The sequence below is a fragment of the Rana temporaria genome, chromosome 1 (genome assembly GCF_905171775.1).
Source record: "Rana temporaria chromosome 1, aRanTem1.1, whole genome shotgun sequence".
In the NCBI taxonomy this organism is placed as follows: domain Eukaryota; kingdom Metazoa; phylum Chordata; class Amphibia; order Anura; family Ranidae; genus Rana; species Rana temporaria.
Genome location: NC_053489.1, coordinates 394,796,037 through 394,919,310, shown reverse-complemented (window position 1 = coordinate 394,919,310; position 123,274 = coordinate 394,796,037). Strand labels below are relative to the sequence as shown.

Sequence of the window (123,274 nt, the reverse complement as noted above, 5' to 3'; positions counted from 1 at the left end):
TAGTATTGTTTTTTGCATGTTGTTTCCTGCTTCTGTGATGTACAGAGCCACAGAGCCAATACATGGCAGTGATGGTTTGGAAACCGATTGGTGCTGAGGGGTTTTAGACACACAGTAATCACACCTCATTGATTAGTGACCACAGAGAGAAAGCTCCCAGTACTGTGGTTATCAGGAAACAGATAACCAGGAAGTGTGGAGATCAGAGAAGAATTACAGCAACTTGAGAGCAAAAACAAACAATGAGGACAACAGCACTACATTAAGGTAAAGGAAGCTATTAAGATAAAAAAAATTCCTTTACAAACCCTTTAATTTAAAAGTTTAATTTGTTGCAGGAACAGGAATAGAAGGGACATCTGTTCTGGTGTCAACTGTCCAAGAGATTTTCCCTTTCTCTTGAGCTACTGTATGCCCTCTAAATTATTGTTGTATACTTGGGACAATAAATGAAAGGAGCATCTTGTCACAATAGAGCAGTAAAAACAGATGGGTTTCAACTATTTTCTACTTAATAAAAAAATGTTTCAAGTTTGTGGTTTTCCAAACTGGGTTAGTGCTCATGGCTTAATTGGATCAGGCTCGGGTAAGAAAAAGTTGGTGGGGTCTGGGTGCAGCTGCAGCAAAGAAGGTGTTTTTACCTTAATGCATCAAATGCATTAAGGTGAAAAACCTTGAGACTTTACAATCACTTTAAGCCGGTTCCTGGGAGCCGATGGTGTAACCAGCCCAGAGCACCCTCAGAAGAGGTAATTATAGACATCTTTCCAGTAGTTAGACTGGGGATGGGAGCAGGTTTAAGATTAGTTAGATTGATCCTAGACTTACTTTAAGTGTTGGTTCGGCAACTCCAAAAGATGACGAATAGCTGCAAGCGCTTCAAGACTATATCATATCTTAGAAGTCACCCCTCATTCCTCATAAGATCCCAGGCCTGGTAAATGCCCTGATGGTAATGTAGGACCTAGATTAAAATGGTCAGATATTGCTTCTGGAAACATACCCACTGGAAGACTTTGAAGTGTCTCCTAGAGTAGGTGTAGGGAAGTATAAAAGGTACCCCGGGTGACAGGAATGTCCCAATAATAGTTCTAAGGGTTATGGCCCTAATGAGAATATGATTAGGTTAAAAGAGGTTGAATAACAGGTGACTTGCCGGTGTGAGATAGACTGCCAGGTGGGTGTTCAGTTAAGAAAAAGAATCAATGTAGCCAGACAGGGCCTCCCTGCCCCAGGAGATTCATGCTGAGGGAAGCAGTGAGTGTGTAAACAGACACACAGGGAGTGTGTGTCCAGGCCTCATAGAGGGGTGCTTTGACCAGACCATTTGTCTGACAGAAAGAGAGGTCAGAAAGACAGAAAGGTCATGGAGCTGCATAGTGAAATAAGGCTTAAATATGCATGGAACCTGTGTAGGCTAAGCTGGGCAACTCTTTAGCCAGAAGACTAAAAACCTAGGGCCAGATTCACAGAAGAAGTACGCCGGAGTATCTACTGATACTCCGGCGTACTTTCAAATTTGCCGCGTCGTATCTTTAGTTTGAATCCTCAAACCAAGATACGACGGCTTCTGGCTTCGATCAGACAGGCGTACGGCTTCGTACGCCTTCGGATCGTAGGTGCAATACTTCGGCGCCCGCTGGGTGGAGTTTGCGTCGTTTTCCGCGTCGGGTATGCTAATTAGCTTTTTACGGCGATCCACAAAGGTACGCGTGGCCGTCGCATTCTCTTACGTCGTCGCTAGTCGGCTTTTCCCGGCATATAGTTAAACCTGCTATTGTGTGGCGTATAGATAGACTTGTCATGTTAAAGTATGGCCGTCGTTCCCGCGTTGAATTTTAATTTTTTTTCTTTTTTGCGTAAGTCGTCTGTGAATAGGAATGGACGTAAGTCACGTCGAGGTTCTAAAAACGAAGTCGCTGCAATGTAATTTCGCGCAAAGCACGGCGGGAAATTTTGAGACGGAGCATGCGCAGTACGATCGGCGCGGGAACGCGCCTAATTTAAATGATCCACGCCCCCTACCTGGATCATTTGAATTAGGTGGGCATGCGCGGTGGACTTTACGCTACGCCGCCGCAACTTTACAGGCTATTGCTTTGTGAATCAAGCACTTGCCTGTAAAACTTGCGGCGGTGTAACGTAAATGACATATGTTACGCCCCCGGAGATCTATGTGAATCTGGCCCCTAGTGTTATGCTCTATGTCAGGGATCTCCAAGCTTTCTAAAGAAATTGCTGTCTTTCAGACTTTAATGGGGCCGAACTGTGGTCAGTGGGAGTAAACAATGCCTGATCTTTGGTATTAGGGGGAGAAAGAGTGGGTGCCAGTGGAAGGAATTATGCCCCATTTTTGTTGTCAATGGAAGGAATAGTGCCCATTGTTAGTGTGAGTAACAATGCATCAAGGGCCAGATAAAGGCAAGCAAATGGCCTCAGTTTGGACACCATTGCTCTATGTGATGATGCGAACCCCTGCAGGGAAAACCTGCTGTGTAAGAACTTCCTTTTGATAAAAATTTTGGCAAAAAGAGACCCTAAAAAGAAGTTGATGAAATTGACTGTCCTTGACAGCCAGGTTAAAAGCACTTCATCCCAGCCTATAACTAGCCTTTGCAGTAAGGTGCACATGGAGGGGCAACACACATCACAAACACAAAATTCCCAGCAGACTTACCAGCTACCCTGCAAAATAACCACATTGATCCTGTCTAACAATTTATGTTAAAAACTGAGGGTTTTGCTTTCACACATTTGCAAATATATGCGTAAGCAGCAGTGCCCGCGTCAAGGCTCCTCTGTGTGCTGTGGTCAGTAACTCTTTAATTTTCAGAGTCTCCCCAGTTGGAGCACAAATAGCAGTGTATAGATTGGGGGGCAGATGTGCCTGGAGGGAGCCCACCCATAATCAGCATGAGTGACTGCACCCTTTCAAGTTAGGATTGCTTTTTTCATTGGCCTTGTTTGTCACTTACTAGCGAGGGATTGAGCTACGTCAAGGAATATAGCGACCCTAACTTGACTTCTTAAAGGGGTACAGTCATGCATGCTCATTATGTTGCATATTAGCAAAGGACTATTAATGGCCAATTAAAGCAGTAGTAAACTCAGACAATGTAACTACAACTCGCAATATATAACTTCATGTAGGTGTTTTCAATCAAAGCGCTGTATAGAGTATGCCAAAAAAAACCTTCTTACTTGTTAAACATTTTTGTGAATGTTCCTGCTTGTATCTTGCCACCGCCATTACCACTGCTGTCTTCCGGTTCTATACAGTGATCTATTTCTGCCCTCAGTATGTAGCTGTGGCTATAATCCTGCGCTTGTGTATCATTCCTTGAAGCCGAGCCCGGTCTCCTCTCCACAACCCCTGTGACGTAGCGAGTCACATGGGGTCCAGGCTTAGCTTCTTAATGGGAGAAACGCGGGATCTCTGGGCTGATGTCGTCACTTGGAAATGATGCAGACCCGACATATACACAGCATTTTTACATTATCATAAACTTGCTGGAAAATAATGGCTAACAGCGCATGCGTCGGTGATGTCATTTACGAGAAACATAAGGATTACACAGAAAGCAAGTAGGTAAGAAGCAATAAAAACATACAGTAGCAAACAATACTATAAGCTGCACTTATTCATTTTAAAGAAACTGGTTGGAATTGGTTTACAGCTGCTTTAAGTAATGATGGTCATTAAAGTTATGCAATTCTATATGGTTTGCAATGCTCAAGCATAGGGGACCTATACACATTGGGGCACCTGATTTGGGCAGCATTTATGGTTAGGGCCTTTGACCCTTAGATAGTATTAATTAGCCCCAGCGGTGCCAAAGCTGTTATAAGAAAAGACGTCCGGACGCTGTTCTTTGTAATTGTATGTGGGTGGTGCTTTAAACGCTTGTGCGGCACTGTATCATTAATTTCATTTTTATGTAATTTATGCTTTATTTTGTACTGATAAACTTTATATTTGATTACTATGTCCTAGTGAAGCCTCTTCTGTCACCTATCAATAACCAATGTTGGTTTAGGACAGGACTTTCTATACCCTAAACCTTGAACATATTCTATTTGGTTTATAAAATTTTCCTTGAGACTGAGAAAAAAAGGGCAGACATTCAGGAGGTGCGGGATCGCCTTTTGAATACCTGCCAATAACTTTTACAATGTTCTCTGAAAAGTGATCCAGTGCAGATCACTTTTCAGAGGGTAGTAGGCTCCCCCATGTGTCTAAGGCCTCGTACACACGACCGAACATGTCTGCTAAAACTGGTCCGTGGACCAATTTCCACGGACATGTTCGGTCGTGTATAGGGCCGACCGGACAATTTTCTGGCGGATCGGACAGGTTTCCAGCGGACAACTGTTTCTTAGCATGCTAAGAAACATGTCCGCTGGAACCATGTCCGCCGGACATGTCTGATGGTCAGTATGACTCATCGGACATGTCCGCTGGCCTGAGAACCCGCGCATGACGTCGAATTGATTCGACGCATGCTTGGAAGCTTTGAACTTCCGCGTCAGAGAACGTCGGTGTCGTATACGTCACCGCGTTCTCTGTCCGCGGGGATTTTGGTTTAATGGTGTGTACAACCATCAGACCAAAATCTCCGAGCGGACATGTCTGATGAAAACGGTCCGCGGACCGTTTTCATCGGACAGGTCCGCTCGTCTGTACGCGGCCTTAAAGAGAACTCTGAGACTATGCAATGTAGCCATGTTACATGCTACGTCTCTGTGCAGCTTATATCAATCTGTAGTGCATGCATGTTATGTGCCATCTTGAACCTGTTTTGTAATAATGCTTCTAACTTTGCACTAGTTTAGTAAACTTCAAATCACAGTTAGACCCCTTTCACACTGAGGAGTTTTTCAGGCGGTACAGCGCTAAAAATAGCGCTGCTATACCGCCTGAAAAACTCCTGCACTGCATACTCAATGTGAAAGGCCGAGGGCTTTAACACTGAGGCGATGCGCTGGTGGGAGAGAAGAAAATCTCCTGCCAGCAGCATCTTTGGAGCGGTGAAAGGAGCAGCGTGTATACTGCTCCTTCACCGCTCCTTCCCATTTAAAACAATGGGAAACCACGGCAATACCGCCTGCAATGCGCCTCTGCAGAGGCGCATTGCGGGTGGTATTAACCCTTTATCGGCCGGTAGCGGGGGTTGATACCTCACCGCTAGTGGCCGAATCCTGCGGCAAATCCGACGATATAACGCCGATATTTTTAGCGGCGCTATACCACCACTGCACCTCCCGCCCCAGTGTGAAAGGGGCCTTACTCCCTTTCTGATTATTCATGTAATTTTTTTCTGTTTAATACACACACACTTTAATAGCACATGTTCTATTGCAGTTAAATACATTTGCTTATCCGCTTGATGTATTTTGATATGTTTGCCTTTAAGATATACAGTGCCTTGAAAAAATATTCATACCCCTTGAAATATTCCACATTTTGTCATGTTGCAACCAAAATAATAAATGTATTTTATTGGGATTTTATGTGATAGACACACACAGTGGGGCAAACAAGTATTTAGTCAGCCACCAATTGTGCAAGTTCTCTCACTTAAAAAGATGAGAGAGGCCTGTAATTGTCATAATAGGTATACCTGATAGACAAAATGTGGAAACAAATTCAGACAATCACATTGTCTGATTTGGAAAGAATTTATTTGCAAATTATGGTGGAAAATAAGTATTTGGGGCCTGATTCCCAAAAAAGCTGCCTAACTTAACTTTTCAGCAGTTAAGTTACACTGACTTAAAATTTCTACCTAAGTGCCTGATCCACAAAGCACTTACCTAGAAATTTCGGGCCGTGTAACTTAAGTGCCTCCGTCGAAAGGCGGTCCTCCTCTCCGGGGGGCGTTTAAAATTTAAATGAGGCGCGCTCCCGCGCCGGCCGTACTGCGCATGCGTGTGACGTAATTTTCCCGACGTGCAGCGCGCGAACGTAATTGACGCCGGGCTTTGTGGATTGCGACGGGACACTAAAGTTGCGACGGGTGAAAAAAAATATACGCGCCGGGAAAACAAATAATTATTTTAAAAAAATGACAGCGTCGCTCAGCATGCATTCCTGAGAGGGAGAACTCCATGCCAATTTTCAAAGAAAAAACCGGCATGGGTTCCCCCCCCCAGGAGCATACCAGGCCCTTAGGTCTGGTATGGGTTGTAAGGAGACCCCCCCTACGCTGAAAATTTGACGTAGGGGGTCCCCCTACAATCCATACCAGACCCGTATCCAAAGCACGCTACCCGGCCGGTCAGGAATGGGAGTGGGGACGAGCGAGCGCCCCCCCCTCCTGAGCCGTGCCAGGCCGCATGCCCTCAACATGGGGGGGTTGGGTGCTCTGGGGCAGGGGGGCGCACTGCGGGCCCCCCCACCCCAGAGCACCCTGTCCCCATGTTGATGAGGACAGGACCTCTTCCCGACAACCCTTGCCGTTGGTTGTCGGGGTCTGCGGGCGGGGGGCTTATCAGAATCTGGGAGTCCCCTCAAATAAGGGGGCCCCCAGATACCGGCCCCCCACCCTAAGTGAATGGATATGGGGTACATCGTACCCCTACCCATTCACCTGGAGGCAAAAAGTTAAAGTTATTAAACACACAACACAAGGGTTTTTAAAATAATTTATTATTCTGCTCCGGAGGCCCCCCCTGTCTTCTTTATTAGCTCTAATACCAGGGGGGGCTTCTTCTTCCGCTCTCCGGGGGTCTTCTCCGCTCTCCGGGGGGGGGCTTCTTCTTCCGCTCTCCGGGGGGGGCTTCTCCGCTCTCCGGGGGTCTTCTTCTCTCTTCGCCGCTCTCCGCTGTTGACTCGGCGAACCCCGGTTCTTCTGCAGATGTCCGGTGCCTTCTTCTTCAGCACGTGGTGGGTGCACGTGGGTAGGCACCCACCACGTGGGTACCTGCCGGAGCATGATGGGACGGTGATGCCTATATAAATGGGATGCAAGGCGCGCTTCCAACATCGGAAGAGGGGAGAAGAAGACAAGAGAACATGACGTCACAGAAGACCGCGATGGCTGCCTGCTATTAATTGAGCTAACACACGAAGATAGCAGGCAGCCAGCGCTGAAGAAGAAGGCACCGGACATCTGCAGAAGAACCGGGGTTCGCCGAGTCAACAGCGGAGAGCGGCGAAGAGAGAAGAAGACCCCCGGAGAGCGGAGAAGCCCCCCCCCGGAGAGCGGAAGAAGAAGCCCCCCCCCGGAGAGCGGAGAAGACCCCCGGAGAGCGGAAGAAGAAGCCCCCCCTGGTATTAGAGCTAATAAAGAAGACAGGGGGGGCCTCCGGAGCAGAATAATAAATTATTTTAAAAACCCTTGTGTTGTGTGTTTAATAACTTTAACTTTTTGCCTCCAGGTGAATGGGTAGGGGTACGATGTACCCCATATCCATTCACTTAGGGTGGGGGGCCGGTATCTGGGGGCCCCCTTATTTGAGGTATTTTGATTCCGATAAGCCCCCCGCCCGCAGACCCCGACAACCAACGGCAAGGGAAGAGGTCCTGTCCTCATCAACATGGGGACAGGGTGCTCTGGGGTGGGGGGGCCCGCAGTGCGCCCCCCTGCCCCAGAGCACCCAACCCCCCCATGTTGAGGGCATGCAGCCTGGCACGGCTCAGGAGGGGGGGCGCTCACTCGTCCCCACTCCCATTCCTGACCGGCCGGGTAGCGTGCTTTGGATACGGGTCTGGTATGGATTGTAGGTGGACCCCCTACGTAGAATTTTCGGTGTAGGGGGGGTCTCCTTACAACCCATACCAGACCTAAGGGCCTGGTATGCTCCTGGGGGGGGAACCCATGCCGGTTTTGAATTTAAAAATTGCCGTGGAGTTCTCCCTCAGGAATGCATACCAAATGCCGTCGCTTGAATGGGCCTTTACAAGGTGTGACTAACTTTCCACATTGTAAAACCAGCCCTAGTTTTGCGCAAGCAAAATCGGAACTTACGCAGAAATCACAGTGCTGAAAAGCGTTGTGGATCTGCTTAAGTCCTCATTTGCATACTCAAAGCTGCATTTCAATGAGAAATGCCCCCAGTGGCGGATGCGGTACTGCATCCTAAGATCTGACCGTGTAAGTGTCTTACACATGTCAGATTTTCTGCCTAACTTTGGAAAAAGCCTTTTGAGGATCGTTTCCAAAGTTAGGCACAGAGATAAGCAGGCTGAACAGCAGTTCCGCCTGCGTATCTCTTTTGGGAATCAGGCCCTTGGTCACCTACAAACAAGCAAGATTTCTGGCTCTCACAGACCCGTTTGAACTTGTTATCAGTATAAAAGACACCTGTCCACAACCTCAAACAGTCACACTCCAAACTCCACTACGGTGAAGACCAAAGATCTGTCGAAGGACACCTGAAACAAAATTGTAGACCTGCACCAGGCTGGGAAGACTGAATCTGCAATAGGCAAGCAGCTTGGTGTGAAGAAATCAACTGTGGGAGCAATAATTAGAAAATGGAAGACATACAAGACCACTGATAATCTCCCTCGATCTGGGGCTCCACGCACAAGATCTCACCCCATGGGTTCAAAATTATCACAAGAACGGTGAGCAAAAATCCCAGAACCACAAGGGGGGACCTAGTGAATTACCTGCAGAGAGCTGGGACCAACATAACAAAGGCTACCATCAGTAACACACTACGCCACCAGGGACTCAGATCCTACAGTGCCAGACGTGTCTCCCTGCTTAAGCCAGTACATGTCTGGGCCCATCTCAGGTTTGCTAGAGAGCATTTGGATGATCCAGAAGAGGTTTGGGAGAATGTCATATGGTCAGATGAAACCAAAGTAGAACTGTTTGGTAGAAACACAACTTGTCGTTAAATATATATATATATATATATATATATATATATATATATATATATATATATATATATATATATATATAAATATATATATATGTAGCGCTCACCCCCGAAGGAGCCGCTGGTTGATTTGGGATCGGCGTATTAAGTTACCAAATTCTTCTGTCTAGGGGTGATACTTGTGAGTGTGGATGAACGAACAAGTGTCCAGCCAGTAGCGTGATTTTCCAATGCTTTATTCCAAGGCCAACAAGGCCAACCTCAACAGGACACAGAGTAGAGAAAAAGGGTTGATGAGTAGAAAGAACTTGTAGCATCAGGCCTTGGATATCAAAAGCATAGAGAGCAAGCCTGCTCTCGGCACAGACAATTCAAACGTCGCCACCCTCGCCAGGGCGGGTAAGTGCCCTTTGGACAGGCAATTAACTCGGACCTGGCAGCCAAAGGGTCGCTCGCAATAATCAGATCACTGGGAGGAAATAATGCCTATTATAAGGTTAGCGAATCCTCCCAGTAAGTCTTATTCTGTAGGATCACCTACTGACAGCAAATATAAGGTACCTGTCATGTAGCGTGGTGATCAAATCCCCGGTGGTTCGTCCAGGCCTCGCAGACAACCTTTGCACTCAGGTTCTCCCGAGCCAATCCCCCACCGTTCAGCCTCCAGCTTAGGATCCGCTGGGGTCCCTCTCTTCATCAAAAGAAGGCTCTGCGAGGTGCACAGCCTCAACCGGGCAGGCCATGAGGATGGGGCCCGTGGATGCGCGCACCCTGAAGGTAGATGCCGCACCTGGATCTCGGGCCCCGCAGACTAACCAAGAAAAATGGCCGGTGCTCCAGATATACCCCCCTGCCAGCATGCCCAAAGAGGCAACCCCTCTGATTGGCTGCTGGGGAATGATGGTTCCGCCAGAACCCCTATAGCGCCAACTGTCGCCCAGGGGTGGCAACGCACCCCTAAACACACAGACTGACCCAGGAGGCAGTTCTGAACTGGCAACAGCACAAACTAACAATTAGTGAATGGGAGCAACTGAAATCTCCCATTCCCCCATTCCCCACTAACTTAAGCGTAACGCCCCACTAATTTTAAAGGGGCGCTACATATATATATATATATATATATATATATATATATATATATATATATATATATGTTTGGGGGTTCTGAGTAATTTTCTAGAAAAAAATTATGATTTTTACATTAAGGAGAGATGTGCCAGAATAGGCCCGGTATTGAGGCGGTTAATCAAAGGGACAATGAAATCTCCACCCCCCTTCACACCATGGGGCTTCAATCACAACTTTTACATAATGATATTCAGAGTTAATTATCCCCCAGACGTTGCGTCTCCGACAAGTACATTCCACGCATAAAACAGTATTTAGCATACATAATTAGAGGTCTGGGAGCAGACCTGGATTAACACCTCTACAGCCTTACACAATGGACAATGGAATATCTTAGGAGTAGATGCAATTAACACCTTTCAAAAGAATGTGTCCCCACATTGAATAGCCAACAACTTGTGATATCTCAAGACATCCCGCAAACATGAATTATTATTAATGTCCCATCTCATGTAATACATGAATTATGATTTATTAGCCACCCTATGCCCAAAAGGGGCACAGGGTGAACTTAGACCCAAGAGTTCTTAGGGCCGCTGGCACAGGAGTATCCCCATCCCTCAAAAGTCTCTGAGTGTCACGGGTCATCCTGTTACAGGATGACCCGTAACAGGAGATTTCATTGTCCCTTTGATTACGGTCACCTGCTTGTAACTGCATAAAAAGCTGAGAAGAAACCATTAAAGCATCATTACATTTGAAACCAGTAACGGAGCATGCTTTGTTATTCTGGGATGTCTGTTGGACGGTTGGAGTGTCAGATGAGCTGTCGTAGTTGATGGAAGGTCGTAAACGGTGGTGACCTTTACAGTTCCCTTCTGCAAAGACACAAATGGAGAGCAACGTCAATCTAAGTGCAGCAATGTAAAAACATTTATTTCAAAGTAGACAATTGGTAACTCACAAGATTCATAGCTTTGTCAGTGTATTGGAATATTAAGGAGGTTCATCCACTCATTTTAGGAAGGTGGTCGGCTCACAGGTTGAGGGGCAGCTGGTAGTCTGGCTGACGCTGGTGGCTCCCAGCGCTTCCAGGCTCTCAGAATGGCTCTGGGGCGGTGATACATGTCACTTCCCATTGGAGAAAGGGGTGGGGAGGAGCGCGCGTTTGGAGCATGCATGCTCCTTTGTCAGGCAATCAAGTGCTGGGAGCCACCAGCGTCAGCCAGACTACCAGCTGCCCCTCCACCTGCGAGCCGACCGTTTATGGAGCACACCTGAGACCACCATTACATTCTTGTGCTGCACATGAACTACCCTACATGGACTCCCTGTTTAAAGAGAGTATTTCATTACCCACACTCTCTCTGACCAGCTGACAAAGCACACATAAGTTTGCAATTTTTCCTGCTTCTGCAATAAAGCACCACTGGGCTGACACCTCAGGCCTCGTACACACGACCGAACATGTTTGCTGAAACTGGTCCGCGGACCAGTTTTCCACGGACATGTTCAGTCGTGTGTAGGGCCGACCGGACAATTTTCCAGCGGATCGGACAGGTTTCCAGCGGACAACTGTTTCTTAGCATGCTAAGAAACATGTCCGCTGGAACCATGTCCGCCGGACATGTCCGATGGTCAGTATGACTCATCGGACATGTCCGCTGGCCCGAGAACCCGCGCATGACGTCGAATTGATTTGACGCATGCGTGGAAGCTTTGAACTTCCACGTCAGAGAACATCGGTGCCGTATATGTCACCGCGTTCTCTGTCCGCGGGGATTTTGGTTTGATAGTGTGTACAACCATCACACCAAAATCTCCGAGCGGACATGTCCGATGAAAACAGTCCGCGGACCGTTTTCATCGGACAGGTCCGCTCGTCTGTACGCGGCCTCAGGCACACAAGCAGAGCTGCAGGCAGAACACACAGCATCTCTTGCAGCTTTTCTTGCCTCTGATGCCCCTGCCTCAGAGTACTCTGAAGACCATTAGTTAGATTCAGGTAGATGGGCGCATATTTGTGCCGGCGTAACGCAAAGTATATGCGCTACGCCGGCATAAGTCGGAGAGCAAAATAGATGATTCACAAAGCACTTGCTCTCCAATTTGCGCCGGCCGAACTTAAATTTGAAGGCGTAAGCCGGTGTAAGGCCCCGTACACACGATAGAATCCATCCGCAGATAAATCCCAGCAAATGGGTTTCTGCGGATAGATCCTATGGTGTGTACACGCCAGCGGATCTGTTTCCGCGGAGAAATCTCCTCTGGATGGATTCCAGCAGATCGGATATTTGCTGTGATGCACAATAAATCCATCTGCTGGAATCCATTCCAACGGATGGATCCGCTCGTCTGTACAGACTTACCGGATCCATTCGTCCAAAGGGATTCCCCGCACGCGTCGTAATGATTTGACGCATGCGTGGAATTCCTTATATGACAGCGTCGCGCCCGTCGCCGCGTCATAATAGCGGCGACGGCGCGACACGTCATCGGCAGAGGATTTCAGCGCGGATTTCAATGCGATGGTGTGTACACGCCATCGCATAGAAATCCTCTGAAATCCTCGAGAGGATTTATCCGCGGATACGGTCCGCTGGACCGTATCTGCGGATAAATCCTCTCGTGTGTATGCAACTTATGCAAATGGTTGTCTGAGTGTGGTGCAGTGGCTTACGCCCGGCTTATCTTCAACGGAGCATGCGCAGCGATGTCTAAGTCGGATCGCTTCCTTGTGCGCATGCGCGCAACTAGGTCGGCCAAACTTTCTGTTGTACGCCGGCCTACTGGCTTGCGCCAAGCACATAAATACGCTCAGACATGCGTCCGTCCGACGCAAAATTACATCCTGCTCTTCCCCCCCTGTGCAAGGTAATTTTGCTGTTCGTTTGTTCTTGTAGTATTGCTTATTTTCCTTTATGATGTCTGTTCCCGTCAGCAAACGGAAAAAGAACTTTACTCCACAGGAGAGGGCAATAATTATTTCTGTCATGGAGGAGTATGATCTGTTCCTCCATGGTGCGGAGAGTAGGGATACCGCCCGTGCCACTAAGCAAGAGATCCTGGACATTATTGCCACTCGGGTCAATGCCCTTGGCAATTTCCCCCGCATCGGAAAGGACATTAATAAAAGAATTAATGACCTGCGGCTCCGTGTGCGGGAGAAGCTTGCTAAAATTATGAAGCACCAGACTGGCACTGGGGGTGGACCACCCTGCGATATTGAGCTGACCCCAAGTGTCTGCATAGGGAGCATAGGGAGCAGGTGGAGGGAGTTGAGGGGTTTGATTCCCGGGATGATGCCTCGAGGACAGGTAAGTGTTTTATATTCCCTATCTGGTGTGTAGCATGTGAGGGGGTGGAAGGGAATATGTAACAAGTGTGTGGGTCCCCCAAAATGTGACTGCTTTGTGTCCTCCACAGATGTGCAGGAGGGAGCGGGCCCATCTTGGGTCGGTGGCCGTCCCACCACATCTTCCGAGGAGCAGCCTCAGGAAGACCCCCAAGATGCTGCGGTGGAGGGGAGTGTCCACACTTCTCCTCTTGAGGAGGTGGTGGAGGAGTCTGTGGACCTTAGCCAGATCGGCCTCATTATTGAGGAGGCCATTTTGATGGCTGGGCCCTCTCATACATCCACCCCCATCAGGGGAAGCCCCTCTGTTTCTCCCACCAGCAGGGGAACCACCTCAAGGGGCTCACCCTACACCCGCTCAATCGCCTCTTTTTCCCCAAGAAAGGCGACCAGGAAGACGAGGGGTGTACCCGGTAATGTCCAGGACCAAATAGCCCTGGACCAGAGCCAGCAGACCCGGCATATGGGGGAGATAGCCGGGCACCTGCAGCAGCTGGCTGATAATGCTGGCCAAATCCGGGAGGCAGTGCAGAAGGTGAGCTGCAACAGCTCTGCACTGGCCACCTGTGTGGTTGACCTGCAGGCCAACACTGTCACCATGGTGGGCAAGGTGGATAGCCTTATTTAGGCTGAAAAGGCCAACACGGCTGCCATACAGGAGGAGGGGAGACGGAGGCAACCAAATGAGCGGGGTAACCTCACCCGCCAGCTGAGGATGCAGGCCCAAACCAACCTGGTCCTCAGCCGGATTGCCGTTGCCTTGGAGGGCAGGCAGCCATCACCTGCCAGGAGTGGCCCACCAGGGATGAGCCCCCTCCAGATGTCCCACCCCCCACCCCAGGCTCCCCCCAGGCAGCTGAGGAGCCAGAGAGGTGCCGGCAGGCACAGCCGCCGTCAGGCTAGATAATTGCCTTTTTTTTCAAGACTTTTTTTTAATATACTCAGGTGATGAGTTTATTTTTTTTACTATACTCAGGTGAGGAGCTTATTTTTTTTTACTATGCTCAGGTGATGCTTATTTCTAATTTTGAAAGCACACGGTGAGGAGTGCTGCTACAGTGTGACTGGTGTGTGAATGTGGGGGGGTGACACTTCTACCAGTAAGGTTTGTCACCCTCAGTCGTTGGGGAGAAGTGATCCCCATGACCCGTGTGAATGGTGTATGAATGTACAGCGACATATATGGAGCCTTGGCGTGGCGTTGCTGCTCCCAAGTCCCGTGCGGTGTACTTTGGGCTAATCCAATTTGATGAGGATGTGGGGTGTGTGTGCTAGGGACCACAGTAGTGTGCATGCTGCATTCTCCTTGTGCCATGATTAATGTGTGTGTTTAACGTGCAAACATGTCTTCTGTGAGGCGTCTCCTGACTGCTCTTCCCTCAGCAGATGGGGTACCCTCAGTTAGGGGGGGATTGCGTGGTTCTGGGTACAGGTCATCACGTAGCTCAATCTCCAGGCCCTTTCTCATGGCAAAGTTGTGCAGAATGCAACATGCACCGATGATCTGGCACACAAAGTTTGGGGAATACAACAGGGTACCCCAGACTTATCCAGGCATCGGAAACGGGACTTCAGGAGGCCAAAGGTGCGTTCCACCACTCTACGGGTACGTGTGTGTGCAGCATTGTATCTTTGCTCTCCTGGGGTTTCGGGATTCCGGTATGGAGTCATGAGATGGGGTCCAAGTGCATATGCAGAGTCACCTGGAAGGGAAAAGACAGGAGGATGTTAGTCGTGCATGTGCCCCTCGTGATGTCTGCATCATGGGGGGGGGGGGGACAGTCATGCCTGACACCCATGTCACTCACCAACCAGCCAGCTGTCCCCATACACGTTCTGTTCAAAATCTGTTGGGATGGTACTTTGACGGTATATGAAGCTGTCGTGGCTGGACCCTGGGTGTTTGGCACGGACGTGCCATATGAGGCATTGGGCATCGGCTATCACCTGTACGTTGATGGAATGCCAATGCTTCCGATTGCGGTATATGTGCTCTGTCTCACGGGGGGGCCGTAGTGCCACATGTGTGCAATCAATGGCCCCCACGGTGCTTGGGAATCCTGCAATTCTGTAGAAATCCTCCATTGCCTTCATCCGCAGATGCTCCTGGGTGGGTCTGATGAAGTGGTGGGAAATGCGTCTGAGGATTGCGGGGACAACCTGGTGCACACATCTGCTCATGCTGGTTTGTGACATCCCAGACATGACTCCACTTGTACGCTGAAAAGATCCACTGGCGAGGAAATGCAGTGTTGCAAGGACCTTGACCAGTGGCTGCACTGCATGTGCACGATGTGTCTTGCTGGTGATGTCATCATGCAGGGTTCTGGCTAATTCCTGGATGGCATCAGGGCTGAATCTGAAGATGCGATACACCTCCGAATTACCCATGCCAAAGATGTTTATGCGCGTGCGGTATATCCTCTCCTGTGCCCTCCTACGAGTCGGTGGACCCATTAGTAGTGCTAGGAGCACACCTGCCCCTGGCATGTTGGCACACAGATGTGTTGTCCTGCAAGTGTGGGTGCTCAGCTTGCTCAGCTCATCCGTAACGCTGCTGTAGCTGCCCTGTGTCCGTCTGGTGCAAAATTATTCCACCTTTTTGATGGAATAACTTTAGGCCTGACGTACGACTTGCCCGCACCGGGCTTAGCCTGCGTCGGGGCGCACTTACATGCGAGAATCGGCGTATCTCCTTAATTTGCATATTGAAATAGGAAATCAATGCGAGCGGAAGATGCGTCGCGCCTAAATATACGCCCAAGTTAGGCTGGTGTAGAAAAGTTGCGTCGGTCGGAGGAAGACTATTTTCAGGCGTATCTTGTTCTGTGGGTACGGAACAAAAATGCGCCAGCGCATATTTACACTTACGCCGCGTATCTGTAGATAAGCCGGCCTAACTCTTTCTGAATCTAGCTACATGTTACTCTCCCTCCAAATAGGCTTGCAAACTGAGCTGTGCTCCTCCATATCCCACCTCACTAACAGACTTGATGAAATTGATGACTGCACTGAACACCTATGTAGCACGGCCCCCTTGAGGTCTTCTTGGATTTACTTGTTCATTTGCATCGCTATGACCCCGTGAACATTCCAACCCACCTGACATCTTTTACAGCACCTATGATATGTAGCGCTACCCCCTCAGGAGCCGCTGGTTAGATTTGGGATCAGCGTATTTAAGTTACCTCCGTTATATGTCTAGGGGTGATGATGGTGATGAGAGCAGTAACGGAATGTCCAGATTGTTGGTTGACGTTTTCAATGCTTTATTTCTGGTCCAACATGACCAACAGTCAACTTGAGGTAGATAGGACAGATTGATGAAAAAGAATAAACCTTGCAGATACAGGCAATGGATGAACAGAAGCAGTCCTGCCTCCAATAGTAAATCTTTCCTCGTCGCCACTTCAGCCGAAGTGGGTAAAGTGCCCCCGGACAGGTCCCTCTCACAGGCCTGGCAGCCAGAGTGTCACTTAGCTCTCCTGGGAAGGAACAACTGTCTGCCACAGACTTGGCTCTAATAGAATTAAGATTTTAGGATGAGACCTCTGCCACAGGCCTAGTGCTTTAAAAGTTTGGATAGTAGAGCGAATCCTCCCAGTGTATAATTTGGGGCCACCGACTGACAGTTTGCCGCATACAACCTGTCAGTGTCCGGTACCCAGATCCCCGATGGTTTGTTCAAGCCCTGTTGGATCATCTGCCTCCGGGTTCACCTCAGACCGACTCCCCACCGAACAGCACAACTCGCCTGGGATCTTCTCAATAGAGGTGGGGGACCCAGTAAGTCACTGGGGCCCCTTTACAGCATCAGATGCTCCGGGCCATGAGGGCCTAGAGTCAGGAGCTCCACGTAGCAAGTGCGCCCCGGCCTGGTAGGCCATATCGCCAGGGCCTGTGATGGGCGCACACCCTAAAGGTGGGTGCCGCACCTGGAACGAGGAACCCGCAAAGAACCCCTAGCAATGGCCTCCGCCACAGAAATACCCCTCCCCAGCATGCTCCGCGAGGGAAAACTCCTCTAATGGGCCGCTGGGGAGAAGCGGCTCCGCCTGGACCCCTCTGGTGCCACCTGCCATCCAGAGATGAAACGGCATCTCTGAAGTACAGAATGACCCACAGGACAGTTCAGGGCTGGCGACAGCCAAATTTAAATAAATCAACATGGATGAGAGCAAATAAGTCTCTCATCCCACTAAATTTAACATAGCACCTGTACTGATAAGTACACAGGCGCTACAGGTATTTATATACAAAGGAGGGTATTTGGTCAACTGAGTTCTGCATAACATCCCACATCACTTGGGAGAAGAATTCCCTAAACAAGACAGCTTAGGAACAGTTCAACAGCACAAGAGCATAATATACATATATGTACAATGAAATACCACCTGGAGCATGACCTGTAAAGACAGTAGTGATGAGCTTTGTGTTCGATTTGAACGTATGTTCGACTAGAACATCGTCTGTTCGTACGTTCAACGAAATTCGAACAAAACGGGTCGTTCGCACCAAATTCGAGTGACACGCAACGGACCATAATTCACTGCGGCATTGCGCCCCACACTATAAAAGGCTGCCTGCAAGGCAGCCGCGTGTAGTGTGTTGCGGTTGTTAATGAGAGCAGATCAGTCAGTCAGAGAGAGAGACAGTGGGCCTGATTTACTATGCTCTGTGCGCTGCGCTGGTTCATGCCTTAATTAGTGCGCCGGGTGGAGGCTTAATTGGGCGCATGAACCAGCGTAGCAGCCGGCGCATTGAAAGTAATATGTAAAGCCGCGCCAAACTCCCTATAGAAGTCTATGGGAGAAATCAAAAGTGTTCATTTTAAAGGCTAATCTGCTAGTTTTGTCCTAAAAAGTGTTTGGGGACCTCAGTCCTGCCCCAGGGGACATGTATCAATGTTTTTTTTATTTTTTAAAACGGCCGTTTTTTCGGGAGCAGTGAAATTAATAATTCTTAAAGTGAAACAATAAAAGTGAAATATTCCTTTAAATTTCGTACCTAGGGGGGGTGTAATGTCAGCATGTGAAAAAGCACATTTTTCCCGCACTTAGAACTGCCCCTGCACAAAATGACATTCAGAAGGAAAAAAGTCATTTAAAAATTCACACGCGGCTATAATGAATTGTCGGCTCTGACAATTCTAAAGGGATTCATTCATAAAACAAACAAAAAAATGTGTAGGGGTTCCCCCAAATTAAATTACCAGGCCCTTCAGGTCTGGAATGGATATTAAGGGGAACCCCGCCGTAAAAACCAAAAAAAAAAAAGACGTGCGGTTCCCGGCAAATATCCATTCCAGGCCCTTCAGGTCTGGTGTGGATTTTAAGGGGAACTCCACCCCAAATTGAAAAAAAATGGCGTGGAGTCCCCCTAAAAATTCACACCAGACCCTTATCCGAGCACGTTGACCTGGCCGGCCGCAGAAAAGAGGGGGGGACAGAGTGCGCCCCCCCCCTCTCCTGAACCGCACCAGGCCACATGCCCTCAACATGGGGAGGATGTCCCCATGTTGATGGGGACAAGGGCCTCATCCCCACAACCCTTGCCCGGTGGTTGTGGGGGTCTGCGGGCGGGGGGCTTATCAGAATCTGGAAGACCCCTTTAACAAAGGGGACCCCCAGATCCTGCCCCCCCCTATGTGAAATGGTAATGGGGTACATTGTACCTCTACCATTTCACCCCCAAAAAAATGTCAAAGTGTTAAAAATGACAGTAGCCGGTTTTTGACAAATCTTTTAATAAAATCTTCTTTTCTTCTTTCCTTCGGGTTTCTTCCGCTGCTTCTTTCTTGGGTCTTCTCGTCCACATCTTGCCCGACGTGTTCTTCTATCTTCTCCGTCCGTCCTTCAGCCTTCTGGTCCCGCATCTTGCCCGACGTCTTCTCCTGTCTTCTTCTCCGTCCGTCCGCCAGCCTCCTCGTCCGCATCTTGTGTCTTCTCCGGTCTTCTTCTCGGTCCGCCAGCCTTCTCGTCCACATCTTTTTCTTCCCCGGACCCAGCGTTTGAATTTTATTTGCCCGCCGTGTTGCGCTCCTGGGACCCGCCCCCCTCTGACGCCACAAGTAAACTCCTTAGAAGGTCATGTGCGTCAGAGGGGGGCGGGGTCACAGAGCGTCACACAGCGGGGGAATTCAATTTCAAGCGCGCGGCCCGGAGAAGAAGTTCCCGCCGTGTCACACTCATGTGACCCCGCCCCCCTCTGACGCACATATGCCACACGCGGACTTTCATATGAGTTTACTTGTGGCGTCAGAGGGGGGCGGGTCCCAGGAGTGGGAACACGGCGGCCAAATCAAATTCAAACGCTGGGTCCGGGGAAGAAAAAGATGTGGACGAGAAGGCTGGCGGACCGAGAAGAAGACCGGAGAAGACACAAGATGCGGACGAGGAGGCTGGCGGACGGACGGAGAAGAAGACAGGAGAAGACAACGGGCAAGATGTGGGACCAGAAGGCTGAAGGACGGACGGAGAAGATAGAAGAACACGTCGGGCAAGATGTGGACGAGAAGACCCAAGAAAGAAGCAGCGGAAGAAACCCGAAGGAAAGAAGAAAAGAAGATTTTATTAAAAGATTTGTCAAAAACCGGCTACTGTCATTTTTAACACTTTGACATTTTTTTGGGGGTGAAATGGTAGAGGTACAATGTACCCCATTACCATTTCACATAGGGGGGGGGGCAGGATCTGGGGGTCCCCTTTGTTAAAGGGGTCTTCCAGATTCTGATAAGCCCCCCGCCCGCAGACCCCCACAACCACCGGGCAAGGGTTGTGGGGATGAGGCCCTTGTCCGCATCAACATGGGGACATCCTCCCCATGTTGAGGGCATGTGGCCTGGTGCGGTTCAGGAGAGGGGGGGGCCGCACTCTATCCCCCCTCTTTTCTGCGGCCGGCCAGGTCAACGTGCTCGGATAAGGGTCTGGTGTGGATTTTTAGGGGGACTCCACGCCATTTTTTTTTCAATTTGGGGTGGAGTTCCCCTTAAAATCCACACCAAACCTGAAGGGTCTGGTATGGATATTTGGGGGGACCCCACGCCATTTTTTGGGGGGGTTTTTACGGCGGGGTTCCCCTTAATATCCATTCCAGACCTGAAGGGCCTGGTAATTTAATTTGGAGGGACCCCCATTTTTTTTTTTTTTTTTTTATTATTTTTAATGAGCAATGACTGTATTCTTTATAGCCATGAGTACTTTAAACTTCCTTTTTTTTGTTTCACTTCAGAAATGACATCTTGTACAGGGACAGTTCTAAGCACGGGAAACATGCGTGTACCCCCCCTCCCCCCCTGTATGAAATTTAAAGGAATATTTCACTTTTATTATTTCACTTTAACCACTTCCATACCGCGCCTATTCTGGCACTTCTCTCCTTCATGTAAAAATTATATTTTGTTCCTGGGAAATTAATCAGGACCCCCAAACATTATATATACTTTTTTAGCAGACACCCTAGGGAATAAAGTTAGCGGTCATTTTTTATTTGATTTCCAACGGTATTTGCGCAATAATTTTTCTAACGCCTTTTTTTTGGCCCAAAAAAAAAACACGGTTCATAAATTAAAAAAAAAAAAAACAGTAAAGTTAGCCCAATTTTTATGGATAATGTTAAAGATGATGTTACACCGAGTAAATAGATACCTAACTTGTCACGCTTTAATATTGTACACACTCATGGAATGGCGCCAAACTTCGGGACATAAAAATATCCATAGGCGATGCTTGTTTTTTTTTTTTTACAGGTGACCAGTTCAGAGTTACAGAGGAGGTCTAGGGCTAGAATTATTGCTCTCGCTCTAACGCACGCGTCAATACCTCACATGTGTGGTTTGAATGCTGTTTACATATGTGGGCGGGACTTACATGCATATTTGCTTCTGAGTGCGAGCTTCTAGGGACAGGGGCGTTATTTTATTTTTTTGTTTGTTTTTTTTACCTCATATTTTTATTCTTGCATTTTTTGACACTTTTTTGATTTTGGATCACTTTTCTTCCTATTACAAGGAATGTAAACATCCCTTGTAATAGGACTAGTGTGTGACAGGTCCTCTTTATGGAGAGAGGCGGGGTCAATAAGGCTGGAAAGCATGGTATTGAAAAAATAAATAAAAGATCTCATGCTTTCAGCTGCAATCATGTTCGTTCAGCACAGTGGTGTAGTATATAGCACTTTGACCTAGCAGCAAAAGAGTCGTTGGTTCGAATCCCGCCCGTGACAGCATCTGCATGGAGTTTGCATGTTCTCCCTGTGCCTGCGTGGGTTTCCTCCCACAATATAAAAACACGCTGTAAATCGGATCCGGTCTAAATAAGCCCTAATATGCAGTAGTATATTTAGGTTTTGTTCTGCCCTAGGCCTGACTACATATCTGCACCTCCTAATAGAAAAATGACCCACCCCTTCCTGTCAAGGTCACACCCTGTTTTTGTATGACCCGCCCAGGAATTTTCAGGGGACCCACACACTAGTTCTGGGGGGGCACTGGATTCCCTTAACCACTTCCATACCAGGCACTTACGTACCTTCCCGCCCAAGCCAATTTTCAGCTTTCAACACTGTCGCACTTTGAATGGCAATTGCGCGGTCATACAACACTGTACCCAAACAAAATTGGCGTCCTTTTCCCCCCACAAATAGAGCTTTCTTTTGTTGTTATTTGATCACCTCTGCGATTTTTTTTTTTGCGCAACAACTAAAAAAAGACTGCAAATTTTGAAACAAAAAAACGTTTTTATTTTTTTAGGTTAATTTTTTTGTAAATAAGTTTTTCTCTTTCAATTACGGGCACTGATATGGCGGCACTGATGGGCACCGATGAGATGGCACTGATGGACATCGATGAGGTAGTACTGACGGGCACAGATGAGGTGGCATTGATTGGCGGCGCTGGTATGCGGCACTGATGGGCACTCATAGGCGGCACTGATGGGCACTCATGGGCAGCACAGATGGGCACTCATGGGCGGCACTTATGGGTGGCACTGATGGATACTTATGGGTGGCACAGGTGGGCACTGATAGGTGGGCACTGTGCATGGATGGGCACTGTGGGGTGGCACTGATGGACACTGTGGGGTGGCACTGATGGACACTGTGGGGTGGCACTGATTTTCCCAGGTTGCCAGTCAGTGCCCATTTGTGGGCACTGATTGGCATCTTTTTTCTTTTTTTTTAATGCTTTTTGTTTTTTTTTTCCATATTTTTTTTTTTTTGCCCACCCTGGTGGTCCAGGGTGGGCATCCCTGGTGGTCCAGTGTGGTGATCCGAGGGGGGGCTGCGCTGATAAACAATCAGCGCGAACGCCCCCTGTCAGGAGAGCCGCCGATCGGCTCTCCTATACTCGCGTCTGTCAGACGCGAGTGAGGAAGAGCCATCGATGGCTCTTCCTGTTTACATCGTGATCAGCCGTGATTGGACACGGCTGATCACGTGGTAAAGAGTCTCCGTCTCCGTGAGAGACTCTTTACCGAGATCGGAGATGCAGAGTGTCAGACTGACACCCCGCATCACCGATCGCCGCGCTGCGTGCCCCCACAGGCGCGCGCGGCATGAAATCCTGCAGGACGTCCTGTCAGGATTGTGTAACCACTTCCCGGACGTAAATCGGCCATAGGCTGGGCGGGAAGTGGTTAATTTGCATAGTTTTTCTCTCACTTCCTGTTTGGCTATGGGGCAGGAAGTGAAGGCAAATCTCCCCAATTGGACACAGATAATACAAAATAAACTGACAGGGCCTATAACCCTCCCTCACTCTATCCAAAATTAAAGAAAATAAAACTTGTTGATTATAGTTCTGCTTAAGCACAAATTTCATAGAGTTTTATTGAGAGCCCTAAGAAAATATAACCATGCCAATAGGCCAGGATACAGCGTTGCTAATATGTAGGAATGTGTGTGTTAGAGCACCCCACCCAATGTTAACTAAAAAATTATTAATTTGCAAATAAGTATTATCTGCTCATTTTTTTGGGGATGTCTGCACCCCTGATAGTGAGAACATTTGTGAGGTGTCTTCACCCTTTCTAATTCATTCACTTCCTGTCACATAGCCAAACAGGAAGTGAATGTAAAACCTTACTAATATCTTTTCTTGGGGAAACAGAGATCAATCTAAATAGTTTCCCATTATGTAAATTGCACTCTAGCATTTTGCTGTGTACACCCCAAATTATTAGGGACTTTGGGGTCCATTTACTTAAGGCAAATCCACTTTGCACTACAAGTGCAAAGCAAGGAAGAAAGAAAACAAAACAACTTTGCTTCTACAGGATTGGATGTTAAAACCATCAGTGCTTCCTCTCTGATTTTCAGCAACTATGCTTGTACTGCAGAGTGGCTTTGCCTTTACTAAACCCCAAACTAAATAATCATTTGGGGCAGGGATCCTCAAACTACGGCCCTCCAGCTGTTGTAGAACTACACATCCCATGAGGCCTTGTAATGCACTGACATTCACAGACATGACTAGGCATGATGGGAATTGTAGTTCCTGAACAACTGGAGGGCCGTAGTTTGAAGACCCATGATTTGGGGTGTACAGAGCAGTGCTGGAGTGCAATTTGCTTAATGGGGACACTAGTTAGATTGACCTGTGTCCCCAAGAAATGACACTGGTAGGGTTTTAACCTCACTTCCTGTTCAGCTGTGTGACAGGAAGTGAAGCCAATTTTAAGAAAAGGGACACAAAGCTCAACCCAAAAATAAAAAAACACAAAGCAGGGGTTCTAACACTCACTTGGCTTCCCTCAAACACCCACAATTTGAATAGAATTGCCTTGCGCTAGATTTAAGCACAGTGCTGTAAATCAGCACGTCAAGCCTGTCCACCAATAGCAAACCCCCCCAAACAGGCCATGTTTGCAGGTTTTCCTTCATCTTGCACATGTGCTTTAAAAGACAGTCTGGACAGCAATTCTTGATAAGAGAAATCCACAAAACATGTCCTGTTGGGGGTACTTGAGGGCTGAGGACCACTGCAGAAAAAAGAAAATACTTACCAGTTTTGTCTTTAAAGTCATGGAGAATAAACATGGCAAACATTTCATGATTACACACCAGGAAAGAAGCTTAGACAAAAATCACACATAATTTGTTAGGCCCAAACCGATTTCACCTGCAGCTGTCAACATATGTAGCATGAAAAAGTAACAAAAGACAAACTTAACAATTTTAAAGTAATTTTTATTGGTCAACAAAACAAGGAAAGCAAAAAAAGACAAACAAACAAACACAAACAAAAATACATTTCAAAATTCAAAATAACCATAGCTTTAACATCTTCACACATTTTTCATAAAATAAGGCCACATAGAAAAATACATCAAAGTGAACATCATTTAAAAATAAACCAAAACCATTGGCAAAACAAAACCCATGCAACAAACCACATTTGTGTTTAGCAACAGCATTTCTGCCAGCCTGCCCCTTCTAAGGGCAGCTGAGGACTGATCGATCCCTGCTTTTTATAACAGTGCTAGTAATGAAGCAATTGAAATCACATGAACAAATTGCAGTCTCTAGTTTGGGTGAGCTTGGAATTGGGCACATCTGCAATTAACCCAAACCACGCTCTATGAGCATCCAAGTGTTTTTCACCTTTTAAAAAGAAAGGATAATTTTTTTCTAAGTGTTTGAGCATGCTCAGTTCATCACACATGTAGGAACCAAGCTGCAATGGAATGAGAGCTTTTTTTTTTTTTTTTTCCCCCTGATCTGATGCTTTCCAGCCTGAAGGGGAGGTGTTAAAGACAGAAGTAAACACGCACATTTAATAATCTATTTGTGGGGAAAAAAAGGTTGCCAATTTGCTTGAAATTCCCCATAGGCGACCTTTTTTTTTTTCAGGTTACCAGTTTATAGTTACAAAGAAGGTCTAGTGCTAAAAGTCTTGCTCTCGCTCTAACGCACGCGTCAATACCTCACATGTGTGGTTTGAACGATGTTTATATATGTGGGCAGGACTTGCGTAATTTCAAGTTTGAAATTTGGCGCGGAGTTCCCCTTCAGGGCTGAAAACAGCTCGGAGATTCCCGTGCGCCGCGTCACGCAGCGCATTCACGGGTACGCCGCTTGTTATTTACCAAGATTTTCACGGCGTACTGACAAGGCGCACGGGAAGCGCCGAAATTTCTCTCTGCGCATGCCCAGTATGCAAATGAACCTCCCGAGGTTCAGGCGCACTGTGCAAGCGTACGGGATCTGTTTTCAAAAAACACTTTCCCTTTCAATTCGGCCCGCCAAACACTTCAAAACACATGTCACTTCACTTCCCCTGCATCCCCCCACCTCCCCCCTAATAAACTCCCGCCCAAACCCCCGCAATTTACATTTCAATGTGCCGTGCGCCAGGTCTGTACTGGTGCACAATGCACCCTCTCCTGGGCGCACGGAGCACATTAGTAACTAGGGAAATACACTGCACTAGCAGCGTATTTCTTTAGTAAATGACCAAACGGCTGCTACTCCTGCTTTTACTCCATGAGTCATGGAGTAAAGGCTTGGTAAATCAGCCCCAGTGTCTTTTCTACCAGATAGATAGATAGAGCAGGCAGGCTAGTCAGTTTAGCTTAATTTACAGTGTGTAGAGGATATATATATATACATACTAGGAGTTGTACTGCACTGTATAGCTTAGCTAGATCAGCTATTCCTATTTGTCAGGCAGTAGATTTTGCTAGCTGCAGTGTTCTAACATGTTGTATTGCCTGTGTGCTGTTTAGTTTACACCTAAACGTACTCGGTGTTACTACACGTGTGCTGTTTATTGGCCAATAAACGCAGTTGCTGTTACTGCATGTGTGCTATTTATTTGCACATAAATATAGTTGCTGTTACTGCATGTGTGCTAAAGTGACAGTGCTTATGCGCTACTATAGACACTCAATGAATAAACCCTAAACAAAGTGTATCAATAAGTTGCTGCAAAACCTAAAGTGTTTACAATACAATTCGTGTTTGTGTTACACTGATCAGTATTTATATTTATTTATTTATTTATTTATACTTAGCACTTTCACCATGTCCGCGTGCTAGGTTGCGCGGAACCCCTCACCTTTCTCATATACTGCATGTGTGCTGTTTAACTGCACATAAATGCAGTTGCTGTTACTGCACGTGTGCTATTTATTTGCACATAAACGTAGTTGCTGTTACTGCACGTGTGCTGTTTAATTGCACATAAACGCAGTTGCTGTTACTGCACGTGTGCTGTTTATTTGCCCATAAACGCAGTTGCTGTTACTGCACGTGTGCTATTTATTTGCACATAAACGTAGTTGCTGTTACTGCACGTGTGCTGTTTAATTGCACATAAACGTAGTTGCTGTTACTGCACGTTTGCTGTTTATTTGCCCATAAACGCAGTTGCTGTTACTGCACGTGTGCTATTTATTTGCACATAAACGTAGTTGCTGTTACTGCACGTGTGCTGTTTAATTGCACATAAACGCAGTTGCTGTTACTGCAAATGTGCTGTTTATTTGCCCATAAACGCAGTTGTCGTTACTGCACGCGTGCTATTTATTTGCACATAAACGTAGTTGCTGTTACTGCACGCGTGCTGTTTATTTGCCCATAAACGTAGTTGCTGTTACTGCATGTGTGCTGTTTAATTTCACATAAACACAGTTGCTGTTACTGCACGTGTGCTGTTTATTTGCCCATAAACGTAGTTGCTGTTACTGCACGTGTGCTGTTTATTTGCCCATAAACGCAGTTGCTGTTACTGCACATGTGCTATTTATTTGCACATAAACGCAGTTGCTGTTACTGCACGTGTGCTATTTATTTGCACATAAACGTAGTTGCTGTTACTGGACGTGTGCTGTTTAATTGCACATAAACACAGTTGCTGTTATTGCACGTGTAGCACTGGTATTTTTGTCATGTAATGCTAAAGATTGCATACCACTAGAGGGAGCCAAATGCCAATGTGAACTTTAACTTACACATGCAGAGCAGAAAATGTTTATTGACTGTGAAGTGACTCACTTACCCATAATGCTCACTCACTTACCCATGAACACTAAATGGCTGAACTGCATGCTGGGTGGGAAATAAAAGGCAGAGGGCAGCCATTTTCTGTCTCTTCTGGATGCATGGTCTGCCTGCAAGGATCTGTGAAGGAGTGTTCAGAAGAGGGCCTACATCGTGCAGAGCAGAACAACATCCATTGACTCTGCCCTACCACAGTGTGCTGGAGAGGCAGTGTGATCGGGTCTGAGGACCCAGGACCCTTGAAGGAGCAAAGTGGATGTCCGGTTTGCTTGCGGAGCGGAGCAGTGTGACAGTGCTGACTGGCAGCAGGACTGAGACAGCCGGAGCGGAGGTTCACAACTTTCCAGACCTGGAGTGGTGAGAGGGCTGTCGCCCAGAAGTTATTTAACACCCGTAACACACTTAGACTCATTTCACAGTGTTGCTGGGACCTGTAGTCCTACGGGGAGGTCTCATTCAAATAGACTGAGTTCAATCAGGTTTAAAAGCCTATGCTTCATTGAGGGCTGACTGATGATTAAGTTATACCTACACCGAAGGCATCTACAAGTGTGTTGTATAGCAGGAATTGTTATCACTCTTCAGATATGTTACTTCATTACTTGTTAAACCATTGGATTACAAACACTGCAGTATAATCGCTAGCCGAAGACAAAGAAGACCAGAGACTACACTTCTCATTGGGAGGGTTTGTGCTGTGGATACAGTAAGACAAAAGGCTGCCTTATACCTCAGGGGAAGCTCTGCAGAGACTGTATTGTGATGTGTTGATATCCTTGCATTGGTATGTTTGGTGCGGCCGTACTGGAAGAGGGAAGGTGACCAGTGTCAAGGCATTGTCACTCTGAGCACTAGTCCCACTTGGAGACGCGCCGCAGTAGAGGCTCAAGGGACCTTTAAGTGTTAATAATTTGTGTACACTCATTGCACTATTATAGTAAGTTGTATGTTGATGCAGTTATTATAACTACTGTCTTTATACTAGTTCCAGTAAACTTACATTTTGGTTGATCACAATTGGTGTGAGGCTTGTTCATTATTCTAACAGGTGGAACAACGGATGCCCAGATATCGATAAAGGTACACTATATACACACTGTTATGTGGGGTTGTTCCGTTTAGTGAAGGTTTCACATCCACACTGTTACACAGCTGTGTCAAGCGGGTTGAGACAAATTATTTGGGGGTAGAAAAGCAGAGTACAGGCCCAATCAATTACCAGCAGCTCCTTCGGGGGTAAGTGCTACAAGTGGGGGCTCGTCCGGGATCCTGTTACTCTGAAATTAAGCCCACCCTCTTGGCACCAGTATGGACCCAGTCACAGTGGAGCGGTGGTGTGAAGCAGAAGGCGCTCGCTCAGAAGCGAGCGTGGCAATCACACTCCCAGGAGAAGCTTGGGAGGAAGAACAGGTCAGCCAGATTGTAAAGGCATTGTCCCCAGATAGAAAGGCCTGGGTGATTGCCATCAGACCAGATTGTGGGACCTCTCACACCTACGCCCTATTGGAATGGAGAAAGGGAATTCCGGAGAACTTTAGAGGCTCGAGTGTGCAGCTAGCTGGCAAAACCAAGTTTTACCTGACGCACCCAGAAGGGCTCGGAGGGATCTCTGCCAACTCTAGACATGTTAAGCCAACAATGCTGGGAGTTAGTTTTGGGTCAACTCCAATCAAAATCAGTACAAGGCCCCCTTTGGAGAAGGAAGAGGCCGTGGTTGACACGCACAGGAGAGGTTCCCAGTCGGAACGACAACTAGCTGACCTAAAACGGCAGTACCACAATATACAAGAAAGGTTCAAGGAGACCTCCGGCATGATCGCAGGACACATTGAAGAGTTAAGTGTCCCGTGCAAGGACTCGAGCGGTGGTAAGCAAAGGCAAAGACCTGCTTCAGTCATCCAGAGACGCACTCATAGCCACTTGCCAGAGGTGACGATCCGGAAAGATTTCAAGATTGAAGGTCAGATAGGAGAGAAGGAACACAAAGGCAACCTGTCCTATACAAATCTTCTGCATCAGATTGAACTGGGACTCCAAAGAGGATATCTTGAATCCGAAATTGTAGAGGCTGTAGTCAACGCCATTAGCCCAGGTCTAAGTATCAAAAGCATGCTGGAAATGAAAAATGGACTGACTTTAGTACAACTCAGGAGAATACTAAAGAGCTACTACAAAGAGGAAGATGCTGCTGAGCTATATCATCAACTGATAAATATGGCACAGAGCAGTCAGGAGACCCCCCAGAATTTCTTATTCAGGGCCATTGAGTTGAAAGACCGCCTGTTGTCTGTCTCGAAAGGAGAAGATTCAGATGAACACTTTGGGGCTGAACTGATCCAGAAGAAATTCCTGAGGTCTGTAGCTACAGGACTGAGAAGTGACTATATCAAGTTCCAGTTAAGGCAGTACTTGGACGATCCTTTCACTACAGATGAGGTGCTCATTGAAGAGACTAATGAAGCAGCCAAGATGGAGATGGAAAGGGATAAGAAACAAAGGAAAATTCAGTCCAGCGCCACAGTAAGAACCAAAGGGCATCAATCTGAAATTCTACAGGGCCCCCAGGAACCCAGTGTCCTGACGGTGAACACTGATCAAATGCCCTGGTCCTTACCTGTACAACATCTGCCCCAGTCTGAATTTGGAAAACTGTTTCAAATGCAGAAAGAGATGTTGGAAATGATGGCCCTGTTGACTGCTAAGCTGGTTGGACCACAGAGGGAGGAAGTCCTGGCACCTAAGACCCCGATGGATCCTACAGCCGCTCAGACTGAGAAACCGGCGAAGCCAAAGACCTGTTTCAACTGCGGGGGAGTTGGACACTACCGTCAAGTATGCCCAAGCCCGGCAAAGCCTGAAACAAAACGTCAAAAGCCGGCGGAAAACTTCAGAGGGCCCCAGTGAAGGAGCCAGCTGGGCGCCCTGTTACAACAGCCAGCTCCAAACAACCTCATACATACCAGGTCCCTGGGGACACACTTAGGCTGAATCCGGGCAAGAGCCCACAGAAGCGAGGCGTAAAAGTGCAAACTACCAAACATGCTAAACCTGCCACTCCCCATGGATTCCCTCCTGAGCTAGTGGGACCTTCTCCAATTGTCCCAATCCAAGTGGAAGGGATTTATACTAAAGCCCTGTTGGATACTGGAGCCCAAGTGACTTTACTTTACAGTGACTTTTATGAAAAACATCTCAGACACTTGCCACTGCAGAAGCTGGAGGAATTGGAGATATGGGGCCTAGGGACCCAGAATTTCCCTTATGACGGCTACCTACCCATTAAGCTCACCTTCGACCCAAGTGTGGCGGGAAAGGCCGAAACCTTCGATACCCTGGCAGTGGTGTGTCCCCGCCCCCCAGGGGCTGATAGAAGTTCTCTCATCATTGGGACAAATACCGACCTGGTCCGAAGACTTTTGACACCGCTTGTCCAAGTACAGAGCACTCCAGCCACGAAGGTACACCCAATGCTAGCACAAGTGTACCAGAATCTATTGCATGAGCAGAAAGCCCCGGCGGAAGGAGTGGGAAAAATCTGGCGCCTAGACAGAAGTGAGAAGATTGTGCAACCAGGTGAAGTAGTCTGTTTGAAAGCTTCTATCAAACTGACTTGGAGACAACCTGGCCCTTTCATCGTCCTTGAGACGGACAGAGAGAAGGAAGATAATGAGTTGGAAATAATCCCAGAATTGTTATCGACCAAGGCGCTGAAGCGGAGCGGAGGGAAGGTCTCAGTCAGTGTCCGGAACACCACAACCTCACCTGTGAAGATGCCAGGTAGAGTGTTGCTGGGGCAGGTAAATCAAGCAACCCCAGTCTTATCGTATGGTATCGTGGGTGGACAAGAGGGAGAGATTCCTATGGAAGAGTTCTACCCGAAAAACACCCCCCTAACACCTGATTGGATGGAGAGAGCAAAAACCCAGCTCCTGAGGTGGAGAACTGCATTTTCAAAAAGTGAGTTTGATGTGGGGCTTGCAAAAAGTGCTGAACACAAGATTAGATTGGAGGAAGATAAACCCTTCAGAGAGAGGGTCAGGCGGATTCCATTGGGAGACTTGGAAGATCTGCGGGAACAGCTGGCTGAGTTGAAGAAGACAGGAATCATCCGAGAGTCTCGGAGTCCGTATGCTTCCCCAATAGTGGTAGTGAGGAAGAAGAATGGGTCTTTACGACTGTGCATTGACTATAGGACACTGAACCGAAGGACCATTCCCGACCAATACACCACACCCCGAATAGAAGATGCTTTACAGAGCCTGTCGGGGGCAAAGTGGTTCAGTGTGCTGGATTTAAAAAGTGGGTACTACCAGATCCCCATGCACCCCGAAGATAGGGAGAAGACCGCTTTCATTACTCCTGTAGGATTCTTTGAATTCAATCGCATGCCACAAGGTCTGTCTGGAGCCCCAGCCACTTTCCAGAGGTTGATGGAGAAGACTGTAGGTGACATGAACCTGATTGAAGTGCTGGTATATTTGGATGACGTCATAGTGTTTGGCAGAACATTGGAGGAGCACGAAGAGCGCCTGGAGAAAGTCTTGAGGAGGCTCCATGATGAAGGCCTGAAGCTCTCCATGGAGAAGTGCCAATTCTATCAACCTTCAGTGAGTTACCTGGGCCACATTGTGTCCGCCGAAGGAGTGGCCACAGACCCTCAGAAGCTGGAAGCTGTCACCTCTTGGCCCAGACCCAAGAATGTGACCGAGCTTAGGTCATTTTTGGGGTTCTGTTCATACTACCGTAGGTTCGTAGAAGGGTTTGCCAAGATAGCTCATCCACTCACTGAGCTGTTGAAGAACCAAGAGGAAGCTGGTTTAGACTCAGACAAACCTGGAAAACCAAAAGAGGGACCTAGGAAGAAGAAAGAGTCCATTGAAGACCAGTGGACTCCGCAATGCGAAGAGACCTTTAGACAGCTGAAGTGGAGCCTTACCACTGCCCCGGTCTTGACCTATGCAGACCCTACCAGACCCTACGAACTGCACGTGGATGCCAGCCGAGATGGACTAGGTGGAGTGCTTTATCAGGAGTACGACAGACATTTACGACCCATTGCTTATGTGAGCCGGAGTCTGACACCTGCTGAGAGGAATTACCCAACTCACAAGCTTGAGTTTCTGGCCTTGAAGTGGGCAGTAGTAGACAAATTAAAAGACTATCTATATGGCGCAGAGTTCGTGATTAAGACGGACAACAATCCTCTCACATACTTGCTCACCACAGCAAAATTGGACGCCACAGGCCATAGATGGTTGGCTGCCCTCTCTTCATTTACTTTCAGCCTGAAATATCGACCAGGAGTTGGGAATCGAGACGCTGATGCACTGTCCAGAAGGCCCCACTGCCCCATATGCATCTTTGAAGTTAGAGCTTCTCCTCCCCATAGGGTGGATACGACTGACCGGATTGACTCCATGCTGAAAGAGCGGATGTTTAGGAAGCGACTCTGATCTCTAAGATCTAAAATGGGTCTGACAACTCCAATCGGTTTTAGTACCGTGAAGAGATTTAAATAAAACCGCATACCCTGCTCCTCTGAGGGGGTCTCTATGAATACACCCTGAGACATCAATCGGTCTAGTGCCAGAACTAAACGGCCTTCTTTTCATTATGTCCTCGGTATGGTAACCGAGGACAGGCAAATGGTCAGGAGCACAGGCAAACAGGAGAAGTCAGGGACAAGCCAAATACAGTAACCAGGAAGCCGATCGTTGCAGACAGGAACTTAGCAAATTACACTGTTGAAGAGCACTGAAGACCTGTAGAGCAACAGTTAATGTAGACTTCCTGGGATGGCCTGGGTGGGGCCATACAGGAAGAGGAAGTGATAAAAAGGGAACCAGAACAGGGTCAGGCCTTTAATGAGCAGATGGAAACACAGGTAAGCTGCCAGGCTATTGCATATCCATGACACCAATGATCATGTATCTTTATGCAAACATGTGAACTTGTAAAAACAGTTATCCTCAGCAACCGTGTGCTTCAGCAACTGTTTGTTTCAGCATCTGTGCTTTTTAGCAACTGTGCGTTTTAAGCGACTTTCCAACCGTGTGTTTTTAGCAAGCTCCTGCTCAACTGCAGTGGGTCCTATACTTTTAGTGTAGGATACCAAGCACATATGCAGTATATTGGAGATACAACTCCCTAAAATGCACCTACGCTCATGTCTTTCAAACATGTACTTTTAAAAAACATGCAATTAATTTGCAAGCACTAATATGCTGTTCCTGCCCACAAGCAGGTAACACTTTTAAAATGAACTGCTAATCATCCATGGGTGTATCTACTTTACAGATATACATGCCCCTCGGATATGCAGAAAATATGCAACATGTAATCATGACTAGTCTGCATCCCAAGCAAGTACTTGCATACTTCCGGGCGGCCTGCCTCTCTGCCTCCAAGGCCTATCTGACCTGTCACCACATGGCAATGGCCTCCCTTCCTCTTCCTGCCCAAAATAAAAAATAGGCTAGGATTGAGCATACCCTCTAGTGGCTGGAGAAGAAACAGCAGTTTGCATAAATCAGCACAGCGTTATTGTTTTTCCCACTGGGAGCAGTGTGCTGTTCAGACAGTCAGATCTCTCTTTTTAAAAGAGAAACTGCAAACAAATGCAGAGTCACCATTCCTCGCTGCAGGACTCTTCACCCATCACGGCGAGCTTTGTCATGACAGACCTTCAGGGACCGCGTCCTCCTTCTATATGGAGTCCACTACCCTGGACCTGTATAGTACTCTGCCAAAGAAACTCTTTGGTATAGCTTTTACGTAACCAAGGTGCTGACTCAGAGTCCAGCTCTCAAAGGAGAAGCATTACAGGCCGAAACCTCACTCTTCTTGCACGAGGCTCAGGTACCATCCATTTTGTCTCTTTCAGGCACTTTAGTTAGATCCGATTGCATAGCTCCTTGATCCCGTCAGGGATTTCTTAGCGGAGCTCTTCTTGGCACTTCATTAACCGTGTCCAACACCTTAGACCAGGGGTGGGCAATTATTTTTTCGATGGGGCCACATGAGAAACTAAAAATATTTTGGAGGGCCGGGCCAAAAGGCTAAACTCAATACTGCATAAAATCAATTGTATTTCTTTATAAAAAGCAGTAAATATCATTGTTGGACAACTGGTACGAGTACTTGTTATAGACATGGCACAGGAGGGGGACAGAGGCTGGGGACATGGCACAGGAGGGGGACAGAGGCTGGGGACATGGCACAGGAGGGGGACAGAGGCTGGGGACATGGCACAGGAGGGGGACAGAGGCTGGGGACATGACACAGGAGGGGGACAGAGGCTGGGCACATGACACAGGAGGGGGACAGCCGCTGGGGACATGACACAGGAGGGGGACAGACGCTGGGGACATGACACAGGAGGGGGACAGACGCAGGAGGGGGACAGACGCTGGGGACATGGCACAGGAGGGGGACAGACGCTGGGGACATGGCACAGGAGGGGGACAGACGCTGGGGACATGACACAGGAGGGGGACAGACGCTGGGGACATGACACAGGAGGGGCTGCAAATAAATTATCATATCACTTCTTCACATCATCAGTATGCTTTGTTTTCCTCCTGTGCCCCTTTCACCTCTCCACACATCTGACCTGTGGAGAGGTGAAAGGGGCACAGGAGGAGGATACAGCATACTGATGATGTCTAGGTAGGATAGAACTTCACACTCTGCTGCTGGACTGAGGAGGACTCACCAGACAAGGCCAGGGCAGTGGCACTGAGGGCAGGCAGCAGGCGTCGCGAGGAGTCCTACTCCAACAAAGAGAGTGGAGACCAGGGTCCACTCCAGGTCCGGGCACCAGCATGGCGGCTGGCCGACTGCTACAGTCAGTCAGTCGGGCGGGCAGAGCAGGCAGGCAGGCGCACTGGTCGGTCTCCGTCTGCCTTCACTCAGTCCACTCCGTCACAGTTTGGGTGCGTCTGCAGTGTGTCCACTACATCTGCTGCTGTGTGCTATCCCGCCGGTGCCGCTCTCCACAGAGTCCACACATTCTACGATGTTCCTCAGTTTCCCCGCGCTTCTCTTTTGAATAGGCTGGCAGCAGTGTTGTTAGCGAGAAAATGCGCTTTGATAATTGGCTGCGCGGCGGGTGGTGGTGGGCTGGGCGGTCAGAGAGGGCGAGGCTATGCATAATGTAGGAGGACTAGACGCTGCCTGCGCTGCGGCTCACATTCGGATCTTTTTACGGGCACATTTTCCTTATTACGGACTTTTACGAACAGGGAAAAAGTGCCTTTTATTTACGTACTGTCCGTAATTCTACGGACGGTTGGCAAGTGGCAACACTGCCCGGGGGCCGGATTAAAAGGTCCACCGGGCCGTAGTTTTGCCCAGGTCTGCCTTAGACACTGGCGAAAAAACTGAGGTACTCCCTGGATGGAAGGGATTATATAGGAAGGGGGGACTTCCTGTCTTTTGAGTGTACCCGTGTCCATTTACCTATCGGTGGCGTATAAACCACATAGTTATGACTATGGTTCTCTTTGTCCCGTGATGTACGATAAAGAAATACACTTTGGGTTTACATACACTTTAAGTGAAGAGCCTCTACTACTTTAGGGCCCATTTACACATTTATATTGCGCTGACACGTACGGTAGTATTGTAGTTAGGCAGAACCAATAAGAAATAGGGACTAGCCAAGCAGAGGATACCCAGGCTGTACAACTCTGGCATCTTAAAGCATAAGTAAACCTTCCTGTATACTTTGTACCTATAGGTTAGCCTAGAATAAGGCTTACCTATACTGTAAATATCTCCTAAACGTGTACCGTTTAGGAGAAATTTACTCTCTGAAGGAACGGCTGCCAGTGCAGTTTCTTCAGAAGCATGTGCTATGACCGGTGGCTCCGACACGCGGCTCTGGCCAGTCACACAGCCAGAGTCCGCGATTCTGGAAAGAAGAGGGGCAAAGATAAATGCAGGGACTATGCAGGCTTCATTTGCAAGTATCACATAATGTGCTAGTATGTAATGCATACTAGCACATTATGCCTTTACTTTGCAGGGAAGAAAAAAAAATCTGTTTACAGTACTTCCTCTTTAACCCCTTCCCGACCGCCGCATGTACATATACGTCGGCAGAATGGCACGTACAGGCACATTGGCGTACCTGTATGTCCCTGCCTAGACGTGGGTCGGGGGTCCGATCGGGACCCCCCCGCGACTTGCGGCGGTCGGGTCCCCTCGGGGAGCGATCCGGGACGACGGCGCGGCTATTTGTTTATAGCCGCTCCGTCGCGATCGCTCCCCGGAGCTGAAGAACGGGGAGAGCCTTGTGTAAACACGGCTTCCCCGTGCTTCACTATGGCGCTGCATCGATCGAGTGATCCCTTATATAGGGAGACTCGATCGATGACGTCATTCCTACAGCCACACCCCCCTACAGTTGTAAACACACACACACAGTGTACACCAAATCCTACAGCGCCCCCTGTGGTTAACTCCCAAACTGCAACTGTCATGTTCACAATAAAGAATGCAATTTAAATGCATTTTTTGCTGTGAAAATGACAAAAATCCCAAAAATGTGTCAAAATTGTCCGAAGTGTCCGCCATAATGTCGCAGTCACGAAAAAAATCGCTGATCGCCGCAATTAGTAGTAAAAAAAAAAAAAAAAATTAATAAAAAATGCAATAAAACTATCCCCTATTTTGTAAACGCTATAAATTTTGCGCAAACCAATCGATAAACGCTTATTGCGATTTTTTTTACCAAAAATAGGTACAAGAATACGTATCGCCCTAAACTGAGGGAAAATTTTTTTTTTATATATGTTTTTGGGGATATTTATTATAGCAAAAAGTAAAAAATATTGCATTTTTTTCAAAATTGTCGCTCTATTTTTGTTTATAGCGCAAAAAATAAAAACCGCCGAGGTGATCAAATACCACCAAAAGAAAGCTCTATTTGTGGGGAAAAAAGGACGCCAATTTTGTTTGGGAGCCACGTCGCACGACTGCGCAATTGTCTGTTAAAGCGACGCAGTCCCAAACTGTAAAAACACCTTGGGTCTTTGGGCAGCAATATGGTCCGGGGCTTAACCACTTAAGCCCCGGACCAATACGCTGTCTAAAGACCAAGGTGTTTTTACAATTTGGCAATGCGCTGCTTTAACTGGTAATTGCGCGGTCATGCAATGTTGTACCGAAACGAAACTTGCGTCCTTTTTTCCCACAAATAGAGCTTTCTTTTGATGGTATTTGATCGCCTCTGCGATTTTTATTTTTTTGCGATATAAACGCAAAAAGACCGTAAATTTTGAAAAAAAATGATTTTTCTTATAACAAAAAGTAAAAAATATCGAATAAACTAAATTTTAGTCAAACATTTAGGCCAAAATGTATTCAGCCACATGTCTTTAGTAAAAAAAAAATCGCAATAAGCGTATATTTATTGGTTTTCGCAAAAGTTATAGCGTCTACAAACTAGGGTACATTTTCTGGAATTTACACAGCTTTTATTTTATGACTGCCTATCTCATTTCTTGAAGTGCTAAAATGGCAGGGCAGTACTAAACCCCCCCAAATGACCCCATTTTGGAAAGTAGACACCCCAAGGAAACTGCTGAGAGGCATGTTGAGTCCATTGAATATTTTTTTTTTGTCCCAAGTGATTGAATAATGACGGAAAAAAAAAAAAAAATGTTTACAAAAAGTTGTCACTAAATGATATATTGCTCACACATGCGATGGTTATATGTGGAATTGCACCCCAAAATACATTCTGCTGCTTCTCCCGAGTACGGGGATACCACATGTGTGGGACTTTTTGGGAGCCTAGCCGCATACGGGGCCCCAAAACCAAGCACCGCCTTCAGCATTTCTAAGGGCACAAATTTTTGATTTCACTCCTCACTACCTATCAAGGTTTCGAAGGCCATAAAATGCCAAAATAGCAAAAAAAAAAAAACAAATGACCCCATTTTGGAAAGAAGACACCCTAAACTATTTGCTGAGAGGCATGTCGAGTCCATGGAATATTTTATATTTTGACACAAGTTGCGGGAATATGACAAACTGATTTTTTTTTGCACAAAGTTGTCACTAAATGATATATTGCTCACACATGCCATAGTTATATGTGGAATTGCACCCCAAAATACATTCTGCTGCTTCTCCCGAGTACGGGGATACCACATATGTGGGACTTTTGTGAGCCTAGCCGCATACGGGGCCCCGAAAACAAAGCACCGCCTTCAAGATTTCTAAGGGCATACATTTTTGATTTCACTCCTCACTACCTATCACTACCTATCACAGTTTTGAAGGCCATAAAATGCCAAGATGTCACACAACCCCCCCAAATGACCCCATTTTGGAAAGAAGACACCCCAAGCTATTTGCTGAGAGGCATGTTGAGTCCATGGAATATTTAATTTTATGGCCCCAGGTGATTGAATAATGACAAAAAAAAAAAAAAAAAATATTTTACAAAACGTTGTCACTAAATGATATATTTCTCACATATGCCATGGGCATATGTGGAATTACACCACAAAATACATTCTGCTGCTTCTCCTGAGTACAGGGATACCACATGTGTGGGACTTTTTGGGAGCCTAGCCGTGTACGGGACCCCGAAAACCAAGCACCGCCTTCAAGATTTCTAAGGGCATACATTTTTGATTTCACTCCTCACTACCTATCACAGTTTCGAAGGCCATAAAATGCCAAAACGGCACAAAACCCCCCCAAATGACCCCATTTTGGAAAGTAGACACCCCAAGCTATTTGCTGAGAGATAAATGTAGAGACACTTTTTTGTACCAGCGTCTCGTCTTGCGGGCAATATGATACGGCGCCATCAACTGGTCGTTGAGGTCCACCCCTTCCATGTTTTGGTTATATTCGTGGACACAGAGGGGTTTCTCCACAACACCAGTCGCCGTACGAATTTGTACTGTCGTGTCTGCGTGAAGGGTGGTAAGAACGAAAACATTCCTATTGTCCCGCCACTTCACAGCGAGCAAATTTTTACATCTGAAGCAGGCTCTCGCCCCCAGGCTAAGACGGGCATCTACAAGCCTCTGGGGGAAGCCCCGGCGATTAGGTCGCACGGTGCCACATGCTCCAATCTGATGATCAAACAAGTGGCTAAAAAGTGGCACGCTGCTGTAAAAATTGTCCACGTATAAGTGGTACCCCTTTCCGAATAAGGGTGACACCAAGTCCCAAACGATCTTGCCAGCGCTCCCCATGTAATCTGGGCATCCTTCCGGCTCTACCTCACTATCTTTGCCCTCGTAAACCCTAAAGCTCCATGTGTAGCCTGTGGCCCTGTCACAGAGCTTATAGAGCTTGACCCCGTATCTGGCACGCTTGCTGGGAAGGTACTGTTTGAAAGACAAGCGGCCAGCAAATTTAATGAGGGACTCATGAACGCAAACAACCTGCTGGGGATTAAACAAGGCTGCAAAACGTTCGTTGAAATGGTTTACGAGGGGCCGAATTTTGTAGAGCCGGTCAAATTCAGGGCCCCCCCCGAGGACGACAGAGTTCATTGTCACTGAAATGCATAAACCGCAGGATCGCCTCGTATCGTTTCCTGGCCATGTGAGCAGAGAACACGGGCATATGGTCAATGGGATGTGTGGACCAATACATCCGCAATTACGGAAATGGGTGTATGCCCATGTTGAGGGTAAGGCCCAGAAATGTCTTAAATTCGGAAACCTCAAGAGGTTTCCATTCTTTGGCAAGGAGAGACTGGGGGTTAGCGGCGATGTAGGTACCAGCATATAAATTAGTCTGGTCCACAATAGATCTATAGAGATCTTCCGTGAAATACAGCGAATAAAAATCAAGTGACGTAAAGTTCGCTGTATCCACCTGAATACCGGGTTGGCCAGTGAATGGGGGAAGTACGGGTTCTGCAGAAGTGGTGGGGACCCAATCAGGATAGGCGAATTCTGCAGGAAGGGCACTATGGGCACGACGGGCCTGTCTTTGTCTTCTTCTTGGTGGCAGCGGGACACTACTTGTGCTTGCCACCTCGCCAGCTTGAACTGCACTTATGGGACTCGCCACGTCTTACTGCAGTGCTGGATGAACGACCAGGGTGTACTAGGCCGCTGGTGCTTGCCAATCCACCAGAAGGAATAGCGGCGCTAGTACTGGCTCTCTGCTCCATACAAGGGTCCTGCGGTTCTTGCTGCTCAACAACATCAGAATGGGGTCGGGTACGCCTGGCCTTAGCAGGGACCACTACTCCGTCGTCCGAGCTATCTGACATGGAGCCGCTGTCGTAAACAGGATCGTATTCTGAGCCAGATTCTGTATGATGCGTGACCTCCTCTTCACTATCTGACATGCACAGAATCCTGACGGCCTCTTCACCAGTGTACATTCGCTTTGCCATTTTGGGTTTTAAATTTAGTGGTACACTGGTGATGATTCACAGGTAAAAAAAGCACCCGACTATAGAAAGGAAAATGTAGAAAACGCTTCCAAAAAAACTGTTAGCGATCGCAGGGATCAGGCCTGTCTCTACGAACGCTGCAGTTGTGTGTTGTGTTTTTGAAGTGACAGTGATCGATCGATACTGCACTTGGGTGGGTTGGGCTGGGCAGAGGGGGAAAACGCAGGTGCTAGCGGGTATCTGGGCTGATTCCGCTAACAATGCGTTTTTGGGTACCCTAAACTGCTGGGTACGCTAGTATAGATCAGATCAGGTACCGATCCGTTCAGATACTATACCACTAAGGGGGGTGTATGCTTTGCGAGTGGGTGTAAGCGGTACTGGCACTAACCCAACGCTACCTGGGGCGACGCAGACCCTGACTGACGCTAAAATGTAATTTATATCACCCGCCGGGCGATCAGGGGGTTAAACCTTTATTGGGTTATATACGGCGGGTGCCCTGATGCTATAAACAGCAAACTAACCAACCAGCGTCAACCGTAACACTTATACGGTGATCACTGGTGAAAGGGTTAACTAGGGGGCAATCAGGGGTTAAAAACTTTATTTATGGGGGTACCTAACGCTATAGAACCTGGCGGCGAACCTCAAAAAAAACTAACTGCCTAGCGGCAACAGTGACACTAATACAGCGATCAGAAAATCGATCGCTTAGTGACACTGGCAATAGGGGGTGAAAGGGTTAACTAGGGGGCAATCAGGGGTTAAAAACTTTATTTATGGGGGTTCCTAACGCTATAGAACCTGGCGGCGAACCTCAAAAAAACTAACTGCCTAGCGGCAACAGTGACACTAATACAGCGATCAGAAAGTCGATCGCTTAGTGACACTGGCAATAGGGGGTGAAAGGGTTAACTAGGGGGCAATCAGGGGTTAAAAACTTTATTTATGGGGGTTCCTAACGCTATAGAACCTGGCGGCGAACCTCAAAAAAAACTAACTGCCTGGCGGCAACAGTGACACTAATACAGCGATCAGAAAATCGATCGCTTAGTGACACTGGCAATAGGGGGTGAAAGGGTTAACTAGGGCGGTGATCAAGGGGTTAAACCTTTATTAGGGGGGGTAGGGGGCTACCCTGGACCTAAAGGGGGCTAAAACTAACTGCCCTAACACTTTTTTCTGCAACACTGACACTAAATGCAGTAATCAAAAAAAAAATGACACTGCATTCAGTGACACTGTTACAGGAGACTGGGGGGCGATCGGCGGTGACTGAAGGGGTTAAATGTGCCTGTGTGTGCTGGTGTTAGAGTAGTGTTGGGGTGCAACTTACGTTCGTGATGTCTCCTCTCCTCAGCGGTGGTCGATATGACCACCACGAGGAGAGATCACACACTTCCTCCTTCCTGTTTACACTAAACACAGGAAGGAGGAGGGGGGAGTGCAGGGGAGCGCTGGCATTGGCTGAGAGCGATCACAAGGGGATGGCTGAAAACGGACAGCCATCCCCTCATCCCGGATCGCTTCTGCAGCCGACGGAACCGCCGCATGTACCGGGGGGGTCCAATCGGACCCCCGACCCACGTCAAGCAGGGCACGTATATATACGTGCATGTGCCTGCCTGTGCCATTCTGCTGACGTATATGTACATGCGGCGGTCCTTAAGTGGTTAAAGGAGCCACCGGCAAGGGATACACAGAATTACATATAAAAACGGTTTTAAAGCCCCATTACAATGACAGCAGTCGGCACCAATTAAAATAACTGGTCTAACATACCCCCTAATCTTCTTCAAAACATGTTTTAAAGTGGAACTTTACAGAAAACAACTTGATAAAAAAATAATGTTCTTTAGCTAGGAACATACATGCCACATTACGAATTCTGCTACCAATATTAGTGTGTGCTGTAAATTGCCTTTAGCATTGCTCCTGTTTTTTCTTGCTAGAGGCTGCCATTTTGCTGAAGCCCAGAGCCCCTGAACAGCAGTAAATCATAAAGCGGAACTAAACACATCAATTTAACAGCTTTAAAAAAAAGTGATATTCCTGGATTTGCTTGTGTTCTTGTGACCAAACTGTCAAACCATGAAATGACTGGTGTCATAACTGATCACATGTGCAGCACCATTTCAGTTTCAGATCAAACAGAAGCAGCTTTCTTGGCTGTAAAGGAGGGTTTAATTCCATTTTAAGGCCACATTCACACCTGAGCATTTCGTTTTCAGGCAAAAAGTCGCTAGTTTTTACTGTGATTTTTAGCACTTTTTTGCTGCGATTTTGCACAGGTCAAAGGGTCACCAATGTAAAAAGCAGAAAAACGCCTGTAATCTGCCCAAAAAGAAGCTCATGTACTTTTTTGAGCTTCAGGCTACAAAACGCTCAGATGTGAACAGGGGCCATTAAAATTGTTCTTGTTGGGTGTTTTTACAAGCTAAAAATGCTCAGGTGTGAATGCAGCCTTAAGTCTGGGTTCACACCTATGCATATTGGATGTGGGTTTGCCCGCATCCAATTCGCATAGCAGGAGAATGTGACTGGGTCTCTAAGGAGCTGGTTCACATATCTCCGCAGAAGGTCCGGTGCGTTCTGCAGGAAAAACATGTGCTTTTTGGTCCGTTTCAGGTCCGAATTCAGCCCAAAATTCGGGCTGAAAAGGTGAACCAGCACGCACCGGATCCCTGCTGTGCGACTCATATGTAAGCTGAGCCTCAGGCTGTCAGCAATTTGGACTCCACAAATGTAGCAGTGCCTGAAAATGGAGTGCAACTTGAGCATGTGCAGAGCCGGATGAGACAGTATTACTGGATTTTAAATCGTATAGGCACTTATTTTTTACTTTCAAAATATTTTATTTTCAGAAAACAAATATTACAATTCAGTACATTACGGTACATCTCGTTATGAATAAAATCTGGTAGATGACCTCCTAGAATAAATACTACTATTTTGTTGATAGACATTTCATTAAAACGATAGATGTGGTTTTAGAATGGTAAATTATTAATATGAAGAATTTAAATAAGAGAAGTTTCTCCTATAAAGGCGAACTGATAAATGAAGACATTTTTGTCCTCCTGGTGCCCCTTATTGGAAACTAACTGCATGTATGGTGAGAGGTTAACTCCACTGGTGCAGTTTTACTTAAAGATCTCTGGAATAGCCAGGCTAAAAGAGATCGGCCTTATCTATGAAAGAGGATATTTTCTCTATCATTTCTATGTATAATCAGAAAGTGAAAAGGGGGACATAGGTCTCCCTCAGAACATCACCAGAATTCCCTATAAGAAGGGGGGGGAGGGGAAAATGAGAGAAAAAGGAAAGAAGGGATAGGAAGGGGACGATGTGCCTAACTTAGAGTTATGTAGGAACCGGAGGAAAACCCTGGGTAAGAGAGATTCCTACATATATAGCCCAAGGTTGCCAAAGGTTTTCGAATTTCGGAACAGTATCAGTAAGAATACTAGCTAGCTTTTCTTGAGTCATTATCCAAGATATTTATTTATTTTTTGGCTTCCAAGAAAGAAGGTTTAGGTTTCTTCCACGCTTTGGCAATTGTAAGCTTGGCTCCTGTGAGAATAAAATGGATTAGTGTTTGTTTAGTTTTTGGTATTTGAGCATTTAGGAGAGCTATTGAAAGAGGCCTAGAAACCTGGCACTTATTTTTAATACCTGCTAAAGGGGCCAGCCTAAAGTGATTTAGCAGGACTTAATTTTCTGACTAAAGTTTCACTTTAAGTCAGAACACTTGAGATGAGGGGTAGGTCTTGTTACTCAGCTACAGTATGTAATTTTATTGGCCATAATTATAATTCTGGCCATTGAAATGAATTAACGCTCAAGCGATAAATGTGCCAAGTGTGAAAGCGCATTTAACAGGGTTTTTTCTGCCAAAACGCTGCTGCTCCTGCCTCTAAAAGCCTCTGCCACTAAACGCTGCTAAAAGCCTATGTGTGCATGGACACAGGCTAACATGCAGGGGAGTTTAGAGGGAGGAAAAAAAAATAATAATAATAAATCACCCGACACTGCTAGAAGCAGCTGCAAAAACGTGCAGTGTCCATGAGGTCTAAGGGCCAATTTATACTGTTGCGTGGTGCAAGATCGCATGTGATTTGCACCGCACTGCAAATCACATGCTATGTCCGTGCGATATAGATAGTACGGCTGAATTTGCATTGCATTCAGACCAAACTCGCACAGGACACTTTTTGTTGGTCCGATTCCTGTAAGAATTTGCAGATCGTACTGCGAAATGCGACCCGATTCGGAAGTGTCATTAACTTTTAATTGACACTCCCAGCAGTTTGCATAGGGCAGAGTGAACTGCCGCCGGGGAGACATGTGATGTGGGAACTTGCAGTGGATTCGCAGGGTTCCCGCATCGCAACAGTGTGAACTGGCCCTTAAAGGGGTTGTAAAGACAAAAATATTTTCCTCTTAAATTAAAGTCTGACAGTAGCTGATGAAGTAAAAATTTATGTTTTGCATTATAACTAGTTTGATACCGGTTGAAATCGAGCCGTTTTATTCAACTCCGTCACTCCTGAATCCTTATTCTCACTGACTTCCTGGTTTGCGGTGCGCATTCATTCTTGCTACATCACGGCCTAATGGGAACTACATTTCCCATTAGGCTTAGCCTCCATGCCTGTGAGGGATAAGAGAGCATCTTCACGCAAGGCTGTAGTCATAGGGAGGGGGTGAGCACATTCTGCTTTCCACCATGCAAAACGGCTCAGATGCTGGTGGAAAGCAAGAAGAGGAGTGACAGGAAATGGCATTTTCAAACCTGGATTACTGTATTTTGGAGGTCAAAAGGAAAAAAAAGGTAAGTGATATTTAAATGCTCTAGCTTACAGCAATCAATTGCTAAAAAAAACTAACCTTTAGTGTTCCTTTAAGCCTAGTACACACGGACCAAAATCAGCCGGTCCAATAGAAGCCGGGCAAAATTCGGCCCATGTGTACGGAATCCGGTCTGACAAAAGATGGTGGTTTAGCTGAAAAACAATCATGGCCGAAAAAGGTCAGCTGACCGGCTCCCGATCTGTGCTTTCAGCCAATAGCTGAGAGCACTCACTGACGTGTCCTCAAAAAACACAATAGCATAGCAAGGGAGTTTGCTCTACTAACATTAAATTGTTAGTACAGCGGCTCTGACCAGAGCTGCCAGTTTTTTTTTTTAAAGACTAGTAGTGTATACCAGGTTTTAAGAGGGGGAAAAAAAAGGGTGGGGGACTTAAATTGGGCTTTTGAGACATTCACTCTGCAACCTAAAGCAGATAATACAAATTAATCTATAGATTAAAGACTGACAAGTATCCACTGTTAAAGGTGACTGCTTTGGTGGTTTGTTTTTTATCTCTACTGGGTACAGGGAAGAGTTATGTGGCCATTTGTTTAGAAAGTACGAACAAACATACAGGCAGTTTCATTATTTTTTTAATAAAACAAATACAAACAAAATACAACAGACAAAAAAGTAAGGTGGCAACACATACGGATAAAAAGGACCCTGCCCACACAAGCATACAATCAAACATGTAAAGTATGGCAACATTGAAAATAAATGAGGATCCTAACTATTTACTTTCTCAGAATGCAGACAGTTGGAACCCAATTGGTATATACACACATACTGTACATATATACTAACATAATATAATATATGTATATCCCCCAAATGCCTACAAATTTCATGAATCAAGAGTATGCCTACTTATCCAGTACTTATTCATCTAACTTTAAATTATGGAATGGTTTAAAAGACTAAACTGAGAAATGCTGTACTCTTTAAAAAAAATCTTAAATTTCTTCAGTCTTGCATATCAGCATTGTTCCTTAATAAACATTATTGACTAACATAATTAGGAACGGTCTTAATCTTTAAAACCAACAATGCATAGTTTTGCAACTGTTGCTATAAAACGTATAACATTTTATCTGCATACATGAGCAGCATTAGATTAGCAAGCATTAAACCACACTTGTGTACAGCAACATTTGTCAGAAGGCATATGCTTTCATGCATAATTGAGTCGGCTGACAATTTCTTGAAATACCTACAAGAACAAGAGAAATATTCAATGCAATAGCAATGCTTTCAATTTAAATGAAAACAATAGGAAACATTGTAATATATTCATTTTTTACTTACACAATCATTTGTAAACAAATATGACATTGCTATGAAAAGGGTCTTCTCGTTGCCATCAAATCTCCAACAATGAATGACATGTCCTATCCAAAAAAATTGTGAAAAGATTTAAAACGGTAAAACTAAATCACAAACTGATTATCTTCTGTTTTATACACTTTATTCAGGCCTGTTGGCTTCCATAGCAGAAGTGTGAACAGCAAGCTTTTACAAAACTCAGCAGTTTTCTCTAATCTTTTAAGGCTAGGTTCACACTTATGCAGGTTGTGGTTGATGCATTTTTCTGGTGTGTGTTTGATACGGTTTTTGGGATGAGTCTGTTGTCATGCAGGACAAACCAGCAAAAACACCTCAAAAAACGCAAGCACTAAGATTTTGATGCATTTCTGTTGAACCAAAAACAATCTACTGCAGGCAAATAAGCCCCCCTAAACCCTTCCAAAAAACTCAACCGTTGAAAACACACAGATGCGACCCATAGGAAATCATGGGAAAATGACTGTAGTGAATTTCTGCAGAACTGAAACCACAAGACACATAGGTGTGAGCCTAAAGCACCCTTCAGCTTCTGTTTAAAAGCATTATACGTAGATTTTAAGAGTTATAAAGTCTCAAGGTTTTTTCACCTTAATGCATTAAGGTGAAAAAACTTCTTTGCTGCAGCAGCTCTCCCAGAGCCCCCCCCCCCCTTTTCTTACCTGAACCTGATCACTCCAGCGTCAAAGACGAGCCCAGCAGCCTGGACTAAAATTAACATCAAAACTAATGAAAGATGTCACGTCAGATCTATCACTCCACTCCTTTGACTATTTTGTCTCCAACCACAATGTTCACCCAGCGTAACTTTTCAGATATTTACAACTCTCCCATGCTTTTAGAAGTCAATTTCCCCCTGAGGAGGCCTAGCTGGTGACCGTGGATTTGGAAAGGATTACAAAGTTATGAATGTCCAAAAAAGGCCACTTCTATTCTCCATGCACATCTCCTCAGGGTATCTTCTCCGGAGCTATCTGCGCTTCGTCAGCGCTGGTTTACACATGTTCCCGAGTTAGATCCCATGGACTGGGAGGACTTATGGGACCTTCCATTTAAAATGTTAGTCTCCAGGGAGCTGCGGTGGCTCAACGCGATTGGCACTGCGCTGACAAGCCATTCACCTCTGCAGCTAGGGGTTCGGATCCCGCTCTCAGCTACATGTGAATTGAGTTTGGTGGTCTCAGCCCGGCTCCCGGTGGGTGTGCTATGCGAGGTAAGCCTGCGCTTAGTACGCCCACCCCCCTCCCACAAAAACCACCACACTTACACGCACTCGAAATTGGGTTAACATACACGCACTTTGACCACGCGGTCTCTAAAAAGAGAGGCGAAGGACTAACGGGGCTGGTTGAGTGGGCTAGATCCTCTCACTCCCTTATAGGGAGTCCCTTTGCACCGTTGGGCTTCAAAGCGAAGCAGGTACGGCGGGCTGTGTGGGAGGACCCCCTCACACACCCACCATTGCCACCCAGGGCATGGAGAAAGGTGGCAGATTGCCTCTGGGGGAGGCCTGCCTACTCCCAACTCCTGCAGTCCGGCTCCTCTCTCGAGTACACGCACAAAATACACTTTAAAAAAAAAAAAAAAGTTAGTCTCCCCTACAAGACCGTCTCATCCAATTTTAAATTGGCCACAGGGCTCACCTTACCCATATAGACTACATAAAATGGGACTTGCCCAGTCTCCAGCATGATGGCGCTGTGCTTATACTCAAGGGGACTTTTTACATATATTCTGGTCCTGCTCTGTAATAGTTCTATTTTGGTACTGTTGGTAATCAATTCGCTGGTCGACACCCCCATTGTCCCTTCCCCAAAGATGTGCCTGCTGGGCCTGATTGAGGATATCATTTCTAGAGTAGCAGCGAGAACCATGACTGGTCTCCTACTATTATATGCTAGGAAACCTATAACGCTCCGCTGAAAAAAAAATTAATGCCCTACCATATTATAAAAAAGATACATACCATCATAGAGGTTGTCCCAAAAAGCATGATAAGGTCTGGGCCAAATGGCTAGCGGAGCCCTCTATGGCGGTGGATAGTTAAATCCCTGCCCATATTATCTTTTCAAATGAGGCTTATTGCTTAACGGGTGCATGGGGCTCCTTTATGCTTCCGAAAACGTTATCCAGAATGGTCTGTGATACACCGGTTTCCCCAATAAATCTTTTTTTGTGTTGCATGTTGTACGGTCTATGAGGCCGCACTATAATAGGCCTAATGTTCTTGCCTTAAGATTCTATGCGCACCTGTGTGGGCTAAGTGCGAGACTGGAATGTTGCACTTTGTTACGTGCACTTACTGCATTGAAAAAAATTATAAAAATAATAAAAAAAGTCACGCTTTAAAATTGCATCTGCCCCTGGCATAGCGCCACACTACAGTACCTACAAATCCCCATAAGCGACACTGAAAGACGTTACAGGTTACCAGTTTAGGGTAACACAGAAGGTCTGGAGCTAGAATTATTGCCCTCACTCGGAAGTTCGCTGCAATATTTCACATGTGTGGTGCGATCGCAGTTTACATATACTTTCGGGACCAGTGCACACGTTCACATTTGTGAACAAGCATGGGCAGACAGGGGTGCTTTATTTTTATTACTTATTTTATTTAAAAAAAACATTTTTTTTTACAGTCGCTTAAACTTTTTTTTTTTAATGCTTATCACAAGGAATAAACAGCATCTCTTATAACAGCATGGGCCATGACAGGTCCTCTTTAAGGATAGATCTAGGAACTATTAGACCCCAGCTCTCTCCTCTGGCCTCCATAGCAGCCGACCAGACACTACATTACACGGTGGGAGGAACAACATTAGTTCCTCCGTGTGCCCGGACCCAGATGCTACCAGTTATTTTCTTACCAGGACAGTAAAAACATTCAGGGACACCGGCTCTGTTTACACTAGTACTGATATGCTGATAATCGTGACACTGGTATGGCAATGATCAGGACACTGGTATGGCGGTGATCAGGACACTGGTATGGAGTAATGGCATGAGCACTGGTGACAATGGGAAAGGTGAAAGTGGCTGCCTGCATACTTTATTGTTACACTTGAGGCAGTGATCAGGGACACTGGGACAGGCTATGAGTGTGCATTCAGGCTGAAAGGCTGCTGTACACTCACAGGCTGCAGCATTGGCGCTCTCACAGCCGATCTGTGTGAGAGCAGAGAGAACTGATGTTTACTTTCAGTATCCACGGAGTACTATGCGATTGCTGTGATTGGAAACTGCAATCGCATCGTATAAGACAATGTAATCCGCTGCGTCTGGGACACACACAGATCACCAGGCTCTCCGGTGTGCACTCTGCGAGCCACCAATGCGGGGTGATGTACAGGTAAGTTAACCCTCATCGGCACTCCTTCCTGTCTGCCCACAGCCTATAAACAGGTAAAGTGACAAACACTCCCATTAAGATCAGTGTTCAATTTTTACAGGACTGGAGCTGAAGGGTATTTTAAAAAGCTTCAGCAAAGCCTGCTGAAGGCTCTGCTAATGTTTTGTCAAATCTTGCTGTTCACACTGCTCTTAGACCACTTTCACACTGGAAACGCCTATAGCGGAGCGTTAAAATAGCGGTAAAACACCACTATTTTACAGCATTTTCAATTCATTTCAATGGAGAGGGGCGTTTTTGGAGCGTTTTAATAGCGCTATTTTTACCGTGAAACGCGGCAAAAAACGCACCAGTGTGAAAGGGCTCTTATACAAGCTGAAGCCCGTGATAAACAGGCCTTACTGAAGTTTGTTTGCCAATTCTAGCTCCCCTCCACTCTCTGCAGAACACATTGGGGGGTTTGCTAAAACTACAGCGTGCAATGTCTGGTGCAGCTCTGCATAGAAACCAATCAGCTTCCAGGTTTTATCGTCAAAGCTTAATTGAACAAGCTGAAGTTAGAAGCTGATTAGCTGCCATGCACAGCTGCACTGGAGTCTTGAGTGCTCCAGTTTAACCACTTAAGACCCGGACCAAAATGCAGCTAAAGGACCTTGCCCCTTTTTTTCAATTCGGCACTGCGTCGCTTTAACTGACAATTGCGCGGTCGCGCGACGTGGCTCCCAAACAAAATTGGCGTCTTTTTCCCACAAATAGCGCTTTCTTTTGGTGGTATTTGATCACCTCTGCGGTTTTTATTTTTTGCGCTATAAACAAAAATAGAGCGAAAATTTTGAAAAAAAAAATGCAATATGTTTTACGTTTTGCTATAATAAATATCCCCAAAAAATATATATATAAAAAGTTTTTTTTCTCAGTTTAGGCCTAAAAGTATTCTTCTACCTATTTTTGGTAAAAAAAAAAGAAAAATCGCAATAAGCGTTTTACAAAATAGGGGATAGTTTTATTGCATTTTTATAAAAAAAATTTTTACTACTAATGGCAGCGATCTTTTTTGTGACTGCGACATTATGGCGGACACTTCTGACACATTTTTGGGACCATTGTCATTTTCACAGGAAAAAATGCATTTAAAATGCATTGTTTATTGTGAAAATGACAATTGCAGTTTGGGAGTTATCCACTAGGGGGCGCTGATGGGGTTATGTGTGACCTGAAGTGTGTTTACAACTGTAGGGGGGTGTGGCTGTAGGTGTGTCGTAATCGATTGTGTCCCCCTATAAAAAGGGATGACACGATCCATGCTGCCGCCACAGTGAAGAACGGGAAAGCCGTGTTTACACACGGCTCTCCCCGTTCCTCAGCTTCGGGAACCGATCGCGGGACTCCAGCGGAGATCGGGTCCCGGAGCTTCGGAGCACGCCACGACCCACGGCTGGGTACTAGTACAGGACGTACCTGTACGTACATGTGCCCAGCCGTGCCATTCTGCCGACGTATATGTGCAGGAGGTGGTCCTTAAGTGGTTAAGTAAATCTCCCCCATCATGTCTCACTCCAGCTTAAAAGTGTGCCAGCCTTCAGTTCACTCATAAGTCTTCCAGGTGCTCTAAATACCAGGAAACCTACTATAAACTTCTTACACGTTGGTATAGGACCCCTGCCCTTTTACACAAATTATTTCCGACGTCTTCAGACCTTTGTTGGAGGTGCCAGAATAGTAGGGGTACCCTTTTACATATATTCTGGTCGTGTCCTCGCATTAGGGGGTTCTGGGAGGGGGTTCGTGAAATTGCACAACAATTTACGGACTGTACGATTCCGGAAAACCCAGCATTTTTCCTTTTGCATGCAACTGACATTCCGATGCGAGTTTATGAAAAGTCAATTATCCGTCACCTTCTCGACGCAGCCAAACACTGTATACCACTTAACTGGAAGTCACCGCATCCCCCATCTATAGCCTCCTGAGGGTTGATGAAATCGGTCATCTAGAGGACCTGGTCCTCACTGGCCAAAAGCGACAAGAGACCTACAAAGATACGTGGCAACCCTGGAATACATTCAGGTACTCAATAGAGGGCCAACGCCTCAGAGAGACCGACACGCCAAACTGACAGTTCATTATACATCATTACCAGGTTCACATGAATTATATTTCATAAGAACACCTGGGAAGTGAACTAGGACAACATCGCATTAAAGGACTTACACTTAAACCTCCATGCCTGAAAAACCCCTTTCCTCCCTCCCTTCCCTTTGACTCCCCACCTCCCTCCCTTTTGCCTTTTTATTTCTTTACTTTCTGATCTTCTTTCCGGGGCCTTGGTCGCCCCTCTATTTTTTATTTTTACTTCCCCAAGAAAATGGAAAATAAATATAATACAAAAAAAAAAAGAAAAGAACAGTCAAAAGACCTGCATAACAAGGTAATGAAACTTTACAAGGATGCCACCTTCTGTGTCTGGACTAAGGCCAAACATTCAAGGGTATGTAAACTTTTCATCAGGGCCATTTGGGTGATTTCTGTTATCATTATGGTTTAAAAAGGATCCAAAAAACGATGTGATAATTAATGGCTTCATGTGATTGCTATCGTTAAATAAAAGATTTTTTTTTGCCAAAAAAATCTAAGTGTGCCAGCCTAGAGAGATTTGCTGTAGATATTGCAGTTTACCTTATAGTATAAATAAAGGCAAAAAATTTGGATAGGGTGGAGAGGGATTGGAACACCTGTCAGGCTTTTATAAAGTGAAAGTAAGGCCCCTTTCACACTGGGGCGGTATAGCGCTGCTAAAAATAGCGGCGCTATACCGCGATTGTTTTCATGACTGCGACATTATGGCGGACACATCGGACAATTTTGACACATTTTTGGGACCATTGTCATTTTCACAGCAAAAAGTGCTATAAAAATGCACTGTTTACTGTGAAAATGACAATTGCAGTTTAGGAGTTAACCACTAGGGGGCACTGTAGGGGTTAAGTGTGACCTCATATGTGTTTCTAACTGTAGGGGGGCGGGGCTGGACGTGTGATGTCAGTGTTCGTTTTTCCCTATATCAGGGAACAGACGATCGCTGACACTGCCACAAAGAACGGAGAAGGTGTGTTTACACACACACACCTCTCCCAGTTCTTCAGCTCCGGTGAACGATCGTGGGACATCGGTGGTGATCGGGTGCGCCGGCGGCGCGCTCGCGACCCCACGGCTGGGCTTAAAGAGACACGTACAGGTACGCAATTGTGCCCAGCCGTGCCATTCTGGAGACGTATATCGTCGGTAAAGGGTCCTTAAGTGGTTAAGGGCTTGATTACACTTGTGATAAGGGGTGGCAAAAACAGATGGCTGAGCTGCGTTTTTACGCTGCAAAAGTAGCCGGAACACAGGTGTAAACATGCTGCAGCAAAATTATTTCCCCCCCATCTCATTTGCCCAACATAACCCATTTGTGTGAATGGGGGTGTGCCTCACCCCCCTTGCAGCTGCATGTAATGCACCCAGTGGTGTAACATTTACAATATTAAAACAGGTGATAAGGAAGAGACATATCAACCCTTCACACACCTCTGAAAAGTGGTCCATTGCAGAAAAGCATACATCATACATGCATACCATTGCAAACAGTATGTATGAGAGGCAGGCATAGGCCGATCCTTGACAAAGCAAGAGACTAATACTTAGAGGGCTTTCACAGTGGAGTGGAGCGCTGGCAGGATGGAGAAAAAAAGTCCTGCTAGCCGCATCTTTGGAGCGGTGTGTATACCGCTCCTGCCCGCTGAAATCAATGGGACACGCGGCTATACTGCCGGCAGTTTTAACCCTTTCTCGGCCGCTAGCGGGGGGAAACCGTCAGCACCACAAAATAAGCGCCGCTAAAAATAGCGGCTCTTTACCGCCACCGCACCTCCTGCCCCAGTGTGAAAGGGGCTTTAGGGCAGGAAAGAATTTGCAAGAATATAAAAAAAAAAAAAAAAAAAAAAGATAGTCAAACTTAACATCTATTTTCTGGTGAACTGTCCCTCCCAGCAACCTTACCTTGTTCTTTTTGCAAACATCCCCCCGTTTCATCGCCAATAAAAAACAATCCTTCATCAAAGCTGATCTGATCATATTTTTCAAAGTTTACTAAAAGGTGTGATGAAAGTGGGTGATATAGGGTGCTGCCATTGGGCTTCCACTTTTCAGACTGGAATATTTCTTGGTGGGCATGCAGCCGTACAAAACAAGTTCCTAAAAGAAAAAATTACCACAAAGTAAATGCAGGCTTCTATTCAAAGTTGATTGATCTCCCTAAAGACAAGAATACAAAACTTATTTTTTTTTTACATTTAAAATATTATTTTATTACCAAGTTTGGAACAAGAGCAGTGGTGGCTGGTGAAGTTTTAAGATGGTGGGGCGCCGACCTCGTCCTTCCATTTAACCCATCCCACTTCTCATAAGCCCCACCCCTTAAAGACACCACCCACTCCATCCCCTGTACTCCACTTGCTTCCACCCATAGCAATAGTGCTATAGTGATAACACTAACCCATAGCAACAACCAGCCCCAGCCTTCATGACTTAACAGCTGACTGCTTACTATTGGGATGTGAGAGCCGAGGTGCAGTGATCGGTCGGGATTATCTGCGGGAGGGAGCCTTGTGTTTGCTTCTATTTGGCACACAGCTGTCCTCTCTACGTCACTGCGAGCTTGGCTGTGCAGTGACAGGGTACACGAACCGATCACTGCGTACGGCACTGATAAGCGCAGAATGAGACGTGATCACTATCAGTGGGCAGCAGTTGGGATCTAGCCAGTCAGGCACCATAAAGACTGATAGGGAGCAATACTGTACAACACAGGTGGGAAAGTGTCCGTACTGTATACACTGGCTGGCATCTCATCTGTTGACTGTACCCCTCCTCCCCCAATCATCATCCCCCATCATGCACAAGTTCCCTGCACACAGTATGGGAAGTCTACAAGTCTCAGCCCCATCCTGTCACCGGTATACACTGCTCAACAAAATTAAAGGAACACTTTGAAAACATATCAGATCTCAACGGGCAAAAGTCTCATGCTGGATATCTATACTGATTTGGACTGGGTAATGTGTTAGGAATGAAAGGATGGCACATCATTTGATGGAAATGGAAATTATCTACCTACAGAGGGCTGAATTCAAAGACACCCGAAAATCAAAGTGAAAAATTATGCAGCAAGCTAGTCCATTTTACTGAAATTTCATTGCAGCAACTCAAAATGGTCCTCAGTAGTTTGTATGGCCCCCAAGTTATTGTATGTATGCCTGACAACATCAGGGCATGCTCCTAATGAGACGACGGATGGTGTCCTGGGGTATTTCCTCCCAGATCTGGACCAGAGCATCACTGAGCTCCTGAACAGGCTGAGGTGCGACCTGGCGGCACCGGATGGACCGAAACATAATGTCCCAGAGGTGTTCTTTTGGATTTTAGGTAAGGTGAGCGTGGGGGCCATTCAATGGTATCAATTTCTTCATCCACCAGGAACTGGTTGCATGCTCTCGCCACATGAGGCCGGGCATTGTCGTGCACCAGGAGGAACCCAGGACCCACTGCACCAGCGTAGGGTCCGACAATGGGTCCAAGGATTTCATCCCGATACCCAATGGCAGATCTGTGCATCCCTCCATGGATATGCCTCCCAGACCATCACTGACCCACCACCAAACCAGTCATGCTGAACGATGTTACAGGCAGCATTAAGTTCTCCGCGACTTCTCCAGACCCTTTCACGTCTCACATATGCTCAGGGTGAACCTGCTCTCATCTGTGAAAAGCATGGGGCACCAGTGGCGGACCTGCCAATTCTGGTGTTCAATGGAAAATGCCAATCGAGCTCCACAGTGACTGGCAGTGAGCACAGAACACACAAATCTGTCCAGCTCTCCTAGAGTAACTGCCTGTCTCCTGGAATCTCCTCCATGCTCTTGAGACTGTGCTGGGAGACACGGCAAACCTTCTGGCAATGGCACGTATTTATGTGCCATCCTGGAGGAGTTGGACTGCCTGTGCAATCTTTATAGGGTCCAAGTATCGCCTTGTGCTACCAGTAGTGACACTGACCCTAGCCAAATGCAAAACTAGTGAAAAACATTCAGAAAAGAGGAGTATGGAAAAAAAAAATGTCAGACACCTCCACCTGAAAAAACATTCCTGTTTTGGAGGTCGTCTCATTGTTGCCCATCTAGTGCACCTGTTGTTAATTTCAATCAACAGCAAAGCAGGTGAAACTGATTAAAAACCCCCTCTGTATACAACCCTCCCCCTCTGCTACTTAACTGACCAGATCAATATCCCAGGAGGTCTGATTCAAAAGTGTTCCTTTAATTTTTTTTGAGCAGTGTACTATATTATATACACTATACTATAGGAAAGAAGCCGACACTAATATGATATATATATATATATATATCGTATTTATCGGCATATAACACGCAACAGGCATATAACACGCACCCTAACTTTAAGAGTGAAGTTTCAGGGAAAAAAAAATCCACGGCCCCCTGCCCCTCCAAGGGGTATTAAAAAAACGGTAGTAGATACTATTGAAATTTTCCCATGGGTGAGAACAGACAAAACGATACTAGTATCGGTATCGGGACCGATTCCGAGTATTTGCAGGAGTACTCGTACTCCCGCAAATACCCCCGATACCCAAATAGAATACTCCCCCCCACCCTGCAACCCGCCGCCGACTGTGTAATACGCGCCGGGAACATGACAGCTTTGAATAGCTGTAATGATTCGCGCCGCGCATAGACACTCCCCCTTGCTCGGGTGAACTGTCCAATCCCGAGCGAGGGGGAGTGTCTATACGCAGCGCGGCGCCAATCATTACAGCTATTCTAAGCTGTGATGTTCCCGGCGCGTATTACACAGTCGGCGGCAGCGGGGATGCAGGTAAGCGGGATATGGGGGGAGACATGGCTACATGGGGGGATACATGTCTGCATGGGGGGGATACATGGCTGCATGGGGGGGAGACATGGTTGCATGGGGGGGGAGACATGGTTGCATGGGGGGGGAGACATGGTTGCATGGGGGGGGGGGGGGGAGACATGGCTGCATCTGTGGGAAGACATGGCTGCATCTGTGGGAAGACATGGCTGCATCTGTGGGAAGACATGGCTGCATCTGTGGGAAGACATGGCTGCATCTGTGGGGGCACATGGCTGCATCTGTGGGGGGACATGGCTGCATCTGTGGGGGGACATGGCTGCATCTGTGGGGGGGGGACATGGCTGCATCTGTGGGGGGGGGGGACATGGCTGCATCTGGGGGGGGGGGGGGGGACATGGCTGGATATGGGGGGGGACATGGCTGCATTTGGGGACACATTTAAAAAAAGTATCGGTATCGGCGAGTACTTGAAAAAAAGTATCGGTACTCGTACTCAGTCCTAAAAAAGTGGTATCGGGACAACCCTAGTTTCAGCCCTAATATACACACACACACACACACACACACACACACACTTGCACCTTTCTAGATCGCTCCAAACTATATAGCTCTTACCCTGTTGGTGGCGGTGATGGGCCGGTAGTTCTCCTCCCCTGGAATGGTTGAAATTCATGTCTATTTAATAAAAAAATACAATAGGTAAAGCAGTACCCAACCAATCAGAATCCATCTTCCTCTGGTCTCGCATTAGTAAAATAAATAATTTTCTTATTGCTGCAATTTGCATTGGAGATAAAAATATGAGAATATTATAGCACTAATCTCACTGAGACGGGTTGAATTGTCACAGTATGTTTCATTGTTCTGTTCGACCACTGAGTGAGTGAATAACTTGTATAGCGCTACAAATGCGAACTGAATCGCTTCAAGGCGCTTATTTCCATCCAGTGTTGTCCTTATCCTTCAGAACAGATGAGTCTTAAGTTTTTTTCCCCCCGCATGTCTCCTCCTGTCCTGCCATCTTGAATTGGAATTTGTGCCGTTTACCTTATTAAAATTACTAACATTATTTTTTTATTAAAATGGTCCATTTTCTCAGTTTAAACATTTGATATGTTTGCAATTTTATATTGTGAATAAAATGTGGGTTTGAGTTCTGTTCTTATGTAGATTTTACACAGTGTCCCAACTTTTTTGTAATTTGGGTTGTACATTATTCCAGGGTTTGACAAATTTGCTTGGAATCTAGGAGCCAGCTAAAAAAGTTAGTAGCCAGAAAACGCGCCCCATCCCGCCAAGCTTGCGCACAGAAGCGAATACATACGTGAGTAGTGCCCGCATATGTAAACGGTATTCAAACCACACATGTGAGGTATTGCTGCGATCGTTAGAGCGAGAGCAATAATTCTAGCTCTAGACCTCCTCTGTAACTCAAAACATGCAACCTGTAGAATTTTTTAAACGTCGCCTATGGAGATTTTAAAGGGTAAAAGTTTGTCGCCATTCCACGAGCAGACGCAATTTTGAAGCGTGACATTTTGGGTATCAATTTACTCGGCGTAACATTATCTTTCACAATATAAAATAAAATTGGGATAACTTTACTGTTGTCTTATTTTTTTAATTAAAAAAAAAGTGTATTTATTCCCCAAAAAAGTGCGCTTGTAAGACCGCTGCGCAAATACGGTGTGACAGAAAGTATTGCAACGACCGCCATTTTATTCTCTAGGGTGTTAGAATAAAAAATATATATAATGTTTGGGGGTTCTAATTAGAGGGAAGGAGATGGCAGTGAAAAAACACATTAGAACTGCCGTTTTACTTGTAATGCCAACGGCCACCACCAGATGGCGCCAGGTCACAGAAGGAAGCTTGGGCCTTCACAAGGCCGCAAAGCCATGGCCTCAATTACGGGTCTGCTGCGATCTTGTGGCGGGGGCGCACGGAGACACAGGATCCTGCGGCCTCAATTACCGGCAGGCGCCAGGTCACAATCTCTTGTCGCAATTGCGACCGGGCGCCCAGATTTTGTCGAGCCCTGCATTATTCGTAGCCTCTTCATCTAACATGATCATGCCTTTGTTTATAGTTAAAGGCTATGAGTCAGTTGTATCTTTTTTTTTACTTTACCTTAAAATCACAAGCAGCAAGTGCGATGCTCGAAAACGCATAACAAAATGCTCCCCTGCTGGAGCTTGCCTGCACAGTAAATAGCTGCATTTTACCAAGCAGGCTATTGTAAATGTAGCCTGAGAGGAAATTCACTCATTTTTATTTTCACACTTCCTTTCACCAAGACCCCCTTTCGCAAAGGCAGTTTCCAGGCATTTTAGCGCTAGAAATAGCCTCTGAAAACTGCCTCCCATTCATTGCAATGTGTGCTTTCATACTGGGGCGGTGCGCTGGTGGGACGTTAGAAAAAGTCCTGCAAGAAGCATCTTTGGGGCGGGTTGGGAGTGCTATAAATATCTCTCCCAAATGCCCCTGCCCATTTAAATGAATAGGCAGCGCTTCCAAAGCGCCTTAAAAGCAATATGATAGCACTGCAAAACTGGCCTTTTCTTTTTTTTTTTTTAGGTCATGTGAATCTCTCCAATTAGGACACAGGGTACATAAAACAAAAACACAACACAGTTCTAATCCATTACATCTTTTCTAAAGGATATTTTGGTTGGCGAGGATGGACCTGAGTGCTGAAACCTGGAGGAGAAGAGGTGGGACTGCACGGAAACCTAGAGCTGTGTGCTAAAGTAATGTGAAAGGCTGAATATGAATAACACACATGACCTACCTTTTAACATAAATGGAGCTTTATAATCATCTTTCTCACCACTCTTATCACCTAAAATGCCATTTTCAATCCTTTGCCTTTTGAAGCGTATGCCATTAGAACTGAATGTATTGCCAGATTCCATCCCAGTAGACCGATTTCAAAAACTGTAATAAAAAAAAATAAAAAAATGAATGTATCTACAATGTACAATGTTGGTTTACAAGTGTAATACAACACAAAGAAAAAACATTACCTAATTCATAATTGTTCTCAGGAACAGATTTGCTAATGTTGCGTAAATTGCAGAGTCGCACCGATATGAACTGTCACCATTGAAAATAATTTGATTTGTCTTGTCATGCGATTCAGTGCAACTCAAGCCGCATCAAAAAAAAAAAAAAAATCGCACTAGTTTGAACCAGGCCTTATAGTTGGTGCTATTGGAGCTGACCATACACTTAAAAAAATTGACTGGTCCAGCAGGGACCAGCCAAATGTCAATTAGCACGTGGACTGCCTTGCTTGACTGAAGTTGCTTAGACCCCTTTCACACTGGGGCGTTTTTTAAAAAAAAAAGCACCTGTAAAGCGCTTGAAAGAAGCTGCATCTGCAATCCCAATGTGAAAGCCCGAGTGCTTTCACAATGAGGCACTGCGCTGGCAGGGCGTCCAAAAATAGTCCTGCAAGCAGCTTCTTTGCAGCGCTTTAGAAGCATTGAATACACCGCTCCTAATGTGCCTCTTCCCATTGAGGGAGCTTTTTTTAACGCCAAAGCGCCTGAAAAACGCACCAGTGTGAAAGGGGTCTTAGTGGCGCTTTACCAGCGTTTTTCGGGCGCTTGCAGTGTGAAAGGGCTCTGAAAGCACTCAGGCTTTCACATTGGGAATTAGGGTTGTCCCGATACCACTTTTTTAGGACTGAGTACAAGTACCGATACTTTTTTTTTTATGTACTCGCCGATAGATACTTTTTTTTTTAAATGTGTCCCCCACATATCCAGCCATGTCCCCCCACAGATCCAGCCATGTCCCCCCACATATCCAGCCATGTCCCGCGTACCTAAATGATGCCGCTGCCGCGTTAATCACTGCGCGGGGAACATTACAGTCCGCTTTCGTTTGAATAGCTGTTTTCCCTACCGCGCTGTGTATAGACACTCCCCCTTGCTCGCGATTGGACAGATCCGTCCAAGGGGGAGTGTCTATGCGCGGCGGGGAAAACAGCTATTCAAACGAAAGCTGACTAATGTTCCCCGCGCCGCGGTGATTAACGCGGCAGCGGCTTTGCAATACACGACGGCGGCGGTGGGGGGGCAGTATTCTATTTTGGCATCGGGGGGGGGGGGGGGGGGATTTGCGGGGAGTACTAGTACTCCCGCTAATACTCGGTATCGGTCCCGGTACTGGTCGGGACAACCCTATTGGGAATGCAGATGAGGCTTTTCAGGCGCTTTACAGGCTTTTTTTTTTTTTAAACGCCAAAGAGCCTGAAAAACGCCCGAAAAATGCCCCAGCGTGAAAGGGCCTTAATCAACTTATGTCAGAGACACGTTGGAAAATTATCTATTAATAGAGGCTGCAGCAGAGTGGTTACAGGCGCTGACTGATGGCAAATGTTCCAGCATCAGCTGGAATCAGTGTATTCTTACAGCTGCGGGTGCTACTGTCAGAATATATAGAACATGGATAAGAATCCAAAGTGTATCTTCAAAGAGAAACAACTAGTAATAGAAAGTAAAAAATAATAAAAAGAAGAAGAAAAAAAAAAAAAAAAAAAACTTTATTGAAAAAAAACTAAATTCAAATTCAACAAATTAGATAAAATTGCTTCTCCACCACATTCATTTAAAATTTGACAACGTTGTCAAGATACAGGTAGCTACCACATTCATTCAAACTTCACACACTTATCCTAAACAACTAGATAGAAATAGACTTCTATGATAAAGTTGATATCTGTTATATTGCAAGAGCAACCGCTCAAATAGGTAGGGTACAGCCCAGTATATTATACAACTCCCGTTGAGCCGGCGGATGACAGGTCCCTCTCCTGCTCACTGAGTGGGGAGGGGCTTGTGCAGCGCCGCTGTCTCCTATGGGGAGATGTGATGAAAACAGACAGCATGTCCGTTTTCATCAGATCTCACCCAATCCGATAAGATGGGGACGTATCGCCATCCATCTGATTTTGGCGTAACGGATCGGATGTCAGCAGACATGTCTCCGCTGACATCCGACGTTCCATAGGACTGCATGTCAAAACTGACAGGCGGGCCTGAACATCCCGATCGTGTGAAAAAGGGGCCTTAGTCTTCAGTGTAGAATAGAGAAGTGTGACCCAATAATGGACATTTGATCAATTTGAGGTTAAAGGGGTTGTAAAGGAATTTTTTTTTTTTTTTATCTAAATAGCTTCACTTACCTTACTGCAGTGCTATTTTCATGTCCTCATTGTTCATTTTTGCTCTGATGTAGCTGTATTTCTTCTCTTATCTGGAAACTTCCTGGTTGTCCGTTTCGTTATAACCACAGTGATGGGTGCTTTCTAACTGTGGTCACAAACGTGCTCGCCCTCGGGACTACAGCAGTGCGTCATGTTCGCTCTCTACATGATACTGACTTCAAGGAGGTGTGATTACTGTGTGTGTCTAAAACCCCACAGCACCTCCCCCTTGGATCAGTTTCGCTTCTGTTGTCTATGGCTCTGTACGGCTGTGTTTGGGTGGGTTTCCAAGCTTGAATATTAATCGTTGGGCGGTATAGTGGGAGGTGTATTCAAAACCTGTGAGCGAGCTCTCGTGCCCGGTTTTTTTTAACTGCGCATGCGCAAAGGATACTGGGAAATGTAGTTCTAAGCACTACGGCGAAGTCGCTCACATAAACGAGCGCCGAGAGGCAGGAAATGAACAGCAAAAACGAAACTAGAAACAACAGGTACATTATATGAATGAATTTAATCGATTTTTTATCGTTTTTAAAAAGAATCATTTAACTATTTTATCTTTGTACCTTGGAAACAGACATTATAGCAACATTTTTTTTTTATTTACAACCCCTTTAAGTTGTTCCTCAGAGCAAAGTCCCTGTGCTGAGGCAATATACTGTAGGATCCTCCTAATGTGTATTGAGCGCTGTAGTAATTGCAGCTAGTGCAAGTTCTTACTCCCTTTGAGAGATAAACAGTCCTTGGCACTTACTAGGGTTGTCCCGATACTAGTATCGGTACCGATTCTGAGTATTTGCGGGAGTACTTGTACTCCCGCAAATACCCCCAATGCCTCATCCGATACCACCCCCCCCCGCTACGCCGCATCCCTGCTGCCGCCGCCTGGTTAATACGTGCGGGGAACATTACAGCTTTCATTTGAATAGCTGTAGTGTTTCCCGCCGCGTATAGACACATCCCCTTGCTCAGGTGAACTGACCAATCCCGAGCAAGGGGGAGTGTCTATACGCAGCGCGGCGTGAATCACTACAGCTATTCAAATGAAAGCTGTAATGTTCCCCGCCCGTATTAACCAGGCGGCGGCACGGCAGCATACAGGTAAGAGGGACATGGCTGGATATGGGGGGGGGGAGACATGGCTGGATATGGAAGGGAGACATGGCTGCATATGGGGGGGGGGGGGGGGGGAGACATGGCTGCATATGGGGGGGGGGGGAGACATGGCTGCATATGGGGGGGGGAGACATGGCTGCATATGGGGGGGGGAGACATGGCTGCATCTGGGGGGGGACGGGGACATGGCTGCATCTGGGGGGGGACGGGACATGGCTGCATCTAGGGGGGGACGGGACATGGCTGCATCTGGGGGGGGACGGGACATGGCTGCATCTGGGGGGGGACGGGGACATGGCTGCATCTGTGGGGGGACATGGCTGCATTTGGGGACACATTTAAAAAAAAGTATCGGTATCGGCGAGTACTTGAAACAAAGTATCGGTACTTGTACTCAGTCCTAAAAAAGTGGTATCGGGACAACCCTAGCATTTACCGCAATCAGCGGGTAGTAAAGTGGTATACGTTTGGATATGTTGCAGTGGTAGAGAAATCAAGTTCCAATAAATCGCAGGAACAAGAAAAAAAGAAAAGCTCTCCACTCCACTACGGATGTCCAATCTGTCATGCCGGGATGAAAACGATGTCCTCACTGAATGAAAGCGGGAGGGGGGAGGAAAAAAGCTGTCTCACTCCCAGGCTTGCACTGCTGGTGTATCACATGATTGCTGCTTTCATCAATGGATCAATTCGCATCCAGGGATATCAAGTTGGAGGAATGTCCGTGGTAATACAGTGTGTGGTGGCGTCATGCTGACATGTTTCACTCAGATCCTGAGTTTCTTCAGAGCATGGAATGATGAACAATGGGCATATTTAAATATCCTAGGCAATTAGGTAAATTGACACCCCCCGGGAGCAGCTCAGCATCCATCTATTTCCAATTAGCAAGCCAGAAAACACTTATTCAAATAGAGAAATCCGATCTCTCACACTACTACACTACTTTCATCCTACTTTGCTCTGTGTTCAATGTTTCCCTATGAGAGCGTCTTGTAGCCCTACACAAGTCGGTCCGACTTTGAAAATGCTCCCTGTACTACTTTTGGTCCTACATTGATCCTACTTCAGGCCCATTGAATATCATTGAAGTCGGACCAAAGTAGTATCCTGTTCATGAAAGTAGGATGGATGTAGGACCAATGTAGGATAAATGTAGGACCAATGTAGCAGAGCAAAGTAGGATGAAAGTAGTGTAGTAGTGTGAACCCAGCCTCAGTGCAGCAGCCAGTGTTTAAACATAAAAAAATTAAAATGAAACAGATACTACAGATCCAGGTTTGCACCAAAGTCCCCTATTAAGAGGAAGCCATCATATCATTATGTACATTTCTATTTCCCAACATATAGATATTAAAGAAAAGCATAGCCTAAAAAATATAGAAACAGGATTATACCCCAGACACTGTCAAAATGACAACACATCAAGCAAAATATGGATCCTGCAAGTAACAAAAAGAAAGTCATAACAGAACAGCAAAGGAACAAGTATTTTCTTAGAAACTATAGGTATAGATACCAGGAGACACCATGTGTGGAAATATGTTCCATTGTCTCTATGGTGTTATAACAGTGAGATAAGGTTAAGAGAGAGAGCGTTTCATCCTTGTATAGAACGGGGAAGGGGTTTATAGTTCTACAAGATAACGCTGGTGCTAAGAGATAATTTATCTCCCGCTTATAGATAATACCAGGGAGGATGAGAACCTCATCTAAGTATCAGTGGACCAGAAAGTGTATATCATCTAGTCTTTATGTGGGGTGAGGAAGGGAATTGTAGTTCCAAAAGATAACCCCAGCGCTGGGAAATTATTTATCCCACGTTGTTGATTAGAGCAGGTTTTCCGACACCCAGATGCTAAACACAAGTAAATCAGATAATATACAACATTTAATATGAGTGGGGAAGGGAATTGTAGAAATCACACAACCCCCTTTATAGCGCTGCAACAATGTGAAGCAAAACACAGTGCAATCTGTGAAATCTAGTATGCAATACCCAGTGCTGCTGCCAACCACTTGGAAAATGGGCAAATAGACACGAAAACAAAAAGAGGCAGCGCTCGATGGGTAAAGTAATAGCACTTTATAGTCTAAAATAAATAATAAAGTGCTATTACTTTACCCATCGAGCGCTGCCTCTTTTTGTTTTCGGGAAGGGAATTGTAGTTACAGATGATCACTCAAAAACTGGAAAATAGTTTGTCCCACTCTTTTTATTAGAGAAGAGTATCTTCATCCCAAGCAATGAATGTCAGTGGATAAAGTAATTACTGCTCCAGAAAGACTGATAGATTATACTCCGTATTCAACCCCGAGGGGTGGAGACTCCCCAAATCGAAGATCTGGTGGTTATTGAGCACTCTCTTTACCTGCTCTCATTGTGCCCCAAATCTGGTAATGATCCTGATTGGGGCACTATGTAGAATTGTAAATCATCATGTTTGGGACCTGGTGTTGTGTCTAAAAGTTTGTGTCCGTCAAAGTTTTGGGCCCATTTCTTTAGGCGAGGCCGCGACTTTGCGGCCTTCTGCAGGCCTAAGCTTTCTTCTGTGATCTGGCACCATCTTGTGGTGGCCGTTGGCATTACAAGTAAACCAGCAATTCTAATGGAGCTTCCCCAGTGTTTTCACTGCCATCTCCTTCCCTCTAATTAGAACCCCCAAACATTATATATATGTTTTATTATAACACCCTAGAGAATAAAATGGCGGTCGTTGCAATACTTTCTGTCACACCGTATTTGCGCATCGGTCCTACAAGTGCACTTTTTTGGTAAAAAAATACACTTTTAAATGAAAAAATAATTCAACAGTAAAGTTATCCCAATTTTTTTTTTATATAGTGAAAGAATGTTACGCCGAGTAAATTGATACCCAACATGTCACGCTTCAAAAATGCGTCCGCTCGTGGAATGGTGACAAACATTTACCCTTTAAAATCTCCATAGGCAACGTTTAAAAAATTCTACAGGTTGCATGTTTTGAGTTACAGAGGAGGTCTAGGGCTAGAATTATTGCTCTCGCTCTACCAATCACAGCGATACCCGACATGTGTGGTTTAAAACACCGTTTACATATACGGGCGCTAATCACGTATGTGTTCGCTTCTGAGCGCGAGCTCGGCAGGACGGGTCGCGTTTTCTGGCTCCTAACTTTTTTAGCTGGCTCCTAGATTCCAAGCAAATTTGTCAAACCCTGTCTTAATAGCAGACACTATAGGCCTGCCCGGGGGTTAACCAGAGATTTATGAAGTTTGGGAATAGTGTAGAAAGTGGGTGCATTGAATCATGGGTGCTCAACCTGTGGCTCTCCAGCTGTTTCAGAACTACAATTCCCATGAGGCATTGCAAGCTACTGACTGTTACAAGCATGACTCCCAAAGGCAGAGGCATGATGGGACTTGAAGTTCTGCAACAGCTGGAGAGCCACAGGTTGAGCACCCATGATTGAACTCATTAATTTTTAGATACCGTAGTTCAATTCCTTTTTAGTAACCAATCTAGCTTCATGTGCTAGGTTGCGCTTATGGTTCAGTGCACCCGCTATTCCTAGTTGGATGTAACTATATATCAAAGACTGTCTAACAGTCCTTTTCTCGGAATAGCAGGTTTCCAATTGTGTTTCCAAGAGGAGCCCTCATCGTTGGGATTGACGTGGAATGGGAACTACTAGCAGTTCAACATTTTGGATAAGAAATTCTCCCTCCTGGGTTCTCAGAATGAGTTAATAGTTGAGATCCTGCAGTTTATGTTGGAGCACAACTGCTTCCAATTCCTGGGAATTATCAGCAGATAACCAGCACAAATCCTGGGGCAAGTTCCTGCATTGCATGTCTCTCGCAAGCAGTTTACACTGCCCTCTGCGAACCGCTATGGGTGTCAATACAAAGTTAATGACACACTTGGATTGGTTCGCAGTGCGAACTGTAAAATGTTGAAAGAATCGGATCACACCCATGCGATCTGATTCCAGTGTGGACTAAAAAAAGCGGCATGCTCCATTTTGGTCCGAATGCTATGCGAATTCCGTCATAGTTTGTATGGCTGAATTTGCATCGCACAGACATTGCATGTGATGTGCACAGCAATGTGGTGCGTATCACATGCGATGTCTGACATCACAATAGTGTGAACCCAGCCTTAAAGCTGCATTCACACTTTTACATAGCGGGAATAAGCATTCCTGCTTGTTTTTTTGGTTGAGCGATTTGCACGCAATTTGAATGTGACTTCATGGGGTGTCCTATGCCCATTTGTCACCGGAAAAGAATCTCATGCTCCGTTTTGGGTGACAAGAATTGCATCGGGTTATGGTTGCCACTAACCACTTGCCGCCCACCCACTGTCAAATGACGGAGGAATGGTGCGGCTCTCATTCTGGTTGGACGTCATATGACGTGCACCTGAACAGGCGGGCAGCAGGGCACGACCCCGAACTCTGAAAAGAGTCGCTGACGGTCACATGTAAATACAGGAAGTGCTGGTAATTGTCTCTCATTGCCTCACACTGACAGAATGTGCGTCGAGGAAAGCCAATAAGCGGTATCTCCTCAAAGGGAGAACAGGGCATGTAATCAGGGCACTGATCATCAGTGCCCTGACTAAAGTAAAGCCCCAGAAATGCAACAAATCATGCCCATCAGTGACACAAATCAGTGCCCATTACAGGTGCCAGTCAGTGCTGCCTTTTAGTGCCTGCTCATCAATTCCCACCAGCGCCATCCATAAGGCCCCATGTACACTGATGCTGTTAAACGGACGTTCAGAGACAGTTGGATGCTTTTTTCAACTGCCCCAGTAGTTTTGCAGTGAGTTTTTCAAGTTTATTCAATAGCGGTTTTTAGCGTTAAGAGTCTTTTGGTTGAAATTTTTTTTTTTTCAATGGATCAAAAACGTTAAAAAAACGCTGGTGAGTGAAGTTTTTGAGCGTTTATCAGCGTTAGAGCATTTTTACAGCTGAAAAAGTCTCTCAGAACCCACTAGTTTTAGGTTTTTTTACTGCTCAAAAACGCTACTGCCCAAAACTGCCGATAACATCCTATTAGCTGGATTCAGGTAGATTGCCGCATCTTTCAGGCGGCGTAGCGTATCTCATATACGCTACGCCGCCGTAAGTCAGAGAGGCAAGTGCTGTATTCACAAAGCACTTGCCTCCTAAGTTACGGCGGCGTAGCGTAAATGGGGCTGGCGTAAGCGCGCCTAATTCAAATGAGGATGAGGGGGCGTGTTTATGTAAATGGGTGGTGACCCGACGTGATTTACGTTTTTTGCGAACGGCGCATGCGCCGTCTGTGTACATATCCCAGTGTGCATTGCTCCAAAGTACGCCGCAAGGACGTATTGGTTTCGACGTGAACGTAAATGACGTCCAGCCCCATTCACGGACGACTTACGTAAACAACGTAAATTTTTCAAATTTCGACGCGGGAACGACGGCCATACTTAACATTGACTAGGCCAACTATTTGTTCGACTAACTTTACGCCGGGAATCGATCTTATGTGACCATGTACACAGTCTCGTTGAGACTCGGTTCACACTGCTGCGCTGCGAATTTGTTCAGTTTTTCGTCCTGTGTGAGGTGCAATTTCACTGCGAATTTCAGGAGTTGGACATTCTGCAATTGATGGAATCATAATGTTAAAAAAAAATAAAAAAAAGGAGGAAGCATTAACTTCCTGTGCATTTCCTGTTTTTTTGGAGAGTAGTGTGGTGGAATTCACACATATGTGAACCATCAATGCGATTCCAGAACGATTTACATTGATGTCTATGGAGACTAAATTCGCAAAGCAACGCTGTAAACTCGCACAAGACTGCATTTATCGCATAACATTCGTAGAGTTATCGCAACGCATGTATGTGTCATTGAAAACAAAGACTTTATGGATGACATGCAAATTTTTAATGTTTTTGACGCATCACATTCGTTATGAACTCGCATGAACAGGGCCTTACAGTCGTTTTTAGGCAGTTACTTTTAACAGCATTTCTTTGAAAACAAAATAATGAGTTCAGACGCCAGAGATTTCCACGTTTCAGGCGCCAAACGCAGTACCAGCTTTTAGCCGCGTTTTCGTTTATAGGCGTTTTTTGCCATAAAAAAAAAAAACTGGGTTACTATCTGTCAAGTTTAATCATTTAGGAGCAGTTGTAAAAACGTCCCGCATACATGAAGCCTTAGTGGCACAATCCATGCAGCAAAATAGTGTCACCCAAGCAGTGCACATCAGTGATGAAGAAAAATTACTTATTTACAAAATTTACTGACAGAAACTGAAGAATTTTTTTTTTACATTTTTGGTCTTCAAAAAAACAAAAACAAACCCAGCAGTGATTAACTTCCACTAAAAGAAAGCTCTATTTGTGTGAAGAAAATGATAAAAAAATGTATTTGGGTACAGTGTTGCATGACCGCGCAATTGTCATTCAAAGTGCGAAAGAGCTGAAAAATGGCCTGGGTAAGAAGGGGGTGAAAGTGCATGGTATTGAAGTGTTTAAAGAATAATGGCACCGAAAGTGGGCCTTTTGAATTCCGCAGTATATAGAATCTATCTAGATACATGAACTCCACACAGAATAGAGAATCCTTACCACACTACAGACGACAACACACTGCGATACTCTTCTCCAGTATGGCGTTATTGCGAGCGCTACACTTCCCGCTTCTTTTGGTCTTTGTTGATAGGTAGATCTCTCAGATCACGTGAGTATACACTGTAGAGCGAGTTCTCACTGCTTTGTCCTCACACAGACACCGTAATGCGGAAGTGTCGCTGTGTCTCTGTCTTTCCATTCAGATGTGTAGTGCGGCTTAGCTAGGGGTGGGGGACAGTGACAGGAGAGCCATGAAGATCGGTTCGTCGGTGTTTGCTTGCTGCTGCCTGCTTGTCCAAGTGGTGGGCCTGGCTCTGTTCCTGCGGGGGTTCTTCCCAGTCCCTGTCCGCTCTCAGTCCAGGAGAAGCAGCGCCTCTGATGTACCTGCAGAACCATCGGCCGCAGGTGAGAGGACACACACACACACACCTACATACCTACCTCCCTCCCTCCCAGCACGCCTCTGGGTTTGTAGGGCTACATAAAATCATGGTGCTGTATAATGAAGGAGAGAGAAGCAAAGGCTGCTAAGCATTAACCTAGATCTACCCACAAAGATGTAAGATCATGTCATACCTGGGGCAGACAGAATCTGTCATGACAAACGATCATCATTTTCAAAGATTAAAGTGTTAGTCAATCGTTTCAGAAAAAAAGTAAGGGCGAAGGAACACTATATACCCCCTCCTCTGTCCATGGTACCTCCATGGTAGGGTGCCCCTGTGTCCCCCGAATGCCCGGGACTGTGACATGTCTGTCCTGGGTCCCGGACACCTTCATTCCGGGACAATACAGTGTACTGGAATGAAATAGAGGACACAGCCACTAACTACGAACTACATTTCCAGAACTGGTTGCTAGGGCCAGCGCTGCCTGGCATCTTGCAACCAGTGACAATTTACTCTCAGACAGGGAGCAAGGTCTGTGCCTAGTGCAGCACTGTTGCCCCCACCCACCTCGGCACCTCCTTCCCCGACACCCAGCCGCAAGCAGCAGGGAATGGTGTGATCTTCACTCTCCAGATAGTGACGCCACTCCTTTCCTTCTACGCACGTGGCTCATGCAGAGGGAGTGACAGCAGCACTGCATCTGGTGGCAGGCTATGGGTGGCAAGTGGCACTGCATCTGGTGGCAAGTGGCACATTCACCTGACAAAGAACCCGCCGCCTAATTCCCCATCAACCCCGAGACTACAAACCCCCCCTCATCTTTTTTTGGGGAAGGTGAGGGGGGTGTCCCTGAATGGCAGTTTGGAAATGTGGTCACCCTACTCCATGGATGATTAGCTGTCAGAAGGGATGGGCGAACGGTTCGGCCCGAGCATAAGGTTGGGCCTAACTTTGGTTCTTCGGATGTTCGGCAAACAATATGCAGTGTTGGCAAATTCGAGAGCCGGAGCAATTTCGTTAAAGTCTATATGACACAAACCTGAAAAAAAACTAAAGTGCTAATTTTAAAGGCTGATATGCAAGTTGTTGCCATAAAAAGTGTTTGGGGACCTGGGTCCTGCCCCAGGGGACATGTATCAATGTAAAAACAGACATTTTTTTTCAGGAGCAGTGATTTTAATAATGCTTAAAGTGAAACCAAAAAAATGAAATATTCCTTTTACCACTTAAGACCCGGACCAAAATGCAGCTAAAGGACCTTGCCCCTTTTTGCGATTCGGCACTGCGTCGCTTTAACTGACAATTGCGCGCTCGTGCGACGTGGCTCACAAACAAAATTGACGTTTTTTCCCCCCCACAAATACAGTAGAGCTTTCTTTTGGTGGTATTTGATCGCCTGTGCGGTTTTTATTTTTTGGGCTATAAACAAAAAAATGAGTGTAAATTTTGAAAAAAAAAACACAATATTTTTTACTATAATAAATATCCCATCAAAAAAAAAATATATCTCAGTTTAGGTCGATACGTATTCTTCTACATATTTTTGGTAAAAAAAAAAAAAATCGCAATAACCGTATAGTGACTGGTTTGGGCAAAAGTTATATTGCCTACAAAATAGGGGACATCATTTTTTTACTAGGAATGGCGGTGATCTGCAATTTTTTTTTCGGGACTGCGACATTATAGCGGACACATCGGACATTTTTGACACATTTTTGGGACCATTCACATTTATACAGTGAACAGTGCTATAAATATGCATTGATTACTGTATAAATGTGACTGGCAGGGAAGAGGTTAACCACTAGGGGGCGGGGTTAAATGTGTAGCCTTGGAGTGTTCTAACTAGAGGTCGACCGATATGGGTTTTTCTCTGGCCGATGCCGATATTTGGAAATCGGGGCGGCCGATGGCCGATATGTGTTGCCGATATTTTAGGCCGATTTTTTTTTTTTTTTTTTTTTTCTCATCTCAAAAAACCTGAGGTGGGGAGGAGATTATTGTTTAGGGTGGAGAGGTGGGGTGCAGCCTGTCAGTGCCACATCAGTGCCCACCAGTGCAGCCCATCGGTGCCACCTCATTAGTGCCCACCAGTGCAGCCTATCAGTGCCCACCAGTGCCACCTCATCAATGCACCAGTGCGTCACCTCAGTGCCAACCAGTGCGTCACCTCAGTGCCAACCAGTGCGTCACCTCAGTGCCAACCAGTGCGTCACCTCAGTGCCAACCAGTGCGTCACCTCAGTGCCAACCAGTCCATCACCTCAGTGCCAACCAGTCATCACCTCATCAGTGCCAACCAGTGCCCACCAGTACAGCTCAATGTCATTCACTCATCAATGCCCACCAGCCTAGCACAAGACTTTATTCGTCCCTGGCCCTGACGTGCCGCTGCCCCGCCTCTGCCTACAATCCCCAGAATGCAGAGCGGGCCGGTAGCAGCCAATCGGTGGCCGCCGCTGCCGACATCATCCACTGTAAAAAAAAAAGTCCCCTGACTGCTTGCACGCCCTGCCTCTGCCTACAAACCCCAGAATGCAGCGCGGGCCGGCATTTACCGGCCCGCGCTGCATTCTGGGGCTTGTAGGCAGAGGCAGGGCGCGCAGCAGTCAGGGGACGTTTTTTTTCCAGACTGGAGGATGTCGGCAGCGGCGGCCGCCGATTGGCGGTTACAGGCCCGCTGCCGACTTCCTAAAACTAAAAAAAAAATACAGATGGCAGCGAGCGGGCCCCTCCTCCTCTGGGTGTAAACAGAGGGGAGGGCCGCCGCGCTGAGTGTACCAAGATGGCCGCGGCTCCAGCATCAGGAAAGGCCGCGGTTTCGGCCTAGCTCCGGAGCCGAGGCACTGCCAACGGCCATGTTAAATATCGGCCTAATTTGGATGAAAATCGGCCGATGCCGATTTCTCCAAAACCGCCAAATATCGACCGATATATCGGTCGACCTCTAGTTCTAACTGTAGGGGGAGAGGGGTGACTGGGGGAGGCGACCGATCTGTGTCCCTATGTACAAGGGACACAGCATCGGTCTCCCCTCCCTGACAGGACGTGGAGCTCTGTGTTTACACACAGAGCTCCACGTCCCTGCTCAGTTACTGGGCAATCGCGTCCTACGGCGTCCTGTCAGAAAAATAGGGTATTCCGCCCGCCGTGTATTGATACATGTCCCCTGGGGCAGGACTCCCAAAACTCTTTTTATGACAATAACTTGCATATTAACCTTTAAAACTGGCACTTTTGTTTTTTCTTGTTCGTGTCCCATACACTTTAATGGTGTTCGAACAATTTTTTTTGCCTGTTCACATGTTCTTGTGTGAACCGACCTGGGGGGGAGGTGTTTTGGCTCATCCTTTAATGTGTAACATATTCTGTATAATTAATCATAATCCAATTGTTTTCACTTTGTCATTTTCTCCTATTTATTCCAAGTACAGGGATCCAAAATATGTGCAAGCTTGGATACATATGTCAGTGCCGTATAGTTAATCAGCAAGTGCTTATTTTAGATTTCTAGACACTTGGCATAGTTCATCAGTAGGCTTGGGGTGACTTTAATGTACAGGGGACAATTGGGAACTTTATCTTTAACCACTTCAATACCGGGCATTTTCACACCCTTCCTTCCCAGGCCAATTTTCAGCTTTCAGCACTGTCACACTTTGAATGACAATTGTGTGACATGGCTCCCAAACAAAATTGACGTCCTTTTTTTCCCACAAATAGAGCTTTCTTTGGTGGTATTTGATCATCTCTGTGGTTTTTATTTTTTGCGCTATAAACAAAAATAGAGCGACAATTTTGAAAAAACATTTTTTTTGCTATAATAAATATCCCATTTTTTTTTCTTTTTATATTTTTTTTTCTCAGTTTAGCCCAATATGTATTCTACATATTTTTTGGTAAAAAAAAAAAACGCAATAAGTGTGTAGTTATTGGTTTGCGCAAAAGTTGTAGCGCCTACAAAATAGGGGATAGATTTATGACATTTTTTTTTTACTAGTAATGGTGGTTATCTGTGATTTTTGTCAGGACTTCGATATTGCGGCAGACACATCGGACACTTTTGGAACCATTTACATTTATACAGCGAACAGTGCTATAAATATGCATTAATTACTGTATAATGTGACAGGCAGGGAGACTTCATAACAAATAATACTTCTAGGCTCAAAATTTACTGTGTTTATCGGCATAGAACATGTACTTCCCCCCCTGAAAATAGAGGGCAAATCATGTGTGTGTTACACGCCGGTATTTTACCTAGGCTGCCTTACACAGAGCTGTGATTTTCTTGTTTACTTGCCGCTCGTAGTCACACATAGTCCCACCTCCTGGACTGGCTCCTAGGATAGACTTCATGTGTCCCGGCATTGGACCAGTGTTCTGTCTATCATAGGGGTCGGGCCAGGACGTGGGACTGTGTGTGACTGCAAGCGCAAAGTAAACGGGAGCTCCCTCTGTGTAATCCGCCATTGGTCAGGCTGCATTAATGGGCAATGATGAGGCTTATTTTGCTTCAAAGTTCTTTATTTAAAATGTATGTTTGTTTCCTGAAACTTCCCTCTTAAAATTAAGGTGCGTGTTATACGGTATTTGTACTTGTGAACTGGCTAAAAGCCAAGCTAAACAAAATTGTAAAAAGACATTGCATTAAAAACCATTAAAGGGGTTATAAAGGTTCGTCTTTTATTTTCGAAATAGTTTTTTTTTTAAGCTAGTGCATTGTTGGTTCACTTACCTTTTTCCTTTGATTTCCCTTGTAAATGTTTTTTTTCTGTGTTTGAATTTCTCACTTACTTCCTGTTTCTTCTCAGTAAGCTTTCCACCATCATCCGAGCGGTGGAAAGTAATTTAGAATAGCTTACTAAACACCTTACTGAGGAGGAACAGGAAGTGAGAAATTCAAACAAAGAAAACAAACATTTACAAGGGAAATCAAAGGAAAAGGTAAGTGAACCAACAATGCACTAGCTTAAAAAAAAACGATTTAGAAAAAAAAAAAAAAACCTTTACAACCCCTTTAAGCTGAAATAATGGTCCTGTTTTTATATTTTTTCGAACTCTGGCATTTGCAGGGCTGTTTAACACGTAATAGCCCTTTAAATACAGCGTGTATGTACATGTGACTTGATTCTGCATGTGCGCATAGGGTAGACTTTTTTTTTTATTATTTTATTTGTTTTACACTTTTTTTTATTTACTACTAAAAAGGGGCTTTTTAAAAGTGTTTTTCTTTCCTTATTTTATTTGTATTTCCTTGTAGTTTCTTATAAAAATTCAGGAATGTTAAAATCGAACACATGGAATTTATGATGGGGGGGGGGGGGGCTGAACTAGTATTATTGTTATTATTATTATTTTTATTTATTTTTTAACATACACTCCACCAAGCTACTTGTAATGTAGAAGAAACTTGAAAGCTATTTCTTGGCATTACATGCAACATACTGTAATTTAATAAAATTTTCTTGGTTTTTTTATATCCCTTTTTTTTATTATTATTTTTAGTTTTGCTGTCGGATAATATACTTTATTTTTGTAATCTTTACAGGCTTGTCATCCAACTGGACTCGGCCTCCACATCCTCTTTTCAAGAGGGTAGTCATTTTTCTCATAGATGGCTTGAGACAGGACTTTATATTTGGAACAAAAGGCAAAGAGCACATGTCTTATATTACACAGCTTATTCAGAAAGGAACAACACACAGCTTTATAGCAACAGCAACTGCACCAACGGTTACCATGCCACGGATTAAGGTTTGGGACTTCATTATAAATTATATGGTTTGAAGTTCAATCCCACCTTTTAGATTTTGTACCTCTGTAACTGAATCTTTTTTCCACATTCTTATAAGCTCCTTTAAGCTATTACCGTATTTATCGGGTTATTGCGCGCTCCGGCGTATAGTGCACACCCCTATTTTTGACCCTAAAATCCTGTAAAAAAATGTTTTTATTACATTTGACTACTTACAGTTTTGGTGTCTTGCCCGGCGGCCTCGTCCGGTCCGGCATCCGTCTGTGGCCTCAGTGGTGTCCTCCCGGCTTCTCCCGCGCTGTCTTCATGTCGAATCCCCGCTTCCCACGCTCAGTTTGAATCCTCCGCCGACGTATACCGAGCGCAGTACACTCGGGTATATTCGGCCAGGCTCGGCTTCTCACGCATAAACGTCACAGAACGTGACTACGAGCTAGGGGTGTAACGGATCAAAAAACTCACGGTTCGGATCGTTCCTCGGATCAGGAGTCACAGATCGGATCATTTTTCGGATCGGCAAATAAAAAAAAAAAATTCTTCTCCACTGTAATATACACATCTCCCCCCCCCCCCCACTGTAATATACACATCTCCCCCCCCCCCCCACTGTAATATACACATCTCTCCCCCACTGTTCACCCCCCCTCCTCTCAGTACAAGAGACCCCCCCCCCTCCTCTCAGTACAAGAGACCCCCCCCCCCCTCCTCTCAGTACAAGAGACCCCCCCCCTCCTCTCAGTACAAGAGACCCCCCCCTCCTCTCAGTACAAGAGACCCCCCCCTCCTCTCAGTACAAGAGACCCCCCCTCCTCTCAGTACAAGAGACCCCCCCTCCTCTCAGTACAAGAGACCCCCCCCTCCTCTCAGTACAAGAGACCCCCCCCCCCTCCTCTCAGTACAAGAGACCCCCCCCCTCCTCTCAGTACAAGAGACCCCCCCCCCTCCTCTCAGTACAAGAGACCCCCCCCCCCCTCCTCTCAGTACAAGAGACCCCCCCCCCTCCTCTCAGTACAAGAGACCCCCCCCCCTCCTCTCAGTACAAGAGACCCCCCCCCTCCTCTCAGTACAAGAGACCCCCCCCCCTCCTCTCAGTACAAGAGCCCCCCCCCTCCTCTCAGTACAAGAGACCCCCCCCTCCTCTCAGTACAAGAGACCCCCCCCCTCCTCTCAGTACAAGAGACCCCCCCCCCTCCTCTCAGTACAAGAGACCCCCCCCCCTCCTCTAGGGGCAAGAGTACCCCCCCCCCTCCTCTAGGGGCAAGAGTACCCCCCCCCTCCTCTAGGGGCAAGAGTACCCCCCCCTCCTCCTCTAGGGGCAAGAGACCCCCTCGGGCAGTACAGACACTCCCAGCGTTTGCTTCTTCCCCCCGAGTGCGGGCTCCTCCTCTGTGGGTGTAAACAGAGGAGGGCCGCCGCCGGGTGTTCCAAGATGGCCGCGGCTCCGGAGCTAGGCCAAAGCCGCGGCCTTTCCTAATGTTGTTCCTGCGTTATGGCCGCGGCTCCGGAGGTAGGCCGAAGCCGCGGCCAAAACCTTAGGTAAGACCGCGGCTTCGGCCTAGCTCCGGAGCCGCGGACATAGCATTAGGAAAGGTTGCGGCTTCGGCCTAGCTCGGGAGCCGCGGACATAACATTAGGAAAGGTCGCGGCTTCGGCCTAGCTCCAGAGCCGCGGCAATCCGCGGATCACAGTGTGTTTTTTTTTTTCCGATTCGAAGGGGGTGACCCATCGGATCACGGATCAACTGTGATCCGTTGCACCCCTACTACGAGCGAAGCCGAGCCTGGCCGAATGTACCCGAGTGTTTTGTATGACTCTGTTGAGAGGTTCCTATACCTGGTGGTGCCATTTGTAATATTCATGGTCAGTCCTTTTGGGAGGAGATTTCTTCAGGTTTATCCCCCTCCCTAATATGGTAATTTATCACTTTATTCTTTCATGTGTTGTTCCAGAAGATGATTTGTGAAATCGAGAATTACTTACCAGGAATTACTTATTCTTTATCTGATTGTCAGCCTCAGCTTTGTTCCTGTGTGCGGTGTGAAGGGGGTGTCCCTTCTCTCCAATTGGCTCTCTCTGAGCTCTGCAGAGTGTAATTTTAGCTGTTTTCGGACAGCTGAAACAAACTGTATGAAATCTGCACTTAGAACGGCTGTAGTGAAAACTGCAGATAAACAAGTACAATGTATGTAGGAGGATTTGTTTAATCTCTGTGTATCACCTGCGGAAAGTCACTTTTCTGGGTATATGTAGGAGTTTACAAACACTTGAAATAGGATCATAAGGGCCTGTCTTTAGGAAGGAATTTTAAGCTACTTTTAAAAGGTTTTATTTGAATTTTGTCTTATGTCTTATTGGTCAAAGCCATGTTATAGCAAATCTAACCAATTCTATGATCGCAGGCCTTGATGACTGGCACCATACCTGGGTTTATTGACATCGTCATGAACCTGAACTCACAAGAACTGCAGGAAGACAATTTGATATGGCAAGCTAAGCAAGCAGGGAAAAGAATAATATTTTATGGTGATGATACTTGGATAAAACTTTTCCCAAAACATTTTGTGGAGTATGATGGAACAACATCCTTCTTTGTGTCAGATTTTACTGAGGTATGTTGGTTGTTCTAGTAAATCTATTTAAACGTAAGCTAAGTTTCTAAGGTGGAACAAATTTTAAGTCCATATTTTTTTTTTTTTTTTTTTAATGTAGTGGTTTTTATCACAGTCTGTTACATAATTGGGTAGGAAAAAGACAGAATTCCATGCAGTTCTGAATATGGTGGTTTTCTATGTTTGTTTTCGTTTTTTTCTCATCGGTTGATGAGAAAAAAACTAAAACAAACATAGAAAACCACCATATTCAGAAGTCTATACCCACAGTTGTTCGAGAGGAAGGCAAAAAACAAAAACAAAGCATGATTCAATTTTGCTCCAGTGGGAAAAAATGTTTTTTTGAAATCGGATATTCCCTGAATCAACAATCCCTGGTATTCTTACCCTGCGCCAGGGCAATTCTTTGTGAGTCTGGCCCTTACAGTATAGGTATCAGAGATACGCTACGCCGCCGTATCTTACCTGGCGGAATTTCGAATCCAGGAAGATTTTGCGCCGTAAGTTACGGCGGCGTAGTGTATTTCTCGGCGCGTATTTCAAATTGGGCGGGTAGGGGGCGTGATTCATTTAAATGAAGCGCGTCCCCGCGCCGATTGAAATGCGCATGCTCCGTTTCGAAATTTCCAGCCGTGCTTTGCGCGAAATGACGTCGCACCGACGTCATTTTTTGAACGTAGACGTGAGTTACGTCCTTTCCTATTCACGGATGACTTGCGCAAAAAAAAAAAAAAAAATTGATGCGGGAACGACGGCCATACTTTAAAATGGCAAGTCTATCTATACGCCACGAAATAGCAGCTTTAACTATACGCCGGGAAAAGCCGACTAGCAACGACGTAAGAGAATGCGGCAGCCGCGCGTACCTTTGTGGATCGACGGAAAAAGCTAATTAGCATACCCGACGCGGAAAACAACGCGAACTCCACCCAGCGGGCGCCGAAGTATTGCACCTACGATCCGAAGGCGTACGAAGCCGTACGCCTGTCGGATCGAAGCCAGAAGCCGTCGTATCTTGGTTTGAGGACTCAAACTAAAGATACGACGCGGTGTATCAGTAGATACGCCGGCGTACTCTCACTGTGAATCTGGCCCTAAATGTCCAGTTATAACCACTTTCTGACCAGGCCTTTTCTGGAACTTTTTGTTTAAAAGTTTAAATTTCGTATTTTTTGATCGAAAATTACTAAGAACCCACAAACATGAAATTTTTTTTATAGTGGAAACCTAGAGAATAAAATGGCGATCGTTGCAATATTTTTTGTCCCACTGTTTGTGCAGCGGTCTTTCAAACACAATTTTGTGGGGAAAAATACACTTTAACCACTTGTCCACTGGAGGACGTCCGGGCTCTCCCGTGCCATCGGGGGCCCAGAGAGCGAATCGGTCGGCGCTGCCTGGAAAGCATAGAGATGACTGGTGACCAGTCATCTCTTTGACTGTCGGAGGCCCGGGCGCGATGTTATGACGTCACGCCCGGTACCTGGAAGTAAACAAAGCCGCAATCGCGGCTGTCGGCATGTGGTCTGTGATTTATTTTTATGTTTTTACCGATTTCATGCTTGTAAGCCTGGAGGAGAGATGTGGGGTCTTATTAACCCCACATGTCTCCATAAAGAGGACCTGTAACACTGATTCCTATTACAAGGGATGTTTACATTCCTTGTAATAGGAATAAAAGTGATCAAAAAAAATAAAATGTAAAATAAAGTGTAAAAATAAAATTAAGTAAAATAAAATTTAAAAATAAAACGCCCCTGTCCCCGTTGTCTCGCGCGCAGAAGCGAACACGCATTCAAGTCCCGCCCACATATGTAAACGCCATTCAAACCCCACATGTGAGGTATCGTCGCGTGCGTTAGAGCGTGTGCAACAATTCTAGCACTAGACCTCCTCTGTAACTCGAAAATAGTAACCTGTAAAAAATGTTAAAGCGTCACCTATGGAGATTTTTAAGTACCGAAGTTTGGCGCCATTCCATGAGTGTGCGCAATTTTAAAGCGTGACATGTTGGGTATCTATTTACTCGGCGTAACATCATCGTTCACATTATACAAAAAAATTGGGCTAACTTTACTATTTTGTTATTTTTTAAATCATGAAACCGTATTTTTTCCCCAAAAAAGGCAGTTGAAAAATGATTGCGCAAATACCGTGTGAGAAAAAAAGTTGCAATGACCGCCATTTTATTCCCTAGGTTGTCTGCTAAAAAAAAATATATATAATGTTTGGGGTTCTGATTAATTTTCTAGCAAAAAAATTGTGATATTTACATGAAGTGCCAAAATAGGCCCGGTGGACAAGTGGTTAATTTAAAAAAAACACAATAGTTGCCATTTTTTTTGGTATAATGTGAAAGATGATGTTACGCCGAGTAAATGGATACTTAACAAATCATGTTTTAAAAGTGCGCACACTTGTGGAATGGCAACAAACTGCGGTACTTAAAAATCTCCATAGGCGCCGCTTCAATTATTATTATTTTTTTTTTCTACAGGTTACCTTTTTAGAGTTACAGAGGAGGTTTTAGTGCTAAAATTATTGCAGCTCCCTGTGTCCATTCAGACACTGAGACACAGCCTGGCCCCACCCCCAGCCCCCTTTTCTCGTCATTGACTCTCAGCCAATGAGGAGCCGAGTCTCTCCTGCAACATTGCTGGATCTAGATCATGTGTCTTCAGACTACAGCCCTCCGGTTGTTCAGGAACTACAATTCCCACCATGCCTAGTCATGTCTGTGAATGTCAGTGTGTTACAATGCCTCATGGGATGTGTAGTTCTACAACAGCTGGAGGGCCGTAGTTTGAGGATCCCTGATCTAGATGGACCTCAGGTAAGTATTAGGGGGGCTGCTGCATTCAGAAGTTATTTTTTTTTTTATCTTATTGCATAGAATGCATTAAAGGGTCACTAAAGGAATTTTTTTTTTTAGCTAAATAGCTTCCTTTACGTTGCTGCAGTCCTGGTTTCATGTCCTCATTGTTCGTTTTTGCTTTCATGTTGCTGTAAATCCTCTCTGTTCTGGACACTTCCTGGTTGCCTGTTTCCTGATAACCACAGTACTGGGAGATTTCTCACGGTGGTCACTAATCAAGGAGCTGTGTGTAAAACGAAACTGGATTGGTGCTGAGGAGTTTTAGACAAAGTATCACTGCTCTCTATTGGCTGACTGCCCTCTAGTGGCTCTCTGTACATCAGAGAACCAGCAAACAACAGCAAAAACGAAACTACACTGCAGGCACATTATATGATTGTTTTTTTATCTATTTTTAATCATTTTTAAAAGGAATCAGTTAACTATTATGTCTCTGTGCCCTGTAAACAGTCATTTCAGCTAAAAAAATTTTTTCCTTTAGTGACCCTTTAAGATAAACCTTCTGCCCTTACAACTACTTTAAAGTTCAAGGCGTTAAGCCAACCATACAGGGATTGAAATTTGGCCAGTTCAGCAGGAACTGGCCAAATTTGATCCATCTATGGGCAGACTGGTTGTACTAAAGTTATTTTATGGATCGACTTCATTACAACCAGCCTTTCAGGGTTTTTGTTTTGTTTTTCTGTTCGATCACTGTCAGTGGCTATATTTGCCGGGAGTGATCTTCATATTCTGACGGCTGGAAAACCTTCCACTGTGCTATTATATTCTGACAGTGTTTATGGAAAATCAAGCTATTTTGTTTCATTCACCCTGCAGAATGTATGGCCTGCCTTAAGGGGGTAATAAAGTGTTTGGAGCTGCATCACAATGCAGAAAACAGCATTTTCAAAAAATAGTGAACCGCTTACTTATTTTTTCAGAACAGGAATTTGTAATGTTTTTTTCAGAAAAAAAAAAGTTTTATTTATATACCTAGTTGTTCTGTTTTTCTCTAGGTTGACAAGAATGTAACCAGACACTTAGATGACGTTTTAAAGAGAAATGATTGGGATATGTTGATTCTTCACTATCTTGGACTAGATCACATTGGACATCTGACTGGACCACACAGTCATTTAATTGGACCAAAACTTTATGAAATGGACATGGTCTTAAAAAAAATCCACTCTGCTCTCTTGTTAAAGGTGAGACCCTGATCAAAGTTGCTTTAAAGAATAATTTCACCTTTTAAAAAATAAATGCACCTTTTTTTGCAGGTAAAAAAATGTGCATTTATTCTTTTCTTTACTTGGCGCCTGTAAAGCATTGCATCCGTGATCGGCAGATCGCAAGTGCCATACAAGACTTCTGTAGACTTGTTAGCGTATCATTCCTCATACAGACAGGCAGATACACACTGACTGGAAGAGACTTTGAACTACATAGAACGCTCAACAGCGCCAATGTAGTTCTGTGAGAACTACAAGCCAACAGGTAATCGGTACTTGTAGTTCCCCATTCACAGAACTCTGTGAATGAATGATGCGAGTGACAGCGAGCGGGGAAAGAACATCCCCCAATTGCTGTTACTAGAGACAGTGGAGTGGGCAACCGGCTGCAGGAGTGGGAACATGTTACATGTTCCCAAAGATGAACTAATCCTTTAGAAGGAAAGTATTATCAGTGGGCACACATGTTGGCTTAATATTGTAGTAATATAGTGTTTTAAAATAAAATATTTATGTGAATAAATAAATATATACGTACATGTTTACTGTTTTTGTGTATTAAATATAACATAATCTAGATTAGCCACTAGCTGGAGCCCTGTAGTTTACTGCAGTCTTTCAGCCTCCCTGCTTAATACCTGTAATATGTCAGTCACATAGGGGAGTACCTTGTTTTTAGCAAGTCCAGAAAACCTTTAGGCCCCTTTCACACTTATACGACTTGTTTCACGATTTTGTACTGAAAAATCGTATGACAAGTCATTCTCCATGATTTACAATGAATACCATTCATACTGGCACGACTTTAAGTAGTGCCGACTTCAAAGTAGTCCCTGCACTACTTTGGTCCAACTTCCATGCGAGTTTATGTCCATAGACCTCAATGTTAACCACTTGACCACCAGGCCTATTCTGGCACTTCTCTCCTTCATGTGAAAATCACAATTTTTTTGCTAGAAAATTAATCAGAACCCCCAAACATTATATATTTTTTTTAGCAGACATCCTAGGGAATAAAATGGCAGTCATTGCAATACTTTTTGTCACACCGTATTTGCGCAGCGGTCTTACAAGCGCACTTTTTTGGATAAAAATCACTTTTTTGAATTAAAAAATAAGACAACAATAAATTTTGCCCAATTTTTTTATATATTGTGAAAGATAATGTTACGCCGAGTAAAATGATACCCAACATGTCACGCTTAAAAATTGCGCCCGCTCGTGGCATGGTGTCAAACTTTTACCCTTAAAAATCTCGATAGGCGACGTTTAAAAAAATTCTACAGGTTGCATTTTTTGAGTTGCAGAGTAGGTCTAGGGCTAGAATTATTGCTCTCGCTCTAACGATCGCGGCGATACCTCACTTGTGTGGTTTGAATACCGTTTTCATATGCGGGCGCTACTCGCGTATGCGTTCGCTTCTGCGCGCGAGCTCGTCGGGATGGGCCGCTTTAAAACATTTTTTTTTTGTTTTCTTATTTATTTTTATTTAGTTTTATAATTTTTTACACTGAAATAAAAAAAAAAAAATTGATCACTTTTATTCCTATTACAAGGAATGTAAACATCCCTTGTAATAGAAAAAAGCATGACAGGTCCTCTTAAATATGAGATCTGGGGTCAAAAAGACCTCAGATCTCATTTAGACTTAAATGCAAAAAAAAAAAAAAGTCATTTTTTCAAATGACAAAAAAAAAATGTTTCTTTAAAGCGGTGGTTCCCCCTAAAACACATTTCTAACAATAGATTCGTAAGACCCGTTACACTGCGGGTAGGCTGGCTTTTTTTTTTTTTTTCGTACATACCGAGATCTCGGCGTCTCGTCCCTTGGCGGTGGGCGTTCCTATTTGATTGACGTTCCTCGGACGGGCGCATACGTGACGTCACGACTTTCCGACAGAAGCCGAACGTCATTGCGCATGCGCCGTATAGAGTCGGCTCTATACGGCACCTGCGCAGCGACGTTCGGCTTCTTTCGGAAAGTCGTGACGTCACTTATGCGCCCGTCCGAGGAACGTCAATCAACTAGGAACGCCCACTGACAAGGGACGAGACGCCGAGATCTCGGTATGTACAAAAAAAAAAAAAAGCCAGCCTACCCGCAGTGTAACGGGTCTTACGAATCTATTGTTAGAAATGTGTTTTAGGGGGAACCACCCCTTTAAGAGGCTGGGCGGGACTGACGTTTTGACGTCACTTCCGCCCAGCAGAGCTATGAGGACGGGTGAAGGAGATTTCTCCTTCAGTCCCGTCCCCGCTCAGCTGCCGGACACATCCGATCCCCTCCGCCACTACCGACGGCTCCGGTAAGCGGCGGGGGGAGCGGCGGGAGGGGGGGGCCCCTCTCCCGCCACCGATAACGGCGATCTCGCGGCGAATCCGCCGCGGAGACCGCCGTTATCGTGTACACCACCGCCCCCTGAAAAGATGAATATCTCGATTGTGGCAGCAGCTGCTGCCGTTACCGAGATATTCAACTTTAAAAACAGGACGTCTTTTTGACATGGGGCGGTGGTCAAGTGGTTAAACCCTCAAGTAGCATGCAAATCGTACCTGAATAATATAGACACGATTTCAGTACAACTTTGTAAGCACAAGCAGCTTTTTAACCCTTGTCCCATCCAATCCTTTCAGCATAGAAGCCCCTCTCAAGCACATTTTTCCCACCACACATTCACTTCCTGGTTATTCCCTGCCCGTGAGTGCCGCCTTATTAGTGCTAATCAGTGAAGGAGAAAACTTACTTATTTACTATTTTATAATAGAAACAAAAGCAAAACTTACAGAATTTTTTTGAAAAAAAAATAATATATATTTTTATTTGTTTAGCAACAAATAAAAACCGCAGAGGTGATCAAATACCACCAAAAGAAATCTGTATTTGTGGGAACAAAATGATAAAAATTCTGTTTGAGTACAGTGTAGCATGACCGCGCATAATGTCATTTAAACAGTGACGGCGCAGAAAGCTGAAAATTGGCTTGGGCAGGAAGGGGGGCAAGTGCCTGGTTTTGAAGTGGTTAAAAGAAATGTATAATGGTTTTTACATATTTCTTTACATATGTCGGCACTAAAAATTAAATGAAAAATTATAAGGTAAATATATATAATTTTTTTTTGTAAAGGGTAAATTTATAGATTTTTTTCCAGAAAAACAAAGTAAAACAAAAAGGTATTACATCACATGGCTATCGAAATTCACAGTAATGATGTACAATCTCAACAAACAGCACACAAATTGAAATGCACAGCATTCATGTTTCATCCTGTATACGTAACCGCATAACCGATAAAAATCGCCCTTCAACCAATAACCAGTTGCAATATAAATTTCCCACACCTACTCATCATATAACATACAAGGAGTCTGACCTAGCTCGGGTAATCCTTGATCGGTTAACTGCACACCTCCCATCAGTCCAATCCCAGCATCACATCCACTTCCTATCCCACCTCAACATAGTCAGAAGAAAATTTCAGCCATTCCGCCCAAATTTTCTCAAATTGTTTGGGGCAACCTCTAGCAGTGTAGGTCAGTTTGTACATTGGCACCACCTGGTTCACTAGGCCCATCCAATACTGCAGCGAAGGAGGGGCCGGCTCCCTCCATCTGAGAGCTATTGCCTTTTTGGCATAACAGAACAGTATTCTGAGCAGCGTCTTCCTTGATTCAGACAACCCCTCTTCCTCCAGATCCCCCAACAGGCACCTGGCTGGAGAATAGGTATTCGGGAGGGCCAGAGTATCCTCCAGATACTGCAGAATCGCCTTCCAGAATCTCACCACATGGGGACACAGCCACACCATGTGAAAGTCGCCCACTGCACCTCTGCATCTATAACACTCCGGCGTATCCAGCCTTCCCATCTTATGTAAGCGTTGCGGGGTGTAATAAATCCTATGCAAATAATTGAATTGTATCAGCTTGTCTCGTGCTGATAACATTGAGGGCAGCAACGAGTCCAGGGTCTCGGCCCAGGACTCATCCGACAAGGATGGAACATCAGCCCTCCATTGCACCGCCACCCTCTCCATTCTGGCAGAAGAGGATGTCGGCAGGGAAAAATAATATCTAGAGACACGCTTAGAATGATCCTCTTCAGCTATCATTTTCTCCATACAGGAAAGGAGAAGTAACGCCTCTCCCCCCCATATTGGGCCCGCGCTGCGTGACGCAGCTGCAGATATCGGAAAAATTATTAGGCAGTTTATATTCAGACTTCAGGTCCACAAACGATCTGAACCTTCCGTCCCTAAACAATTGGTGGGCATACTTAACTCTGTACGCAGCCCAGCATGCGACATCCGGGATTTTGCATATTTCCTTCAGCTGAGGAATGTGCTACAATGGGGCATTCAGAGAGCCAGACAGGCTGGCACCCCCCATCCTCGTATTGCACATATGAAATATCTTATAAGACAGTTTCAGTATATCCGCACCCTGTACCGTATATGGGCCATTCCGATACAGAACATTAATTAGGCCCCTATAGGAATGCACCTGAGCTGCCTGGGCAGCCACTGAGGCATTTTGCAACCTCGGGAAGCCCCACCAATGCACATGCGTCAGCTGAGCCGCAAGATAGTAGCACTGCAAGTTTGGTAATGCCAACCCTCCCACCCGTATCGGCAAATATAAGGTATCCAAGGACACCCTAGCTGGTTTAGCTCCCCATAGGAAGGGGAGAAGCAACGGATTGATATCCGTAAACTGTTTCTTAGGTATGTATACTGGAGCATGCCAGAGCACGTAGAGAAATCTAGGGAGATGAATCATTTTGAATATATTTACTCTACCCAGGAGGTTAAGGGGCAGCGTACTCCAGAATTGCAGACTCTCCCTGAGACGCGCCGCAATCAGGAGAAGGTTATTCTTTATATACATATTCAGTGGCAGTTGTATCTTGATTCCCAGGTATCGAAAGCGGGGGACCACCTGTAATGGGATCCCCGGGGGCATTAGAGGCGCATATTCGGGGGAAAATGGGAGGACCACAGACTTACTCCAGTTCACCTTGAATCCAGAGATTCTATCCAATTCATTTGTTAAGGAGCCCTCAGCTTCAGCTAAGTACAGCAGCATGTCGTCTGCATAAAGTGACGTTTTTTTTTTCCCTGTCAGTAATAGTACAGCCCCTGATCTCTTCATCCGCCCTCAAGAGGGCCGCCAGAGACTCTATAGCAAGGGCAAACAGCAGGGGCGACAATGGGCACCCCTGCCTAGTGCCTCTAGCTATCTCAAAGGGCTCTGTAACAATATTGTTCACCCGCAGACGAGCCACTGGTACAGCATACAATAGTCTCACCCAAGCTATAAATTTGGGACCAAATCCGAACCGCCCAAGGACCACTATCAGATATGGCCATTCATGTGAATCAAAAGCATTATGAGTGTCTAATGACACCACTATTATGGTGTCAGGAGTGGGTCCTTCAGTTTGTAAAATAGTAAAGAGTCTTCTTAAGTTTATTGCCATTGAACGGGTCGGTATAAAACCCGTCTCATCAGAATGTATAATTGAAGCTATGACCTTATTCAGGCGAGCAGCTAAAAGTTTAGCTTGGATTTTAGCATCCACATTAATTAGTGAAATGGGCCTATACGACTCGCATAGCTCATTGTCCTTGTGCGGTTTTGGGATCAGTACAATAAGGGCTTCTCTGAGTTTCCAGGAGCACCCCCAGTGCAAGGGACTTTTCGTATACCTCCAGGAGCCAAACATTCCGCGTACGTATCATACCACTCAACCGGGTAGCCATCCAGTCCTGGTGTCTTATTCGGGCTAAGTGAATGTACTGCGGACACTATTTCCTCTACAGTTAATGGGAGATCCAATTCCTTTGCCGCCTCCTCAGACAGTTCCGAGATTGGAATAGGGGCCAGGTAGTCACGCACCTCCTCCTCCCCATAGTCCACTCTGGAAGAGTATAAGGTTGAATAGAAATCAAAAAAGGCGTCAGCTATGTCCAATTGTGATGTGCAGAGGTTCTGCTGCCCATCATAGATGCCTGGGATAGAAGCAGCAGGTTGCTGCGAGTGCGCCAGGTAGGCCAATAATCTACTATTTTTGTTGCCGAATTCAAATATGCGCTGGGACTGATACAGAAGCTTTTTTTTAGTTTTATCCACCAATACTAGATCTAGTTGCCTAACTCCCTCTTTCCATGTCCTATGAGTATTCGGATTGGGGTTCCTAATATGGTCCACCTCGGCTTCGGGGGCAGATTGTTCCGATTCCCTTATCTTACATTCCCTATCTGCCCTAGTTTGTTTAATGACTCCTGAAACAGAGCCTCTAAGCGTGGCCTTAAATGCGTCCCATGTAACTCCCACAGGAATCTCATCTTTATTTTCCCTCCAAAAGGCATTAATAGCTGTCAAGGTGGATCTCTCAGGCCTCGTACACACGACAGAGTTTCTCGGCAGAATTCACCGAGAAACTCGGTCAAAACCCGGATTCTGCCGAGAATCTCTGTCGTCTGTACAGTTTTGGCTCGATGGAGCCGCCGAGGAACTCGACGAGAAAATAGAGAACATGTTCTCTATTTTCTCGTTGTCCTCGTTGTTCTATAGGAGAAGGCGGCCCGCCGAGCTCCTCGGCGGCTTCATCCCAAAACTCGACGAGGAACTCGACGTGCCAAGCACGTCGAGTTCCTCTGTCGTGTGTACGGGGCCTCAAAGATTTTTTCCTTGAGCCACAAAGGGCTCAGTTTCCATAAAACAAATCCCTTTGGTCCCTCCATATCTATTGAGACCAACAGGGGAGAATGATCCGAGATGGCTCGGGGGAGGTATTGGACATCCAGGATCCTAGGAAGGAGCTCCCTGGAAACAAAACACATGTCCAGCCTTGACAAGGTGTTGCATGTGGCAGAGTAGCAGGAGTAAGCTTTAGTGTTAGGATTTTTCCACCTCCATGCCTCCACCAAGTCATAGGGTTTTACACATGCCTCCAAAGGGGAGCTGTCCATAGGCGCCATACCATATCTATCCATTGCTGGTGACAAAACCACGTTTAGGTTCCCTGCCATAATTATAGGCCCCTCCGCCACCTTAAGCACTTCAGACATAATCGTGTCCCATACCCCTACTGTAAATGGGAGTGGTATATACACTGCCACAAAGGTATGTGGTCTGTTATTCACGATAAGGACTAAGATCACAAATCTACCAAATGGATCTGTTTTAACCAGCTTGGTGGTATACAAAAGAGATCGGTACACCAACACTGAAACCCCCCTGAATGCCCTGTCCACAAATGCCCTGTGGAGGGCCAGCGTTTTAGAGCCAACTAGATGTGTCTCCTGAAGGAAGACAATACTCGGCTTACGGCTCTGTAAGTATTTGAAAACCGAAGCCCGCTTAATCCTGGAGTTAAGACCCCTCACATTCCAAGAGAGAACATTAAGGGCCTGCATATTGTGAGAGGGGGACATTCAGTATGTCAGGATTATTAAACTTTCGAGGGTAGCAAGGCCAGTACACCAGGAGGGTGTACATGCCACAGGTCCAGTGCATCAAAAGGGGCTCATTATCCAACATGTGGTCTGTCTGGTGTGAGGGTTAGGGGGCTAGCCAGCCATCTGCCCCATATCCTTTTAAATGCTTTGGTTTGTTTCCGACCAGTGATATCTAGAGGGACTTTAAATCCTGGAGTTAAGACCCCTCACATTCCAAGAGAGAACATTAAGGGCCTGCATATTGTGAGAGGGGGACATTCAGTATGTCAGGATTATTAAACTTTCGAGGGTAGCAAGGCAACCACCCTAACCCAGGCCAAGGCACTCCACCCCCACACGTGGAGACAATAACCTGAGATACAGTCCTGTTATACCATAGGCTAGTCATAGAACTTAATAGAGAGCAAATACGACCATGTGAGCAAAAAAAAAAAAAAAAACAGTAAAAGAGAAAATTAACAAATAAAACATGAAACTGATCCCCAACAAGGACCCCTTCCCCCCCCCCCCCCCCACCATGCCCGTAGCCCCAAACATCCCACGGACCTTCACCCCAAACAATGTAAACATTCAGAAAGAAAGTCACCCCCGGGGGGTTATTCTCACAGTCCAGACGGACAGGAAGATCAGGGGTAGGTATGTGACAGTCAGTAGAGCAACTGATGGACCGCGCTGATAACTGGGTCAGACATCTGGGCCCCTTAGTCGTGCGATCAACAAGGAACAACAATGTACGTTCTATCCAGCGATGATTAGTTCCAGAGTAATATCTCAGAGGAGCCCCTCCTGAGCATGGCTAAAAGAGTTACCTTAAGACCATAGCAAGGGTCCCTTAAGCAGCACCAAGGGATTCCAACCAGTTGTTTGCTTCTGGTGGAGTGGTAAAAAATTGGGTCTTGCCGTTGTGCACCACTCTCAGCTTGGCAGGGTATAACATGCTGTAGGGGAGACTACGCTCCCGCAAGCGCAGCTTCACACTCTGAAAGGCCGCACGCTGCTTCTGTGTCGCAGCAGAGAAGATGGTGATGCGGTTGTTGTTGAACATCAAATCCAGCATGGTTCGGGCCTTGTGAAGAATGGTTTCCTTATCTTTGAAGTGTAGGAAGTGGGCCAGAATCGGCCTCGGATATCTGCCTGGCTGCTGCGGGGCCCGCTGGGGAACCCTGTGGGCCCTCTCAATAGCGAAGAGATGTGAAAAGCTGTCGGCTCCAAAGGTTTGCTGCAGCCATGCGGTCAGAAAGTCCTCTGGGCGCTTGCCCTCTGACCCTTCAGGAAAACCCAGGAAGCGAAGGTTATTCCTCCTGAGTCTATCTTCCATATCTCCGAGTTTGGCCTCCTGGGACTTGTAGACCGCCGCCATATCCTGAACATGCACCATTAGTGGGTTAAGATCATCTTCCACCGCCCCAATACGCTATCGTTCCCCAGTAATCCCAGCCGGTCAATGTCCGAAATTCAAGCCTGGGGTTTCACAGGATAGCTTAAGGATCACAGCGTGGTCCGGAGCTCACAGAGAAACACTCCTCACATACTGGAAGTTGGACACGCCCCCCATAAGGTAAATATTTAACAATGTATATTCATATTTAAAATGTTCATAGCCAGCAGGCAGAGTTTTTAATGTGTTTGCCAGACTAGTCTTGCGTGTCCTGCTTAACAAGCCTGTTTACACAACTCAGTTGATGAAGCTAAAAATTACACATACAACTGAATCAAAAGAGACTCCTCCCCTCCTTGTGGTGGCTATGATGGAGATCAAATCTGTAAAATGTAGTGGTGATATCTTTCCACTGGGGTCCCAGAGAGATACAGAAAGGTTCCAGTCAACCAGCATTTACTCATATTTGCACAGGAACCCTTTAACCCTTTTAACTTTTATTTTACTACTTTGTATGCTTGGAGGACTTTTTTTTTCTCTCTCTCTCTCTTCCATTCCTTTTTTTTTCTCTCTAATTATTCCAATGTATGAATTATTTTGACATATTTTTGTCTCAGACTTTCTGATTTGAAGCACATTTCAGGTTCTATGTTTTATTTGCTAAATTATAGGATGAAGATTCTGTTCCAAGTTTAATTGTTGTCTGTGGTGACCATGGTATGTCTGAAGTGGGCAGTCATGGGGGGTCTTCTGAAGAAGAAGTACAGACTCCACTGGTTTTAATAAGTTCAGCATTTCAAAACAAAGCTGGTATGTTGTATATCTTGGACTATAACTAACTGGTCTTTTTTTTTTTTAACTGAAATGTGTTTTGTATCTTTGAAAATACTTTTCCCTTGTAAGTACCTTTTTGGAAAGAAATATGAAGGCTGCATTGGAATGATACTTCGGATCATGACAATTCAAACAATTATAGACCTCATTAACCCAAATGGTGTTGGGTAAACCATTGATTACCCAAAGTAACAGGAATTGTGCAAGTAACTCTATTGCTATAACTTTAAAGGGGTTGTAAAGGTACAATTTTTTTTTTTCCTAAATAGCTTCCTTTACCTTAGTGCAGTCCTCCTTCACTTACCTCATCCTTCGATTTTGCTTTTAAATGTTCTTATTTCTTCTGAGAATACCTCACTTCCTGTTCTTCTTCTGTCTGTAACTCCACACAGTAATGCGAGGCTTTCTCCCTGGTGTGGAGTGTCGTGCTCGCCCACTCCCTTGGACTACAGGGAGTTGGGACACTCTCTACGTTGCAGATAGAGAAAGGAGCTGTGTTAGTGGGCGTCCTGACTCTCCTGTAGTCCAAGGGGAGGGGGCGAGCACAACACTCCACACCAGGGAGAAAGCCTTGCATTACTGTGTTTAGTTACAGACAGAAGAACAGGAAGTGAGGATTTCTCAGAAGAAATAAGGACATTTTAAAAGCAAAATGGAAGGATGAGGTAAGTGGAGGAGGACTGCACTAAAGTAAAATAAGCTATTTAGGAAAACATTCTTTTACCTTTACAACCCCTTTAATGGAACAGCTTTTAATTGGAATGGTGACAAAGATTAAAATGTGATGATTTCCAAGCTACATTGAATACTACTAAAATAATGAAGATTTGTGGTAATGTGGGGTGGAATGGCTGCTTTTTTACTTTTGGGACATTCAATCTGCAGGTTTTGGGTAACGGGTTACGCTAATGAGACCCATGTGGTTCTCTAGATGCAATGTAAAGTAATCCTGCCAATGGGGAGTAATAGCTTTTGCAACCAGTCATAAGGAGGAGAAGACTGTAGATGATCTCATAGACTGATCGTTTGTCTTGAACGCTTATGGTATGGTAGAGGTATAGTCTGCTGATGTATACAAGTACTTCATCTTGTCCACAGCTGCCACCTTTAATTGAGCTGCACAACTCCTTGGGTACGGTGTCTAAACTTTTTGGGGGTAACACCACATTTATTTTGAATCCACTTGGATTCCCCTGTCTTTCATCAGAACAGCGCCATACCTACACCCCCCCCCCCCCTTTTTCTCTTAAACTTTTTGACTAAGTAACTGATTTTGAAGCGATACTGCTCTTTCACCATATGTGAAAACATCCATGTCATTGTTTTTATGATGTAGACGTAAGGTGGTAGATCTTGAGAAAAAGTAAAAAGACAACTAAATGTGGATGCTGTACATCTAATAGACCTGACGGCTTGGATTTATATATTTGAAATTTCTACTTGTGAGTATAAAATATTTTTCTTGGCAATAGACTTTTTTCATTTGACATTGTTATATTACTGACAGAACTGCATACTATTTTGATGGCTACCCCTGAAATAATTGGCTTTCTCTTTAGGTCAGTTTACAGCACCAGAGACGGTCCAACAGACTGATGTGGCTCCGACCCTGGCTCTGGGCCTTGGGCTGCCAATTTCAAGAAGCAGCTTAGGAAAACTTATAACTGCCGTTGTAGACCACAAGACAATGAGAGAACAATTGAGATTCCTTCATTTAAATGGTCATCAGTTATGTAAACTTCTGAAGGAGAACTCGGAAGCTTATGAAAAAGGTACATTACTAACAAAGGGGGGGAAAAAAACTGAAGAGTAGCTTATGTGTATGAAAACTAGTACTGTACGTTATTTTATGTGCCTGTAGTTATTCAGTCTGCAGAGCTGCCATCAGAAATTGTGGGGCACCTTAAACGGCTTTAGGCTTTTTTTTGCTTATGCTGCGTACACACGACCGTCTTTTTTCGTCGGAATAAACTCCTCCAGGTTTTTCCGGCGGAGTTCCGCTCAAGCTGTCTTGCATACACACGGACACACCAAATTTTGACAATCAAAAACAACGAGCCTAGAAAAATTAAGTTCAATGCTTCCGATCATGCGTGTTTTTTTTCTCCGTCGGAATTCCATACAGACGAATGGAATTACCAATAGAAATGTTCTCTTTCTAAGTCCGTCGGAAAAAGTTCGATGGGACACACAGACGGTCGGAATATCCGATGAAAAAATTCCGTCTGACTTTTCATCGGAAATTCCGACCATGTGTACGCGGCATTAGAATAAAGATCACGATTCTCGCAGTGTAACATCTTCTTTCACATTATACAAAAAAGTTGGGCTAACTTTGCTGTTTTTTTTTTTATTATTATTTATTTATTAAAGTGTATTTTTTTTTTTTATTGCGTTTGAAAAACCGCTGCGTAAATATGGTGTGACATAAAATATTGCAACAACCACCATTTTATTCTCTAGGGTCTCTGCTAAAAAAAAATATCATGTTTGGGTGTTCGGAGTAATTTTCTAGCAGAAAATTATTTTTTTTTTACTTGTAAGCAACAAATGTCAGAAAAGATTTGGGGCCAGATTCAGGTACATCTGCGGCGGCATAACGTATCGCATTTACGTTACGCCGACGCAAGTTTCACGTGAGTTACGTCCTTTCCTATTCACGGACGACTTGTGAAAAAAAAAAATTTAAATTCGACGCGGGAACGACGGCCATACTTTAACATGGCAAGTCTAAATATAGGCCACAAAATAGCAGCTCTAACTATACGCCGGGAAAAGCCGACTAGCGACGACGTAAGAGAATGCGACGGCCGTGCGTACCTTCGTGGATCGACGGAAAATGCTAATTAGCATACCCGACGCGGAAAACGACGAGAACTCCACCCAGCGGGCGCCGAAGTATTGCACCTACGAACCGAAGGCGTACAAAGCCTGTCGGATCTAAGCCAGAAGCCGTCGTATCTTGGTTTGAGGATTCAAACTAAAGATACGACGTGGCAAATTTGAAAGTACGCCGGCGTACTTCTTCTGTGAATCTGGTCCTTGGTATTTAAATGGTTAAACTTCCTTCATCTACACGCCAGTTCTTTCCTTTTGATAAAAAAACGAAAAGATAGTTTGTTTCCATTTATTTGGTGTTGTATTAAAACTTGGCACGCTGCCTGGACTTTGTTTTTCCAGCTGTGAGAACTCTCTGCACTTGTTAGAAAGATTGTGACATGCTGTTTTGAAGATCGGGAAGGGAAAAAGATTGCAATTTTGATTCTTCACGATTAATCATGCAGCTCTAGTTCACACTTAAAACAGATGTGACTGTTCTCCGTTTCAGGGACGAATTGGGTCCAAATTTTTCCCTGAATTCAGATTGAAACAGCCAAAGACTCACGGGACCCCTATGCATTTTGCTCCACAGCTACCCTGGAGATGTATGAACCGGCCCCATTGAGAGCCGTTTACAGTCTTCTGTCATGTGAATTGGATGTGGCAAAATCTGCACCCAATTCGCGTGAACCCAGCCGCCTTAAGTGCCAGCAGTTTGTACGGCGCTTTACAACAAGAGGGCTAACAGTACAGTTACAATATAATTCTCTGCAAATTTGTTTATTTTTTAAATATAACAAAGATTGACAAATTGGTTACATATAAGGATGGTGGTACAATATTCAGCAATAGAGCTAAACATATTGATTTATAAACAGGATGAATATATAACAATGTAAAAATGTAAGGAGAAGAGCAACAAATAAACCAATAAAGTATTACATTGAAAGCATTATAAAATTATATTCTATTGGTTCATTTTGCAAGAGTCATTAACAAGGAGATCAATCTAATAGGTATTATATTAAAAACAGAAGAGATTATCTGTTTATTAGTACCACACATTATGAAAAGAAAGGTAGAAAACAAAAATAGGAGTAGATGGAGAAGAGGGTAGAAAAAAAGTGGTGATGCGATCCCAAATTAATAGAAAGTATAGTCAAGGCAAATAGAGTAAAATTACCAAGGCAATAATAGTGTGTCATCAAAGTCTGGAGGTAAACCATGCTTATCCCAAGGAAGCCAGAGTTTCTCAAATTGACAGATTCGATCCCTTTCGATTGCTTCCATTTTAGCATGAATAAGAGCTTTATTGATTCTGTGTATTATTTCAGCTAAAATTAAATATTTAGTTTTCCATGCCTTAGCAATGGTTTGTTTTGCGACTGTTAGGAGCTGTAAAAGAAGGTGAAATGGATTCTGTGTGATCCCATCAGGTTTAATAGGGCTGTAGCACGATTGGGCTGTATAGGTGTATCAAAGATTTTGGAGGCTAAGTCAAAAACTGCCTTGTAGATTTTTTTTGGCAATCCCACCAAATATGAAGTTGAGTGCCAGACTCTGAACAGCCGAGAAAACAAGCTCCAGGGTAATTGGCAGCAAGGAAATGTATAACTGTTAAGCCCAAAATGTGTGTAAAACGGTTCAGGACAGAGAGGAGATTAGGTGCTGTGATATGGGGAGATGCAAATAAAGAACTGTATGAACTGGGAATTGAGGGGTAAATAATTCACTGACTCACCTGTAGGGTGTGGTTGTGCCTCAAACAAATAAGCAAAAATAGGATTTTTTTTAATACAGCTTCCCTGTAAAATCCTTTTCTTGGGAATACATCACGGGACACAGAGCCTTAATTACTTAATGGGTTATGTAGTCACCACAGGTGATTGGACACTGGTTAACCCAATTAGAATTGAGTTCCTCCGCTATATAACCCCTCACAAATGGAGAGTACCTCAGTTTTGTAGCAAAGCAAAAATTGTCCCCTGTTTAACTCCGAATAGGGGCGGGAGGTCTGTGTCCTGTGATGTATTCCCAAGAAAATGATTTTACAGGAAAGCTGTATTAAAAAAAAATCCTATTTTTCTTGCTCATACATCACAGGACACAGCCTTAATTACTTTAATGGGATGTCCCATAGCAATGCTTAAATTGAGGGGAGGGAGACACAGATCAGAAGCAAGACCGCCATTGGGCCAGAGGATCTTTACTGCTGCCTGCAGTACACTACGCCTGAAGGCGACCTCCTCGTACCCTCTCACATCTACCTGGTATAAATTAGTAAATGTATATCCCGAAGACCTAGTAGCAGCCTTACAGATCTGAGCCATGGCGCCCTGGTGACGCACTGCCCATGAAGCACCAACTGCTGTAGTCGAGTGCGCTTTCACCTGAAAAGGAGGAATCTTCTTTTCTAAACCATAGGCCTGAATAATGACTTGTCGAATCCAACATGCAATAGTAGATTTTGACGCAGCCTGGCCGTTCCTTGGGCAGTGTGGCAAAATAAACAGACAATCAGTCTTTCGTATCTGAGCCGTAGCTTGCAGATAAACTTTTACCGCTCTTACAACCTCTAGAGAGTGTAGACTCTCTTCCTCCCCTGACTGCGGATCTGGAAAAAAAGACGGTAGGACTATATCTTGATTCAGATGAAATCCTGAAACCACCTTAGGTAAAAAGGTCGGGTGAGGCTGCAGCACCATCCTGTCATCATGAATAATCGTATACGGTTCTTTACACGAAAGAGCCGCCAATTCCGATACCCTCCTTGTTGAGAATATGGCTACGAGAAAAAACTGTTTTTGTAAAAAGACTTAAAGAAACATGGTGTAATGGTTAAAAAGGTAGTTTCTGTAAAACGGACAATACCTAATTCAAATCCCATGGGCACACGGGGGACTTAACCGGCGGATTCAAGCGCAGAGCTCCCTGAACAAACGCCCGGACTAGGGAATAAGAAGCAAGCGGCTTTTGAAATAATACCGAGAAAGGCCGAGATTTGGCCCTTGATAGTGCTCAAGGCCAACTTCATATTTAAGCCCAACTGAAGAAAGGCAACAATACTTCTAATGACATACTTCCTAGGATGCCATCTTCTGGGTTCACACCAGGAAACTCATGCCTTCCAGATTCTGTAGTAGATGAGCCTGGAGGCCGGATTCCTAGCATTAACCAGAGTGGATAGGACTGGGCCTGAGAGCCTACGTTTTCTCAGAATGTGTGTCTCAACAGCCAAACCGTCAAATTTTGACTTTGTAAGGCAGGATGGAATATTGGACCCTTCGATAGTAGGTCTTTCTTCTACCATCCTTACGATTTCTGCGTACCAGGGTCTCCTAGGCCAAGCCGAGGGTTATCAAAATCACTAGCTTTCCTTCCCTCTTGACTCTCTGAAGGAATCGTGGGAGAAGCGGAACTGGAGGGAACGCATAAATCGGAGAATATCATTCCCACGAAATTGTCAGGGCATCCCTTTGAGCAAAAGGATCTCTTGTCCTTGACACAAAGTTGTCCAGTTTTGTGTTGAACCTGGAAGCCAACAGGTCCACATCTGGGGTTCCCCATTTCTGACATATGATTTGAAATATGTCGGGGTGTAGAGTCCATTCTCCTGGACTCTCTCATGAAGACCGCAGACAGGCAAGGAATATGCCTTTTTGCCCAGGACAGGATGTGATTCACCTCTCTTTGAGCATCCAGACTTCTGGTGATTGATATAGGCCACAGCTGTCGCATTGTCGGACTATATCCGAACAGAAAAACCCTGCAGTCTGTAAGACCAGACTGAGGGCCAGATGAATTGCCCAAATCTCCAGAATGTTGATGGGTAGGAGCTTTTCGGCTCCGGACCACTTTCCCTGGGCAGATGCCTCTTCCAGAACTGCCCCCCAGCCTAGAAGGCTGGCGTCTGTGGTTACCATTTTCCAGGTAACCTGAGTAAAGGATTCTTGTAGCCTGAGGACACCGTGGACATGACCCACTTGTCCTGAACTTCTTCCCGCCAGGCGTTTGCAAATTGCAGCAGCCTTCCCCCCCCCCCACTCGGCCGAGCGGGGGCATCCCTTTATAAGGAAGTTTTGGGGTTCTGCTTAGAATATTTTGAACCCCAACTCCTTTTCTGCCCTTGGGCTTGGCTCTGGGCCTTTCCTCTACTGTTAGACTGGGGAGGCCGTCGCCACTGCCTGGAGAATGAGGTTCCAGGGGCTGGGGAAAGAGCACGCTTAAATGAAGGACGTTCACTATTCTTAACCGGCAACAGAGTAGATTGGCCTCCGGTAATCTTTTGGTTGTATTTTGGATGTATTTATCCAAATCATCCCCAAACAGGCGTCCTCCACCAAAGTTGAACGCCGGCAAGTATTTTTTGCAAGAAACCTCGGCTTCCCAATGTTTCAACCAACGGGACCTGCGCATGTGTACCAGCAGGAGATTCAAGCGGGATGCTTGCTGAACAGAGTCCATAATCGCATCAATCGTAAAACATAGGGCCTTAGGAAGGTACTCATAAACCTTTTTAGGGAGGAGGTTAATTATCTGCTTCATCTGTTCCTTAAGGAACTGACATATGCCAATCGCTGCAACTGCAGGTTATACTACAGCACCGGCCATAGAGGAGGAGGCTTTCAATGAAGATTCCAGCTTTTTATCAGTTGGATCCTTAAAGCCCTGAGCATTGTCTATAGGACAGGTCAGGCTTTTGTTTGCACAAGAAATGGCTGCATCTATATCAGGTACCCCCATTTCTTAGTGAAACCTTCCCCCATAGGATAAAGGAGGGAAAACTGCTTGGGAGGAGAACATAGTTTATCTGGGTGAACCCAGTCATCATACATCAGTTTATCCAGCAAGGGATGAACTGGAAAGCAGCATGCAGCATGTGGGGATTTCCGAGATCCCAAAATGGAAACAGAGGACATAGAAGCTTTAACAGGAGGCAATTTGTAAGTGGCACGCACCATCTCTGCATAATATTGCACCTGCATCTTTAGCGACAGAGGTAGAAGTAATTTTCTCATCCTCTGAGTCCTCAGACTGCATCTGATCCTTATCTCCAGAAAGGGATTTTTCACCCTCAGAATGCTCATCTGATGAGAGAGCCAGAGCAGATGAAGGGGATCTACCCTGGTTTCTGCCATGTTTTAAGGAGGTTGCTATTTTAGTAGCAATCCTTCCTTCTAAGCCATCCAAAGCAACTTTTAAAGCATCCTCAGTGACGTACACAGGAGCTGCTATAGGAGAAGCTGCAAAACCAGTCAGGGGCACATGATCATCCTGTGAGGCTGCTACCAGACTGACAGAGGGGGATGGTAAACTGCAGGCAAGCTCAGAATCCTTGTCCATAAGCGGGGATTTCCTAGTGCCTCTTTTACTAGACCTCTTCTGGGGGACATAGTCCTTACTGCAAATACACAAATATTAGCTCACTGCACAACCTGATGCCGAGTAGTAGTTTTAGGTTTGCCTGGCTCAATCCACAGGAATGCTTACAGCCCACTGCTGTGTCCATGCCACTTTACAGAAGGCTCTGGCGTGCTGGGCCTTTTAAACAAGCCTCTTGGCGCCTCCACACAGGTGCGGCCTTTGCACGGGCGTGAGCAACCGCGGCCCTCCCCCTCTCCACCTGCTTATAGACAGTTAAAGCGAGCTCCCGGCGCACGCATGCGCCGACCATCATGGCGGCGCCCTATGGCAAAAGAGGAAGGACAGCAGACCACTGGGGGGCTTTGGGGGACCCCTGTATGTGTTTTGTGGCAGAGCCTGCAGCGGAGGAGGTGAGTGGTGTTTAAACTGACCGACTTCACTGAGCATGTCCTGGATGGCTTTTTAAGAATACACCAGGTACAGTGGGGATCGAAAGTTTGGGCACCCCAGGTAAAAATTTGTATTAATGTGCATTACGAAGCCAAGGAAAGATGGAAACATCTCCAAAAGGCATCAAATTACAGATTAGATATTCTTAAAATATGTCTTGGCACATGTTCAACGTGACCAACCACCTTGGTGGTCACCGGACACTGGCGAAAAAACTGAGGTACTCTCTATTTGAGAGGGGTTATATAGGGGAGGAACTCAATTCTAATTGGGTTTGCCAGTGTCCAGTCACCTGTTGTGACTACATAACCCATTAAGTAATTAAGGCTCTTTGTCCCGTGATGTATGAGCAAGAAAAAGAGGGAGAGACAGTGATAGAAGCACACTGTCAAAAAGGTAGGCATTGATAACAAAGTAGTTTAATTCCTTTATTAGATTAAAAATATTGTGGAATGCCTTCCAGCTGGTCAAAAAACACTTTTGATGTAAATTGACACTTTTTGGTTGCTATGGACAATCTCCAGTTTCCAGGCAGAAAGAACAGTATTTCTAATATAAAACTACATGCAGGGCACTGGACAAACCACTAGGGGAAAAAGGGGATGTGTAACTATTTGATAAGGTACTGTAATCTGTAAGATTACAGTGTACTGTATGTGTACTGTTTTTTTTTTTTTCACTTTTGGCGCTGAGCTCCATCCTTGTGCGTCACAATGCTCACAGGGAACGGAGCTCGGCACTGTGAATCAAGCAGACACATGGGTGGCTCGCAGACACATCGGGGAGACATTGCAGGATCCAGGGGACAAGGTAAGTACGCTGTACATGGATCCTGCGATCCCAAGTGTGGCTCGGGGTTACCGCTTTTGGTACTGAAAATTCACCTCAAAACCACACTCGGGAATACCGCTCAGGAGGTTTAGGCTGCATTCACACCTGAGCGTAGCGTTTTGCGGCGGTTTTGCCATGATATTTGCGGCGGTTTTTACCGCGATTTTGGACAGGTCTAGGGTCACCAATGTTAAAAGCAGAAAATGCCCAAATCTGCCTTAAAAAAAAAAAGTCCCAGAACTTGTTTGAGCATCAGGCGTTTTTGAACTTCTGGCTTCAGGCGTTTTGTAGTGGAGATGTGAACCATCTCCATAGAGAATAATTGACTTTTTCCCCTCCAGCGTTTTGTAGCTTCAGGCTTCAAGCTACAAAACGCTCAGGTGTGAATGAGGTCTAAAGGCAGTGGTTCTCAACTCCGGTCCTCAGGAACCTCTAACAGGCCAGGTTTGCAAGATAACTGAAATACATCACAGGTGATATCATTTGCTGTTCAGTGATTGAAGTATTATAGTCTGCATCTCTCCAAGGTAATACTTAAAATCTGTGGTTTAAGGGCTTTTGTGAAGCATTTTTTTCAAATTGCCTCAGAACAGAAGATTAACCAGGGTCTGTAAAAGATCTCATTTGGGAAGTTTGTATATCTGAATCATATTCCCCTGGGTTGCCACAGACACCTTAGCGCAGGCATGTCCAAAGTCCGGCCCACGGGCTGAATGCGGCCCTTGTTTCGGTTTAATGTGGCCCCCCTGGTAATTTGTATATATATATTTTGCGGCCCCCGGGCTACTAATGATATATACTGTATTTAGCGGCACTATCTCAGAGGGGACAGGGAGGGGGCATAACAAGCGTTTACTCAGTGGCATCTAGCATAGGAAGTTCTGTCTCCTGGGCTGCCATTGGACGACTGTTCTGTCTATCATAGAAGGCAGGACTTGGTATTAAAGAGGCCGCCGAGAAAACAGGAGATTCTCCTGCATGTAATCTGTTAGCACTCTTCCCGCCCCCCCCCCCCCTGTCTGCAAACGGGCATGGATCAGGCTGCACTAATGGCAGTGGGGAGGCTGCATTCATGGCAGTGGGGAGGCTGCATTCATGGCAGTGGGGAGGCTGCATTCATGGCAGTGGGGAGGCTGCATTCATGGCAGTGGGGAGGCTGATATATAGTTAGATAGATAAGATAGATACAAATAACACCCCCCAAGCTCAACTCTTCACAACACACAGCCACAAAGGCAGGAGAATTCTTGTTGGGCTGTGTATTAGTGCCTCGAACAAACACACTTAGACCAAATTTTAATAGTTCAAAGAATGTCAGGCAAAAATGGTCTGGCCCTCATTGAGAAAAGTTGGGACACCCCTGCCTTAGCGTGCTTAGAGAATTTCACTGAGTGTGAGGTAATGGGGAGGGGATAAAGCTAGTGCCATTCTGACTGAAACCTGCTTTGTTGTTTTTTTTTTGTTTCATTTTCAGATGAGAACTCCCACAAACCACGACATTTAGTGGCGGGGGTTATTAGCAGACCCAGTAACTATATTGACCGGGTGAAGCTGAGCCAGGACACTGTATAATATGGCAGAAACATCCCTTCAGGAGCAGAGCTCTAAGCTGGCATGTCTGCAGTAAGACTCCGCCCATGCGCCTGTTACAATAAAATTCAATACAGGAGGAATCGACTTTGCTTGTTAGTACTTAGTCTAAGATTTTTTCTATTTATTTTGGAAACCATGATGGATATAGGGGAGTTTATCAGCTGTATTGGAAAATAATGTCTTTAATGGTTTTGACTGCCTGTACATAGAATTATTTTTATTATCATTAATATTAATAGATGAAGGCTTGGAGCTATTTAAGAAAGCAGAAAAGTATCACGAAAATTGGATCAAGCTGTACTTGGAAGGAAATACATCTGAAACCCTTACTAACCTTGGCCAAAAACTTCTCAAGCAGTATCTGGAAGCACTGAAAAAGTTGAGTTCTACATTAAGCAAACAGGTGGCAGAGTACGATATTTATTCAATGACTGTTGGAGCTATCATAACTTTAGAGGTAAGAATTGGCATCACATATAAAAAATGTTTTATGTTTTTAATGACATTTTTTTCGACGGTATTCTTTTCCTGGTTGGAAATAGGAATGTGTGATCACCAACCTTTAATTGACTTACAGGCAGCATTATTGGTATGTTCGGCACTAAATCCCCAATCTGGGCAACCGTTCATATGTGCTTTAATACCGGCCCTTCAAAAAAGACAGCTTTTCCGTGCTCTCACAGTATATACTCAAACTGCCTTTTTTTTTTTTTTTTACAGCATGTAATTTTTTCTGCATCATGTCTTCTGAGTCATTTTAGTGTCATGTGACACCAACTTGAGCATATGCAGAGATCACACCTTTTTTTAGGAATCATTTTTTTATTTATTTGTAATGGGAAACAGATCATCAGAATCATGTGACCTGACCAAGCTGATTTTATATTACATTTACAAATACGGTTTTGTAAGTAAAGATTTGGGGATGTTGGGCCCAGTGGGAGTTACCTAACTTGGAAAATGCATCCATACTGGATGTCACAGACTGGGCCCAATGATTGTATCCCAGAACAACTAAATACCTTTTTATTGAGGCACATCAGACCCATGCAATGGATAGTATGGTATGGGACGCCTTTAAAGCATATCTGCGGGAGATTCTGAAATCAACCATATCTCATGTTTAACGAGCTAGTGGACAAGGAGAGGAGGAACTGGCTAAACAGTGTTCAAAAGCAGAGAATTTGTATCTAACCCCTCGATTGAAAATCGGTCCAGATGGGAAAGTCTTCGTAGGTTATATAAAAGTCAAATAGAAATAAAGGCTAAACGGAAACAATTTTTTACACGACAGAAATGTTTTGAACAGGGGAACCAAACAACTTTGGTTATCTCTAAGATAAAAAAATGAACAGTTGATATTAGTCAGTACAATAGAAGAAAACTTGGAATGCTTTCACGAGTACAATTTATGCCACCTCATTAACATGTACAGAGGAGGATATAATGGGGTATCTGGAGGAGGTAGAGTACCCGAAAATAATGAGCGAATGCAAAAGTAATGGATGAGGAGATCACAGAGGAAGAAGTAAGGGAGGCAATTATTTTGTTAGCAACTAGTAAATCCCCAGGTCCAGATGGGCTACACTTAGAAGTGTATAGCCGATATGTAGAGTTCATAGCACCCATATTAACAAAGGTATGTAGAGAGGCCTTTATCAGGGGAGAACTCCCACATTCAATGTATGAGGCAACGGTAATTTTACTCTTAAAAATAGAAAAGGACCCATATGAATGCACCTCGTGTAGGTTAATATCTTTGCTAAATTGTGATTATAAAATTTTGGCCAAGATACTGGCCAAAAGATTAAATACCGTAATAACAACTATCATTCATGCAGACCAGACAGGTTTTTATAGCTGGTGAATCCACATGAATAAATATTTGCAGAACGCAATTGGTAGCACAGATGGAGTATATTCCAGATACAGGGGCTTTGGCATCCTTCGATACAGCGAAAGCCTTTGACTCTGTAGAGTGGAGGTTTTTACAGGCAACACCAGGGAAGTTTGGGTTTGGAACTGGATTTAAACACTGGGTTAAAATACTACCGTATATGCAAACCCACGATTCAAGTTATTGATGAATGAAATCTTGACTCCTCCAATTCATTTATTTAGGGGCATGAGGCAGGGATGTCCATTGTCTCCTCTCCTATTTGCTATTACAATTGAGTCATTGGCCTTACGATTTCGGCAGTCTGAAGAATATCAGGGGATAGAGATGGGTGATGGTATAGAGCAGATTGGATTGTACGCAGATATTATATTGTATATGCGGGATACACAGAGTACTCTGGGGAAGGCCATGAGTATAACGGACACTTTTGGACAGTACTCAGGGCTTAAGATTAACTGACAGAAGTCTTTTTTTGATGCCCTTGCACCGAGAAATAAAAATGGAGGAGATAATATATACACCCCACTTAAAATAGTGCACACTCTAAGTCCTCGAGATCGCGATTAATCGTGCAGCTCTACTAGACAGAAATATTTATTCTTCCAAAGCACATAAAATACAATTTTAGCTTGACGCTGGTTGTTAATTTTGTAGATTAATAAAATATTTACTTTTTATCTTTGCAGATGTTTTTCCTACTTTTGCTGTGTGTTCCAAATGCTCTTGGAAACAAAGCAGAGTTTGATTTGCCGCTGGCATCGCCACTTTTCTCACTGTTTTTCTACTTGACATGCCTAGTGCTGGCTGCTGTCCATGTTATTGTATGCACATCTTCAGAAAACACATGCTTTTTCTGCAGCATATCGTGGGTGTTGGCGATTGGGATTATGGTACTCGTCTCTGCACTTTTTTGCATTATTTTATCTATTTTTGGAAAAATGATATTGCGTCTAAAACCATCAAATGAGGTAAGTAAAATAACTGAAGTTAAATGGTATGTATTTATTTTATTTATATGCAACCACACTTTGCACCCATTGCAGTGTTAGCCAGATTTGCTGAAGTTGATTTAATGACCATTGATGCAATATAACATGAATGAATGAATGACTTGTATAGCGCAACGCATGCGAACTGAATCGCCTCTATCCCTAATAGAGAATGGTCAGAATAAATTTGTTTGCTGTATATTTTTAGATATACATCACAAGAGCAAGAATTCCTAGTGGTTTATGCTCTACCACCAGGTGATTGGACACTGACAAATAACAAAGCTTGATACTGCCCAGCATAACCCTTTATACCTCAGTTCCAGCATTGCCTGGTCCTGTCTCTCTGCTGAGATGGTCTTTTTTTTCTGTATCGATACATGAATTTATATTTAAAACTGCCTTTCTCTTTTGAGTTTGGATCATGACCTCTCAATAGAATTGAATGAAAATTGCAGTGTACATATATATGCAGGCCTGATGGAGAAGATTCTGACAAGAAGCTATGTGGTACGCAGCCAGATCTCGACAGATGGGCAAAGGAAAAAAGTCAAAAGGACTTAAGTTGACCTGTGCTGAGAGTAAAGCCTTGTACACACAATCAAATTTCCATTGGACAAAGCGTAGGACTTTTGTCTGAAGGGTCTTGGCCGTGAACTTGGCCGTGAACTTGTATTGCATACAAAGTTTGTGGCTCTTTAGCGCCACCCTTTGGGCAACTTCTGCTAATGTTGTGTTATGGTTAGTATTGCTTCTGAGCATGCGTGTTTGTACTTTGGAGTTTTCTCCAATGGATTTCTGTACACACGATTGGATAATCCAACAACCCACATTTGTTGTCGGAAAATTTTAAAGCATGCTATCCAACATTTGTTGGTGGAAATTCCAACAACAATTGTCGGATGGAGCATACAAACGGTCTGATTTTCCGACAACAGCCTGTCATCACAGAATTGACTGTAAACCAGTTACAACCACTTTTATCTATAGGTAAGCCTAGATTAAGGCTTATCTGTAGGTGCTCAAAATATCTTCCAAACCTCCACGATTTAGGAGATATTTACAAATGTGGACGGGCGCCGATGTCTATGGTGCATGCGCCGTAGACAACGGCGCAGGCGCACTTTAGAAATGGCGAGCGTGCCGTTACTACAGGAGATCGTGCCGTGACTGGTGGCTCCCGCGGGAGTGACGTCTTTGCGGCTCCGGCCAATGCATAGTAGCCCATTATGCTTTAGCTTTGCAGGGAAACAGAGGAAGTAAAAACCCATCAGGGTTTACTTCCTCTTTAAGTCACTATGACAAGTCTGGGTTCACACAAGAGTGGTGGGGAAAACCGCATGTGATTTGGACAGGAATTTAATGCAAATGTTTGCAGTGCGATTTGAGCCCATTCATTTTGTATGGGCTCAAATTGCACCACAAAGATATCAGAGCATTTGCACAAGTATCGCCTTTTTCCAATTGGTGGGGGGGGGAGAGATTGACCCAAAGTAGCTGAAAGACATAATGTTGTGCCGCTGCGTATACTTCCATTATCAATGGTATGTTGTGCTATGCATTTGTATATTGTGTTGAACAAATGCAAGAAATTATACTAACCTCCCTTGTTAACCATTCCCCCAGGTAACAAACTCGGGCATGCAGTCCTGGTCAGAGCTGGACATCCTCCTTTTGGTAGGGACTCTGGGTCATGTGATTAGTATGGGCTCAAGTAGTTTCATTGAGGAAGAACACCAAACATGGTATTTTCTTGTTAGTACACTGTGTCTGGCTCTATCCCAGGAAATGTGTCGGAAGTACTTTCTTGTAAAAAAGGGAAATTTATCAAACTCTGCAGTTTTCAATCAAGCAGAGGAAGAAGATGCATACATTAATGAGGTTTATGATGCCCATAAAAAAGAGTTACAAGAGGAAAAGTTAACAATTATAACTCGGTTTATAAAAAACAATGAAAAATGGATTGCGTTATCGAGTCCGGGCCTTATCCTTATTTGTTGTCGATTACTACGTCCCCTCAATCAGACAGGAGTTCAGTGGATTCATCGACAAGATTTTGGCCATTGGTTGACAAGGTAATTGGTGTTTCTTACTCTGGTTAAGGTTTTATGGGATAGTATGTAGATTTGCTGATTCTAGTTGATCCAGGGCTCTTTGTTCTGTTACTATAGGAGTTGTGCACTTAAAGTGGTATTAAACCCAAAATTAGGAATGTAATATTTTGCAGCTTTCCAATCATTAGATGTGGTGGCTGTAGTAGCTTTCTTTTTTCAGCTTTTTTCCCTCGGGCTTTCACCTGGTGATCTGGCCAGTAACACACCTCCTTATATTACAGTGCCTCCACATCCCTGCAAAAGAGCATTTCCAATAAACCTACTGGCTGGATCACCAGATGAGAATAGAAGGAGGAAACCTTAAAGCGGTGGTTCACCCTCATTACCAACATTTTAGCATTAAATTAGGCATAGTAGCGCGAGCTACAGTATGCCTGTATTTATTTTTTTAGCCCCGTACTCACTGTGCAATCCTATAGAGAAGATTCCGACTCCCCGCGGGGAATGGGCGTTCCTATCCAGAGGGAGGATGATGACGACCGGCTATGGCACGTCACGCTCCCCGAAGATAGCCGGAGTAGGTCTCGGCTCTTCACGGCGCTTGCGCACAGACTATGCGCAGGCGCCGTGAAGCGCCAAGTCCTATTTTGGCTATTTCCGGAGAAGCGTGACGCGCCATAGCCGGCCGTCAATCATGCTCCCTCTGGATAGAAACGCCCATTCCCCGCGGGGAGTCGGAATCTTCTCTATACGATTGAACAGTGAGTAAGGGGCTAAAAAAATAAATACAGGCATACTGTAGCTCGTGCTACTATGCCTAATTTAATGCTAGAAAAAAAAAATTGTTTTATTAGGGTGAACCCCCTCTTTAAGGAAAGGAAACAAATGCAGCCATACTGTCTAAGAATTGATAAGCTGCAATATAATATATGTTTGCTTTTGGGTTTAATACTGCTTTAATTTGTTATTAATTGGCAGGTTACGTGTGGCTGAATTTGCTAGGATTATGCTGCTCTGCTTTACAGTGGATTGACATGAGGCTTGGACCTTTATGTTTCTCATTTTAGAGTTGCCAGGTTTTAGAGTTGCCAGGCCTAGATTAAAAGGTAATCCAGATAGGGCTATGCCAAGGTGGAAGCATCACGAAAGTCAGCTGATCCCGATTTGTAATACAAAAGATGTACAAAAATGTAAAGTCAATCTGAACTCCAGAGATTTTCTATGACTTTAGAAATGTAAATTGTGGTAATGTAGTACTCTAAAAATGTAACCATTTGTATAGTATATAAGTACAGTATGCCTAAGCATTCCTGTGTCTACTGCCACATACAGGTGCATCTCAAAACAATTAGATTGTTATCAGAAAGTTAATTTATTTCAGTAATTCAATTCAAAATGTGAAACATATATTTGATATAGATTATACACACACACACACACACACACACACACACACACACACACACACACACACACACACACACACACACACACAGTGATATATTGCAAGCATTTCTTTCTTTTAATTTTGATGATTATAACTTACAGCTAGTAAAAACACCAAATTCTGTATCTCAGAAAATAAGAATATTGTGAAAAAAAGTTGAATATTGTAGACTCATGGTGTCACACTCTAATCAGCTAATTTACTCAAAACACCTGTAAAGGTTTCCTGAGCCTTTAAATGGTCTCTGTTTGGTTGAACAATCATGGAGGAAGACTGCTGACTAAACAGTTGTCCAGAAGACAGCCATTAACGACCTCCACAAGGAGGGCAAGTCACAAAAGGTCATTGTTAAAGAAGCTGGCTGTTCACAGGGTGCTGTATCCAAGCATATTGATGGAAAGTTGAGCGGAAAGAAAAAGTATGTTAGAAAAAGGTACACAGGGATAACTGCAGCCTTGAGAGGATTGTGAAACAAAGGCCATTTAAGAATTTGGGGCGATTCACAAGGAGTGGACTAGGGCTGGTGTCAGTGCTTCAAGAGCCACCACACCCAGACTTATCCAGGACATGAGCTACAACTGTTGCATTCCTTGTGTCACGCCACTCCTGAACTAGAGACAATGTTAGAAGCATCTTACATGTGCTAAGGAGAAAAAGGACTAGACTGTTGCTTAGTGGTTCAAAGTCCTCTTTTTCAGATTAAAGTAAATTTTGCATTTCATTTGGAAATCAAGGTCCCATAGTCTGGAGGAAGAGTGGAGAGGCAAGTGGAGAATTCAAGTTGCATGATGTCCAGTGGGAAGTTTCCACAGTCAGTGATGATTTGGGGAGCCATGTCATCTGCTGGTATTGGTCCGCTCTGTTTTATCAAGTCCAAAGTCAGCACAGCCCTCTGCCAGGGAGATCCAAAACCCTATATGCTTCCCTATGCTGACCAGCTTCATGGAGATGCTGGTTTAATTTTCCTGGCACCTTCCCACACTGCCAAAAGTACCAATACCTCATTTAAAGATCATGGCATCACTGTTCTTGATTGGGCAGCAAGCTCTCCTGACCTAAACCCCAAAGAGAACCTGTGGGGTATTGTCAAGAGGAAGATGGGAGTCACAAGACCCAACAATGCAGATGAGCTGATGGCTGCTATCAAAGTAACTTGGGCTTCCATAACACCTCAGCAGTGCCACAGGCTGATTGCCTCCATGTCACACTGTATTAAGTGCAAAGTATACTGTAAACGTAAAGAAAAGCAGTGCTGGTCCAAATAACTCTCATCCAATCTCGAAATATACCCCAGATTAATAAAGTAATCGATTAACAATCAATGTGTCATGTATCAAACCCAGCAATATACCATGGCTATAAATGCAAACAATCCGATGTTATGATATGCTAACGTGCAAATTTGCATAAAAAAAAAAAAGTGCAACGTAATGGGCAAGGATGCTGACGTCACCCCGCAAGCAAGTATCATATTTCGCAGCCGGAGACGTTCTGGAATACGTTAGAGCATTGCTTCCCTAGTGTCCGGTTAGACACTATGAAAGTATGTTTTTTTGTATTAGGATTATTGTATTGTATTTTTTGCAAGGATTACTATTGCGACAACACATCATCAGTAGGGTAAAACTAACCTGTCTCACGACGGTCTAATCCCAGCTCACGTTCCCTATTAGTATCACACTTTGGCAGTTTTCCTTCTTTTATTCTGCATCTATGTACAACTGGGACCAGTATGAGAGGCTTATTGAGAGAATCTGCAGTGGAGTCATTTATGTGGATCATTGAAAGAGATTGTTCAGAGGCGCAGCCATTAACTCTGGTGAGTTAATTTAGTGTGGATGGTGGAGAATCACACTGGGTGGCACACTTAAAGGCATAAAGAGTCATCTTTTAAACCACTTGCCATTCGAGCCATTGTAATATGATGGCTGCAGGAACCCTCTGTCCCTCCGGGCGGTCGTCATATGACGCCCTCTGCTTCCCGCCGCATCACTCAAGACCTGATGCACGTGTTCGGCGGCCGCAATGTCTGCCGGGCACCCGCGATTGCTCATCACAGAGCAGGGACATGGATCTCGGTGACTTTTTTTAATGCAATATGGCGCATTTTTGGTTCAATAGACTTCAATGGAGAAGCTGCAGAAAAGCATGTAGTGCATTTTTGCCATGTTTTGTATTTTTAATCTGACCAGCAACAAATTGACCAAAAAAAAGCATATTAAAAAAAATAACACGTAAAAACGTGTGTGCAAAAACGGAAAACGCACCACAAAAAGCACTTCTGAAATGTTTTAAAAGCAAACTGAAAAGGTGTGACCCAGAAACAAAAAATATCCTTAAGCGCTACAATGGACTTGTAGGGTCATGGATGATTGGATGTAGCTGTGATGTAAACAATCCATGGTTGATAATGATCAAACTCCGTGCAGCTGGCACAACACTGGAATAATGTGGAACAAACAATAGGTGTGAACCAGGCCTTAGCGTTAGAACTGCAGTATATACAGAGGTCACTTGGCATTGGCATTGCAGCTTGCGCATTGATTTGTAAATGTGTGCAAACAAAACCTCTGTTTTTAATGTAAACTGTTAGACAGGGCCAATTTGGTTGTTTTGCAGATTGGCCAGTAATTATGCTGGGAAATCTTTTGTTTTCAGAAAGGTGCACATTAAAGGGCAATGCACATTACAAAGACCAGTTTTAGGTTGGGATGGTTGCCACTTTTTTTTTTTGTACACATTTTATAATGTCCGCATTATAATGGCAATACAAACAAAATGTATATTTGACAATCCAGTATATGTTTACTTTAAAATTCTCCTTTCATGTTGAGAGCGCCGCCTGTTTGTTGGCCATCTCTTTCCACAACTTCCTGGATTCCCTGCATGTTTTGCAGCTTCTCCACTGCTGTGTACATTCCGTTTCTAAGGACTACATGTCCCATGGTACCTTGCTGCCTGCAAGCAGCGATTTCTGTACTGACTCCACCTCCTCTACTCGGCCCCTCTGTAGTTCAGAAGGCAGGCTCTATTAAGTGTCTTGTCTATATTGCACATGTTCTAGCAAAACGAGGGTCATCAATGGGGAGTGCTGCAGCGATTACCAGCTGGATCCTGGAGACATCAAGAAAGTGTACATATTCGCCAGCACACCATGCTACAATCACCGTCCAAAGGCTTTTATTGCATAGAGATCACATCACAAACATAAGTGCAATGTTTCCGAGTTGTGCAGGTCCCCTTTGTCAGGCATGTGACTGCCACATGCCTGACGAAGGGGTGCTGCGCGATTCTGAAACATTGCACTTGTGATCTCTCTGCAATAAAAGCCTTTGGACAGTGATTGTAGATCCTTGGTGTGCTGGCGAATATGTATACTTTCTATTAAATGTGTGACACAGCAGTGCTAACTCCCAGGCCATATAATACATGTCAGGGAATTCAAGGAAGTAAATGTATGGGGATCTTCACAAAGTACATTTATAAACTTCAAAATTGTTTGGTTTAATAGGAGTAGACTAGAAATAATTGAAATACAATGTAAAATGATCATAGGATTTTTACATTTTGACCATAGACATGTTTTAAATAAAAAAAAAATTTAATAACTTCTGCTGTAAGACAAGTGGGTGGCCTTTCAGGAACCTGAAAATGCGTTGGTCCGCATTAAGATTCCAACATTATATTATAAAACTGTCACAAGCAGTGATTATATTAGTTGTCAACTTTTTTATGTACAGTAATTTTTTTTATTTTTTTGCAGCTCTGAACACAAGGCTGAACTTTCATTTCTGGTAGCTGTCTGCTTAATTATGATATTTATTTTAATTCAAGGAAAATGCTCTGTAGTATCTAAAGTTGCATTGATGTTTGGACTGTTAGGGGTGTACAGTTACCGAGCTGCTATAGGACATGTTTTATATCCATGGCAACAAAGTGCTAAAGAAATTACAAAGTAAGTATTTGTGAGGTATTTTTTTTTTTTTCATTTATCTTTTAATTGTTAGTTTCCTATATAGATTGTCACGTAAAATAAAGTAATTCAAACAATTTCTTTGTGCATTAACTTCAGACAAGTTCCATTAGGGCTTTGCAATTTTTACGCTACAGGGCAGTATAGCTATTATATTTTGTTTTTCTCAAGCTGCACACACTGAGGTATACTTTAATGTTTCAGCGAACCCCACAAGTAGTTACTGTTGATGGTTCCCACAGGTTTCAGTGGACCCTAAAAGTAATTACTGCTCATGATATCCCATTTTAGTTATAATGGACTTTCAAAGTACCCTGAAAAAAAGTAACGCCATACAAAGTTAAAAATGTGGGGAAATAAACACCCCTATTTACATTTTAACCATCCAAAATAAAATAAAAACATAAATATTATCATGGATCATAAAATCTTACAAATACATGTGAATGTATATCTGCACAGTCTAGACCCCTTTAACAGTACAAGAACATCATAACATGTACCATAATCCGCACGTGACACCTACTTCTAAATAATACAACAACCAAGTGGATTCTCCTTGATGTTTTTCGTGGGAAATATAACCCGCTTCCTCAGGAGGATAAATAGAGGAACTGAATGCAGGTAACTCTAAAGAAAGGAGAATGCAGAGATAATACCAAGCGCAAACGTAAGGTATCATATCATCATATACATTTACATAGCAATTGCAGAACAGCATATGTAGATAAAAAAAAAAGGATCATCCAAGGTGAAGGAACCGAGGAAGGTGAGGAAGAAACCCTTCCAAGACGAGATCAATTCGCACACTGCTGGGCACACTCGCACCGAAAAAGCACCATTTTGAATTGCCTGTTCAGAAAACAGGCACACTTTGCTATTTGTATAAATGCTTGTTTTTAGTATTTTATAAATATTGACTCTGTATTTTTTTTTTTTAGGGGAATCACAGAAGCTCGTTTTGTCTACATATTTGTCCTTGGAATTCTTATCACTGGTATAAAGGACCTTTTGACATCACATGTTCTAAATGCAGATTCAAAAGCTAAAGCGGTTGGCTTATGGGAAATTTACAGCGGGCTTATTTTGCTAGCAGCTCTTTTGTTTAGACCACACAACCTTGCAGTGCTGGTTTTCTGCTTACTCATTCAGCTTATTTTCACTATGTTCATCTGGAAGATCTTGAAATACGATGCTGCTGAAATCACGATAATGCATTATTGGTTTGGACAGGCTTTTTTCTTCTTCCAGGTAGGTTGCTTTGTGTGCAGTTTGAAAAAGAAATTGCCATTTTATGCATACATCAATACTGCATACTGAAAAAGAAGAAAAGTGTAGGCAGAGATTTTTTTTTAAACTTGCATATGGCAAGTAAGACAAATGTATTTAGGAGATAATGTAAAGTAGAAAAAAGAAGTGGAAATTGTTGCACAGTTTTGATGGTACAGGCAAAAACACTGAAAAATAAAGTATGGGAATTGGTAAAAAAGCATAATGATAGGCCAGGTTCTAATGCAGTGGAGAGATGTTGCAGGAAAGAATTTCTCTATGGTGATTATGACACACCCTGACAGATGGTCAAGACTGGTAAGAGAGCAATACACATAGTGGGTGTCACCCCCAGCATCATACTGGAAATAATAAGAGCAGACATTTTGTGTTTTTTATTTCTGACAATCTAATGGTGTCCTGTGTCCCCTTTCGAGCTGTCACCACATTCAGGAAGATATCACACCATTCCTCCTGTCTATATTTATCCTCCATACAGCCCAGTCCCCTGCTGTGGTAATGACATTACTCATCGGATCATTCCACTACATGCCGGAATCCTCTCTGTATGAGAAGGGGGATCTGCCTGCTCACCATCCCCCCAATCTCCATTCCAGCCGCCGATGTTGGAGAATCTGACAGAACGCCGGTATTCTCACGTCTCTCCTGATGTCACCAGGGAATTCTCAGGCCCGCCCACCGACTGTAGCTATTGGAGATTCAGAAGAGAGGCGAGCAGGGCTGATGTCAGGAGAGACGCAACGTGAGAGGAGAGAAGCGGGCAGGGCTGACGTGAGGAGAGAGGCGGGCCGGGCTGACGTCAGGAGGGACGAGAGGAGAGAGGCAGGCTGGGCAGTCACATGAGCGGAAAAAACACAAACAGAAATGAGGTAACGCACAGAGCGCTCTCCCGGGAGGGGCAATCTATTTTTCCCGGTCACATGCATCGATGCCGCATCTGGGACACCCGAATCGCGATGCATCGATGCTGCGATTTAATTTCAGCACCCCTAATGCACGTTCACCATGCAAGACTATTGCTGAAGAAAAAGCATGTTGAAGGTTGTTTAAAGTTTGCTGCACAACATTTAGACAAGCCTGTGAAATACTGGGAGAATATAGTAGTTCAGATGAGACCAACATTGAACTCTTTGGATTCCATAATACACACCATGTTTGGTGGTCAAATGGCACTGCACATCACCCTAAAACGCCTCCATACCAACAGTGAGGTTTGGTGGTGGGAACATCAAGGTGTGGGGCTGTTTTTTAGCATAAGGTTCCTGCAAACTTCATATTGAAGGAGGATGAATGGAAAAATGTACGAAGACAGTCTTGATAAAAAAAAAATCTGCTGCCATCTACCAGGATGATGAAGATGAAACGAGGATGGACATTTCAGCAAGAAAATGATCCCGAACACAAAGTCAAGGAAACTCTCAATTGGGTTTAAAGAAGGAAAATTAAGCTGCTAAAATGGCCCAGCCAATCACCTGACTTGAATCCGATATAAAATCTATGGAAATAACTAAAGATCAGAGCTCATAGAAGAGGCCCACAGAACCTTCAATATTTGAAGACTGTGTGGAAGAATGTGCCAAAATCGCACCTGAGCAATGCATGCGACTAGTTTCTCCACACAGGAGGCGTCTTGAAGCCGTCATTACCAACAAAGGATTTTGTACCAAGTACATTCCAGTTAGTGTGTTCAATACTTTTCCCTGTGTCATTCCATTTTATTACACATAACTTAAAGCGGGGGTTCACCCTTAGAGGGCACTTTTTCCCCTTAGATTCCTACTCGTTTTCTCTAGGGGAATCGGCTATTTGTTTTAAAATATGTGCAGTACTTACCCGTTTACGAGATGCATCCTCTCCGTCGCTTCCGGGTATGGGCTGCGGGAATGGGCGTTCCTTCTTGATTGACAGTCTTCCGAGAGGCTTCCGACGGTCGCATCCATCGCGTCACGATTTTCCGAAAGAAGCCGAACGTCGGTGCGCAGGCGCAGTATAGAGCCGCACCGACGTTCGGCTTCTTTCGGCTACGAGTGACGCGATGGATGCGACCGTCGGAAGCCTCTCGGAAGACTGTCAATCAAGAAGGAACGCCCGCTCCCGAAGACCCATACCCGGAAGCGACGGAAGAAGATGCATCTCGAAAACGGGTAAGTACTGCTCATATTTTAATACAAATAGCCGATTCCCCTAGACCGAACGAGCAGGAATCTAAGGGGAGAAAAAAAAAATTTAATAAATGGGTGAACTCCCGCTTTAAAGGGTCACTAAAGGAATTTTTTTTTTTTTTTTTTTTAGCTAAATAGCTTCCTTTACCTTACTGCAGTCCTGGTTTCATGTCCTCATTGCTCGTTTTTGCTCTGATGTTACTGTAAAACTACTCTGTTCGGGACACTTCCTGGTTGTCTGGCTCAGTATGAAAAAAGTCATGGGAGAGTTTAGTTTCGTTTTTCTAGCCATGACTCTCTATGGCACTGTCCAGCACAGAGGCAAAAAATAACATGCAAAGACCAAACTACTTTCAGTTTCGTTTTTGCATCTAACAGGCACATTATATGATTGATTTTTATCTATTTTTAATCGTTTTTAAAAGGAATTAGTAACTATTATGTCTCTATACCCTGTAAACAGTCATTTCAGCAAAACAATTTTTTTTCCTTTAGTGATCCATTAACTTCTGAACTTATTTGTTTTGGTTTCTTTTGTATGTATGGATTGCATAAAAAAAGAAAGTTACCGCTTCAGGTGGATTGTGTTAGGATGATCAGTATGGTCTCAGGAGATCAAGGGTGCTGGCAATGCACAAGGCAACAAATGAAAAAAGAAAATATGGACAGCCGCACTCCAAAAAACCTTGATGGTTGTCTTTATTTAAAAAAGGAAAAATGCACTACAAGTCACGGGAGTAAAACAGCTGACGCATTTTTCCTTTTTTAAATAAAGACAACCATCAAGGTTTTTTGGAGTGCGGCTGTCCATATTTTCTTTTTCCATTTATGGATTGCATGGGTTGTTACAGACGTGGTGAAAAGTTGGTGAAAAATGTTAGTAGCACCTTTAGAAATATATATTTACCTAGAAAAAATAGTGACGTGTTCAATTCCTTTTTTACCCTCTGTATATACACAGTATGGCCCGGATTCACAAAGCACTTACGCCGACGTATCTCGAGATACGCCACGTAAGTATAACTATGCGCCGTTGTATCTATGCGCCGTGCCCACAATCTGAGAGAGGCCTAAAAATAGGCTTCCTACGACCGACGTAACTTGCCTACGCCGTCGTATCGTGGGCGCATATTTACGCTGGGCACATTTGCCGCTCCCATTGATTTTCTATGCACATATGCAAATGAGGGAGATACGCCGATTCACGAACGTACTTGCGCCCGGCGCATAATATACGCGGTTTGCGTAAGTCGTACGTCCGGCGTAAAGTTATTCCCCATATAGGAGGCGCAACCGTTACGTAGTACGTGAATATGACTAGGCGTAGGTTACGTTCACGTTGTAGGCAGTGATTCGACGTATCTTAGGCAGTTGTTTCGACGTGATTCTGAGCATGCGCACTGGGATGTGGCCACCATGCTGTTTATTTTAAAGCGGTAGTTCACCCTCCTTTCCATCATTAGACCATTAAATTCGGCATCGTAGCGCGAGCTACGGTATGCCGGTCTTAAATTTTTAATCCCCGTACTCACTGTGGTATCGATGATTGAAGAATCCGACTCCCGCGGGGAATGGGCGTGCCTATGGAGAGGGAGGATGATTGACGGCCGGCTCTGGCACGTCACGCTCCCCGAAGACAGCCGGAGTAGGTCTCGGCTATTCACGACGCCTGCGCACAGGCTATGCGCAGGCGCCGTGAATAGCCAAGCCTATTTCGGCTATTTCCGGAGAAGCGTGACGTGCCAGGGCCGGCCGTCAATCACCTTCTCTCACCATAGGAACGCCCATTCCCCGGATTCTTCAATGAGAGATAGCACAGTGAGTACGGGCATAAAAAATGTAAGACCGGCATACCGTAGCTCGCGCTACGATGCCGAATTTAATGGTCTAATAAAAAAAAACTTTTTTTTTTTAACAGGGTGAACCCCCGCTTTAAGTACTTCTATGGCGCTTGCCCCATCATTTGCATGGGGTTTGCATGGGGTCACGCCTCATTAGCATGGCTCACGCCCACTTCCACCTACGCTGGCTTACGCCGAGGAAACCCAGCGTATCTTTTAAGAGCGAGTGGGAGCAAGTGCTTTGTGAATCCAGTGCTTGCCTCTGTGCGCTGCGTCGGCGTATCGTATATTAGATACGCTACGCCGGCATAAATATGCGCCGATGTATGTGAATCCGGGCCTATGTGTGTATAGTTTTAAACCAGTGTCTAACACAAATGTTTAATAACACTCTAAATCTCTTTAGTTGTTTGGTCGTGTTTTTTGTTTGGTTTTTTCATGCTGTGTTTTTTTTTTTTTTTTTTTCAGGGCAATTCAAATACTATAAGTACTGTAGATATATCTGCTGGCTTTGTGGGACTAGATAACTATGTTGAGTATCCAGCTATTTTCCTAACTATTTTTGTGACATATAGCGGCCCCCTCCTTTGGACTATGCACATGCTTTATTACCTCAGTGCCGAAACAAACTGGTAAATATAAATTGTATACAATTCTAGCAAAATATCCCAGATATTAGGAAATGTGAAATGCCATTGTAGTTGTGCGATTCCTTTCTTTTACAACAAGGGTCACATGGACTCTGTTGTTTAAAGCATCATTTCTGAAGCATGACTCATTGGTCGGGGTTCTTTGCCTACCTATGGAGTTTGTTTTCAATGTTCTGCGACTCTGAGATTTATTAGGTTGGCAACATAGCACTGAAAAGCAGCTGATGTTAACCATCTCATTTTTTCCCTTTTGCTGACTGCTTAATCTTTCCTTTCATATGCACAATAAAATGCACACGGGAGACTTGTAAAAACTGCTTAGGACCCCTCAAGCCATATTGTTTTTTTTATAGCAAAAGACAAATAGAATGAAAAAAAAAATTTGTACTCAAATATTTTTTATTAAAATACACTTAGACTGCTTTCACACTGAAAGCACCGTCCATTAGAACTAAAGCTTGCTCGCTTTAGCACTGTTTATGCAGTGCTATTTGTACACCCAAAAAAAGGGTTAGAAACTCCAGGTTTGCGGCACTTAAAAGCGCTGCCCATTCAGTGTGTGTGTGTGTGTGTTGTTTATATATATATATATACCGTATATAATCATTCACAATTTTTAAATACATAATTGTTCCTTAAATACAGTATATTGGGCCCCTTTCACACAGGGACGGCGTCCGCACTAAATCGCCGCTATTATTAGCAGCGATTTACCGCCAAGTTTTACCCCCCGCTAGCAGCACAGAAAAGGCTAAAAACCACTGCAAATCACCTCTGCAGAGGCATATTGCTGGCTGTATAGCCAAGGTGTCCCATTGATTTCAATGGGCGAGAGCGGTGGAGGAGCGGTATACACACCACTCCTTCACCGCTGCAAAGGTGCGGCTAGCAGGACTTTTTTTTACCGTTCTGCTAGCGCACCGATCCAGTGTGAAAGCCCTCAGAGCTTTCAAACTGGAGATACAGCAGCGGCTGTTTTAGGGTCGTTTTGCAGGTGCTATTTTTAGCGCAATAGCGCCTGCAAAACGACCCAGTGTGAAAGGGGTCTTAGGGGGATAAAGATGCAAATCGGCACAATGCATTTCTTTATTGTCTGTCTGTTTTTTTGGTGATCAAACTAGTAATAATAACCATCTTAACCTTGCTATCTTTCAGGAATTCTACTGCTGTTGCTCATGGTTGTTACTGCTACGCAATAATTCGCTCCCTACCAGTCACGGTGTACATCCTTCTGGTGACAGCCCTTCGTTACCACTTGTTTATATGGAGTGTTTTTTCACCAAAGTTGCTCTATGAAGTGATACATCTGTCTATCTCGGCAGTAGTTTGTGCAGTGTTCATTGCTGTAGATAAGAACCAAGTTAATAAATCTGAAGGCTGAGGTGTCCTAATGAAGATTCAGAATCTGAGGAGCTGAGATTGCTTTGTTCTATTTTTATAACCTGTACAGGAACTTTGCATTTTATTTTTGGATGAACCTTTATATATTTGCAAGTGTTACTAATGTAATGAAGGTTTATAAAATATGTCTGAATGCATCAAGAGATCCTGTGGTCTCCATGGTTACATGTTTAAAGGACAAGAGTAGTTTTAACACAAGATGTAGTGTTGGCCCCCTTGCCTAGAAACATCCAATCCAACTGTTAAATTACCTCAGAATGGCATGATGCCTGCAGGCTCATCTGCTTTTTACTTTCTCTAGTCAGAGACTGTTGCCATTAGCCGCATCTCCAGGACTGGAGACGTTCTGAACATGGCCTATTTAAGTCTGAGGGCCACTGTAGAGGAAGTTTGTGGCCTGACGGAGGCCCAGCTCTGCTTCTGAGGTAAATGTACAGCTGGGCGTTTCTTGGTAAATTTAGAATAGGGAGCGTGATGCATATTTTCCTTTTTCTTCTTCCTTTTAGTAAAAAGAAAAAAAGTGCTCTTTTAAGGTATAAAACAGTGTCTGTAATGTGTGTCTGAACTACTGAAGATAATCTTCTTAAAGCGGAGATCCACACAAAGGGAACCTCCGCTTTTTGAAACCCCCAATCACCCCCCCCCCCCCCCGCGGTGTCGCATTTGCAGATACCTGTCTAATACAGGTATCTGCACCCACTTCCGGGCATAGACTCCAACTGGAGTCACGCCCCTTCCCGTCTGTCCCCTCGCTGTCTTCTGGGAAACACACAGGTCCCAGAACACAGCGGGGACCACTTGGGACGCGCAGTGTGACTCGTGCAAATGCGCAGTAGGGAACCGGGAAGTGAAGCCGCAACGCTTCACTTCCTGATTCCCTTACCGAGGATGGCGGCGGGGCAGCCGAGAGCTGAGCTATGGAGTCAGCAGCTGCAGTATTTGTAGCTGCTGGCTTTTAATATTCTTTTTTTACCGGACCTCCGCTTTAAAACATTGCACTTTAGGACAATGATTTCAAAGATGTTCATACACTAAGGCTGCTTTCACACTGAGCCGCTATTTTTAGCAGCGATGTACCGACGTTTTTGCGGCGCTGTTCGGCCGCTAGCAGGCTGCTTTTAACCCCCCACTGGCGTCCGAAAAAGGGTTAAAACCGCCCTGCAGCGGCACTTTGCTGACGGTTCGGCGGCGCTGCCCATTGATTTCTATGGGCATGGGCGCTTTAAGAGCAGTGTATACACCGCTCCTACAGTGCCTCAAAGATGTGGCTAACGGGACTTTTTTTTACTGTCCTGCCAGCGCACCGCTCCAGTGTGAAAGAGCTCAGCTTTCACACTGGTGTGAAAGGAGAAGCTCTTTAAAGGCACTTTGCAGGTGCTCATTTTTAGCGCTATAGCACCTGCAAAGCGCCTCAGTGTGAAAGCAGCCTAAGATTAGTCTTGAAGTTTTGGATTTTATTTATCGTACAAGACATTGTCAGACAAGTGCTGATCGGCATGGTATTTTTGTATACATACAGATTAACCGTAAAAAAAATTCATATTATTATTATTATTATTTTTTATATACCCTAGTTTACCTTGCACTACACATATGTCGTCATCTAGAGAATCTATGCAATGCATTTGAGCTCTGATTTTCTTTTATTTACTAACTGTTCATTTGTTAAAATGATCCATTCTACAGTCAAACATTCTGTAGATAAAAACACCTCAACTGAATTTGGGTCTGAACTGAACAGGGCCTTCTGTAATATGTTGCATTTGTTTTTTTAAAGTGGCTTTCCCCTCCTCAGACTAATTGGTGAAATTCATTGTGACCACAATTATGACACATGAAGGTATCACTACTTTTGCTACCACTCATTTACTGTTTGGAGAAAAGCTTGGTGCAGATTTGAAGATACTACTGCTTGGCTTTTCCTAATGTAGACCAGCTCAAT

General features: G+C 44.9%; 1 protein-coding gene across 1 annotated transcript; it reads left to right on the top strand.

Moving 5' to 3' along the window:
* The first annotated feature begins 70,201 nt into the window (after positions 1–70,201).
* Positions 70,202–121,335, top strand: PIGG (phosphatidylinositol glycan anchor biosynthesis class G). Its single transcript, XM_040322695.1, has 13 exons — positions 70,202–70,458; positions 75,993–76,198; positions 78,599–78,808; positions 82,682–82,870; positions 92,405–92,543; positions 94,127–94,339; positions 103,865–104,082; positions 106,212–106,493; positions 108,141–108,589; positions 113,779–113,970; positions 114,930–115,239; positions 119,750–119,913; positions 121,087–121,335. The coding sequence occupies exons 1-13, from the start codon at positions 70,305–70,307 to the stop codon at positions 121,310–121,312; spliced, it is 2,952 nt and encodes a 983-aa protein (XP_040178629.1). The 5' UTR covers positions 70,202–70,304; the 3' UTR covers positions 121,313–121,335.
* Positions 121,336–123,274: the final 1,939 nt, after the last annotated feature.

What these genes read in the sequence shown, in the direction of transcription:
- PIGG (XM_040322695.1), top strand. Translation starts at nt 70,305, where the DNA reads ATGAAGATCGGTTCGTCGGTGTTTGCTTGCTGCTGCCTGCTTGTCCAA. An exon ending in GTCTAAAACCATCAAATGAG is followed by an intron (nt 106,494 to 108,140) that starts GTAAGTAAAATA and finishes CCATTCCCCCAG; the next exon opens with GTAACAAACTCGGGCATGCA. An exon ending in TTTGGCCATTGGTTGACAAG is followed by an intron (nt 108,590 to 113,778) that starts GTAATTGGTGTT and finishes ATTTTTTTGCAG; the next exon opens with CTCTGAACACAAGGCTGAAC.